We start from the raw sequence: 121,896 nt of genomic DNA, 5'->3' as shown, positions 1-121,896 counted from the left end.
CAGATACAATAAATTAATCCACATTTTGTGCTACAAGCATATAGATAAATACAAATAAATTAGTATATATTTTGAGCTACAAGCAAACAGAAAAAAATCATTAATAATTAATTAATAATAATTAATCATTCATTCATAAACGTTTGTGCTACACATACACGAATGATTAAAAAACAAATAAATATGCTGTGCTACAGGCAAACAGATAAATAAATAAACATATACTTTGCGCTACAAGTAGAGGGCGCTATAGAGCAGTCAGCAGGGCAAGTCAGAGCATTTGCTGAGCACACCGATCATTATCAAAAACTACTGCGGGAGTCTAACAAGAGTCACATCACACTCGCTTAACTCCGATCAAACACGTCCAGAAACGGAAACGCCAGAGTCTGCATATCCCTGGATATTTGCCCTGCACGAGCGCTCGGGTCCGGCGTGTCATCTATAGCAGGACTTTGGAAATTATTAAGGATCGTAAGAGCAGATTTGTTTTCTCCGCAGTGGGAAGGCTCGATCCACCCCCGAGTCTGATGATTTGAGAGGGAAGCAATGCAGCGCTGTGACTGTGACTGTACACCATATTCCCGCTTCAATCCACACTTCATCTGAATCTGCAGACGCACTCCACTGGTCGACCGCGAATGCAACACTCTTCATGTGTGTTTTTCTGATGTTAAAAAACAAATCTCACCCGAGATTGCGACTGACGCCATTTTAAAGCGATAAAAAGCCGTTTGCTTGAGTTTGAAGGATTGTAAAGTGCTTGTCATAATCTAGTGTATGGATTTACTCTCGTAGACTTCAGCAGCAGCAGCTTCAAAAATGGGTGAGTTTAAGTTACCTCTTGCTCCATAAACCACCACACTTCAACGTGCAGTTTTGATTATAATCCCATTTATTTACGTTTCTGTGGAATTACAGCTGTATTTGAACTGAAATGATTGAAACGATGGGGTTGTTTTGAATTGGGTAAAGCACTTAAAAACTGCAGAGCTCCATTTTAACCTGAAGAAAAAAGTGGACTATCGCTTGTCTCCCTTTAACGTTACATGGCATACTCTAGTATATTGGTTTAATTTGACCCCAGTAACCAACATATTCATCAGTAGGCTAAGTTACTTATGGAAATCATAGTTGGGTAACAGAGTAAGTTACAGAAGGTGAATGTTTATTTAACTCACCCTGAAGGACAGCAGCATTTGCGACAGTGGGAGAAATACCCATTGCTGTGTGATTTTTGATCTATACATATAGTGGTATATTCTAACGAAGAGACATTATTCAGCGTAATTTACTGTAATCGTGGCCATGCATCAGTTTCCCGCTGATAGAGAGTAGGCGTGTGTTTGCACTATCAAGCGCCTATAGTAATTTCCACTATACGCCACCGTGTAGGCTTGCTTTCCATGTCACTTGTGTTCTTACTCATTAAAGACTGCATGTGTCTCAAAACCTTGCGAGCTGCCTACCTAGACAGCGTTTGTGGGCATTTGAATTTCCTGTGCTGCCTCAAGATGCTGTCAAGTAGGAGTCTCACTACTAGGTTTTGAGACACATCAGCGTTTTGTGTGAAATGGGTAGCAATGATGAAACTGTTGATCTAAGTGTTTGGTTTCCTATCTGATCTGTCATGAAGTTGCATGGGTAAATTAACCTTTGCTGACATTTACCAAGATCAGATATTATTCAGAACCTGAGGGATTTTAGATTTAAGTATTTATTAATGTTCTTCATACTTAGCCTATCTGAGCTTTGATTAGTATACTGGCCCTCATTTGATTGTCTGAAATCCTTGCCTAATTGCAGAAAGGGGAGGAGCTATGACAAGGTGATCTGATGGGTTTTCTCAGCATCTTTGACTTGAAACATGGGCTGTGTCCAAAATCGCATACTCTCCTGAGTAGGTACTTATTCTGAATAAGTAACTTCACGACCACTAAAAAATGTATGTGTGTGTAGAACGTAATCCGGACTTACTACATTCACCATGTTGTCATCATCATGTGACCTTCCAGCATCAGTTGCATCGCTTCACCTCCATTCACAAATCCTTTCCCGTGGCCTCATGGAAACTGTACATCGTAAGAATAGGTCAGAATCTCGCCGGAAGAAGTAGGGCATCCGGGTACTTTTTGCCTACTCTTTTATTAGTACTGTGAATTCAGACATACTACTTTTGTCACATACTGTTTTTCGCCTACTATATAGTAGGGAAGTATGCGATTTTGGATAGAGCCAGAATGTTCTCTAGGGGAAATTCTTATTTTTATGTGGAATATTGTAGTGTTTATTATACATGATTTATCAGTGCACATCATTATTTTTATCTTTTTGCTCTTGTAATCTTTAATCAGAATAACTTCATCTTCCTCTCTCAACGACATCTATTCTTTCTCCGATGACACGTGCACCGGCATGACGCTGGAAAAATAATCCATCACCTCCATAAACCTGTCACTCATTTGAGATCGCAGCAATTAGCAACTGACAACGATCCAATCAATTCCCTTGTTATGAATAAAATCAAATCCCAGCAAAATCAAATCCCTATGTTTTTTATTGTTCGAACAGCGGGTTCCCTCTGATTTTTTTCACGATAGGGAAGAAGTTGTTTAATGCCGACTTCTATGAGACCAATGCCATTTGAGGATGCAAGAAAAAATATTATGTTTTGAATATCGCACCTTAAAGGGATAGATTGCCCTAAAATTTTAATTCTGCCTACATTTACAAAAGATGTCTCAATATTTTTCGTCTATACATTACAATGGAAATCATTGGTAAGCAAAACTGGTTAGTTACCAGCATTCTTCAAATTGTATCATTTTATTTACCAGAGCAGAAAGTCATACAAGTTTAATGTATGGAGTGCATAGAGACATGCTTTCAATATTTATGCTCGAATATTGAACTTCTGAAGAGGATTGTGGCATTTAGCCTAAATCAATGCTTTGGTTGCGTCAGAGTTTGGTCAGAAGCTTTGGTTAAATCTTTATCCTCCTCGCTGAGGCCTTATGAAATGGTTGAACTGAATTGTAGGTCTGTGGTCAGAATCAGAAATGGGGGTTGTACAGAGTTGTGGAGTTTTGGTACAAAATGTTGATTTGAGTGCAGTAGTTCTGGCTATGAGTATCACTGTATAGTTGTTTAAAAATGGAAGAGAAACTGTTCTAAGTCTTCATCGTTTTATAGAAAGCCAATGGAAAAACCCAGGTCAAATGAGGAGACCGATCCATTTATCAAAACACAAACACATCTACTTATGGAGCGCTTGCCCACAAAAAGATTCCAGAAAACCTATTGTATCTGTATACAGAGTATACGATTACACAAAAGAACCACAGTATTTGAGCAAAGGATAAATCCAAAGTGATGTTGATGTGTGTGAATGGAGCTCCCTCTGTTCCTGGCTATGGCTAGTTGCATTGGAGGACAGCCAAGTCCTGACAGGAGACAAAGGAAAGAGGGAGATATCCAAGGACATATCTAATTTTTGGCAGCCGTTCCAAACCAAATATCAGAACAAGAACACCTTTTGGCAGTGAGCTACAGGAGGAGGGCCGTTTCATTTTTTGCTTTTTTTTTTACTACAGCCACTTTGTTTTCACTGCGGTCGAAATTCTGATCTCTCCTCAGTTTAAAATTGACGTTTTGGCAGAAATCCATTTGCTTTTGTCATCGCAGAAAACAAGACCTGGGCGGCTGGTTTTCTGCGAATTCAAGTGGGATTGGCTGCACATTTGGAAAAACTGCCGAAGAAGGATGATGTTCAGATGTTTCAGTTACTCTGGATGGTTGGCACCAGGGATTGTGATGACAGTGAATTAGCCAATTGTCAGCAGTTTTATTCAGAATGTTAATTTGTCAGTTTTGAAATGTGCTTAATCCTTAAATTTGACAAAAAACAGTAAACCTTATCTATTAGTGTAGAAATGGAAATTATTATTTGAATATGTTTCATACATATGCCAGTTGTGATTCAAACCACATTGAGGTAAAACCTCAACTTTGCTGCTGCTGAAGGCTGGCCCTCACTAAAAGATCTTATCAGATTTTCAAAATGTGAGAGACCACAAACATGACGATTAAAAAATAATAGATTTAACAGTTTTGTTCCTCTAGTGTGTGGAGTGTGCTGCGATGTGAACAGGAACGCACACCACACACACACATAGTCCCATCTGTGAACATCTCGCAAAATCTCTCACGGTCAAACGTGGTGTAAACAAACATGGCGGACGACAGGCAAGAAGAAATGGTGATAGTGCTGCCTTGGACTGCTTTTTACAGAAAATTCACGAAAAAACAAATAAGGTTTGGATGAAGTCGTGTTTTGCTTCAATCTTCTTTCAGCTCGCTTACTGATTGGGTATTGTTTCGTTTCATGTGACAATCTACAGAGTGTGTGCGTGTTTGTCTTTGGGGTCCCCCCTCCACAACAGGATTTATGATCGGAAATATTCAACATGGTGGATATTTATGATTTGAGATCAGTGCGGCCCCGACATTCTTCCCGAGCAGATTCAATCACACCTAACACGCCTCACACCACAGGAATATTTGATAAGATAATCTGTAGAACCATCAAGATAATCGTGATTTTACTTAGGATTGTTGGAAGGGGAGAATTGGCCCAAAATCAGCCTTATCAGACTATCTTGTAGTGTGTGGTGCCTTTAACAGGTAAAATCACAAAAGGGCGTTAGATCACATTTTAACAGCAGCTCTTATCTGTTGTAGGGTATGAAAACACTGCAAACTAGCAGCAACTAATACAGTGCTGCAGGAATTACGTATTTTTGTAGGCTAAAACCCAGAAATTAGTTAGCATTTTAGCACCTGAAGTCAATGGTTAAATGCCTGAAATAAGGTCTGTGTTTAACACAAGCTCAAAATATTTTCACTTTTTAGTCTACGACATAAAATACATCAGTAATACCCCTTTGTGAATTTTTTTTTTTAAGCTTTTCCTTGTCTTGAAAAAGGCAAATAGTGGCTAAATGGGACAACAAAGGTTGTCAGGTACATTAAACATCATCACGCTGAACAGGTAAACTCATCTACTACTAATCTGCTTTTACAGCCTTAATATTGTGTTTAAAATCACGCTCTTGCAAACTCTTCTAACTCAAACTTTCAGGATTTAAAAAAAAATAAAGACAGAGTTGTCGGAAGCTTAATGGTGGTCTTGGGTGATGCTAACTTTTGGGTTGGACATGTACCTCATCACTGCAGCGCTTCATAACGATTACCTCCAAAGTGACCCTTCACTAAGGCCCCGTCCACACTACTGCGTTTTCGTTTAAAAACGGAGACCTTTTGCTACGTTTGCACCTCCCGTCCACACTAAAACGGCAAAAACGGAGACTCAAAACGGAGAAGTTTAGAAACGCTACCGATCCGTTTTTCGTTTTGAATCTCCGGAGGGCGTTTTAGTGTAGACGGGTCCAAACGGAGAACTTTAGAAACGATGACGTAGTAGAGGCTCACGCTCTGCTCTATGATTGGGTGTCATCAGTCATGGCGTAGCCTATATCTTTGCTAGCAGCTGTTGTACAAGTAAATTCTGCATTTTACAACGCTATAACTGCCTACATGCGCCGGAGTCAAGCTATTATTCGAGCGATCTGTGACAATTCCCGTGTGCAGCGGCGGCGTTGACCGTACATGGAGCGTCGGTTTGGGGTTAACCCAGAGCATGGTGGGATCATTTTATCAATGAAGTTGTGTTTACACCGGCACGCGCATGCCCAGTGTTGGTGAATGGTCACGTGATTCGGGTTTTCAGTCGTTTTAATGTGGACTAGATCAATCTAATACGCAGCTAAAACGCTGGTGTGGACGGAGATCGTATTCGTTTTAATTATCCGTTTCTAAACTGAAACGCAGTAGTGTGGATGGGGCCTAAGACCTTGCCCACCTTCATTACTGTTGACGCTCAGGCAAGCTAAGGCCCGTTCACACCAAGAACGATAACTAAAGATAACTTTATAGTTGCTCCACACCAGTTGCCGATATCATAAGCATGTGCTTTTCTGCCGCTTTAAATGCTCAAGCTCGTTACAGCAGGATGGATTCTGATTGGCTGTCAGTGTTTTTATCGTTCATCAGCTGGATAAAAATCGTTCTGAAAGCGATTCCAACGATATCGTTTCTCTGTGCTGTTATCATTATAGCCATTCTTTAATATTGAGAATGATTTTTAGACCTATATCTTTATAGTTCTCGTCCTTGGTGTGAACGGGCCCTTACACAGCATTCCATGGGAATAAACAGGACATTTACGTGTGATTTTTCAGTAAAATATGCTCATGAAGTAAATGGATATTATTCTAATGAGGGCTGTGAAGTGAAGGATTTTTATCTGCCGTTTTTTCACCCAAAAATGAGATTCATTGACTTGCCCTCATGTTGTTAGAAATGTATGACTTGTGTTCATTTTCGAACTGAAGAGGAAACATTTAATGAAATCTGAGAGGTTTCTGACCCTCCGAAACAAGAAAGTCCATTCCATCAAAACTTTGTCTCTTCAAAAAGGGATCATAAAGGTAATCCACTTGAATCAAGTGGTTTAATGATCAAGTGGCCTTCTGAATTGCTTTAAATGATGAGCATTTATTCAAATTTGTATTTTTCAATTCACATTTAACCACTGATCAATGCACATACATAAAGAATGTCAGATATAATGAACAGAAGCTGAAACATGCAAAATGAGATTTTTTTTTTCTTGTGCATCAATCAAGAATAGTCAAGCTTTTGTTTATCATATTGTATGTGCTCTATTTTATGTGCGTTGATCCGTGTTTACATATAAATAAAAGCCTAAATGAAATATGTTCATCATATAAAGAGGTTGTGTCTCTTCAGAAGACTTGGATTAAAACGGCTTTGTCTTTATTATAAACATTTTCATGTGTGGAACTTTTGTTTGTTTGAACTTTCAATGGATGGACAAAAAGGAGGAGAGAATATTAAAACTGTTTTAATTTGTGTTGAGAAAATGAAAGAAAGTTTTCAAAGTCTGAGTTACATTGACAAGAATTTCTATGCAAGTGAATGGAGGGAGATTGACTCCCTTCTGAAGAATGTTTTTACCACATTCATTCGTAGTCCGCAATTTTGGTTATGAGTAGGGCCGGAATGATTACGAAAATACATCAATTTCCCTGGAATGCATCGCACTGTTTACATTCATCCCTAATCACCAGTAATGTTTCACACATAACAAAAACCTCTAGAGCAGATGCTATTGGCTCAAACGTACTCTGTGCACTTGGTTACAAAACACAAGTCCTTGTTGGTTGTTTAAAGCAGAGATGTTCACACAAGTCTTTCATCTAAAGTCCGAGTCAAGTCTGAAGTATTTAAGCTGGGGTCCGAGTCAAGTCTGAAGTCTTTATCACTGGAGTCTGAGTCAAGTCTGGAGTCTTTTGTCACGAGGGCGGTCTTCAGGATTACTAGAAACTTTCAGGCAGGTGTTCAAGAAAGCAGCTGGTGGTCAGTACAAGGCATGTGTCAAACTCTGCTCCTGGAGAGCCACTGTCCTGCAGAGTTTAGCTCCAACCAGCTCCAAAGGTGCTTTCGATCCCTTGGGTTTATCTTGAAAAAGCAGATCTACTACTAGCTACTAGCAATAAAAGTAACAGAATAGTGGGATTTTGCACAGCGCATGTTTGTGGTGGGAGTTTGCAAGAGAGATAGTGTGTGTGAATGTGAGGGGATGTTGTGTGTGTGAGAGAGAGGCTACGTCTAAACTAATCTGGATACATTTGAAAACACATCTTTTTCTTTTTTTCTTTTGTCCTGAGAAAATGTAGCTTTTTGAAGATGCTCTCCCAAGTGAATACATTTGAAAACAGCACTTTCACGTTGTAGTGTGGACTGTAAAAATAGTCATTTGAGAACGATGACACGTTTAGTCATGTGATGCATATTGTACTGATTGATATCTATGTTTATACCGGTATGTGCTATTAACTCTCACAGTGTTGCTAAAGATACACGTTACTGATCTTCATTACATTCCTGTAAAGATGACAGAAAATGTGCTCATAATGGCTGTCCTGGAGCAAAATGAGGGCGATTGTGTTTTAGACCATAGAATGCATGGCGATTTGAGTTTCAACTGAACGCGTCAATAAGTGGTGAGATATGTTGCTAATAAAATGATCGTGCAAGAAGAATAACGAGACAAATTTATTACGTCTGGTTTCTCAGTATTATCTCTGTGCGCTTTTATTACATTTTATGGTTGCGCAGTAAGATGATTTGAGCGTCTTCCGACATTTCAGTGTGGATGAGAAACTTCTGGAAAACGTTTGAAACCGCAAGTGTTGACGGAGAGCATTTTGAAACAAAAACAGTGTTTTTTTCAAAGGTGTTTAGATTAGTGTAGATTTAGTAGGGGTGGAACGGTTCAAATTGCTCACGGTTCCGTTCGTATCACGGTTTTAGGTTCACGGTTTCGGTACGGTTCGGCATGTGCTGTGGACTACTGGACTAATCGATTACTGTCAAATAAAAATAAAGAAAATAAGAATAAAATAAACAGTGCTTTTCAGGTTTTTCGGTTAGGTCTAACATTAGTTTTCAGCAGTGTTAATTTTGTCAGCAAATTTTGATTTAGTTTTAGTCTTAGTCTTTTGACTAAAATGCCATTTAGTTTTAGTCATATTTTAGTCATCTGAATTGTTTTAGTTTTAGTCTAGTTTTAGTCGACGAAATACAATAACATTTTAGTCGACAAAATCTACAGTAGATTTAGTCGACTAAAATATAATGGGTTTAGTTCAATTGTAATGTGTTAATTTAGAATTTCTCTAAAATTTCCAAACCATATACTCCCGGAGAAAACATCTATTAACCTATTAATATGAATGATTTTTAAGTTTGAACATGCAATACAGATACAGATTTAACTGCTGTTACTTAAAAAATATCTTAAAATGAAATAAAACCACTTTTCCTAAAGTACAACACTCTTTACAATGAATTATATATTAATTCCTTATAACTACTTACACATCATTCTTTATTCTTTCAAGCAGACATATTTATTTGTATGAATTAAATATAATTAATCCTTATTAAAGCTATTAACAAACAGTGAATGCTTTTCTCTTTTTCTTTTGTTGCTTGATCAAAATTAAGGACACGGACCGCATTAGGTTTATTGCCACTGTCACTTTAAGACGTCGGATCATGTCCAATGACATGCGGATACAATTGCACTGATGCACATCCGACACACTCACAGTTTAAGACATAACCAGCATAGTTTACATGAATACTCTCCAAAAAGGACATTTAGACATACTGTTGTGTATTTCTCCATTCAGACACGAAAGAGAGCTCAATTCAGTAGCCTACTCGCGCGCTGTAGGTGTATTGTGCATGACTGCACGCTTCGGGTTAGGTGTGTGCGCACAGAAAACCGCACCGAATAGAGCTCTTTTTTGCATCGTCACTCTTATTCAGAGATCTATATGTCTGCTCTACTCATTCTCCCAGACGTTCACATTTTTTAACGTTTTATGACCGCGGGGTAGATCACGTTACAGTAGCCTACAAATGTGCGCATCTACCACACACGCAGGACATCAGTTCTGACGGATCGCTTCCCAAATCGTCACTATCTAACATTTTCGTCTAGTTTTTATTCGTTGACGAAAATGTCAATAGATTTTCGTCATAGTCTTTGTCATTCAAAACTAGGTTTTATTTAGTTATCGTCTCGTTTTCGTCTGTGAAAAAATGTCGTTGACGAATAATTTTCGTCGTTATTTTCGTCAACGAAATTAACACTGGTTTTCAGGTACAGAAATTGAATAAAGTAGTCAAATGTAAAATAACATTGCATATTTGACTGTATAAATGAAAGATTAATCCTTATTAAAGGGACACTATGCAGCCTTTTTAGCTTAACTGAACAGCTTCAGAGTTATTGAAATGGTTATATAACTTCTTTCGAGTTGAATGGTGGGCGTCTCGACCCCCCCTGGTGCCTGTGAGCGAAAAAATCTCACTTGCAACTTCGGTGCGGTGGGCCGCCGTGCTCAGTGTCAGGAAGTATCGCGTGATATCAGCTCTCGCGATGTAACATATTCCTTTACGGCAACTGCACACATACACACAGGAACAAGGTATAGAGGGATGGAGTTTGTCACACTATCGTCATGGCTGAGCCGGCATATAAGATGCAGAAAGCTAGGAAAGCATTGTCGGAGGAACAGAGAAAGAGGAAACGGCAGACTGACCGAGCGAGGAGTCGGACACGAGCATAGGCATAATTTGCGGGTGTGTTATGTCCCCATTGAAACCTCTCGCGGCACGGATGTACCATTACAAACAAATAAACCATCTCCAGGTAACTCTAGTAGAGCATTCATTTCGTTCGTTTGTTAAATAAGAGGCGATCTGAAATGTGTTATTTTTGAAATCAAGTGACCAAAGTGCTCGTTGCCTCTGCGATCAGTGGTGCAGATAAGTTACAGTGTTCTGTTGTGACGCGCGCACTGTCTTCACCATAGACTGCACACGGACGCGCGCCTGAATCCGTTGCGGGGACTGAGAGACTCTATATTTTGTTATGGTGAAATCACAAAACCTAATGCACAAAAAACATGTCCCTGCTTAAAATACAACCACTAATAAACAATCGGTTTTGATGAGGAAAATAAACTATACTACTAGTTCATGGGGATAATTGTCGGATCTATGTATTTAATCACGTGAAAATTCTCACCACTAACAACATATATTATATCTCATTAAACGACAAATTAAACACAATGTACTATTGTATACTATGTAATAGGCCATGTCACGCTCTGAGTGAGTGGTATTTATGACAGTAACGTTAAATTCAAGTACTCCATAGCAACTCTAGGGGTCGCTGTTTGACAAAAACGGGATTCCTGCATAATGCCCCTTTAAAGTTACAAAAGCTATTCAATCAAGAGCATTGAAGGATTTCCTTGTCTTTTGTTGTTTGATTAACATTAACAACACAGACAACATGCATAGGCTGCTGTCACTTTAAGAAATACAGTAGCTAATGCACGGATCCAACATACTGATACTATATGTGTCTTTCTCGACTGTTACTGTATAAGTTCACTCAAGGCATAACAGATGTCTGCTAGGATGCTAATCAAAGATGGGCATTTTTTTTATTTTTCCATTTAAGCGCAAGACTTTAAAAGAGAACTCAATATTTGCGCTCTGTCTGAGATGTGTGCGCACTTCGGATGAGTGTACACACACACACACAAATCTTCTCACAGCGCGTGAGTTCTCTTTCGCGTCTTGCTCTTGAATGTTTAATTTGGCATGGCTTAAATGAGTTTAGTTTAAATGTCTGAGTTTAGTTTAAATGTTCATGTTCAGGTTTCGCACGTGCGTCAACACCCGGGTGATGACGGCGTAATTCAATGGTCATGTCCGAGCATATAACACTCGCATTGAACAAAGTTTACAAAGAGTGACCGTTTTGTTCATGTTCTTTTGATCATCATTGCTGTTGTAATGTATTTTTGGGGAGCCTGCATGTGCATCCACCGACAGAAACATACATTAGCGGAACTGTCTGTTTTACGCGCTGTTATTTTTTTTATATATGCGTCATCAGATTTTGAGATGAACCGAAGTGCAGGTGCATGCCGAACCATGGGTGGAGAACGGTACATTTCGAATATTTTTTTTATTTAATTTTTTACCGAGAACCCCTAAGACGTAGCCAGAGAGAGTGGTCATAACTGATTTGATGTATGAAATTGATAACTGATTTCTTACCTCTGCAAAAACTCCAGCGTTGCTCCTTGGCCTGCTGGGTACGAGATGTTCAGGCAGTTGTAGGAGGCAAACATCAACCCAACAGCAACACTGTCTGAGGATGGTGAAGTGGCTATTAAAGGGATACTCCACCCAAAAATGAAAATTCTGTCATCATTTACTCACCCTCAAGTTGTTGCAAACCTGTATGAGTTTCTTTCTTCTGCTGAACACAAAGGAAGATATTTTGAAGAACGATTCAACAACTCACAACAACTTATCTAGAGAGAGAGAAAGAGAGAGAGAAAGAGAAAGAGAAAGAGAAAGAGAGAGAGAGAGAAAGAGAAACATGTGAATGGGACATGTTAATTCAGAAATCTGCAAAAATCCAAAGAAGTGTGTATTGAACCCTGTCAGTGTCTGTGCTCCTGTTTCTGTGTGTGTGTGTGCTTTAATGAAGGGAGTGCATTCATTTAGATTGGTGATTAAACTGACTAGAACTACCATTGAATTCAACTGTTTGAACGGACACCTTCCTACCAATACAGAACATGAATTATATGAATTAAATTTCAAAATCGCTGGTAGCCCTTCGGGCAGGCACCCTTTAGATTTTGGTTATCCAAAATGAATTTAAGTAGCCCGAATGAAAGTGTCAGTGACTTTCGCAGTTTTCTCCACTGTGCACCCGATCATCACATTACAATTATTCAAATTCTCAGTGTTAACTGTAACATTTATTTAAATGCAAAATTTCATTTCCTTAATAGCCTAAACAGACTTTACACTGTTTCCGCACTGTAACCCGAACCCAAACACAAGAAATTAAATACATTCAGTCCAAGCAGAGGCTGGATATAGGCTTTATTAATTTATTGTCATATACATAAAGCGCTTCACAGCCGTTACACATCACATAACCAACACTTGATTTGTGCCGTTAGACTACTTCAATAAAACGCTCCCACGCGGTACTTGACTTTCCTTCCTTTTGTTTAGTTTTTAATTCAGGAAATTCTGAAAATTAGTACCTGAAGGGAAAAAAAAACAACTTTACACACGTTTATATTACCAATCATTATGTTGGAAAATTCTTATCAGAATAATTTCTGTTAAGCTTGTGTATATTTTTAGGTAAAACTGTTAAAGCTGCCGCTGGCAACATTTTTTTGATCATATTCAGTGAAATCGACACTATAATCCGACAGAACAACATAAATAAAGTGGTTTTAGAAAAAAACCCGAGCTTCTAACGTGTTATTTGTTTTGCAAATATCCACAGCTCCCGGATCATCGGGTCCAATCAGCGCAGGGGGGTGTGAGATCTGACTGTCAATCACAGATCGGGCACACGCCGCCCCTCGTGTACGTTCGTTACAATCACATGCACACGCCGGAAGTTCGCGCAGTAACAAAGAGTGATGGCGGAAAATCAAGTAAGCTCATTTAGAGTATAAATGACGTTAGCAAATGCAATCTATCGGTAGATTAGCCAGGACAGCATACCTCCAAATACTCCATGGTGTTGATGGATGCTGATGAGACGGGCGCGTTCACTCATCTGGTGCACACGCACTGACGAGCATGAACTCGATGGGAGGGTATTCGTTGATAGTGGGGGAGGGCCATGAGAGTTGTAAACATTAAAATTTTTGCCTAAGTCCACTCAATCTGCCAGACTTTGCCGACTGCAGCTTTAAGTTATTGTAGGTTTTTTTCATTTGTTTTACATACTGTCCACTAGGGGGTGCTAGATGCATGTTATCCTTGATTTGTTTCACCTTCGTTGCGTTTTACAGTGAAATGAGAGTTCCGTGTCTTTAATAAAATCAAGACATTAATGATTTACCTCTCATCCACCCGCTACCCACCTGCAATTGTTTAGTATATATTATATTAATTATTTTTCTTTAGATAACAAGTCAAGAGAGTGAACAATGCAAATCAAGGAAGGAATTTTATTTCACTATTTAAGATACCCGTCGAGCAGGGACGTGAGATGCATTTTGGTAGCCCGACTGGAAGATACAATAGCCCCAGGACGTCGGGTTAGCGATTTTGTGAGCCCTGGTAAGGCATCCTAATGAATCTGGTCTCAGATGAGTTTGAAATTTTAATCCCAACCTCGCCTCCGAAAACACAATTTTTGAGCTTTTAGACAAAGTCTATGTCGAAAAAAAGGAATTAAAAATTCCAAATTCGTATATTATATTCATGTCATGTGTATACCAATGGTTTATTATTAATTATTATTAATTTGACACCTCAAATTATATTCAGGTAAGAAACTACAGAAATTAAATAAAGTAATTAAATGTAAAAAATAACACTGTAGACTATAGCCTAGACGTCATTGTAAAAATTAAATACATAATGATTGAGTGCTTACAATTAAAGTTACAAGAGCAGCGAGTGATTTTCTTTTTGTTTTTTGATTTATATTTTTATTTTTATCAGCTTATGTATGGATCCAATATACGGTTACACAACATGCGCTGTCTTTCTCAACTATTTACGTTCCCAAACTGACTGTGTTTACCTAAATACTTGCCAAGACGGGCATTTTTAGACATAATGTTGTGTGACCGCTTCAGCAATATGCAACGAAAAACTACCTTTATTATATACTTGCGAGCTGTTTGAGAGGCGGCTTTATGTGCGTACCACTTACATGGATCAGTGGTGCACGTGCTTTTGCGAAACCTGCAGGAATTAGTCAAATTATGCACAATACAAGCACTATTCAACCGGAGCGAATGAGACGGGTGTGTGTCAAACTGTAAATTCGCCAGGTTGTATCGATACTGCAGAAAAGGAATATTGGAACCATGTCAGATATTTTAGTATCAATACATATCGAAATATCGATATTTTTGACAACACTATATTACACTGGGCAGCATGCGCATTTACAGCATATTTCGGTAATTTTACAGATAATTTCAAAATACATAATCTTTTTTTAGTACAGTGTAGTGTACTATGACTTCAGTAAATATGTAAATTAAGTAACAAAAAGTTCTTTAAATTATATTCACACTGTTTATTTTTTGGATAATTTCCATATCTACAACTACAATCCACAGATCCTCATAAACTAACATTAGAAAAGTGCAAACTGGTGGAGTAGTTTAGTAGCGTGTTTAAGGCGACGACCAGTTGAGTCGTGGTTTGCGCACAGTCTGCCGCCAATAAAAACAGTGCCTTTTTTGTTGATTATACAAGAAGGCAATTGTGATTTAATTTTCAGGCCTAACTTGTATCGGTTCTTTTTGAGGTCATTGGATTGTAAAATCTTTTCAACCATGCCCCTCATGTCACTTTAGCACCTTGTCCCATTAGTGTTGGCTGTTGTGGCAGCCCAGCCATTCAAGAAACTAGATTTCTTAACTGGCCTTGAAATTAACATCACGGTCAGCCTTTCACTGTGTGACTGTGTCTGGTCAAGGCTCTGGAAAAGAAAGCATGCTTTTTAGACAGCAGACACATTTGGTTTAATTCTGTTTCAATCCTGGCATCCTCACCAGCTACCAGTGAGTGTTTATTTACGTCCCACCATTGATGTAGAATATATTTGTGTAGCCGCCCGAAGCTACGGCACATAGAGTGTGTAATTCAGCCGTGTCAAGACAATTGATGTCTGCCTTGAACAAATATGGCCGGGATTGTGAAGTTTCCCTTCGTTTGTAGAACTGTGCCACTTCTGAGGGGTCTATTGATGTTAGCCAGAGTAGACGCCTTATTTGATTTAACACAAACGAAAATCAGACTGTGAGGGAGAAGTACAGTCCGTTCAATATGGTGTGCTGCTGTGTGCATGGGTGTTCGCTCGTTCAAGCTGACAAAACACAAAAAATATGTCTTTCCAAAAAAAGAATCGTTAATAGAAACTCCATTGAACGGACTGTACTTCTGTCCTTCACCGTGTTTCTTGGCAATAACAATTAGGCTTGGATTATATCCAGTATTTACCATATTTATTTTCAATAATTTTTACTAATTTTAAGCAACATTGTAAATATTGCAGTGATAATGTGCTTTTTATTTGTTCCTTAAAGTTGCAATTAAACGTAAAGTAAACTGAGTAGTGCGTAAAATAGTGCTAGATCTTTTCTTCCTTATTGTGATACATCTGCGTAATGGATTGTAGACAAAAAGCAGGGTGGGGACATTATCTATTGGTTGTTGATTGGATTTTGAGGTGTGGGCATTATATTAAAAATGATTTCAATGGCATAATGTTTGGCAAAGTCCGGCATTTGTCACCAGTGAGAAGTCTATCGTTTTCTTCACAAGATCCAGTTATGAAATTTTGATTAAAATGTCTCCAAAAAAAAAAAGGAAGAAGAAATATATGCATGAACGAATTGTTCATTATTGATCATTATCCTTCTTTGCTTTGATTAGTAACAAAAACACAGTCAGTTTGAATCAGTTCCTTTGCAAACTGTTCATTTCAGTGAAAAGATTCAAAACTCTGATTCAACAAATAATTTAAGTCATCATCCGGAGAAGTCTCAGCATGGCATGTTTCATATGTTAAAATGTTTTAACGAAAAATATAGTTGCTTATTTAGCTTTATCGCACAGCCCTAATACTGACTCCCCAATGATTAGAGGATAAAAAGACACAAACTGAAGGCCTCTATTGGCTCGTTTCCACCGAGCGAGACAGGACAGTACAGTACAATTCAGGACGGTAGACCCTGATCCGTCTTGCATTCCCACCACCAACAGCACCCTTAATTGATAGGCGTGGTGTATGCCGGAAAGTAGCGATCGACGTCATTCTCGCACGAAAAAGAAAGCGACACAGTAAACAACAATGGAGGACATACAACAGATCTTGTTCTTGGTTCTCGGATGTGGCTGTTTGTCACAAGACAAAAAAACATTGTGTTGCAGTGGTATTTAGTTTGAACTGTCTATTAAAGAATGGTGTTGTCATTCCCCTTGTAGCACGTGCAAGTGACGATTCTCTGTTAACCAATCAACGTTCTGAGTAGCTCCGCCCTTTATAAGTTGGCACAACTTAAGTAAGCAGAACTGACATATTTTTATTTTGTATTTGTACATTTGAATTGTTCTTAACTTGAAATGTTTGAGTACACTAATTCATACATTTAACTTAAAATTTCATGTAATCTCAATGTGAACACTTTTATTAGTATAAACTTAGCTAGCTTTAACAAGCTAGTTTGCTAACATACTATTTTGTTAACATCTTAACAATAGTATGCTATACAGTAACACTTGCAGCAATATAAAGGTTTTATTTGCTCTCAAATCAAGCTCATGCACCACTTGTCACCATGATGGTAACTATACTAAAACCAACATTAACAGAAATTCTTCTAAATTAGCATAACGAAACATTAATCATTACTAAATCACCCGCTTAACATTAATTAGGGGTGGGAGAAAAAATCGATCCATCGATGCATCGCGATTCTCTCTCCAACGATTCTGGATCGATTCTGAGAATTCCAGAATCGATTCTGAGCTTAGTTTTTAACCAGATGTGCGATGACGTTGAGTTTGCTTTAGAAACCGTATTCTGCTTGCTTCCAATTCCTCACACACATACACCACTCGAACCTTCCGTAAAATAATCTTTCATAAAGTTCGGAAAGGTTGAAGCGAATTACAAGGACATTCACAGGCTTCATTGCACAGGATACGCTGTGAGAGACGCGCGCTTTCTTTGATGTTACACTTGAAGTGTGCTGTCTCGCCCGTCGTAGGGCTGGGCGATATATCGATATAAAAGATATATCGATATATTTTTAAATGCGATATGGAATTAGACCATATCGCATATATCGATATAGTTCAAATTTGCGCCGTGCTCCAGCTGCTGACTGCTTTTGAAGAAGTCGTATCGTGCATTCTATCAGTTCTGGCGCTTCCGTCTCAACAGCCTAGTGTACAATGCGACAAATACTCGCTGATATAAATACTTAATCAATTGTTAACGCTGAGGAATGGGAGACTGCAGGTCACAAAAGTGCATTGTTTGCATGTGCTTTAAAAGCCTTGCCGGTAAAACATGTCATTCGATGATACGCTGTTCTAACATCCGCTTTTCTGAGCGCTATACACCCGACGCGCACATGCACTAAACGCACATAAAAAACGCACATGCACATCTTTCAAGTCTTATTGCGCAAATACTGTCAAATACACACAATGTTTACATAAAGAAAGTTGGTTATGTCTAAACTGAAAGCAAACCGAGAAAATTGAGAGAAATCTGTGTGTGTATTAGACCTGGCGCGTGTCTTAAAGAGACATAGTCCTAATAGTAAACATGCAGCCGCTTGTCCTTAAAGGGATAGTTCACCCCAAAAAAATAATTCTGTCATTATTTACTCACTGTAATGTTGTTCCAAACATTCATTAATTTATTTATTGTGCTGAACAGAAAATAAGATATTTTGAAGAATGTGGGGAACCAGACAGTTGCTGATCCCCATTGACTTCCATAGGAAAAAAATATACTATAAGTCACTGGGGTACATCAACTGTTTGGTTACCCACATTCTTCCAAATAACTTCAACAGAGGAAAGAAACTTATTCAGGTTTAAAACAACTTGAGAGAGTAAATGATGACAATTAATATTTTTGGGAGAACTATCTATTTAATGTTAATAAAACAACAAAACAGAGGAAATCACTCACTGCTCTTGATGGAGAACTTTAACAGTAGTTTTAATAAGAATCAATGTATAACTTATACAGTGAAGTCCATATTTGGCTTTGAACATTTGCTCTCACTTTGCGGAAAAAATATCGGGATATATATTGTATATCGATATTCAGCCTAAATATATTGGGATATGACTTTTGGTCCATATCGCCCAGCCCTAGCCCGTCGGTATTTTCCTTACAAATACTCTACGAAGTCATCATTTATGTGGTTTGGAATGCAGTGGACTTATATATTTAAAATATGAATCTCAATAAGTAACAGAAGGCTGCTTTCAATTTCAAATGCTGACGCGCGCTTTGTTTGTGAGACTGCTCGCGCATGCGGCTGTGCGACTCCGTGTAGTGGTTTAATGTACTTGTGCAAAATTAACGTAAACACAGCCAGTTATGTCTTAAGGGATTAAACGGACAGGACACACCGCATTACTTCTTTTATTTCAAAAGAGATGCGTGCGTGAATGCAGCTTAATAGATCTCCCGCAGTCTATGATGTCATAGTAAAAAACAACAGTAAAGATGAAGAAAAATCACTCACAGTTCTTGAATGGAAAACGTTCAGATAATCTATAGGCTACTGAAAGCACTTTTTGTTTGTTGTTTGTTATATTTTTCTATGCTCCTCTTTATTATTTGTTATATTAGTTTAAAATTCTTAACATACAACTGTTTTAATAAAAACAAATTAATTTGTAATTATTTTTTAAAAAGTACTTAATTACTTATGTAAACTAATGAATTAATAAGGGGGGGAAAGATAGATAAAGAATCGTTCTGGAATCGGATCGTGACTCCCAGAATCGGAATCGGATCGGATCGTGAGGTGACCATAGATTCCCACCCCTAACATTAATTGTTAAATAATAATTGTATAATAAAAAATAATTGCACAAAAAAACATTGTATTACACTTAATTTTAGCATTTACTCTCCCTTTCGAGTGCCATCGGCAAAGCATGCTGGGAAATATACATCCCAGCCGTTTCAGTTAAACTTAAGTTCGTCTAAATTAAAAGAAATAATTTCATAAAACTCAAAACAATGAAACAGTTCAGTTTACTTAAAATATATCCATTCTGTGAACTTGAAAGAAAAAGAAAGTGCTAAATACTCATAAAAGTTAATTTGACTGAACTAATTAGTTTAATTTAAGTTTTTCCTACTCAAACCAATTAAGTATTTTGAGCGTTAGGGTTTACAGGACTACTGTGCTAGGTACCCCAACAGAAGGGTCCCAAAAAAGTGGTACGGTTCGGTATTTTGGTACCCATTCTTCACAACTTCTGACTATCGAGACGGAAATAATTGTGTACCGGCGTTTTGTACTTTCCTGTGCCATACCGCTCTGTGGAAACAAGCCATTAGTGACCATTTAATGGACACAAATACTCATTGGATATAGGATAAGAATGAAGACTAATGCAGGAAACTAATAGAACAATTATTGTAAACAATTGAGTATTAAAGTATGTTTATTATTTTAATTGTAACTGGATCCCTTTGGTATCTTATCAAAAAGATGATGATAAAGCTACTTAGTTTCCTCTGTTTACCACCAGACCTCAACAAAGTGTGAGCACACATGGTTGTTTGGCAAGGCTATTTGTGAGTCTACCTCAAGCCTGCTCTCTGTTCATGGCCTTAAAAGGGACGGGGACAGAAAGGAATCCTCTCACCACCGCACACAGTCTTGACACCCGACTACAGATTGTGTCCGTTCAAAAAAAGTCCTTAGAGCACAGGCTTTGAAAGAAGCCCTGAACATACTGTCATTTTAAAATCAGGGATCAATTGTAACGTTTTTTTAGGAGCTCAGTTTGTGCTTGCCCTACCAACATCTTCACTGGCACTTTTTTATTTAAAATAAAATATATATTCAAAATAAAAATGAGCAATTTATAATATATAATATACAGCTTTAATGAAGTTGCATACACCGCTCCATAAAGGTAGTTGTAAATGCCCTTTTTTTTGAAAAACAATAACATTTATTTGAATATTTTCAATCAAAATTACCAAGATTCCAGGGCTATTACAAGTCCAGCTACATAACTTTACCTTGAAGACTCAATTTAAATAGTTAAATTTGCTACAGAAATGTTCAGCACATCACACAAAACCAGTTTCTAAGGCATAAAAAAATGTATGTATACGATTTAGTGACACTGGTCTGGCCTGACAGGGCGAATGGCAGTTCTGGCAACCAGCCCCTAGGTTGTTAAGCTCTGATTACAGTTTATTTTTGTCATTTTCAGCAACTATTGAAACACATTTGATTGATTTATAGTCATAACCCAGTTGAGCTGATTTTGTTGAGCTGAGCTAGATGAATTGCCCCCTGATGCTCTGATCATCTTAATTGAGATGCATCAGAAAAGAGGGCAGATCAGTATGCAAAGCCCCTTGAGTATGAGCTTCTGAATATATGCCCCCCTTTGAGTCTGCCACAGGCAGTGCTGCTGACACAGAACTGCTTTATGTGTTGTAGTTACCCACGGTCTGCCCGGGGCGTATTTGTGATAATAATAAACCTGTTTATGAGCAGACTGTTTTCTTACACAATTAGTGTGCAGTTAGCGTGCCCACTATACCAGACAGGGCTCTCTGTTACATAAACTGGGTGTTGGGGATTAGTATTGTGTAAGAAGCAATATCTTTGTGAGTGTATGGATTAGACTTACACAACCAGGAATCACACTGAGTCAAGAAATCTCCAGCCTTGATTATTGACTGGCTATGTGAACAACCGTATTTACTTGTGGAAGTGAATGCCAACAGTTTAGTCCGTATTGTGTAGATCTTTTTGACAAAAGTAGTGCTAGTGACTTGAGACAAACGTGGTTGGTTGATGGAGATTTGTTCTGAATAGTTGCTAGGTGGTTGCTAGGTTGTTCTGAGTGGTTCCTAGGTGGTCGCTAGGGTGTTTTGATTGGACACTTATAGCAAAGAATAGGGATGTGACTAGTCATTAAACGATACTGCTACTGCAAGTGGACTTAAAAATACTAGTTTAATTTTTTTTGCACATTTAATGTTTTGCTTTATATTTATAAATTACCATAATGTTAGTTACATTTTAAAATGAATATATTATTTGGATCTGGAGTGGAAAACAAAATCATTTCATTTTAGATGAAGATTGCGTATTTTGCATGCGTTAGTTTTCTCTGTGACACACAGAAATGTCCACTCGGAAGACGAGCAAGGTGAGGGAGGATTTTGAAATTCAAAACGTTGCTTCATATTAAAAGTAACAGCTCAGAGCTTGCAATTATTGGATGGCAGGCGTGCTACAAATGTTTAGTGAAGTTTTGTTCACGCTGCGCATCAACAGAAAACAGCACAGACTGAAAGATTTTAGATTTAACAGACCATGTCATTACTGATTAAAATCATGAAATTAATATTGTCAATCCAGAGCTGGTGTCCACATGGCTGACATGTTTAGCTGTTGTAGCTTATCCACGTTGTGTGCATGAAAAAGACGCTGAACACAGTCAAAACGTGCCATCTGAGATTTACCATTCTGTTTCGGTCACTGATTTCGGCCGGGCCCTGACCCTCCAAAACTATTTCGGCCCAAAACTGAAAATAGCTATTTTGGCTGAATATTTTAGGTAGCTGAAAATTTGGTGCATCCCTAATCGTGAGATTTACAAAATTGTAAGAAATAAAGTTGCAATTATTTAAAATGTAGTCACAATTCCAAGAAATAAAGTCCCAACTGTATTAAAATAATAAAAGACTGTAAGTCACAATTGTAAGAAATCATAACGAGTAAAAATAATCGCAATTACCTTTTATATTTTTTTACTTTAAGTCAGCTTCCATACTGAACCATATTTGTACAGAACAGTATTAAGGCCTTAAAGAGGAGTGACAACCGTTAGCTGCAGTGTGTACGTGGCCATTGTGAATTGGCGTCACATTTTTTAGTTGGTTCACCAAATAGCTAGAACACCCAAGATGCATCGGGACACTACTCAGAGGTATAGACAACTAAGATAAACAACTGGGTTTCAATTGAGGATTTGTGAATGGCCGTGTTTGAGTCGGCACGGGCTGGAATGAGAAACATGCTATTTTGACTGTCATGATATGATGGATAGATTGAGCTGTTTAGTCTAGCGTGGATCCAGGCTGTCTTGCGATAGCTGGCGTTGTTTTCAGTAGCCTCTCATCTGTCACCTGTCTGGCAGTTGAAAGGGTAAATGACACTGAGCTCTGTCTGACAACAAGCCAAGAGCAGATGAGAGACTGAGCTCGATGCTCCGAACCCTCAGTCTATACATCAATACTGACATCATGCGGCTGATGCTTGGCGAATGGAGAGTTGTGTTGATCTCCTCTCCAAAATAGAAACTGCTTGTTTCAAGGATTAGTTTTAAATGTGCCATGGTCCTCCATTCCTGGCTATTGTTAACTTTGTTTTGTCAGGATTAACTGTGTGTGTCTCCGGTCCTTGACGTATGACATAACATCCGTATGGCATCAGTCTGAGCCAATCAGAATTATTTTTAGATCTAGTTGTGCAGTCAACAGATTGTGTAACATTAACATTAATTTGTTAATCGTGGTTTGTTTGGACTGAAATAATTGATATGTTGAAAGCCGGTATCCCCCAAAAAATGATGCTAAATTTATTCAATGCCCAATTTGATGTGTGCTGTGGAGGTGTTATATTCAACCCTAATTGGGCTTTTCCAGGTCTGTGGTCGCTCAGTTTGTGGTTTGTTTGATGTCTGGAAAGTGTTTATCACTGGGCCAGAGGCCTCATTTGTTGACTTTCACACCATGACTAGGCTTACTCAACTGACCACTAAAGCAAATGAGCTGGTCAGCAATGTAATTATGGTGTCAGGGAGTTTGCCTGGAGCCAGCAGTACAACCGTTTTGGGTTGAAGACTGTGTGCTTAAACCCCGATCCTGATTAATTGGTGGTTTAACAAAGACAGATTTGTCTTGTTCAGTAATTCACCTTGCCCACTTAAATAGGAATTACAGTACTGAGGAAGTATTTCATCACTACATACCAGCCTTTGACATACTTAAGTGTTTAAAATCTATATTTAAATTTGATCAATAAACTGTCAATTATTTTCATGTAATGGCAAATAACTGATAAATGGCTGATTTTAAAATGATATACTGTTGTGTCTAAATAAATGTCAAATAAAAATTAAACATTTTAGTTCAGACTAAAATCAGTGGTTTAAATCTAAATGTTGGCATCTTAGCATTATAATGTGCAGTATTAAAAATGGATATTAATTTTTAGTTTTGCTACAGATTAAGAAAAAGATTCTTGAATGAAATGAACCCCCGGTTTCACAGACGAGGCTTAAGACTAGTCTCAGACTAAAATGCATGTTTAAGCGGTTTTAACTAAGGGCAACTTGCTCTGACTGACGTATCTTAAAATATGCCACTGCCATTGTTTTGTCTCAAGATGCACACCAGTAATGTTTTTTCTAAGGCACGTTTATAAAAGCTAATTGAACTAAGCTTAATCTAAGCCCTGTCTGTGGAACCGGGCCCATGTGTTTTTCAAGATTAATTTGAGCGTTAGATGATGTCACCATTAGAAAAATTTGGTCGATACCGATAATTCTTCTTTAAAAAACGATATATTGGCCTATAAATCTAAATCCAGATTTTTATTGAATTTTTGAGAGTCTGGTTAAAAAAAAATCAATTCTCACCATTAAAAGCCATGTCCCAAGCACACAATTATAATGTTATCATAATTTTATGTAGCCTATATGACACTTGTGGTTCACATGTTGCACTTAACTGTATTTACCTTTTTAAAGTGATTTAAATTATATTTCAAGCAATTTAAAACCAGTCATGGCGACCAGTGCGTATCTGAAGAGTCTCAGCTGAAGGAAATAATCCATTATTTATCGCCTTTAATCAGATAAATCATGCATCTCTAATTAAAAATAATTAAAATGACTTTTGGTATTTATTAATACACATCTATGTTTACCTCATTGAACTTATGAGATTTGTCTGGAGCGGGCTACTCAGCACTAACAGAAATAGAAACCTAAAGTGCTAACAATACATCTTGTCACTTGTTGCTACTTGTTAGAACAACAGAAACTGATTAATGGGATTTACCCATGTTACGACATGTTAGTGAGAATGTGATTTGTACTAAATGATTTGATACAGACTGTTTACTTGTTTAATAGGATTTAGCATGTCTCATATATGAATGTTTATAGTTTTAATCAACTAATAATTTCCTCTTTTTTGACTCTACTTTCAGTTTCACCTGGGAAAAACTCCACCTTATCAAGATTTATAAGATTCCGGGAGCAGTAGAGCAAAAAGCCATCCCTCACTGATTAAACTCAATCACCCGGACCGGTGCCCAACTGTCCTTTTGGGTCCCTGTTTCCTGATTCTTGGACCAAGCTTTGAGATTGTCAATGGAGCAAAGAGACCTTAATCGGACGGCCCGGCCCAAAGGAAACGAGGAGTTCTTCTCCACTGTTACCACCATCAACAGAGCAGACCTCAGTGAGGTGGGTCTCCTCGCCAGTCCAATGAAGAGCCTCCCTTTACCTGGAGAGCAACAGGACCATGAAGAGGACGAAGACCTCGGTCTGGGGAAGGACATGGATGTCACTTCCAATGCGGACAGTGAGAGGTGGGGGCAGGGAGATGGGCTGGAGGAGCAGGAATTCTCCATCAAGGAGGCCAGTTTCTCCGAAGGCAGCTTGAAGTTGAAGATCCAAACAACCAAGCGGGCCAAGAAGCCTCCAAAGAACCTGGAGAACTACATCTGTCCTCCTGAGATCCGCATCACCATCAAGCAGCCAGGAGAGCAGAAGACCGCCAAGCAAGCCAAGAGTGGCAAGGGAGGGAAAGAGGAAGATAAAGGACCACCCAGAAAAAGGGTTAGTGTAACCGTCACTCTTTAGAAATGCTGTTGTTTTCTTGTGTCATGTGATCACTTTGTTGTGTTGATTTGATATGGTATTACAGCAATTGCCAGTATGGACCGTAGTCAGATTAGATGTGATATTGAATTTGACTGCAGTGTAATCGAGCCATGGTCAGCTGATAAAATATGAAAAAATGTCTTTCCTATAATGGAAGCCTGTTTAGATATTTTTTCTTTTGCGTTTTTTTTTTTCATTAACAAAATATTTATTTTGTGAATTTATAATGTGATTTTGGGTCATTATGATCATTATGAACAGGAAGTAAGTAATTAATATGAATACCTTTTGATTTCAACTCACAATTCTGAGAAAGAAAGTGTGAATTAGGGATCCACAATATAACGGCATTGGCCATTTTTAATATTATCATTATCGGCTCGATAAGAAAGTTGTCCGATATATTAAAGCCGATAAATAATGGATTATTTCCTTCAGCTAAGACACTTCAGATGCGCACTGTTCGCCATGATGGTTTTGATATGCTTGAAATATGATTGGAATCACTTAAAAAAAGGAACATATTGTTAAGTGCAACATGTGCTGCCATTTAGGCTGTCATGTAGGCTCCATAAAATTATGAGAACATGGGACATATAATTGTGTGCTTGGGACATGGTTTTTAAGGGTGAGACTTTTTTATTTGTAATCAAGCTCTCAATAAGTATATAAAAAAAAATTGGATTTCGATTTATCAAAATTTATCCATTTAAGAATTATCAGTATCGGCCAAAATGCTCATATCGGTGGATCCCAAGTGTGAATTGCAAAATATAAGCTTGCAATTTTGACAAAGAATACTCACAATTATTTTTTCTCAGAATTGTAAGATAAAAAGCAGCAATTACCTTTTAATTACGTGGCAGAAACAGGCTTCCGAGGTGAACCAAATAAAAATATTCGTAAAGAATGCATTATGAAAAATAGATGCAACCTACGACATATTGGGCCTCATTCATGAAGCATTAGAAAAACAAATTTCTGTATAAATCATTTGTTAGTTGAAATTCTTGTGTAAATTTGCAAACGTTTCAAGTTACATCCCTCTCCCATCCTTGTTTGTGTCAAATTAACTATGGCATCTGACTAAGGTTCTTAAGCTAGGTACTACAATAACTAACCACTTAGACATTTTATCATGCCAATTACATCTTTACAGCTCATATTCTCAATTTTGTGAACATTGCATTTGACATGTCCTTTTCATTGAACAATCCACATGGTATTTGAAGTCTGTACTCTTCTCTTTAAAAAAGAAAAATCACATTTGTGCTGGGCTTAGATAATACAATTGCATTTTCTGGGCTTTCGGCTTTTTGGCAACTTGTCAAATGAAGTGTGTCCAGCGTGTGCCATAGAGTAACGTAACAGCTAGTCATTAACCTTTTGTGGCATTTAGACTCAGCGAGTTCATTGACTTGTGTATAATCCAGATATCTTTAGTGTAAAGGGCCTTTTTTGAATATTTGAGACTCTTTTATATTTGGGATAAGAGAATTATATGAGTAGAATGATTTTTGGACATGGTACCATGGTAATTTCGTGTGTTTTTTCAGCATGCTTTATGGTACAGTTGTACACAGCTAATCTTTGAAGTCACTTAGAGTACCATGTAAATACTAGGAATGTACTATACTGTTTTCAAAATCAACTAGTTGTGACTCCCTAGGCTACAAGGTAGACCTGTATATTTAGGCTGGTCTTGAGTTTTTAATACAGAAGATGGTTTAGTTCACCCAAAAATATTGTATTTCTCTCATGTTGCTCCAAACCCATACGACTTTCATTCATCTTTCTTTGAACCACAAATGAAAATATTTGAACGAAACCTGAGAGATTTCTGTCTCTCCACTGAAAGTCCATGACTGACTGAATTTTCATTTTTGGATGATCTCATCATTTAATACAACAAGAACTCAATAATCATGGAGCAAGATGCTCTAAAAACAGCATTGCGTTGGCCAATATGTCTGTCTGTGGAGTACGAGTATAACTGTAGTGTGCATACATTCAGAAAATGGTGCAAAACATAGCATGTTGCCAGTGTGACATAGCCTAGAAATCTAGACGCACCCTAGCGGCAGCAAATTTTATTTTGCAGCCAGGGTGGTCTAGCAACTCTCCGTTGGCTTTCGAGCTGGAACAACCAAACTCTAGCCAGGCCAATCACATCGTCTATAGAGTCGGCGGGCGGGCTTAACATAATGACGACAGAGTTGCGACGGTTCCCTGCTACTTGAAAACAAAGAATGGCTGCTGCTGCTGGCGAACAGCGGTCTTTCGAATCGGCTTTGGCCGCGACTCTGGAGGACTTGGAGTTAACTTTTCTTTGAGAAAAGAACAAAGAAAAACACTTAAGTCCTTCTTAAAAAAGGAAGATGTGTTCTTGGTTTTGTCGACCAGATACGGCAAAAGTTTAATCTATCAACTAGCTCCACTGGTGGGAAAACGCTCTGGTTGGCTATTGCGTGCAGAGGGAATTTAAAAGACAACCGTTTATCCCGCCCCTCGGACTGAGCTCTGCCAATGGTGAGTTCCCAGACCCAACATCTTGATTAGGGATGGGACGGTATGAAAATTTCATATCACGATTATAGTGACCAAATTATCGTGATTATCAATATTACCACGGTTTTGTTAAAACGAGATGAAAGTGTTCAAAAAGAACTTATGCTCGCACTGAAAACATTTTAAAAAGTTTTATATTTAATAAATCTACAAACAACAAATAAAACAAGCGGCTCTATGCACTTTTTAAAGCAAGATTCTATTCTGTGGCATTTCCGTCCTTATAATGACCGTCGTCAATAGCAACGCATTATAACACAGCACATCCATGTATCATGCGCTCTCTCATTTCATTCAAATACAACTTGCCGTCTTGACTCTTGCATCTCCGTTTTTGATTGTATTGAAAATGAAATCAGAGATGATTTATTATTTACCGAGTTTGATAATATTGTTGTGATCATCTTGTCTGGACGAGTTTTGTACGCTTTACAAAATGGATTTAACAGGTAAGATTTAAAACATTAATCTCAATTCAATATCTCCCCGTAATTATGTGGTAAAAAAAAAATCTGTATAATAAGTGTACAATAAATATATACATTATTATCTCTTAAAGTCACTCTTAATTGAACGTGTTTGTTCGTCTTTGGCTCAAAGCCACTTGCTGAGAACTTTTCTTCGCGGAAGCTTCACGTTTATTTAAAGTGAGTGAGATAAAATATTTAAACTCAAAATAACATTTTGTGCCCAATTATTTCCCAGACGTAGTTTTGGTACTGGGGTCAAAGTTAACTTGCCTTGCGTTCGCTACAACAGTGGGTGATGGTCACACAAGACGATCGGCAGATTTGAAGTGTTTCCCCCTATTGCAGCGACTTTTTTGTGCATGTTCGGCAGACAGGGTGACCATCCTCGATTAAGTTTCCCTCAAAACTTTTGTAAAAACCAAAATATGACCACACCTCAGATTTGGACCTCTTAAAAGGCTGGAAAATCTCCTGAGTACTGCCTTCCGCCATTCCTTCTTGAATAAAAAAAAACAAACTTTGTGCGCTGCGTGCCTGCGTCGGACTGTGGACATGATTTATAGTATTAAAATCGCGATAATCAAACACGGTTTTAATGATAATTAAATTGTAAACGATAATACTAACCGTCAGTACTACATTTTATCGTGGTTTATAGTGAAACCGGTAATCGTCCCATCCCTAATCTTGATGTGGGTCTGGCTTGCCAGTAGGGGTGGTTAATCTGTCTGATTTCCCGATTCGATTCGATTACGATTATTGAAGTCCCGATTCGATTACAGTCGATTTTCGATTATTAACGATTCTCGATTAGCGATTATTGATTTTCCATTTCACAACAGTAAACGAAAATACACTACAAAGTGTTTGCAGTATTAAAAAAAGTCAGCTGCTGAATTACTTAACTCTTTTATTGAGTAACAACAACTCAAAGCACTTTCTGTGTCGTGTAGTTATAACTTCAGAATTATTTGTATGTAGCTTATGTTCTGTAGAACACAGAAATGAATACATCACATTGTGTTGTGACTCATCAAGTTGAACTAAACAATAACAAATAAATGAAAGGCTTATTTCCTTTAGGAAGTAGATCAGAACCAACATACTGTAGAAATTGGACAATTTTCTTCTTGAAAGACAAGGTGTTGTAGCAAGCAACGCTCGTTAGGCCGGAGACACACTGGCTGCGTGGCGTGAGCGTGGCGTTTCTGTTGCGTGTCAGCTGCGTCGCGTTTTCTGTGTCTTTGCACACCAGAAACGTGTCTGACGCGGCGCCGCTGCTGCTAGGTGACATAGAGGGACAGTCTACATTTGGGTTAGCGGTGTGTTAATCCTTACTACAACAATTTCAACTCTTGCCTCTTGCCTTTACAACAACAATTTCAACTGTTATCACACATCTTCCAAAATCCGAAAAATAGGGAAGTGGGCTGTCTGTTTATTTCAATAACATTTACAAATTTTGTGTAGCTTTAAAGAGCCTATATTTAGCCTGATGGTGGCCCGTCACTCAGAAGACACACTATGTTGTTATTGTAGCTTATTATCATTATATCCTCCTGAGGCCCAGAACGTTTTTTTCAAAAGTTTTTTTCTTCTTCATGTAATCACATTGTTAAGACCATAAGAAACAAATGAAAAAAAGAGATATTTTATTCATATGTTATGCTATGACCTCTGTAGTGAACACCAGGACTCGATTGTTTAAAAAATAAAAATGAAATAAATTTGTATATAGGCAAAAATAATGGCAATATTTGAAAATCGATAATTATTATTATTATTTGTTTAAATTACATTGATATCTGAATTTATATCAAAACCTAGACTTTCAAACATCAAAATGTAATTTATTAATATGTATTCGTGTACAAAATGACATATAAACATCGTTTCCTATTCTATTTTGCCTGGAAACGCTTCCAACACGCTTGCGTGTCGCGTGAAAAATAGGCGTCGGTTCTATTTCTAGCATGCACGCATGCCGCGCGGCTCATGCAGGCAGTGTGCAAGCTCTAACCTGTTAACATGGGAGCCGAAATAAAAACGGACACACCACGCAGCTGAGACGCTCACGCCACGCAGCCAGTGTGTCTCCGGCACACCTGTATGGCGAGTGGATCGCTCTGGCTGCCGTTACACGCGCTTGCTACTGGAACTGGGCGCGTTCGTGACGTTCAACTTCCGGTATAACATTTTTTACAAAATAAAATAATGCAAATTTTTTTTTTTATAATAAAAAATTGATTTTTGAAAATGTAATAATCGATTCATACTCGTCCATAACATAATCGCGATTAATCAATAATCGATTTTTTTCACCACCCCTACTTGCCAGGCTAAGTGTGACATATCCTAAGTAAAGACCATAGTATGTGAAAATGGTAATGATTCAGTACCATGGTGTTTATCAGATGTTTGATACCATCAGTGTACCATGATCCTGCTACTTCTTTTAAGGAGAGCTACAGAGGTTTCTGCCAAATTTTGTGAGTTCATGAAAATGAGAGACTCTAAAATGGCTCCTTTCAGTAAACACTTTCAGCTCACCACAGCGTGCTCTATCAAGTTTTGAAAACAGATATGTTGCATTTTCCCCGTCTTCGCAGAAGAATGAAGGATTGTGGGAGAGAATGGGAGGAGAGGCTTGTGATCCCACAGCCAGAGTCTGTAATTTGACCATAATTAGGGAGAAAAAATCTGTGCTTACTGAATCAGAGAAGGAACTGCCAGCATCAGCATCTTCCAGCAAACGCACCGCAGGCTCAAATTGATTGTTTCGTGTGGAATCTCTGGCGTTGAAACGCACTCATATCTTTTAATCTTTACAGTAATCTCTCAGGGTATGAATTATTTGTACTGTAATGGAAGAGCAGCTCCTGCTGTTTCGTGTGATGTGCATTTAAAAGCCCATCCACGTCTGCCAAACGCATTTGACTTGATCCCAACAATTGATGGTTTGATTATTGGCCTTGAATTTTGTATGTGGCTGCATGTTATCTGATTTCCCCAGGGATTTCTCTTCGCCTGGAGAGGAAGGACATTGTTGCCACAAAGCCAAAGCCAAGGGGTCTCGAATTTCTCTTATTTTCGAGCTGGGAAACTTAGCCCTCGTCCACCCAACAGAGATGAAATTTTCTAAAGCGGCAGATACACACAGCTGAGAGGGTGATGGAGAAATCAATGGAAAACCAAGGAAGGCTCAAAGAGCAACAGGGAACTGAGGCGGGAAGCCTGGAGTGCAGCTGTCTCTTTCTGGCAATCTCCACATTGACCAAAGACAGAGGGTCAAAAGGGGCAGAAGGAAGAACAGAAGAGGTGGCCTCACTCCACCGTCTAAAGTGTAGCCGTGTCTATAGAAAACCGCTCCAAAAAGGCAAAGAAAAGTGACCGCCCATCCCCCAAACACACACTACAGATGGAATCCCATTCAATTCGAGAAGGGACAGTGCCACAAACTCCTCATTTAGAGCCTCCAAATCCCATTCTGTCCTTGCCGTTTGGAGCTTATAGGCATCATGCCCAGCACCTCTTCTCATCTCTCGGTTACAAGCAGCGTGGGGTCAGGGGTTAGTGCGTAATTGAAACCGCCACGGACTCGCTGAGAATAGGGCTTACATCAGCCCACTCGGACCACGACAGCTGCTCGCTGCGTCTTCCATTCGTAGCAACAACCTTTCCCCCCCTGCTAGTGTAATCAGAACGCCAGGGCAATGGCAGTTTAGACAAACCGGCACTCTGATGAATTAACTCGAGCTCCTCACATGGATTAGACGTCCTCTTCCACTCACTCCACTTGATGACCTGTTTTGCACTTTAAGTGTTGTCGTGGGCTGCGGTGCTGGAAAATTAGTTTAATGCAGCAGAATTTTTCTGCACCCACACAATAGTGTGTGACCACACAGCCAGAAATACATCGCAGAGCCTTCTTGCTGGCATTGTAAAAGCACAGAGTCTGGATGTGCAATTAGGCGGTCTGAATATGCAGAGGTCAGGACACGTTGTGTTTGGCATCTCCATTAAGCCTTCGCAAATGGCACCTATTATTTATTTTTCCTTTTTACCAAACTGTGAAGAAAAACATTCAGTTTGAATTAACATTCTTTTGTTAAAATACTCTGAACAAATTTAAAAGGCTAGTACAAATGTTTCTGGGTGATTATAGTGATCGCCTACTTTTTTGTATTTTGCATTTTTCCTGTAAGTTTTCTTCACTGGGATTTCAAAAACGTCCTCAATAAAGAGTTCTAAACCATGAATTAATAATTATACTTCCATTAAAATGTGTAATGAAATATAATTTAAAATATTTTTGTTTGTCAAAAGTTTTTAAAAGTGGCAGTATACTATAACATATACCAAAATATTGAGCTATAGACATTTATTATTCAATGTAGTTTTTAAAATTGTGTGTGTGTGTATATATATATATATTTTTTTTTATTGAATAATAAATGTCTATATCTCAGTCTCAGTCTCAAAATCAGTCTCACTACAATCATAAACAATTATTAGAATATATATATATATATATTATATTATAATGTTTATGATTGTAGTGAGACTGATTTTATTACACAATTGCTAATGAATACATGCTTTATGGGACTGGCAAGTTTGGTGTGGTTCTCGTTTCTATGGTGACAGTGACTTCTCTGATTGGTGGATTCAAGGCGCTGTCCATTTTAGGATTAAGGATAATGTAGTTCTTCGCAGGGAATTTGGCAGTTACACAGAATATTTTAAAGATGAAGTTGATATCACACTGACCTTTGGCTTCTACAGGACCAAATATCATCACCTGCTAAGCTCTGAGCTCATGATAGGTCTGTCTTAAACAGTTTATACATTTTTGATTAAAAATCAAAAAATCAAAAAATTCTTAATGGAGATTATTACTTCTGGAACTTAAATACATTTTATATACATGCACATTCTGTGGTAGGAGATGTTAGGTTGTCCACTGAAGCGCAGTTGACTTTCAGTCTATAATGTATTTGTATCCAGTATCACCTCTGTGGTTTAACACAGTAGTGAGTTCATTGCGATGACAAGCCCGATAGAAGGTGGATCAATGCGTGAGCGTGCGCTCTCTGAGGGCCAGACGGCAGCGATCTTTGCCCCGTCACTGCTCCATGTTTGACGACAACACTTTGATTGTCAGCCATTTCCGCCGGAGCGGGCATGCTCATTGGTGCGTGTTCGTCAGGGGAGAGAGCGAGCGGCTCGAGCCCTGACTTGACAAGGAGGCCGAGAGGATCGTTTCCCCTGTCAAGACGAACTTGTGGGGCCGAACGCCTCCTTCGCGTCTCTACCTTGTATTGTCCCCCTGATTGTTCATATTTGGTTCGCATTTGCTTGAAAAAAAAAAAACGCATCCATAATCAGGTTGAGGGATGACTTCCTCTTGGAGCAACGATAGCGGAGGGGATAAGAGGTTTAAAAAACGGTGGATTGTGTAGCAGGGTAAATGCAGCTTTTGTGTAGTAATGATTGGGGAGTCTGGCAGGGAGCAGATGGGCTAGCTCTCTGTCTCATTGTGTCTGGCTCTTTCTTTTTTTCATTTTGGCTGAACTAATATGCCAGATGGTGGCAAAGAGGAAAGGCCAACAAGTGAGCCGGGGCATATGGGGAGCCTGGTTAAAATGGGACCCTACTGTGGCGGGGGATGGGCGGGAGACGTGTGATACAATAGCAGGTAATTAAGGGAAGGACTTGACTTCGCCACTAAGCCTTTGTGCGCAGCAAAATATTTTTCAGAGAACCTGCAGTCAGCCTCAGACAACACTGTTGTACACCAAATTATTCCACTGATTTCGCTCAATCAGCCATGATTATTTTTTCAGCGTTCACATCTGTGTTTGGGCCTTCATTAGGTCCTACAGTCTTTTGGATAATAGTCCAATGACACGGTCATAATATTCTCGTTATTTATACAGCATGGCCCATTCGCGATATATACACACTACTGGTCAGAAGGTTGGAATAAATATGATTTTTTTCAAATGTTTTTTAAAGTAGTTTTGTGTCCAAGGCAGTAACACAGTTATATTGTGAAATATTATTACAATTTTAAATTCTAGTTGAGTTCTATTTAAATATATATATTTTAAATGCTGAATTTTCAGCATCATTACTCCAGTCTTCATTGCACATGATTCTTCAGAAATTGCTGCTCAATTTTTTTTGTATCCATTATTATTGGGGCTCGAATTAAATTACTAATAATGTTTTTTCTATTATTATTAATGTTGAAAACATTTATGCTGCTTGGTAATTTTGTGGGGAAAATGTTGACCAAATCACTTGAGCACCAAATCAGCATAATTAGAAATATTTCTAAAGGATCATGTGACACTGAAAACTGGAGTCATGACGCTGAAAACCATTATTTTAAATAATTGTATTAATATTTCACAATATTATTGTTTTTACTGTATTTTTGCTTGAATAAATGCAGTCTTGATTAGAATAAGAGACTTATTTCAAAAACATAAAAAAATATCGTAATTATTCCAAACTTTTGACCTGTAGTGTGTGTACCTTCAATAATCAGTTTGTCTTTTGTGTGGACAAATATAATCTCTGGAGATCCCGTAATAGCCTTATCAGGCTCAAAGGTGTGTGTGTGTGTGTGTTGGGCCTATATTAAACTCTGGGTTAAAGGGTTAGTTCACCCCAAAATGAAAATTCTGTCAGTAATTACTCACCCTCATGTTGTTCCAACCCCGTAAGACTTTCGTTCATCTTTGGAACACAAATTAAGATATTTTTGATTAAATCTGAGAGCTGGATCACTCCTCCATAGGCTTCTTAAGGGATCGAAACTTGCCGGCCCAGAAAAGTTTAAGACATCGTTATACAAGTAGACTCACTATTGGCCGACGCTGGTCATGTGTGTGATGCGTGTGACGTACAACCTAGAAGCGTTGCGCAGTTACACTACGTGAAAACTCGCGGCCCACAGAGAAGGAAATTAATAGTTGAATAAAGTCGTTATTTTTGTTTGTTTTTTGCGCACAAAAAGTATTCTCGTCGCTTGATAAACTTAAGATTGAGCCACTGTAGTCACTCGGACTATTTTAACGATGTCTTAAACTTTTCTGGGCCGGCAAGTTTTGATCCCTTAAGAAGCCTATGGAGGAGTGATCCAGCTCTCAGATTTAATCAAAAATATCTTGTGTTATAATAATTGTTGTTCCGAGGATGAACGAAGGTCTTACTGGGTTGGAACAACATGAGGGTGAGTAATTACTGACAGAATTTTCATTTTGGGGTGAACTATCCCTTTAAACCCTCTGCTTGAGTTCTTCTCACTCTGTTCAATATGTATCACTTCAGCACCTCTATGTCCACACCATAGACTGTAAAAAAAGATGGATGACGCCTCTTCACTCTCTTCCATTGGTGAAAACTGAAGCCGCCAAAGTCCTAATATGGCGCTGACATCTTGCGCAGATTTGGGACCTGCTTCTGCGCAGTAGTGGACGCGGGACCCGAGTCTGCGCAGTAGTGAGCAGGAAGTAAAGCCGCGATATCAAGGTCCCGCCCTCACTCTCGCAGAAACCGTTAGTAGCCTACAGTTTACTGCAGAACAACTCATTATGTCAGTGTGAAATAAACAGTTATGGTCATGTAGAAATTAAAGCTGGAGCTCCAATCTCCTCCCGAAAATCCCCCAAAAAGTCTGTTGATGCCTCAGTGACTACTTCGTTTAGAGAAGCTGTCAATCATGACGTCACATTCCCGTTTTTAAAGTATCAAATAACTAAGACCAAACTTATTTTAAAAAAATTAACACTTAAATTTACATCAGCGTAAAAGAAAAACTACCTAAAATGACAGAAAACTTCTTTGGAAAAAAGACACTTTGGCTTCACTTTTCAGGACTTGTGCGGCACGCTTGGTCCACACACACACGCACACGGGCTCATCACTCAGGGTTACAGCCCATCAACTCTGTCTCTGTGTATACAAGCTAGCGCTCGTCCACCCGCCAAAAATCCGGCCTTTATTCCCAAATGCATAGCTCACCCAAGTGATCTACTGCCACGGACGGATCCAACTGACATATGTATCATATTTTCTTTTGGCCTGTGTGTCCCAACCATAGTTGCCAGTGAAGTGGAGTCAACAGTAATCACATCAAAAGAAATACAGACTCACATAAACTGGCGTGTTGTTTGGTTTTCCTTGGTTTACTGCCAGCGTCACCTTTCAGCTACGTTCGTCTATCTCGCCATCGGTGGGAGCTGAATTCAGGTTTAAATCCATTTAAGTATCTGTGAGGTGTGATAAGGAAGCCCCTTTTAAGAGTGTCCAAACCCTGGCCCTCCTGTTGGCTGCTGGTTTTTATGTACTAATGGCATTGGCCACTCTCTTATCTGTCTGTCACACAAGCCCTGCTCCGAAAGCTTCATTACCCAGCGCCCGTGGAGTCATCCTTTAATATGGCACTGTAATCATTAGGAGCCGGTCCAGTGTATTCACCGGAAAATTAATTCGGCATCTCTCACTGAAGTCAATAGGAGACTCCCTCAGCCTCTTGATGTGAGGTATTTATAACAAGCTGTTTGTCATTGAGGGAGTGTCGATGGTGACCAGGGAGGAAATTGTGGGCAGTTGAGCAGTCAAATAAAAGTGACCTTTGTGTGTAGGAGACTGTCAGAACAAGAAAAAGTCCTTGAATGTGGTTTTACTTGTGGTTTTATTTAGTACTCTAGCTACTGTTGTTCTTTTCAGGGACAGTCTAATCGGTGTGTGAATATGAGTGGGATGCAGTTGTTGATATTTTTATCATTTTGTATCATCAGTTTTTTACTGGTATTTGTTAAAGCAAAAATTACTACTGCTATTGCAAGTACTTTTCAAAAACCATAATCCTAAGTATAAGGGCTGTCAATTGATTAAAAATATATTGAAATTAATTATGTGATCTGTCGATTATTAAAGTTAATCACAATTAATTGCATATTTCAAGATCTGCTAAGAAAAGCCCCCTAATGAAAATAATTAAAAGACATTAATCTGCCTTTAGAAGTCAAAATATTGTTTGTTTTATTATATTATATGTCATTGAACATAAGCTGGTTGCTGCAGTTTACAGCAATCCATTTTGCAGTGGAGTTTGTCAATCTGTTTTCACACAGAATGTAGGCTATTATTGCACTATTTTTATTTTTCAGTATTTTTGTTGCTTTTGTACACGTTAGATGGACATCTTCAGCCATTGCATCATGCCTTGCCGTTTTCTTGGTGTTTCACACCTTGAACAACACATTTCTTCAATGCCGTTTTTGTTCTGTTGTGCTTCGTCCATCTGTTGAATGCAAGAACGAGTCCTGTGTGACCAGAATTTGCAAAAATATGGTCTGTATGTAGGTTATATGTTAAGCATAAATGACTTTGTTGATACGTAAAATCCTTATTTTCACCCTGCACAAAGTTTTAATTTGTGTTTTTTTTTTTTTTTTTTTTGAAAAAGCAATAATAAAAAAATCTTAACAAATGAACATGATCAATCTTAAACATACTTGTATGGAAACAATTTCACAGCCGTACAATAAAACGGACCAAAAAATCCTGTAGACTTATAATGAAGGCAGGACTTAAAGGGATAGTTCACCCCAAAATGAAATTTTTGCCATTACTTACTGACCCTCAAGTTGTTCCAAACTTCCATAGTAGGAAAAACCATACTATGAAGTCAATGGGGTCCATCAACTGTCTGGTTAACCACATTCCCTTTAAAATATTCTCTTTTGTGTTCAACATAAGAAAGAAACTCATACAGATTTGGAACAACTTGAGGCAAGGTAAGTAATGGCAACATTTAAATTTTTGGGTGAACTCTCCCTTTAAGTCATATCTAGAGACCAGAATATCATAGAGACTTAGAGGTCAGATAATTTTACTGACCCAAGTAAAAATATCTGAGTCTCTTGGGTCAGTAAGCAACCACCCACAACACCCCAGCAATCACCTAGCAATGCCCTAGCAACCACACAGATTGCCCTAGCAACCACTCAGAACACCCTAACCATTATGACAGCAAATTTTCACAATGGTTTAAGATCAGTTTTAACTACAGCTCTATTCATATTTTATGAGAAATGACCCAGTCATTTGATAACAAAATCTTTGATGCGAGTTAAGGATGTGGTCACATTTTCCTGTTGTTCGGTGAATTTTTGCGCGTAAAATCCAATCATTTCAATAGGAATCTACTTGTTCAGGAATTCTGCGTGAGGGCGGAAGAATTTCACACAAATTTTGCATCAGGTTCAGTTGGTTATGCAAACTTGGTTCATAATAGAAAGCTGCTTGGTTTGAAAGGGACTTCTGTCTGTGTTGTGCTTCATACATCGCTACACATATGGACAGTAATCACTACTCAGTTGACTCTTTTTTTTAGGGCTGGGTAAAAAATATCGATTTCTCGATATTAATTGATTCTCATTTTTACGAACCGATATCGATTCTTAAATCTCAAGAATCGATTAGTCATCCTGTTTTCATTTGATGAATGAATGGAACATTGTAGCGCACATCCCATCCAATAATCTTTGTGCTTTGTTACTATTGATACTAAATAAAGTCTCAAATTATGTCCATTTTCTTACTAAATTCAAAAACATAAATACCGTTTTGGCGCTGTGGCGTGAGATCGCTCTGGCTCAGCTCAAGAGAAGCAGCAGCGCGGAGCGCACATGATCTCCTCTTCTGCCTTAATAATACCAGTTACAACGCAAAATAAACATGAATGAACGTCTGAAAGTGTGTTAAAAGATAAAGTACAACTTATCGAAATCCGTATCATGTCACATGGATTCGCTCAATCAGTGTTTCAACCGTGGAAAGACGTTAGTAAAACAACTTGTAAGCAATGTCATGTAACGTCACATTTACCTCAGAAAAACCATATGTGACCATAAACTCTTTAGTCAGCTAGAAAAATTAACTCTAAAGAGGAGCATTTTGCTAAATATATGCACCATATTACATATTCATTATAATTTTTAATGTTCTTCGATATTTAATGCATGTTTGAAAAAATCTGGCAAGTTTTTATGACAGCCACCATTTAAATGTTTATATTTCATATAACTTTATTATTATAAAAATAAATAAAAGTGTAATTTAAGTGTTTGTATACAAATCGGTTAATTTTTACCTTCAATGTTATAGTAGGCTAATGAAGCCTAGTAGGCTACAACTGACTCCCATAGTTTACAGCATTAGTTAAGAGATTTGTTTTCCTTGAGAAAATTTGCCATGTATTGTACCTGATATCCAAAATAATCAATATTGAATCGAATCGAATCGGAATCGGAATCGAATCGAATTGCAAGCTTGTGAATCAAAATCGAATCGAATTGTGAAATTTGTGTCAATACCGAGCCTTACTCTTTTTCGTGACATTTTGCCGAAATTTTGCATGAAACAGCACCTTTACTATTTTTATTTTGCTTAGTTTGACATCTCACTGTGGCGGTTTGATCCCAAGTGAAACTATTTGAGATTACTCTTCTTACCAGCTGCTTGCTAGGTGTCCCTGTCTTTGTTTTTTGGCCCACTAGGCTGGAAGGGCTGGGGTATTTTTTTTTCTTTTCTTTGGAGAGGTGTGGGGGTTGGATTTGGGCTGAGTCTATATGATTTACTGCAGCTGAAAGACCAGCTGCCCCTCTGTGTCTGTTCAAGCTAACCCTCCTCCTCCTCAGCCAGCTCAGGCACTCTGCCATTTCATATGTTCATCCCAGACCCGAGGGCAATGGACATCGCTACCGGTCTTTAATAAAGCTATCAGCATCAGGACGCTGCTCAGACAAATGACATTCATGTATTAGGAGTGCAGTTTTGGTAATGAAATCGGTGTCTTTGACAAGACTTTGAGTAGATAGCTCTCTTTTAACCTGGGGTGAACTGTTGGGACGGTAGGCCACTCTGGGGGATGGGTTGAGTGTGTGTGAGGGGGAGAGAAAAAGACCAATTTCAGCCTGGTGCAAATGATTTGACTGCATGAATCAGTCAGCAGCCTTGTGCGGAAATGAAAATTGGGGCCCATTTAGCTAACTAAGCTACACCAATTTGGACAAGCACCAAACTGAACTCTTACTTGCTCAATATATTTCAGCTAAATTCTACAAAAGTCTGAATAGACTGAGTTGAGTCCACTTGGAGCCCAAAGTGATTGTGTTGTGTCTGATTTAGTACTTAACAATGGTTTCAGGTGTTAGGCTATTTAGATTAGCTTGAACAAGATGCAGCTTAGTTTGAATCAGGCATTACAAACAACTTTTAAAACAGCTGGTGAGAGAATGATCTTTTAATCGACACATCAAACCTGGGAATAATTGCATCAAGTGTACACTGTAATGCTGACACATCGTTTTGATGTAAACATCTCTGTAAAACATCATCATCTCTGCAAAACATCTTCATCTCTTCAAGCGCTGAGATTAACATGCAATTTGGGACTGCAATTTGCGCTAGGATCACTTTATTTAAATTCACATTCGGATAATTTCCAACAATAATGTGGACAGAATTTATAGCATTACTATTACTTCAAGTGAATGTTTTACGTCTAAGGGGTTCGGCTGATCAAAAAGTTTGGGAACCCCTGGTGTGAGTAGTTGAATGCTTTAGAAATACTGAAACCCTTTGCATTCATACTAGTAAAGCTGGGTTGACTCTGACTGACAGACACAGGTCAGGGTTTAGACAACTGGAATCTCCCCCCTGGTAAGACCTTTACATTTTGGTTGGTGGTTTCTATAAACAGACTGTTGCTAACCACATCTAATCCTCGAATATTTCTGTTATGAGCGCTATGCCTAGCTTACATACAAAGAATATCATTTACCCCCATGTCTGTATGTGGTACTCTGTTTCAAGGCATCTCATGGCACGCTCACAATCCCTCTGTTGCGCGAATGCCCGTGCTGTGGGTGGACTGTATACATATGTTCTCCTTAAAACGTAAGCAAGCGTCACCTTACACTGCAGTATCATCCGTATGCCTGTTTCTCAACTTTAATGTTACGAAGTTGGTAATGTAGTCATTTAGGTTGCTTCACATTCGGAAAGGTTTAAATTCTTTCTGCTAAATGCAAATTATAAAATCTTAACTAACTAGCATGGACAGGTTGTGTGTCATGAATGCACTTGAAAATTAATTATTATTAACAAAACTATGTGAGGTAAAAGAAAATATGACCTAGACTACCTTAAATACCGTTATTTTGTATTGAGGATAAATATGGTTTGTGCCGATCATTATTTTTTGTGTATTGAATGTCTTGCTGAGAGCATGGACCCATCAGCATTTTGTTTTCGTGATATAAATAGTGTTGATACGGTGTTAAATCACCAATTAACGTCAAATATAAAATTTGGATCATGAAGCAAAACCAGTTGAGGACCACTGCTGTTGATCATTCAGAGCTACAATCACACCCTGTGTCATTTGTTCATTCTCAAGTCTTGTAAATTAGGTGAAATCTTTTTTTCTTTCTTTTTTTGGCCTCTTGACTTGATTGCAAATTGAAGTCTGTTTATCATGATTGGAGGGGGAGAGACAGGACCTCTGAGCTGCATGTCAGCAGTTTATCTTAAATGAATGTTTTAGGATAAGCAGATCTGTAGTTTGTTAGTTCATTGATTTGCATAATTTGCAACTGATTGGTGGCCAGTAGCTGAGGGTAAGGTTTCTTGCTTGATGGTAGAGTTGGACCGTGATTTTTAGTTGCTTTCCAATTGCTGTTCTAGAGTGGCCACAAATAATTCTGTTTAATAGTTTGTTTTATTGGCAAGTTTTTAAATGACTAAAATGAACTAGTTATGATTATGAATGAATACTTTGCCCAAAAACTGTCATCATTTATTCACCCTCAGTTTGTTCCAAACCCGTATAGCCATTTCTTCTGTAGAACACAAAAGGAGATGTTAGAGACACTATTCTCGCTACTCTTTTTCATGCTGTGAAAACATATAGCGATAGCCTGGATGCCAGCCCGAACCCTGCCCACAACATTTTTTGATCGGGAAGTTCGGTCTGGACTTGCTCCATTGAGGAGTAATTATGATCGGTTCAGAAATCGTCGGGCCAATCAAAGTGCCAGGGCGGGCTTTATACGATGATGGACAGATGATCTGCAGTTACGTAATCCTCACGTTATCAAAGAGCGCTTGGGTTGAACTGGTTTCCCTCACAGATGACTGCAGTTGGAGAACTGAGATGTAGAGATTCCGCTATCGCGTCCGTTGTAAAAGAAATCGACAGCGCATTCATTTTAAAAGACGAACATAGAACTGCAATCAAGGCATTTGTCGATCGGAAAGATGTGTTTGCCGTCCTTCCTATGGGATTCGGCAAAAGTTTAATTTATCAGCTGGCTCAGATGGTAACTAAGAAGATGGGACGCAATGAAAACCCTGTGGTCGTTGTAGTTTCTCCTTTGGTCGCACTCATAGAGGGCCAAGTAAAAGAAGCAACACTCGTTATTTTACTTCTTCCAGCGTGCGTGCATTTGAGTTCTGTAGTTGACAACTGTGCTATGCAAAGTAGTTGACTTACTGCGTTGCTCTCATTGGTTGTAGGTCTATCCAATTGAGTGCAGAGGTTTTTTTTTTTCCTGGTTCGGTTAAGACACGCCTCATAATCAAAGCCCTATGAAGCAATATCAGACTCACATTCTGACTAGAATATGAGTATGACGAAGTCAGGCTAATATAGCGACATATAACTATCAAACTTCACCAAAAGGGGTTTTTGGAATCCATAGATGCCAACAAACTGTCAAATCAAGTTTGAATATGCGGTATTAATGAGATTTGAGAGCTAAAAATGTTGGAGTTTAAGAACAGTCTGTTTCCAACACAAAGCTATCATATGGCTTCAGAACACTAGAGTACTTTTTTTTTGTACTTTAGTACTATTTTTCTTTTTGGAGATTAGAACATTCATTCTATGGAAAAGAGCAGTGTCAAATTTGTCCTTTTGTTTTTCCACAGAAGAAAGCCAAATGAGTTTGGAATTTTTTTTGTGTGAAGAATTTTCATGTTTGACCAAACTATTCTGTTAAAGGAATAAAAAGTAAAGTGAAGAACATCAAAGTGCTCACACTGTTATATCCCGTACTGAACTGTTCCTTTATTCCTTTACTAATAGAGCATGAGGGTTAAAAGTAGCCTACTCTAGATCAGCACTGTTTATTATCACTACTCCGTGGAACAAAAAACCCTGTTTAGCCGCAGTTTCCGTTAATATTGCCCAGATGTCAAATTACAGTTTTGGGACCAGAGAAATGCCCAAGGAATGTGGGAGGGCACAGGGTTACGGACTGTAATGTTATTGGTGTTTTCAGGAGGAGTGGATTTATTTTACACAGATCACCGCTTTTCACGCTGTCTCAATGGGGATTGTGTTCAGTAGGTGAGGCAACAGTGGATATGGTCTCCAGGTTTTATATTAACAAATGAAACTAGCTGTATCCTGTCGTATAAAGGGAAATTAACTCACAAACCCTCCAATCGAACCCTCCTGAGAGCTGTGGCTTGCAGGTGCGATTGTGAATCTAGACTATACAAAGATCCACGTTGACCATATTGCCTGTTTACGTGGCGATTACTATTAGTAGTATGAGTACACCCTCCCTGCCCCTGAGTTTGAACCAGTGATAGAAAAGCACTGTGTAAAAGGGCACTCCATCCTCCTAAAGCCACCACACTTGAGTGCTCTGTGCACACTTTTGTGTTACTCGAGACTTAAGTCCCTCTTCATTGATCCTGATCCCGTCTTGAACCCTGTAATCTCCTGATGTCAGCCAGCTTATAAGGCTTCCCACATTGGACTTTGCTCTGAGGGAACTTTGCCTGAGTTTGTTATGAAGTAGCCCATTATCCCATATCAGCCCATAGGGCTCTCAAAATAACAGGAAGTGACCCACACCACCTGGATGAGGAAACATTAGCAGTCCAACCGGACTTCATCATCCTCTGCATTAAGGGGCATCCATCCAGACTGACAACAGTCCCGATTGCAGGAGTTCGCAAAGTTACTCTTGGTTGCTATAGTTGCCGTTTCAACTTGACTGGTATGTTAAGATGAATTTCAAAAGTATGCTACTATTTAATTTAATGTTAATAGTTTGATACCAGTTTTCCTACAGTATCAATATTACTGGTCGTACTGAATTTTTTTTAAAACTCAAAACAGACAGCTGCTTTTCAAAGCTCGCAGTTGCATGAGTATGTTGTAAACACGGTCAGAAATATCTTAAGTGGATGTTAACAGATAGAAAATAGATCTGTCCATTTAGACCTGCTGCTATCTGTTTTATTGCTATTATTAATCAGACATCGCCCTGCCACAAGTGCCGCAGTCATCTACATCACTCATAAATCACAATAACTGATCAAATAAGGCTTTGGCGCGACAAAAATTTGCTTTGAAGGCCGCCACAAAGTTTTCAATGCAGGAAAAACCCTGACATTAATAATAAAAGCAGGTAAATTTGGATGATGTCACTTTAAGACCACTTTAAGACCCGTTTTCTTTCTCAACTGTTTACGTTCACTTAAAGGTGATGATACACAGGGCAACTTTTTGAGCAATGTTGCTGGGCAATCTTGCCGAGCAATTGTTGCTTGGCCAATTTCCCATTGAAAATGGGCAATACATTTCTATCTGGATAATTTAGATCAGTCGTGGGCCCTGTGTCTAAACTGGTTGCCCGTTGACGGCAACATTGCCTAGCAACATTGCTCAAAAAGTTGCCCTGTGTATCATCACCTTAAGACATAAATTACTGTGTTTACTTGCAAATACATGGTTACTTTGACACATACGTAGGTATGTATATTGAACTATTCAAGCCCAATCTCTACTGGTTGACTAATGTCTATCTCTCGTGTATACCAGTATATCGCCCACCCCTACTTAAGATGTTAATTGACTTAATTGAGAAATACTCTAGGCTACATGCCATTGTTTTAATTGAACTTTTTAGAATGTGTTCAGTAGCACATTCGTTTTGCGGCATTTAAGTAATTGTACCGGAAATCATATTGAGAACTGTGAAATTTGACTGGAATTGGTGCTAAAATCGACTACTAATTAATAATGTGAGAACAGCTGCGCTGTCCAACTGTATTAGGTGGCAGATCACATGAGTTTCACTGACTTCATTGGTATTTGCCTCATTTAATGCTGCTCACGTGTTGCTCAGCATTATTGCACCACCAGTGGTCTCTGTTGCTCATGTCACCTCAAATCGCTCTCTCTCACTGAAAAATGAATGACTTACGATTACTGTTGTTGACTGTGTATCGATACAGATGTCTATAGTGTCCCCTGGTGTTTGGAAGGCCCTTTTAACTCACTGCAGTGGATTTGTTTGCTTCTCACTGCATCAGTTCTCTGTGAGTGGCAAGGACTGACCTCAAAGCTCAGCACACCGACTCTCAAGATAGATCTGAAAAAAAAAAACTGTGTCAGTATTCTGGGGCGTCTCATGAATGTGACCCTCAGTGCGCTAATAGCTGGCTGTCCTGCCAGTGCAGCAGTAATCATTCCCAGCTTTTGTTTATAAGCTTCAGTGTTAGTATAAAACCTATGTGCAGGTTTATTTATTTACATTTACACTTACATTTAAATTCATTCATTTGGGTGTCCCTAGCCAAGCAAGTGCTTTTCGGAGAAGGTATTATAGACTTTGTCGTTGCTGACGCCATGCTCCACAGTTGCATGATTACATGTGTTTACATTGTACTACATGTACATGTACTTTAGCTGCTTTGTTTGCCAAACACAACCAAATGACACAAATGACACCATATTTGCTGACATTATAAACCATTACTGCCCTGAAGAAATGAGCGAATATGATGGCAAACATTTGCAGAAGAGCATGTGTGGGTGTCTCTTCAGTGTAACAGCGGTTTGTTAATTGGGTCCCCTGTAAGAAGCTGAGGCCTGTATGCTGTGAAAGTGTGTTTCCTGCCTGTGCTGATGCCTGCAGGGCAGCTGCCTTTGGTAACCACAGGTTCTCCTGTGAGAGCCTTTGATTTGGTCAATAAAGTGAGCCTAGTGATTTCAGAGAGCCTCTCGTGTGTATGTTGGTTAGGATTATGAAGGTTTGGGAAACCTCACGTCTGGTGAGCAAGAATGTAGCAGTTAACTGTCTATGCTCTTTTTGTTCTGTGTTTGTACTTAATTAAACAACGCAAATGTTAACTTGCTACACAAGAAACAAAGATTATCTTCTGACAGTTGAGGTTACATTTTAATGGCTTACTTTTAGTACCTAGTTATTAATTTAATTTACCTGTGTTTTAATTTTTTTTGTAGACCTTTAAATGGTTAGAGCACCCCACAATTAACATTTTCCTCATTTGCTCACCCTCATGTCCTTCATCTTTAGAGCACAGATGAATAGTTTTTTTCTTTTATCCTTTTGTCTATTCATTAATGTTCAAGAACAAACCTCATTGGTTCTTTCGGAAGCTCAAATGTGCTTGTGCACGTACACAAGAACAACTCATTGGTTCTCGTTTGTCAAGCAAGCATGTTTGAGCTCTGTGTTGTTGATCAGTCTTTATATGTGAATATAAGCCTAAATTAAATATTTTTATTGTATAAAGCAGTCATGTCTCTTCAGAAGGTTTGAATTAAGCATAAGGGTTCAAATGGATTGCATTTACAATGTCTTTATGAAGGAACCTTTTGAATGATCAAAGTTTTGATGGAATAGACTTTCAATGGATGGAGAGAAACCTCTTAGGTTTCTTTAGAAATATATTCATTTGTGTTTTGAAGATGAACGAGTTTGGTACGACAAGAGGGTGAGCAAATTATGACAGAATTGTCATTTTAGAGGGAGAACATTCCCTTCAATTCTGCATTGTCAGTGATCAGGTTTTTGTGTTATGCTGTTGTCAACTGGAATGTTTTTCAGTCATGCTAGCATGTGATTATCGGATTCATTAAATGGTGTTCTGTTAATTGTCTCAATTAGTGCTTACTAAATGAATACTGTAAAGCGCTGTCACACATTTTATGGGAGTTAGTTTTCACCAGGGAACTTAAAACTGCATGGGGGTACGGTTGGAAATGTACTGAATAAATGAGTGATATTGGGTCTTGGCGAGTGGACAGTATAGCCACGGGGGCCATGTGGCATATTGACTTTCATTAGATCTCACTCGACGTGCAATTGAGTTTGTCAGTGAAATGCGATCAGACCCATCAGCTGTCTGCTGGAGATGCTCCCTGTCCCTGCCGCTGACATGTTAGCGGACCCAGATACCTTTTCACAAAGCAACTCTTCATTTCGCTTCCTCTCTTACCCTCTCCCAGCTTGACAGACCCATGAAATTCAGTAATTAATTGTACCAGACAGGGTCATCTCAGGCTGGGATATGTGGATTATATAAAGAACAAATTCTTTATTGCATTTTGTTGTTACCTGCATGAAAATGTACTGTAATTGTACTATTGTATAGCTATGGGTAGTGCTTTTAAACCATGGTACTGAATGACATGTACCATTATTACATGTTGCACGTTATTTACATGGTACTTCTTGTACCATAATAATAACCTATTTTTCACATGTTGGTTTACACATGGAGGAGGACGTCATTGTCTGTTGCCCCTTTCTTCCATAGGGTTTTTAAGATTGTATGAATCAGTTAGTCTATTTAGGAATGTGTTGCGAGACCGGTTCCATTTCGACAAAACGCGTCTTGTGTGAATGCGCAAAGTAACGTGTCTGATCTGACATGACCCTAATGACCTAGTCTTTAATCGTTCAGCCAACCCACTTTCTAGTTGATTAAGAGAAAATTTACTTTTGCACATCCCTAATTGTTACTGACATGCTGTCCCCTCAGTGCAATATCAACTGTTGTTGTTACTTATTATGCCAGACAAATATAATGTACAGTGACAGCAATATGTCACCAAAACATGAGACATTTTGAACTGGCCTACTAAAGCAGCTCTGTCTCTCAGATGGTGTCCCTTCCTTTAGTCGGGATTTGGGGGGGGGGGATGAATACTCTCATTGAAGTACTTGATATGCAGGATTTGTCCTCAGAGATGAACAATTACTGTGGAGGCCTGAGAAGGGCCAAAAGCATGGTGGACAAATGAAGAGAATGTTGTTTGTGTTGGGTATTTTGTTAGTGTGACACCAGGAGTGACCCTTCAGAGTATTCAGTGTCAGTCTAATTGTGAAGATAAAACAGGGAGAGCAAACCAATGCAGTGGCCCTCTCAAGCAGCCCAGAGCAATGAAAGAGCCTCTTTATTCCACAGGCCGCGCTCCGCTCATGAGAAACTACAGCCATGCCTGTGAACCTAGACTCAGGGGCGATCAAAGTATCTCATGCTGATGAGCCTTGCTGTGGTTTCCAAATCAAATCATGTCGTTTAACATGCCCATGGACTTATGACCAGTGTGAAGATGATATTATCCCAGTGGATGGTGATGTTTGACCACACACACCGTGGGAGCTGTGGGCGAGCTGCTAACCGTAGCTTTTCACCGGGAATGGTTTGGGTGTCCTTGCAAATCCTCCAGTCTCTTGTGGGATTAGGGACACTAAACCCCTTTCCCCCCTCTCCTCTTTTCACAGGGCTGTGTCTCACTCTCTGTGGAATGCTACTTTACCATGACCTTTCACCCACACGCTCAATGCATTGGGGTGGTGGGGGAGGCGTGTGTGTGGGTCCGTACTGGGAAGAAGGTGGTTCGTAATTGATGTGTGTTCAGGTGAAAGTACAGTAAACCGACGGCATGTTCTACTGATCTTTTGAGGATCTGGGAAGGGAATGGATGTCACCATAGTAACTGAAATTTTAGTGTATGGTGTGTGCATGCCAAAAATTGGTCATCTTTGTGCAAAGTAACAGTTTAATATATATATATATATATATATATATATATATATATATATATATATATATATATGACACTTTTAATTTCAGATTTCGAATAGGTTCTTTAAAATGTAAATGTACTTGCTTATATTTGATAGGGTTTTATCTAGTATGCTTTTTTATTTTAAATCATTGAGTTCACATGTTTCTAGGTTGAAAAGAGGATTGAGTTATTTGCTACATTCCTTTCTCGGATCCAAGTGACAGCAAACAAGTGAAGATCCTGCTCATTAAACAAATGTTCAGCCTAAAATAGTCTCTCAGCCTCAGACGACACACCCACAGACCGCCTACTGTCCGTTCACTGACTGTCTAATGCTTGTTGCATACAAAACTGGCAAGAGTTTTCTAAAAGTGCCAGTACCTATCTGATTGGTTGGTGTTGCAAAACTTCCTGTTTTTTTAATCAGTTGGCCTGGGAATGAAGTTATTTAAGGTAACTAAAATACCAGGATAACATTATGAATGCTGCTATTAAGAGCTGATGTCTGGATGTGCTTAGTTTACCAGGTTAGTGGCACCAAATCTTTGAAAGACATTCTTTTTGAATTTTGTTTCAGGCAATTAGTAGCAAGTAAATGAAGATGTCCTCGAGCAGTTCTGTGTTATGTTTTTGAAATAATTGGTACTTTTATGAAATTCTAATTATAATTCACTGCTTTCAAAATGGGCTTTATACTGCATAGACAACCAGGTTTTATTTAAAGGTGAAACAATTCTGAAAATGGTGCAAAATGGCCAGAGAAAACTAGCCTAATTCAGTTTTGATTTTGGTGCTGCCCCTGTTGATCCATCTGTCTGTGGGCCGATTTGTAGCTTTCACAAAAAGAGCTGTCAAACACATTTTGCATCATTTGGCAGACTTTAGCTGACAAATAAATGGGAATGTCTGGGTGCAGTTAACTCATTGTTCATTTACATATACTATCTCTATGTTGTAACAATACAAAGCTGGTTGAAAATAGGCAAAATTATCCTTCAAAGTCTACACTATTTTCACTAGTTTTTCTGTACAGCTAGTTGTGGACTAGCCTCAGACGTCACACCCACAGACCGTTGGCGGAGGTATATGGCACTAAAAATTGGAAACACTTCAAGAGTTTCGAAATCGTCACCTGATTGGTTGAATTCTAAAGGATTTCTGGGAGACGTGTGCGTCACGTTCTTTAACGGTCTGCCTGGAAACAAACCAGATGTGAGGCCAAACCCCCTAATGGAAGAAGAAAGCCACCGTGTTTTCAACTGTCACAATGAGCGCTTAACTTGCGGCATAGGTTCTTTAAAATACGTCCAAGAGTTTTACACACCGGTCTGTTATTGCAGGGTAGGGCTGGGCAAAAAAAAAAAATACGTAAGAAAATATTTTATCGATAATTGCCTTTAAAAATATCGCGATATCCGATTATATTGTCTACCCGAGCCCCGCCCCCGCCCGAGACAACACTGCTGACATACACCGTAAACACACATCATGTTGAGTTTGGCTGCACTTTATCCAATGAAAGCCTGCGATTCAGTCATTTTAATTTAATTATTTAAATGTTAAAGGTTTTACTTTGGTGAGTTTGAGCTTAAACTAACATTAGCTTTGCTGTTATGTTATTGTTGCTAATAATTTCCTCACTGTTCTTATCAAATTTGTGTTTAAAATGAATTTTGTTCCGTGAGGAGAACTGTTGAATACAATTGAACAGAAAGTTAAGGTGGACATTCTGGTGGTGATTGTAAGAATGATAAATGCATGTTGAAGTCATATAGCAATGTGTCTTGCCTATTATTATTTTTTTATTAGGTCCAGTGTTTCTCTTTCTTTTAGGTGTTATTGCCCCAGTAGACACATTTCATGATAAGAAGTTTAATTTCCTTAATTATAATGTGTAGCTCTGTTTTTAAACTTGTTTTATATTTGTTATTTGTCTAAAATCAGGGATTAAAAATGAATTGGTTCATTCTGCATGAGCAAAAGCGTTAAGGTTATTTTTTTTATTTCTCGTTAGAGTGCCAAGGTCTCCTTAGGCTGCTTATAACGAAATAAAAAAATGACTTCTTTATTTATTTAGAAACAGAAGTAATTAAAATTTATATTTGTGTATTTTATTTAATTATTTATTTTTCTACTGCAAAGCATAACTCTCCCAAAATGCTGTAACGGAGCTGCCAACATTGGAAACTCTGAACGCGTGCATGAGACATTGAAAGCCATTTGCTATATAACTAAATTGTAAAATTATTTTAATTAATATTCCGTAACGGGTGCAGTTACATAGGCTGCTAACATTTTATTTATTTATTTCTGTTTAACTTTTATTAGACTGCAGAGTGCAGACCAAAATAAATACTGGTATTTCACATCAATTCTGAATTTAAAGTCTTTATTTTTGTCTGGAGAACCAAATGAATTGCATACAAATGAATAGCAAAGTTAACTTAGTATATTCTACTAAGTTAACTACTTAGTAGAATAAAAAAAAAACATAAAATCAAGATGCGTAATTAAGAAAAAAATATTTGACAATATTACGAAAGTAAGGATAAATGATGTTTGACAGGGAACACATCTCCAAAGCATAGTCGCACAGACTCATGTTGCTGTTAGAGCAGTCAGCGCTGAACAACAGGCAACTAAAATAGGCTCTAGATTAGCCTAATTAAAGTTACAAAATGTTATTCTGTCAAGATCAGTAACTGATTTCCTTTTGTTATTTGATTAACATTAATGACAGGTGACAGTGGCTATTAGGCTGCTGTCAATGCATGGATCCAATATAGGCTACTGTTTTTGTTTCTCAACTGTTTACGGTTACTTAGGACAAAACCGACTTTTGTTTACGGGAATATTTTGACATAATTATGTGTGTATTTGTCCATGCACTATATGAGAGGCAGCTCTCTGTGTACGCTTTGGATGTGTGTGCAGCACCGAAAACAGCACGCAAGTACTGAAGCGTTCTCTTTCGCATCTTCTTGCGCTTAAAGAATGGTTTAAAAATCACATTAAAATTAGAATTTTTTATTTTATAAAAAGTATTCGATTCCTGACCTTAAGAATCCGATTTCAGAATTGGAAGCGATTTTTCTATTCCCAACCCTGCTAACAACGAATTAGAAAATATTTAATTCATGCTGTTGCATGTTAATAAATGTGTGTATGGTAACTATGGGGCTATGTGAAATATATTTGTAATTTTTGTCGATGATCGTCTGGTAACTGACTGTTATAATCGACATTGCGATACTTTGCGAGACATTGTCAATATACGATAATATCATCATGTCGGCCAGCTCTGTTATAGCGACATCGTTGTTACATTTTCACACCCCTAAACATTCCCCTGGACAAAACAAACTGTGATTGGTTGCTTTAGACGGCCTCTGGGTGGTCCTTGGCCAATGAAAGCAAAGCTGCTATGGAGTCCAGACCTACTGCCGTCAGTCTGAAGGTCTGGCTACGCGAGACTAGTTGTGGACTGACGTTGTGCAGACATTTGAGTGTTTTCTATTATTGTCTATTGTTATGGTATCGACTATTTCATATAACCCCACCCCACGTAAACAGCATGTAAAAACTAAACAAACTGTGATTGGTTGCTTTACATGTCGGACAAATAGATTGCAGTGTATTGTTATAAGTAAGCTGTGCACTCAATGAACTGAAGCACTTCTGAACAACTATTTTTATCGAGCAGTTTTGTAATTTGGCAACTAAAAAGTCTTTAGGCTTCTAAATATTTCATTTTAGGAGTCAATGGCTCCCTAGTAATTTTTTTAGTCTAGAGCTCTAATAGTGGATCAGACTTTGCTGTTCAGTTAAATGTTTAGCTACGTGAGTCTAAAAAGCATTATCTTGTCAAGTCTAGTGTAGTGTCATCTGTCATTACTGCTTTTTCAAGGTTATTTCCTCTGTTTGTCAGCTAACATTCATTCATTCTATGGAAACATGATTATGAAATGTGATGAGCAGTTGGCCTGTGGGTCATCATTTGAAGGCACTTAAACTATGACTGTGCAGCTTTAGCATCGATCTGCTCTTACATTAATGCGCTTTTGAGAAGTTGAGGACATTGATTTTATCACTATGTTATACTTTCCCTTCAGATCATTTGTACCTGCATAGATGTATTTTGTGGAGGCAGATTTAAGCTCCGATTTGCTTAGCATTTTCTCCGCTTGTCCTGTATTCCAGTGCACAGGTGCTTTTTTGGTTTTCTTTTTTTTGGGTTAGATCGATATCGAGTGGAAAAACAGCTGCCTGGGAGCCAAGTGCTCACTGTCACAAAGCAGCCATTGTTCAGTAACTTAAGGATTGAAACTAAGCAATCCTTTTTATTGGTTTAAACTATTGTGCCCCAGTTTTCTCCATTCTCCCTGTTTGGGCTGGAGTAGGACTGCCAAGTGTTATTATTTTTTTACTACAATTTTGAAAGCATTACTCACAGGAATGTGTCTGTCTGGATTTGTCATAGATGCCCAATGAAATGTGTGACATAGTCATTCTAGTCTTTATCAATTTTACATGCCAAATTTAAACCCAGTAAGGAGCAGGTGTGGATTACATAAACATTTATAGGACATTTTATTTTTAGAACAGGTGTAGAACATTTAATCAATCTAAGCAGAAGTCATTTGATCTCATAAAGTAAGACTGTTTATGAGAACGTGAGGTATTGCGAGTGTATTAATTTTGTAGCTCTTGAATACAATGCAAAAACTCAGGGGGGAAAAATCATTCAGGCTATTTTAAAACATTGGCACAGAAGTAACTATATACCTATGTGATCAGACGCAACCCTTTAGAACAGTGTTTCCCAACCTCTGTGCAATTATCAATTTACACCTGTATGTGGGTTTTACAAATAATTAACCAATGAAAAGTATCAAAAAGAGCTTGAGACTACACCGCGTAACTCCATTGGCTCATCAAACTGTCGGGCGAAACCTCAGTAACTCTTCTATGTAGAATGAAGTGCTGCACAGTGCATGCACTTTGGAGATAGATCGCTGATTGTTTGCAATGCAAAGATAAATAAAGAAGTTATGTTTGATTAAGTACAGGCAGTGTTTTCTTTACTCAAGAAACATTGTTTATAAAGGCTAATGTTTTTTGTATATGAAGAGCAAAGAGTCTGGTATTTGCCATCTAGTTGTAGCCAATATACTGTTTTAAGTATCCTGTGAACAGCGCTTTATCTTTTATATCATGAGATTTTGGCCAAATGTATTCAACAGCAAGAAAAACTGAGCGCCCATTTAGATACAATAAACTTTATAACTTGTAAGTTGATGAAAACGAAATGCGATGCACTTACTGCCTCAGATGCAGCTGTTCTAATGACGGACAAAACGCATATCTCTGTCATTCTCTGGTCAAAAACCTCGTAACTACATTTCATATTGATTTTCATAAAATGTTAATATAAAGACATGTGCAAGTGTCTGACCATATATAAAGCCACAATACAAACTTTGACACAGTGTTTATTTTAGAAAATACGAGGTTTCTGCCCGACTGCAACGATATGCAAATTTGTTGTTTTATCATCACCAATAACATCATATAGTGACCTATATGACCTTATTGTGTTCCTACCTGACTTGTTTCACCTTGAATTTGAGTATAATATCCGGGTTTAATATGCCAATTTGAAGCAATGCATATTTGTGCAATTTTGTTATTTGTAATTTTGTTTATTTTTTATTTAAATTTGAGCTTTTTTGCCAGAAAAAGATTTGGAAACACTGCTCTAAAACACGAGTCTATAACTGGATTTCTTCAAACTAGATTCTGTAAAGTACCATTTTTGATTGAAAAGAATCTCACCTCCAGAAACTGATGTTCTTATTATTCTCTCACTGGAGTGATCCCACAGGGGGCAGTACATTTAAAAAAAAAAAAAAAAAAGAAGGTAGCTTTAAATTGCTCTCTATGATACTTCTGCAATCACGTTGTGTTAATTACACAGTGCTTGGCTTGTGGTGAAGAACACATTCCATCAAGTCTGTGCGTTTTTTTTTTTTTCACCCTGACATTTTAGTGCCTGAAGCACTTCCACAAACTGAAATAACCCAGAATCTCACAGACCTTGGATCATTTCCTTTTCTTAAAATGGCTGCCTGGCCCTTTCTCCCTGTGGGGCTTTTTTGGGTTTTGGTTAAATGACTTTTAAGAAATGTATATCATTCAGTGCTTGTTTGTGTGAAACTTTTTAAGTTGACCTCCATTCTTCATATTTGAAGCATTTCGATTGCATTTCAGGATATTTCTTTACCAGATCATTCCTTGATCCAATTGATGAATGTACCCGGCTAAATCAATTAATTTGTTGGTACCATGGGAGTGTGTGTGTATATACATTTTCTTTTTGATTTATATTAATATAAATGTATGAATATAACCTTGCACTGAATATTTTTTGCTAGCATTATTAGCTTGCTTGAGCTCAAGGCACAGATCCACTATTAATACAAGCCCTCATCTTATTTTTCTACAAAAATCATTGATTTTATTGGGCCTATTTGTCTGTCATGGTCTTGGCAGTGAGTACTTGTCTCAGAACATCTGCTTGAGTCATTTAAATGCAAAACCATTGAAGACCCAGGTGAAATGAGCCAGCAGCAGCCGAACGTATTATTACCCGCATTATTGCCAGAAAATTGAGGTAATTTCACACACAAAAGAAATGTAACGTTTCATTATATGCATTTCTCCCACCAATCATGTGGGTGTTTTCGAAAGGGGTTTTGATGTGTAGTGCAAATGTGTCTTGTTCCATGAAGTGTTTGTATTTTAGGCAAATACAGTGGCTCACATGTTGTATACTGACAGACGACCAACCAGTCGCCTTTCTTACAATATTTAGAGATGAATGTGCTTGAGGAGCAACTGAAGTTGTCAAGATGAGTTTCAAAATAATCTTATCACACAGCTGAAGTTCTGAGCTGTGCAATGTCTTACTCTTGTTCCCAGCACTTGAATGAGAGCGCGCCACTCGAGAGGTCATGAATGGAGGGGCTGTGAATGTGCGGAGGGAACAGACTTTCAGGCTTATTGGCCCACCACTGTCCAGCCTGTGACATGTATCAGGCCAGACGCACCTTGAGACGCCGTGGCCCACGGGCCCGCTAAATGGAGCTCTTTATTCTAGCAGTAGCAGGGGGGTATTTTTGTCTATGTGGTATCAGGGTCCAGAGTTTCTTACCCACCCACCCCCCGCCGCCTTTGTCATCTCTCCTGAGGCTGCACTTACCACCACCACCCCCCATCCTTAAGTGCCGCTCGTTGGGAAGCGAACACAAAGGGGTGTTAGTATTCATTTTGTTTGTTTGCTCTGGACCTGTCAGCCTGTCACACAAAGCAGGCCAGATCAGAGAGGGCTGCTCCGCTCTCAATGGAACCCGAGGGGGTCCGCTCAGGAGAATGGGAGGGGGACATCTCTTCCCCAGCGTTGTTCCCACAGGGTAGGGTGGTCCACTGCCGAAATGGGGGGATATCGGAGGGGGTACGAGGGCAGGGCAGGGGTTTACTGGGGCAGAAAGGAGGGTGTAGTTGTTTCAAAGCCAAGGGAGGCATGTGAGGATCATATCAATCACTCGCAGTTTTTGGAGGGAATAGTTATGAAAGAAAAGGAGAGTTTTTGGGGGGGGCTTCATCTCCCTGTTCATGTCTCTGCTCTGTCCTTTCTCCTTAGTATATCTCCCTCTCCTCTCTCCCTCTCTCGGCCTCTTTGTGCCGAGGCCTTTCTGGACATCTGCCCAGACCTATACACAGGAAAAAATGAAACACTCAAGCCACCAGGCGTTTTGCCAAATAAAGGGCTGCAAAGAACTTGTGAGAGACGCAAGAGATGTCAAGGGTGCTTTTATTCTCGAGAGTTGGTAGTTTATTATTATTTTTTGGAGGCATCTTGTTCTTTATTGGAGCTTAGTCTGTAACCCAAAGTTCAGTTTCTAAAATCACAAAATATATCAGACATAAATGCAACTTGTGTAATGTTCTTTTATAAAGGTTTTATCTATTACGAAGATTTAATTCGAGGGGTGATATTAACAAACACGTAGGCCTATCGTAGACCTTCGTAGGTAAAGGATCTGTTACAAATGCATTGTATTTTTCAACTGTTAAGATTTACTTAAGACATAATCAACTATGGCCCGGTTTCTCAGACAGTGCTTAGATTAAGCCAGGATTATGCCTTTGTTCAATTAGAGCATTTAAAGAGCATATTGCAGGTAAAAAAAAAAATCTAAATTAATATATAACCTTGTATGAAAATACCATTTGAAAAGTTAATGCAGGATTTAAAATGTTTTAAAACGATATAAGGGCACTAATTTAGTAGATAAAGTGAGCGTTTCTTGGACTGCTTGTAAAAATTTTTTTTTTTTTTTTTTTAAATCGCGTCATTTTACGTCACGCCAGGGAGCCTCGGCTCAGTGCAGAGTAGGCTGGTATTCAGTGAGAGTGGCCGTGAGTCAGTGCGTTTTCGGTAGTTTTTGTATTTTAATTTGTCATCGTCATGGTAAATTATTGTTTGTGGAGGTTGCAAAAACTCCAGCCTGTCATGACATTGAGTCCACAGGTTTCCATAACAAGAAAAGGGACGGTGCTGTATATCTTTCGTGCCTGGGGCGGTTTGTGCAGGTGAAGAGACGGGATTTCTCTTCCGCATCGGCTTCGAGAAACCCGGTCGTGTGAGCGTTCACTTCAGATCGGAGGATTATCATCCTGGCGATATGATGGAGTTTAACATGGGATGCCGTAGCAAAAATATTGATCGTCTAATACTGTACCAATGGCATGAATTAGTGTGATATAGGTAGTCATGGCTAAATAGAGGCAACTTGTAATTGAAAAACAAAATTACTCAGAAAATTAAAGATTAGAATATTTAAACAACCTGTTTATGTTATAACCCAGGTGAAAAATATGTATTAAAAATGTACTTGGGTATGTTTTTAGTACAATAGAAATATACTCAAGTATAGTTTTTATACATTTAATAGTATAAATCTACCCTCGTGTCTGATGCCCTGATATACGATGGTAATGATCTGTACAATATTGTGAGCATGCACAGTGTATATCGTTAGCGAACGTGTATATCTATAAGCACGTCTCTCACCAAGACACCTGTCCTGTTCTCCACTGGTTCTCACACCACAACTCATGGTGTCTCTGACCGTTCTGTCTGACATTAGTCCTGGCCTGTCCTGCTCTCTTGGCAGCATAGCAGGCTCATAATTGTATTGCTGTGGTCCGTCATACCAGTAAGTATTTCCTCAGCGTCTGAAATGTCATTGCGATCCATTGTTTTCCTGTTGTTTGAATCGACCGCTCTCCCGCCCATTACGTCACACCCGCCACGCCCATTTTCAGACGCGGAATTAAAATTTTCTCACAAAAACGACTCCAGAAGCTTCTGTAGCGTATTTATAAGTATATTTTAAAGAAAATCTAGTTCCTACATTATTTTTCTATACATTGACTCGTTGGGTCCTCTAACCTGCAATATGCCCTTTAAGTAGCTTTTTAAAACGTGCTTTAGAAAAATACTTTACTGGTGTAAATCTTGAAACAAAACAATGGCACTGACATATTTTAAGATATGTCAATGTAAGTTACTTTCTGATAAAACCGCTCAAACGCATTTTAGTCTGGGACTAGGCTTATGCTTTGTCTGTGTAACTGAGGGAAAGTGTAGTAGTATACCCTCTAAGATGGGCATTTTGACATCATTTGAGCGCAAGATGATATGAAAGAGGACCCAATTCAGCATTCGTGTGCTGTCTGAGACGTGGCATAATGGTCGCACGTTCCTGATGTGCGCACAAAACTGTGACACAAATGTGCACACACCGCAAGAGTACCTAATTGAGTTCTTTCACGTCATCTTGCGTTTGCGCTTTAAGTTGGCAAGGCTTAAAAACACGTGCAAATGATAAACTTTTGTGACGTTGCAGTTATTTTTACTAGTTATTTACTCACTAATTATTTTGTACTAGTTTTGTACTAAGTACTAATGTACTAAGACAGTGATGTTAAAAGATCAAACTCAGTATATGCCTTATTGATGATGCATACTATTCAGGCAAGCAGCTGAGTTCAGAATATGAATGCAGTGTGCTGAATTATGTTAAGCATTTTCCCATAGAAAACCATTCCAAAGAAACTGCTTAATGTGGCTTAATGCCTTAAGACAGTGATATTGGAGGACAAAAATCTCTATAAACCTTATTAATAAAACATACTATTGTACACTTAAGCAAAATAACCCAGAATATGAATGCATAGTGCATGAGTTTCATGTTAAGCATTTCCCATGAGGGTTGAGACTCATCTTCTTGCCTGCATATAGTATGCATCATCAATAAGGTTTATACTGAATTTGATCTCTTAGTATAGTGATAGATCCCAGAACCTGCAGTTTTTCACATATATTTGTTTTTCTTCTTCTGAGAGATGATCGAAATATTTGTGGCTTGAAATGTGACTGAAAACTATGAATTGGTGAAGTCATCCCTGCAACTGCTGTTAGAAGCTTCGGTTGCCATAGAAACGGTGAGTGTCCTGAGATGTGCTCTTTTGGGACTGCACATGCCCATTGGCTTTACCAACTTTACAACACTTTTTTGCTATTTAAGGATGTGAAAACAACATTTATGGGGGTGTTCAAGTCAGGTTGTATTGCTGATTTGAAATATGTTATTTAAATGTGAGTTAGCCGTTTTTGACATTTCAATATTTCCCCATTCAAGTAGATAGGAGTTAGGTCTTGATGTCCAAAATAGCTGCCCGGAGGCATTGTAAATATGGCCACTGACGAGTGAACTGACTTTCCTTGAAAGGGACTTTGGTATTGACCAGGTATGCACAATATATCATTACCATATTGGTTATTAACTGATATTAGAGGGTTTTTTTGTTTTGTTTTTTTCATTTATCGGTATCTGTCGATATTGGATATTTAAATGTGCTGGTCATTTCCCGTATTTTTGCATTTAGATTACCCTTGCCATCATCTAGTACTAACTTAGTTACTCTTTTAAAAATACTACCAATTCCACATGTAATTTTAAGTGAATCTCAAAATGAATATCCAATTTCATGTATATTATAATGTTGAAATTCACTTGTAGCCTTTTAAAATTTGTAGTTTTACTTTTAATGTAGGCCTATTTAGATACAATTTTCATATTAAACTAAACATAACATGAAACTTGGCTTGTCAGCATTGGCCAGAATTTCGGTGCATCCCTATCGGCATATGCTTCCTGATACAGTACATGTTGTTGTAATACGTTTGGCAAAATGCAATGTATAGCATTGCATATCATTCATAATGATGCACACACAAACAGAAAAATATTGATTTAAAAAAATCTAAAGTTTTGATGCAAAATATTGTGAGAAAAAGATAATTCAGTGTGTAAAGTCCTAGAAGTTTTCTTGTGTTGTGATACATGACTTTCTGCATGGCTAAAGTTGGTGATTTACTGTCTATCTCATTAATGGTGTTTAGTCTGGCTGTATCTGCTATGGCAGGTAAGCAGAGGACGTCCTATATATATACTGATGAAGAACCTTTCACCTTCCCAGATTAAAAGCTAACCCCAACCAGCAGAAAACGTTCAGCTCAAATCAGCATAAAACGGCCACTTACAGTAGAGGTCTTGGCTTTTCATTGTTGATAATGGAAGTAAGCGAGGTATGGTTTTCATCAGGCCTTTGCCCCTCAGTCTCCCCCCAGACCTCTACCGCCGCACCACTCTCTCATTCCTGTGGTGCATTCCACAAACACTAGAAATGCCAAATGGAATTCTTCATCTGGATAAGGGGATTTAGTGAAGTGATCTATTGTAAACAGTCTGAGACTGATTGATTTTCTGAAAGCACTGGGTGACGACATAATGACCCCTGGCTATAAGCCACAAATTGTGTCAACTACATGATGCTGAAATACATCAAAATGTAAGGTCACAGTGCAGTTACTACAGCTCATACTTTGGTTTAGGAGGTTTTCAAAACCCTTCACTTCACCCGAAGTATTAAACTTCAGAGCGTAATTAGTCTTGCACTGTTTGTGCTACGAATGGAAATTATGCCTCAAATCGTGTACTTGGTTGAGATGTGTGCTATTTCAAAAAGATTAGGACCACTAAGATGTAAGATATTTTAAAAGGATTGGTATTAAAATAAATGAATACTTTTATTCGGCAAGGATGCATTAAATTGATCAAAAGTGACAGTAAAAACATTTATAATTTTACAGATTTATTTTTCAAATTCTTTTCTGTTTTTATCAAACAATGTATCACAGTTTCCACAAAAATGTTTAGCAGCACAACTGCTTTCAACATTGATAAGAAATGTTTCTTGAGCATCAAATCAGCATATGTGAACGATTTCTGTGGGATCTGAGTAATGTATAAAGACGAGTAATGACTGAAAATTCGAGATGGTCCTCACTGCAGAACACGAAATCCAGGGGGAGGAGTTGGATCCAGATCCAACTCCTCCCACCTTACATATACCTAAACCTACCCATCTCCGCCCCCTGATACCTAACCCCACCCCTAATCCTACCCATCTCCACCCCTTAGATCTGGATCCAACTCCGCCCCCTGGATCTCGTTTACTGCAATGAGGTGCTACTGGAAAATTCAGCTTTGATATTAAAATAGAAAACAGTTCTTTTAAATTGTAATTATATTTTATGATATTACTTATTTTTTATCAAATAAATGCTACATTGGTGATCATAAGAGACGTCTTTCATAAAAATTACAAAATCTTACCGATCCGAACCTTTGGAATGATAGTGTACTTTTGTAAGCGATAATGTGATTTTCACTTACAGTATCGGACAATAAAACAGGTGAAAAAAGTCTCATACATTATCAGCTACCCAAAACACCCTGGCAACTGCCTGGCATAATGCAAACAACCACTCAGTACCACTTAGCGACACCCTAGCTGTAACGTTTGGTTTGGTTTTCAGTTTCTGTTTCCAAGGACTTTTAGTTTTGTATTTACTTGTTTTAGTTTTTTTTTTCTTTGTTTTCTAATGCCAGTTTGTTTCCATAGTTACTGATTATGTTGTTCACCTGTGTCTTGTTGAGTTCCTCGTTATTCTGTGTATTTAGTGCCCTTGGTTTGCTCAGTTACTTGTCCTGTATTGTCTTGCCCATGTCTAAAGCTGTTATACGTTGATTTTTGCGGTTGTGTGTTACGGTTTATGTTTTTGTTTGCAATAAAAGTCTTTCCAAGGCAAGATCCACTTCTCCTTGTCTTTGCCTCACCTGCATCATGACACTAGCATCAGGATAGTGTTTTGTACAGACAAGCACCACTCACATTTCTACTGAAAAGGAAAAATGCATCACACAGTAAATGCATCACACTAAAGCAAGTCTAAAAAGTAAGAATACTTGTATATAAAATTTGTATTATATATATATATATATATATATATCCGTCAAGCATTAAAGCTTAGGTGTAATTCATTTGCCTTGGTATTGTAAAGCATATTTCTTTAACTTTAGCAATAAACAAACATAATTTATGCCACATATGGAGGTTAATCATAAACCTTAAAGAGTCGAGTTGCTGACTGAACGCAGCTGTGGAAAGACATTAGTCACGGAGCTATATGATTCCTGCTAATGACCCCTGCTGACTGTTCTCATTAGTGCAGGTGGAGGATACTTCATTTTACTGATGTCCTGCTCGCCATGTTGCCTAATTTTTTTTAAGAAGGGACTAAAACCCCCTTTCTCTCTGTAAATATTTAGATTTCAATTAGCAGTTTCTTTATAGCATTTATGCAGGACTAGTGAATCTGCACATTTCTTGCAGGTGATGGAAGGTGTCTAGCAATAAAGCAACTAGACCTTAAGAGCTGGCACACTCCGCTACTTAATACATCCATTGGTAAATGTCTGTTTATTGTCAATCTATCTGTCATTGTGACTGCTCCTCTCCACACAATGTCCATAAACCAGTAAAGCAGCACTCAATGGATTTCTTATTATCACTTGAGCTGAAGTTCATAGCGGATTGGCTTCGAAAGCAACCATTAAACGACACAGATGTTCCTTGAATCTGAGCTTCTTCAGTTGTTGGCGTCTGGCACATGGCAGGATGGCATCAAAATGCTGCTACGTCCTATTATCCTCTATTCAGCCTCTGAACCGCCACAAATGTTTCATTATCCATTCACGTATTCATGCAGCATCTCTGCTACAAACTGGGCACTCTATTTAGTTTGTGCCAGATGCATTGTTAAAGCCACGGCTTAACGTATCCGTTGACGTTTCAGAATGGGTTTCAGAATGAGCCCATCTTTTCCTCCTCATTCTTCATCATCCAGATGGGTCTTCTCTGAAGATAGAGGAACTTGCTCATATTGTGACGAGTCAAAAAAAATACCAATCGTTGATATTGTGGCAACCAATAGACACGCTCGGGGAGGAGGGTGGTCGGGATACCTTCTTTTATCATATCTCTGAAGATGCTGGCAGTTTTATCTCTAAGCCTATATGTTAGCGGCAGATTGAGCGCTCTGCCGTTGCTGCATACGGTCTGTTAATCAGTCAGGGCGGATGAGTTCAGAGGGCCTGGTGGGACTGCTCATAATTAATTATTCCCCACATCAACAAACACACAGCGTGACTGGAACTTTAAAGCCAATTGCCATGATTACGGAGGCTAATAGTATTAAAAGCCAAATTAAGAGATGAGAGAGTACAGCAGTGTAGCCAATGAGAGAGAGAAGGGGTCGTTTGTGTTTGACCCTCTCCACCAATCAATCTAATTCATCATTAAAAGTATTAGACTGAGAGAGTGCGAAATTGAAATGGCTGCTAATTGTTTCTTTTGTCAAACAGCTCATTTTCATGCTAATTCTGATGTATTAGCAAAGAGTGATGGTGGCGTAAACCAAAAGTTAAAAGTAAACCATTCCCTAACTAGACATTCATCGCAATATTACGATTTTTTTTTTAGGTAGATGATCCTTAAGTTTTTTTAATGTTATGTACAGTGAAATGCCTGTATTATAGATTTGACAGTACTAAACCGTATGACCTTAAAGTCAACATGAAATCATAATTTACCCTATTTATTTTCTTAATGCATGTTCCTGGTCGTTTTGTCTTCGCAATTTGTTTTCAAAATTTAATCACTTATCAAAATTATTTTTTTCTCATGATGTCACAGATAGTGTGGTCTCATGGATTATGCCAATAGCCAAATAGCTGTTTGGGCTTTTTTTTCTTTCTTTTTTTTGCCAACTCTAGTATGTAACGATGGAAATCACCTTTTTTTCCTCTCTCATTTAAAACCCATGGGTCCAACACACTTGCTTGGAAGTTTCTAGCAGAGATGGTCTTATTATTGGGAGATACGAGGATCCCTGGCTCTTACCATTGAAAAAAGCCTCACCGCTAACTTGGATCACGTGTTGAATTTTGTTCAGAGTTGTGGGACAGTCAATCACTGTTTGCGGATACTATAGAAACAAATGAGAAGTGCCATAAACTGAATCATACCTGTTGCACAATTTTCCGTGATTTCTCTTACAAAACTGCATTTTTTCGGTTTTAAACTCTAAAAATAGATAAATTCAAAATGAATTTTGAAGAGCAAATATGTTGAAGATTAGCTGACAGGCTGACGATTAATTAAATAAGCGATTTTTTTCACAAAAGCGGTTTATTCAGTGTAGTGAAGCCTCTCCTCCATTGACATCCATTCATTGAAAAAAAAAAGGCCTCTTGTCTCCTTCCCTGCTTACCGCAGCGTTAGCTAGCATTACACTTTTTCCAGCTAAGGTTGCAGGCTTGCCTTCAAGTGGCTTTGTTTCTAGTAAGTCTGAAGACCTTGATTAGCTGATTTCATGCGTGTTTAATGAGGGTTGGAGCTAAACTCTGCAGGACAGTGGCCTTAATTCAGAAATGTATCATTATGAAAGTAGAATGGGTTGCATATTAAAGTTAATTTTGCATTGATATTTATTTTACGCTTAGCCTAAGCGCTAAAATTTCACATGTTGCTTATTGATCTTTAACATATTCAAGCCTAAAAAAACAGCAAATTATACTTCAATACTACATTATGTGCCCATATGGAGACAATGAGGGGATAACCACTGTAAACCTATACAGGCTGCTTGTATAAAGTGCATTATGACAAAATGATATTTGATATATTGATATATCATGAGACTTAAAGGGATAGTTCGGCCAAAAATGATATTTAACACATGCATTACTCACCCTCAAGCCGTTCGAGATGCATATGTCAATCTTGTTTCAGACGAACACATTTTCAGTTATTTTCGAAAATGTCTTAGACCCTTCAGTGGATATAATGTGAAGCAATGGGGTCCACCTCCTTCAAGTCCCAAAATGTGCATACATCCTTCACAAAAGTAATCCATCCGGCTCCAGGGGGATAAACGAAGGCCTTCTGAGGGTAATCCGTGCGGTTTTGTCGTAAAAATATACATATTTAAAACTTTATAAATGAAAATATCTGACTTCCGGCAACGATCGACGCGCGTTCACGGGTGATGGAAGTCGGCGTACGAGGTAGGACGTAGCGTAGGAACCGTCGTGACATAGACGTTGTTTTGCTCTGCTCTCTGGCTGCGCAGGCGCGTTCGTTCTACGTCACGACGGTTCCTACGCGACGTCCTACCTCGTACGCCGACTTCCATCACCCGTGAACGCGCGTCGATCGTTGCCGGAAGTCAGATATTTTCATTTATAAAGTTTTAAATATGTATATTTTTACGACAAAACCGCACGGATTACCCTCAGAAGGCCTTCGTTTATCCCCCTGGAGCCGGATGGATTACTTTTGTGAAGGATGTATGCTCATTTTGGGACTTGAAGGAGGTGGACCCCATTGCTTCACATTATATCCACTGAAGGGTCTAAGACATTTTCGAAAATAACTGAAAATGTGTTCGTCTGAAACAAGATTGAGATATGCATCTCGAAGGGCTTGAGGGTGAGTAATGCATGTGTTAAATATCATTTTTGGCCGAACTATCCCTTTAATTAAAATTGCTATTACAATTACAAAGCTTTTATGAGGCACTTAAAACACTCTTGATCTAATAATTAAAGCTTTTAGATTTGTGACACGCATGTACTTCAGTCAAATACATGGCATACTTTCAAAATGTAATATCATCAGACGTTTCCACACAGCATTTACTCTATATTAGACCTTTCTACTTTGTAATCCACTGGGTCAAACTAGTGGGCATTTTGACTGTCCGAGGATGGATTTAAAGATGCCTCAAGTCCTGTAACTAGAGCTAGATTTTCCAGATCAGGTGATTGACACTCTATCCAGGTTTGTGTTGTCATCAATCGGGTATCACATTACCCATGGCCACCATGGCATGAGGGATGTCTAACAACTCAGCGCTGGCTTTCACTAACCAATTCAGAAAGTGTTACTGAGACCGTGTTACAAAGGCTGTAATTTGACCAATTAGCCCCGTGGCTAGCACACTGCCGTTTGGTCAGAAAACAAAGCTGACCTGCTGTCATGTTAATCGAACTATAAAAGCTTGTGGGATTGCAGGGATGACATGAACGAAAGAAATGACCCCTTCACAATATTGCATTTGTGGTGTGTCGGTTGCAATTTGTGTAGCAGCTCTGCTTCTACAAGCTGTTTTAGTGTTATTGCATCGTTTGTCAAAGTTTGGATGTGTCCAAACTTCTAGAGTCACGCCAAGCTGTGTTGATCCAGCATCAGACTTGTGGACTGCTCATCTGTCAGTCTGAAAGGCAAACAGTGAGCTCTTGCATCAGGACAGGCAGGATTTAGTGGAGGGTAGAGCAAGTTTGGCCGGGTATCAGTCGGGCAAAGTTGCATGTTTGGCTCGCTGCATTTCTGTCTATTTTCAGTGGCTCTGACTCACAGTATCCCATGGTTACCAAACACATAAGAGGCCAATGAGGTTTTGGCTGGCCAATTACCATGGCGGTGATGGAGGGGGAAAAAATGAAGAGAACAACAAGAGCAAGCAAGAAATGGAAGAGGGAAAAGGGGGGTATCGAGGGCTCCACAAGGATGCCAAACCTAGCTTATTATTATGCAAGAGACTCTGTAATCTCGGCTGCCTTCTCCCTGTCTGTTTATCTGGTCTGAGACTGACTCGTCTCCTGCAGTTCTGGGCTTTGAGTGCAATGGTGTCCGCCAGGATTTGGTGCCTACTGCGCCAGACTGCCCAGTGGCCCTGCCAGAACTGCTGCTCTGTTTACAACAGATAGGAAGTGCTCATTAGAGGGCTCATAAGTCATTTATGACTGCAGAGATTTTTATTATCTGGTGAGGGACTCACTTGTCAACACATTGACACAATATGGTGTGGTGTATTTACACTGAGCAATGGCATATTTGTAACGTACGACTGCTGAATACCATCGCCAGTTTCATTATTTTCTTTTTCTGATTGTAATTCACTTGAATTGTAGGTTTGACACTTGTTATTTGAAAGGGAACTATGTTCGTGTCATATTCATGTCAGATTACAAAGTGTTTTATTCTGGTGAAAGAAATGGAATATGACAGGCAAACGATAAAGATGACGGATATTGAGGTTCCCAGTGAGTATTTAGAATAGCATTGGCATCCTCAATGGTGAGGTTACACCATATCCCTCAGATTTTGTTTTTTTGTTATAATGCCATTTAGGCAAATTAAAGGGCGGCCAGGAGACTTGGCATTCAGCAGCGGAGACTGTATCCTGTGGGCCGGGGGAGACCGCAAATTCCTCATAGGATTACAGGATTAGGAATCTGAAAGGTGATGCAGTTTCTCACAGATGGGGGAAATAAAAAGGACAAGGCTGGCAGAGGAGTGATCCCTCATTAATGTCTGCTTCCCTTTAATTAAAAACTACTGATTGAATGATATTGGAGAGGATTAGGCTGAGGGATGACTCCTGAAACACACACGCACACATGCAAGTCAAAAGCATGCTAGGATATTTTAGGTGAGGGCTGTGCACGGCAGATAAAAGTCTTGCCTGCCTGGGCTCTTTCAGGAGCTGGTTAGGAGTTAAGTGATGCATTACTCTTGGCTGATTAGAGGAGGAACAAAAAGCTCTTCCAAATAGTGTGAAAGGTTGGCAGGTCACCATTATAAAGTTGGCCAGTGGACTCCATAATTGTCTGTGGTCATTTAACCTGTCAAAGGTTGCTCCTGTGGTTCTCAGATTGGTTTTAAGGGAAATAAATTTAAAAGACAACCAAACTGCTGTTCTCCTTCCTCCTTATCTATCTGTACTTTAAAGATTTGGGTTTTATTTTTGTCATTTTTGAAACAACTATTCATAAAAGAGTGGAGAATGGGAAAATGAGGGGGTAAAGAGAGAGTAACTGGATTGGGAAATGGTGCAAGCCAGGTTGTAGCTCCCATCGCCAGACTCAATGGGTTGGCACTAGGGCTGGGCGATAAAACGATTAACGATAATTATCGCGATATCATTTTTCTCGATAAAACGATATCAAGAGTTCGATAAATGTTCGATAATGTTTATGCGCCAAAAGCGGAACGAAACTCATTTGAACCGCGCGCCTCACGGACTGTTTATCCGCTCGGCTCAAAGTCCAAACGGCAGCGCGAGCTCACAAGAGCAGACGCGTTTACTCTGATCGGCCTCGCTCACGAGATCCAGTGAGAAGCGATTGAGTTCAGCGAATAACACAAATGTCCAGTTTAAACCAGTTTAAAGGCAGATGAAACAGAGCTGACAAACAGGAGAAACACTGTGCGCAACGATACAGTCAGAATCTGAATTGATACTGAATCCATTTACCATGGATTTACTGTAACATTAGCCTAGTAATTTTAACTGCACCATAAAATGTGGGATATACATATTGATTTGTATTATATTATTAATGTAGACAATGTATTAAAGGACTAATGGAATATAATTACAGTATTTAATAATGTATTTAGGCTACAGTTTTTCATACAAATACCATAGAAACCATAAAGTTACATATTGCCATGCTAGTGAGCTGCTATAGGCTATGCCTGGTTTTATCTGTGGTTATGATCTAACTGCATGATACTGGATAACCAATGGTTAATTTGAATAAAACTCAAACAGTCAGAATATTACGTTTTACCAAATAAAAATGTGGTTGTTAATTTTTTTTAATAGATGTTACTGTTTTTGTTAATGAACATAAATTTAACATATTAGTATTAGCTTGAGTTAGGATGCAGATTTACGGTCTACTCACTGTCAAATATGCGTTTCGAGATAAAACATGTAATATTAATATTGCAGCCTGCACTGCAAACTGTGCTGAAGATACGTGCCATCAAAGTCAGGCAACACAAACCTGTTTCAAGACTTGAAACAATATCCCCCATTAGCACATGCAGAAACTAAGAAATATATGTTTGGCAAGTGTTTGTCATGATACGTTCTGACAATAAAGAGTAGTTTAAAACCACAATTAATGCTCTGGTTTCTACAACTTTCACTTAGGAGCAAAAATCTGCCTTTAAACTTGAAAGAAATAAAGATTTGCATTTATCGTGATAATTATCGATATCGACTGATATAAAAAAAATTATCGTGATAAATTTTTTTGGCCATATCGCCCAGCCCTAGTTGGCACTAACTAACCTAACCAATTAGTAGTACATCAGAACACCTTTAGAAACGGTTTAGAAAACAACCCACAAAACCTTGCACCATGGTAGCGAGTTTTTCAGAGGCAAGTACCCTTACATTTTCTTCAGAAAAGAAAAAAATCTAGCTAGTTAGTCACTTTAAGTTAGTTTAACCCTAACTGACTAATGGCCTTTTTACTATTTTTTACTAAGATTTTGCGTCAAATAAGAGATGCAGTTGTGAGCTTTTACAATGTGCTTTTTCTTTGGTTTCTTCATAGCTCACTTTCACTGTTGTTTTAAGACAGGCCTTTCATAACTCCAGGATGTCATCTTTCAAGGGCACTTACTTATACTCTTCTAAACTCTTTTACCACATTTGTCTTTCCATGCATTTCTTTGGTTTATGTCAGAAATTCTGTGACCCAAACAAACCAGAATCCAGGAGACTAAATCATCTTTTACTGATGCAATCAGACCTGTCAGTGCCAAAGTAACATAACTTATTCCTACCACTTTCTTTAAAGCTCTTTAAGCTTTAAACAATTAGACTTGTACAATGATTCTCAATTGGTTCTTTTGTTGTTATTTTTTTTTCTTAATTTTTTTTTATGCAGTAACTTAAGTATGTACAATTTCTATTTTCTAAAGTTACATTTTGCATTTAGTCTTTTTGGTGTCTTTCCTGTTGTGAGCCTGTTGAAAACACTGGGACCCCAGATGTAAACTAATCTGAAACCGCAGCATAGACTGTCTTAGCCTCAGCTGCAGAGCTCTGAAATGGAAGTTGACCTGCTGAAAAACAAAACTGTGGTTAAACTTCATTACCGCCTGTAGCTGTTGGCTTTGAAAACAGGATGGCTTTACAGAACATATCCTAGTATCAAGTGCTGATCTTGCAATACGTTATTTCTAACAGACCAAACCACAAGTCTCAAAGGCTTGCACAATTGTACACAGTATTATATGCTTTCAGTAGGTGTGGCCCACAAGCTGAGAACTTGGCAGCAAAACAGTAGTTGTTATCAGTAACAACATGTAGGTTCCTAGTTAGTTTAATTTTTTTTATATGAGGTGTGAATGTTTCTCTGTCAATCTACCTTGTGTAAGAGAATGAAAAGCATGTGTAGGTTTACTCTTCAAATATTTAATAATATTATCTTGACATAACGTTGGTCTATTTTCTAAATTCTCCCTTTTGTTTTTAAATTTCAGACCTATGAGAGGCCTTATAAACTTGTGAATAAAACTGACAACGTGATGATGGAGAGCACAAAACCAAAGCATGAGTCTAAAAGCAACGACATTCACCACCTTGACTGGACAAAGCCGTTGGATACTGTTGGAAATGTAGTGTACCAAGAGCAACACAGGACAGAACCAGAATCAAAAAGAGAACCAGTATGCACCAACAAGAACCCTTTGTCAGAACCCAACACATCATTCTCGAAAACGCAAGTTAAAAAGGGCACAGGCAGTTCATCTGGAGGTCTCTTTGCATCTGCCATGTCTTCCCCAAGCACTGACACACTAGCATCATCTCCAGTTGATACATTAATGAATACCCCAGCTGACTCAAGTCTGTTCTCTTTTAGCAAAGACAGAGGCTTGCAGGTAGTCACTGAGCAGGTTTTTGGGAACATCAAACGTAAATATGGTAGGAAAGACCCAATGAAGGCCACAACCACGCATAATTTAGGCCTTCAGTGGGTCAAAAAGATGGACAGAGATACTGAAAACCAAGGAAGTACTAAGGAAAGACAACCATACAAAACTGATAAAAATGAATTTGAGACTGAGGAGCCTGAGAAGTCAAGCAGTAGGACAGATGAGAGTAAGACAACATCAAGCTGTGGCACCCTTCACTCAGATGAATCTATGAGTAAAAAGCGAAGAAATAGAAAAGTAGTTGAAGATAACTTATCTGATTCACAAACCACACAGCAAGTTGAGAAGACTGATAAAACAGACCAAGGGAGCACAAAACCTAAAATGACAAAGAAAATAGATTTCATTGCACCAAAACAATTCGGTGTGAATTTACGAGAGAGCGAGGAAGACAGTGCTGGGACAATGACTGATGATGTTGAGATGTTTCAGAATAGACAGAGGAAAACACCAGCTGGGAGACCAAGATCAATGATTGATGCCGACAAGCAAACAGAGGGTAGGCTATCAAAGGTCAAGGACAGGTGGTCTTATTTAAAGTCCCAGAACTCCTCTCCTCATAAAGACGTGAATCAATCTCTGTCCATTGAAGATCCACCCTCTGCCTTCCCTATTACCCCATCGAGCCCACTCTACACAAACACAAACAGTTTGACAGTCATTACTCCAGTGAAAAAGAAACGTGGACGCCCCAAGAAACAGCCGTTGCTTACTGTGGAGACAATTCACGAAGGAACCGCAACAAGCCCAGTTAGCCCTATCACTCAAAATTCATCCAGCACTTCAAAAAGGAGGAGGAAGCATAATATGTCAAAATTAGTGCAGTTGGCCTTCAACAAATCCCCTCCTGCACAACAGTTAAAACTCAAGAAATCAGGTCAAGAAGGTGTCCTTAAAAAGAGGGCAACTAAGAAAATGAAACTGGTCAAGATGCAGAGCATTTTGAATGAACTTTTGTCCACTTCTAATCCTGGCAATCTTGCCTTGAAGTCCAATGTTCCAGTTTCAAATGCCATGACGACCGTGGCATCGACAATCGAGGCCCGTTTTGGCAAGCAAATCAATGTCAGCAAGCGTGGGACTATTTACATAGGCAAAAAACGGGGAAGGAAGCCCAGAATTGATCTTCAAGCCCAGCAAAATGAGCACAAAGCCAGTGATAAGCACTCGTTGCCTATTTCAAGTCCCTTCGAGAACCCTCTAGTGCCTTCTAATACATCATCCACAACCGGAATGCCTTCTCCCAGGGTCATGCAGTCCCTCTCTTGTCACTCTGCAGCAGGTGGGACAGCTCACCCTGCCACCACAGATACCAGCCAGCATGACCTGAAGACAATGCCAAATCTACAGCCTATCAGTGCATTGCCCACGAAAACGCATAAGGGCTTGCTCAGTAGTAACTGGAAGCTGTCACCCCCAAGACTAATGGCCAACTCACCATCCCACCTGTCTGAAGTGGCTTCCATCAAAGAAGTCACCCTTTCTCCAGTTAGTGAGTCCCACAGTGAAGAGACAATCCCTAGTGATAGTGGAATTGGCACTGACAACAACAGTACATCTGACCAGACCGAGAAAGGCCCGGCATCCCGTCGGAGATACTCGTTTGATCTTTGCAGTTTTGATGCCACTGAGGCAGCTGTTATAGAGGCAAAGAGCAAAGCAGTGAGGGGGCATTACCAAAAGCGTGTCACTGCGGTCGCTGTGGAAAATTTCTTTGCTCAAGAGAGCCTGAAGAAGCAGAAGCATAGGAGGAAACGCAAGGCCCTCCAGAGCCAGGACGACCTGCAGTTTATGGCTGACCTCGAGGAGCTGGTTAGCAAATTCCAGGTCTTCCGAATCTCTCACCGCAGCTACAAATTCTACCATGAGAATTCCTATCCCAGCATCTTCCGTCTCAACTTTGACCACTATTATCCTATGCCATACTATCCCTACGACCCTGTGCACTATCTTCGCAGGAGCTCTGATAAGTCAAAGAGGAGGCGTGGTCGGCCAGCCAAGTCAAACGAGCCAATATCAAAGATGCCTTTTATTCAAGGGTTTGGCTGCCCAGTGCCTGGTGGCAATTACTATGCACCCTACGCGATGCCTTACACATCCATGCCTCTTGCCACAAGTATGATAAACATGGGCTATTATGGTCAGTACCCTTCTCCCTTTTACTTATCTCATGCACTTGGACCTTCAGCCTCTCCTATCATGAGGCCACCAGTCCCTCCACCAAAGTTTCACCCTGGTGCGTCCTCCAGTCTCACTGCTCCTAGCAGACATCGAGCAAAGAATATGCCACATGAGATGCCTTCATCTAGAATGAGCGACTCCCATCACCCTTCGAGCAGCTGTTTGGGAAGTGTCTGTCTCCACAAACGCAAGCACAAGCACAAGTACAAACATAAAGAGGATCAGTACATCCCACAGAGGGAGGATCTCGGCGGGCTCTTCAGTGGAACCCAGAGTCCTGCCTTTCTCAGCCTCTTGAATGAGAGACTCGAGAATAACTCTCTGTCCAAACTGAAGGACAAGCAAAGAGGCAAGCAAAGCACAGATGCTTCGCCAAAAGCTTCCAGGAACTACTTTGAAGTAGACACTCTCTCATCATTATCCTTATCTGACTCTCAGCATTGTAAACGCACTCGAGGAGAGACACTAAACAACTTCCTTAACATCTGCACTAGACAACCACATGAGCGCCTGCGAGCCAGCCAGGACCAGACGCTGGACTCCTTCAAGGGACAGCACTTAGAGGATGATGATTCTAGCGTTCACATCAGGAGGCATAGCTTGGAGAACTTTGCTGCATACAGAGGAGGAAACATGGCGTCTTTCCAAGGTGGTAGAGAAGAGAGGGCCGAGCAGATGTACCAGTCCAACACAGCTGTAGCAGGTAAAAATATATCTGTCTCTATGAAATGCATTCAGACAAATGTAAGATCCATACAAAATATTGATTCACTTGTTTATTTTTATAAATGAACATTATTTTGCTTTACCAAGCAGTGATTAGTTGGATAGAAGTGAAATCATGTTCTAATAAGTACAAAATCTAGAGAAACAAATGTGCTTTCTGAACACTTTGTATTCTGTTCTCAGTACATCTGGCAAGCAAAGTGTAATGCATGGATGGAGACAACTATAATTCACAAATTTCTCTTTCCTCCCTTTTCGCCCCTGCCTGCCAATGTTTTTTTCTTAGAGATATATTATTCACACGTTTTGATTTATATTCTACAGACATGCAATAAAAAACCTTGCCTCTTGTTAAAAGAGCTGGAGAGAAGCCAGAGGTTTAATGAATCCAGTCTACTCCACTGAAGGGGAATTGCAAGCCCAAGGCACAGTTAGATTACATTTTCACTCCCCTAGGGGAACTATGAGGATGACTCACATTCTGCCTGCTACCACCCACCTCCATGAATTTACTCGATGCTTCAAAGAGCTAGTTTGTTGTACTTAAACAGAGAAATATGACATACATCCCACCTAAGTGTACATCTGTGTTGATTTCAAAGCGCAGATTTAGATAAGCATGTTTTGACAGAATTGCCTTTTTATGGCAGTCACATTTTTTGCCAGTGGCATTATGGCTATCATGCAATAAAAGCAGCAAAATGAGGCTTTAATATGCTCAAATTTGCATTTAAGGTCACATCTCATTTACGATTAATTAGTTATATTTGCTATGGAATCATGGCATGACGACAGCACCTTTTTGATAATAAGGCTATTAATCATTGTGATGGGAGTGTCTCGTTTGGAGAAGAGGTTTTTCCATATTTTAAACGTAAAAGGATTATATCATGTTGCCTGACTTTACTATGTCCCAATTAAAGTGTATCTATCTGTCTGTCTGTCTGTCTATCATCTGTCTATCATCTGTCTATCTAAACTATCTCACAAAGAATAAGATTATATAAAGGGCTAAATAAATGTATCCATTAGAAATATCACCCTTTCACAGGCTCTTGAAAGTAATTCATCATACATCAGTGAGCCCATATGGTATGGATTGAAATTCTGATGGAGCTTTCAATGTACAGATCTTTCAGCTCTCTAAACCCTCTTTAACGTAAAACCTAATGCCACTAATTTACTAGCACAGGAATTACACCAAGGATTTCCATTTGATCGTACTGGTATAGTTTCATCTTTCTTTACACTGCAAGCAAGAAAACCCCTATTAAAATCCTTACTAATGCCAGTGCATGATCAGTTTTCAAGCAGGTCTACACCCACATTTGCTTAACAAGGGTTTTGTGTATTAAATGAGTAGCTTGCCTTGACAATCGACTAGAGAATTTGCAGGGGCAAAAATGTGATCTTACACCACTGTATTTTTTAAAAATCATTTACCTTTGAACTGTGGAATTCGGTTACCATGGCAACAGGAAGTAGGCCTCCACTACCGTGTAGAGCGGAGCTGTGGGGACAGCGGCGAGGCAAGTCCATAAATTGCTGCCACTAATGAAAACATTGTGCACAGGATGCAGGTAGAGATTTCAGGGAATAAATGAGTTGTGACACTCCCTTTGAAAATGAATGTCTCTGTCCAATGATTTGTTGGCACTTGGGAAGACTCTGCAAGTTTCCCAGTGATAAACTGAGGCCAGAGAAGGAAGGGCTCATGTTTAGTCAGGCACACATTTTACTTTATTGAAACCAAATGGGCTGAAGGAGCCCATGCACAGCTGGTTAGTGACCCATGCTTATTTTATTTTTTTTGCAGTTTTGTTTTGTTCTAACTCGCATCCAAAATAGCCCTGTTGATTGTTTAGAAAGTGTGGTTGCCATTTGATTTAACATTGCATTTTAATGCTATAATGAGAAGATTCCAAGCTGGATTAAGAATTAAGCAGGAGTGTATCCTGTTTTTGGGTTTGCACAGGTGCACTCTTAAGTGAGTCTTAAGAGAAACCTGGAAATGCATAGGCATAGAGTGCCCTGATCTCAAACATCTTCCACAATTATAGCTCTTGTTTGTTTTCATGGAAACCTACCAGATGGAGTGGCAATCAACAAGAAAAGAGAAAAAGAGACCTCTCCAGAGATATGAAAAGAGTGCAGGAGAGATCTTAGATGTGGAACACACATTTTAGGCAGCTTTAGGCTGTCTGAACTCATTTCAAACAAGGCTGCCAGAAACCCAGCATTTCCTCTGGTCTGGGCTTCCTTCCAAAGCTCCAACGTGAAGTGTAGATGCAGTAAATTAATCACAAATGTATCTGAAGCCTCGTAGTTTATTACTCACGTTTACAGACGCTTCTATTCATTGTGAATGTGAACACGCTATATTCACTGATTGACTGATAAGTGGGAGGTTCCTGATGTTTCCTTATTATGTGCATGGATGCAGTTATCCACATGTCAAGTGTTAAGTGAGCTGTTGCTTCACAGTCCTCTCCTCTCATGGGGCATTTTTCCCATGTTCGCTTATTAACGCTTCACTCTGTCAGACTGACAGCTGATAATGATAAACTGCATGACTCAACAAGCTTGGCTGTATCAATTGCTATCAGATCTGTATATGCAGGAATATTTATACACCAGCTAATACAAATTAGAATGTTGACACATTGGATTGTCACATCATTAAGCACAGAAGAAAGTTTATCTCTCTCAGTCTGGCTGCATACGTCATGACTCACTCAGGGGTCTTAAGTTTACTTTATAAATATCACTGCTTCAGCTAGCGAGATGATGTGCAATTCAATTATATTATAACAAACGACTGGCCAAATGTTTACCAGACTGGCCTAGCACATTTTTCACAATCAGTGTCTCATAGCTAGGGATGGGAACCGTAAAGAATGTAATGATCCCAGTTCTGATTCCTCTTATTGATTCCAGTTGCTTGATAGTTCCATTAATGATTATTTTAGTACTTTTAGGGACTAAATATTTCGATTAAATAAATGCAATTCTTTTGCCAAATGATGAGAATTTCAATAATAAATTATTTTAAAACCATTCTTGCAAAAGGTCTTTCAATGATCTTTTTAATGTCTTTTTTAAAAGACAGGTGGTGTAAATGCAACCCCATAATTGGCCTCAACTATATATTAAATCAAATACTACACAAACAAAATGTGGTATCATATTAAGAAATACTGGCAAAACATGGTGCATCTTTAACTACACATTGCCAAATGAAAAAACAATCGGTACTACTCTAATTAAAATCAAACTGGTTGTGCTGTATATTTTTTAGTTGATTCAGTAGCGGTGTTGCTGTGCAATGGAGTAAGGTAGTGCAGGAAGCGAGAACCATTAACAAATGTCATTTAATTCTGATATTTTTGGAACTGTTTGTGAATAAGCTGTTGCTTGTCATTTTCATTGATTTGTTTTGTTTCTTGTCCTTTCACCTCCAGACCACAGTTCATACAAGAGGAGGTACAAGGGCAACGAAGTGGAAGATATCCAGTGCGACATGCGAAAAATGTGTGCCTTCTCCAAGATCCTCACCACCAAGAAAAACCTGGATCACGTCAACAAGATTCTAAAAGTCAAGAGACTTCAGAGGCAGGCCAAGACAGGGAACAACATGGTGAAGAGACGCCGAGGGAGGCCAAGGAAGCAGCCGCTTTCTCTCGAGGAGGGATTGCTGGGTCAGATGCCAGTTCTTGAAAAGTGTGTGGACCTTCCTGGGAAGAGGAACCTTCACACCGGTCTGGTGCCTGCTCAGCTTGAGTTCTCCAATCATGACTCCATCACAGACGCCATTGAGTCAGTGGTACACATGGCCAGATCCCAAACCAACCCGCAATCCATGCAGGGAGGCAAGCACTGGCACAAAGTTCAGCCAGAGCTCCAAATGGAGCGTCCAAACCGCAGAGGAAGAGGGTACAGGAAAGAAGCAGCTATTCTCACCTCTCATTAGCGAGGTTATGACAGTGCACTGTGAGTTAGCCTTGTGCTTGGGTCTTTGTATCGTTTCTTCGGTTTGTTTTGATCTGAATTCTACTGACACATTTTAATGGGCATTCGCTGAGAATTTGGATCATGGTTGTGGTCTAAAGAGCTCTGCTTTCAGTATGTACAATTCTATCACATACTTTATTATTGGTCTCAAGGAGACAAACTGAACTTTTACTTTCCCAAAGCCCATAACCATGAGGACGTTGAAAATATGGCTTTAGCCATAATCCACCAGCACATGTAAATGAACTTAAATGACAGTACTGTGCACTTTTTCCTTTCTTGTTTTTTATTTCGCTCAAGCACAAAGCACAGATCTTCTGGCAGAGGTTGATTTCACTGGTAACTCACCGCTAACACACGCTTACATACGCTTGCCTGCGCTCAGGTGTGTTTCAGGCATGAACTAATGGCAATACTTTCGGATGAAACCCTTTTCAGAGATGTTTTGATGGCTATCGTTTCACTGTACATAGCATCATATTCTACTAACATTTCAAATTCAAAGTATTTTAGATCTACCTATACTGTCAGCATATCAAATCAAAAACCATATAAAGTTTGAAATGTTTTTGTTCCGTTTTTAACCAAATAGAAGTAGAAAGCTTGTTCAAATGGAGAAACATATTTAGTCGTGTAATCTTAACGAAGTGGAATCACTGCAGATCGAAGGCTTGTTGAAGACACAGGACATCAAAACGCATCCCAGTAGTTCACAACAGGCTTGATGGAAAAATGCAACGGTTGCATTTAAAACCAACAAAGCACTTATTTCTTTTCTTTCTGTTTTGTAGGACAAGTTTGAGTGGGCTGAAGTTTTAGTGTCAGTGTTGGTTTTTTGCTTTAAATAATAGTGAGCACCTGGGTGATATTTCCATGATCTGACTGGAAAACAAGTTCTTATTCGAATGGCCTTCTCCAGAGACTCCTTGAGAATGTGCCTGCTCTTGTTAACTAAAAAATAGTATGTCTATATACCTGTCAGTATTAGATATCTCCATGACCAAAGTTTCAGTGTAGTTGTGCATCATAGGATAGATTGGTTTCAGTTTAGCTGCTTGTGTATATTCCTCTGAATGGTGTGGTGGTGTGCTTATTTTTCGATTAGTCTGTCATTTGGATTGGAAAAATACAAAACAGAATGTACACTGAAGACTATATAGGCGATCGTCTTGAACATAAGACATCACAAATGAATCAAATATATGTCCTACGCGGTTTTAGAATCAAGTTACACTGATATACGTAAGCGACAGAATAGATTTGAATGTGGTCCTAATTTGAATAGCTTTCCATTTGTTATTGATTTCTTAGTTTTAACATATATGTGCCTTATGTTTGTCTATAAATCCATAACATGTTCAGGTACTGAGAACAATTAATGGCAAGATATCAGTCTAGAATGTACATAATAGAGTTTGCTGCCCTGGTTGTAATGCGTTCATTTCGATGTGATCATTTTCACAGGTCTTGCTACAGTGTAATAGGCTTCATTCTGTCTATATACATATATACAGTTCAGTGACCAGGTAGCACATCTAGTACACCTAAAGACACTCAAAATATCTCTATAACCAAACCCACGCAGGGTTTTTTAAATGAATACATGCTTATTTACTATGCATCAGGTTATTGCTGTGAATCCACTGACATAACTTTTAGCATTTAGTCTTTTGTAAGCTTTCTGTTTAATGAAGTGGTCTTACTGAAAAATTTGAAATCTGAACCGTTCAAAAGAATAGTGCTAAAACTGACTATCATTTCTTTTGCAATTCTAGTCATTGTCTAGAGGAGAAAAATCAGCCTCTAAGCAGTGCAGCCTTAATCAAAAATTTAATTCCACAAATTGTCCCCTGTAAATAGTCGACCTTCTGTAGGTTGCTGTATAGCTGCGTGAATCATGCCTAAGAATCATGTCGATATGTTGCACTCACAGTTGTCCAAAGCAGGACACATGTAGTGGCTTAACATGCCATGTGGTGTTATGAACCATTCTGTCCTCGTGATAACTTGCAGTGCATTAAAGCTCAAAGAAATAATATATGCCGGCAGCTATTTGCCTCAGCCAGTTGTACTGGACCTTTTGTCCATTTGCGCTGGTTCCGCTAAACACCTGCGAACATTGCCAAAAATGTTGACCATTTATTAGTGCTTTAGGCACCGAAAGCTGTTTTAAAACAAAACGTACACCGTAGCAGTTTTCTGAAACATTATAGAGGATTATAATAGGTTAATCAAACGTGGCTTTGGTAACAAGGCCTGGCAGCTCAAATATGCTCGGCTTCGGTTTTTAAAATGCCAGATATATTTTCTCCACCAGCTGATAATTGGTGCCTTGTGAAGTTAAGTGTATTTTTTTTATGTTCCTGCTCCTAAACGTCAATAGCGACTTTGTGTCGAGTAAATGTTTCCGAGGTCACAGAGAGAATGTCATCCACTCAAATGTACTATTGTATTTTTAGTTTGTATTGCTATTAATGAAGTTATAATACAAATGAAGTGTTAATCGAAAGTAATATTCCTAACGAGGACACAACAGAAGCTCTTATCGCTCTCTAAATTTGAATTCATGCATATGGTGTTATGACCATTTTGATCATTTGATTTCTCTCTCTGCATGCTCTATTTCATTGTATGCATATCAATTTGAAAAAAGTCAAGAAGATGATCTTATACATTGTTTGATATGTTTTTTTTGTAATGGATTTTAAATTCATAAAGCATTTTGTACATTGTATGGATATTAAAAACAGCAAATAATGGACGTATATAGAGAAGAATAAATACTGATATACACAAACATATGCATTGTACATAGAATGTATGTATACACATTAATGTTTTGTGTAACTGTGTATACAGACATGTTTATAAATACAAGTACTACCCTGTACATATGTACATACATATACGCTTGCATGTATTTGGTCATGTTTGCCGTTCATGATCTTGTAGTTTTATTTTTTTATTTCTTTTTCTTACTGTAAAGCTCATTTTGTGCAGCCATCTCCGGTGAGCAGTATTGAGCACTTAAAATACAGTTGATCTTGTTCATGTCATTCATTGTGCAAAAAAAATTAAATAAATGAATTTATCGAGAGCTCACTTCCGTTTCTTTGCCTTTTTTTGCATAGTTCTTGAATGTACACTAATGTAAAAAGTTCAAAACCATTCAAAAGTTTGGTGCAGTTATTTAAAAAAAAAAGAAATAATACTTATATTCAACAAGGATGCAATACATTGAACAAAAGGGACAGGAAAGACTTTTACATTGTTACAAAAAAATATATATATACCGGTAGTTAAATGCTGTTCTTTTTAACTTTCTAGCCATCAGAGAATCCTGAAAAAGAGTGTTTTCAACATTGATGATAATAATAAGAAATTTTACTTGAGCAGCAAATCATCATATAAGAATGATTTCTTTCCTGTAGCTCAAACAGTAGATTGTTGCCGCTTGCAACGGCAAGTTCATGGGTTCGATTCCCAGGGAAAGCAAGAACTGATAAGAATGTAAATGTGTAACTTGAAAATTCAATGTTAGTCGCTTTGGATAAAAGCGTCTGCCAAATGCATAAATGTAAATGAAGGATCCTGTGACACTGAAAACTGGAGTGATGATGCTGAAAATTCAGCTTTACCAACACATGAATAAATTACATTTTAATATTTTACTGTATATTTTTGAGTGAAATTTGTGTGATTTATACATTCAGTCCTGCTAACATTTTTCCTAATACGAGGCACTCTCAATCCTTGATTCAAACCACATTCTAATTGTAGGATATTGTCTATCTTTCCAGAACAGTAACCTACAGTAAACCAGGAAGAAGTCCTGTTATTAACCTGAAGAATCTTTTATTTCCTAGAAGACACACACCCTTGGTGAATATAGGAGGTCTCTCACAAAGATATTTCAACACCATTTCCCAAAAGGAACAAACCTTTGTTAATTCCCAGAGCATGGATATATGTGTCAGATTCTTGTTTACACTTCCAGCATTTCTTATTGTAAAAAAAAGAAAAAAAAAGAAAATCGTTTTATGAAGCTTTACTGGTGTATAGTAATACTGATGTAAAACCTTCTAATGGATCAGTTTACCTCTTGCTTCCTTCAAATACCTCAAATTGTGTGATGTGTCACTATTAAGATATCTTTGCCAAATCTTATACACCTTTGATAAAAAATGTGATTCCTTCTGAGGAGGCCTTGGTAATTTGTAAAACTACACAAACATTGTTTCTTTTTCCAATGTGAACTGATACCTCCAAAAAAGCCAAAAGAGCCAGGTGATTTTCCAGATTTTCAAATACACAATATCAGCTCTGACTTCTTGAGTTATTGGTGCATCCAATAAATTTCTTTCACTAGAGGATAAAATGGGTAATATAATACTAAACAACAAGCATTTCAACTCATTCTAACTATATCTAGATTCTGATGTAGCCTATATAATTCGGAATAAAACTGATTAAATACCCTTTAAATTTCTTTATCAGGGGTAAGCTCCTTATTTCCCTCCCTAATTGCAGGTAAGACATCAAATGTATTATGTTGCTTTGTCTGTATTCTTATGCCTTTTCCAAGTAACCAGTTTGCTTTTCTAGATGTCTGACTCGAGTTGCAAATTAAAGGACTGAGTCAGATTCAGGGCGATTGCATGATGCTGCGCAAGCACAGAAAAAATATAACGTGGTGATCGTGCATACATTTATGCAGTCTATTGCACTGTACGTTGTACGTTGCGCTCAACTTTATTTTTTTAAAAAGTGATTCCAATAATATTTCAAGCAATTCAAAACCATCATGGTGATCTGAAGTGTCTCAGATTAAATAATCCATTATTTAATATATCCGCCAAATTTTCTTATCAGGCCGATAACAATAACGTTATAAACGTATATCGGCTGATACCGAGATTGTGGCCGATATATCGTGCATCCCTAAAAATAAATCTCCCAAGATTGTTCCTTTTGGAAATGACCATATTTATAAAAGGAGATTTGCTATATGCATAATAATTGACCATCGCAACCTTGAACTTCATTCACCACTTCAAAAAAGGAAAGCCATGTAAGCTAACCTGTTCAATATAGTTAAATTGACAATCTAGAGAGAATAAATGGTCATAACAGCATGCCTATTTATACAAAATTATGTTTTCAATTGCAGCTTAATGCCGTCAATAGAATAAAATGATTATTAATGATTAATGGCATGTTTTGTAATTAACGTGATGTAAAACTTTAAATTCGCATATAAATGCAGTCGTATGCGTCATTCCCCTAGTTCTTCAGCTCTTCGCTGTGCTGCTAGAACACCATCATGGTAGGCAGCCATATCACCCTGTAGCCCAAGACTGGTTGCCCACTGAAGCTAAGCAGGGCTGAGCCTGGTTAGTACCTGGATGGGAGACCTCCTGAGAAAACCAGCTTGCTGCTGGAAGAGGTGTTAGTGAGGCCAGTAGGCGGCGCTCACCCTGTGGTCTGTGTGGGTCCTAACGCCCCAGTATAGTGACGGGGACACTATACTGTCAAAGAGCACCGTCCTTCGGATGAGACGTTAAACCGAGGTCCTGACTCTCTGTGGTCATTAAATAAATCCCAGGATGTTCTTCGAAAAAGATCCTGGCCAAATTTGCCCCTTGGCCTCTAGTCGATAGTCGATAAGGGCCTCTGTCCATCTTGGCCTCCTAATCATCCCTACTGATTGGCTTCATCACTGTCTCCTCTCCACCAGTAAGCTGGTGTGTGGTGGGCGTTCTGGCGCACTATGGCTGCCGTCGCATCATCCAGGTGGATGCTGCACATTGGTGGTGGTTGAGGAGATTCCCCCTTCAATGTAAAGCGCTTTGAGTACCCAGAAAAGCGCTATATAAATGTAACATATTAATTATTATTATGTCACATTTTCGCAAGAAGAATCTAAGCAACTCACATTAGCGCACTTTGGTGATTCTTGTCGAAAACTAAGGGAAAGTTTTTAGCACATATTTAGCTTTGATACCTGGATAGTGCTCACAAGCACTATCCAGTGTGTTTGGATTTGTCCACCTTAGGCTGGATCTCTTCAACCCCGATGCATGTGTGCACTGCCGGCAGCTCTATCGTTACGCACTCGAGCGTCGTGGAGTGTTTGTTCGGCGGGGCAGTGGTCCGCTCCTGTCTTTGGGTGCTAATCCAGAAGCGGCGATCGCCATGTTTGGAGGCTACATAGAGTTGGAGGAGGCCGAGGAGTGTTGGTGTAGTGTTCACAACAAGGTTCCTCTGGCGGCTCTGAGTCTGAGCCAAACTTTGACTGTCAGGGGTGATGATTCTGTCTCGCTTTATTCGGGCGAGGAATACTCGCGGGTTCTATTTGACTCCTGTAAAAACAGTGGTGAGAACTCGCCTGCCGATCTATCCAGATTTGGTAGAAGTGACCCTGCAAGATAGCGGGTGCAAGTAAGTTTAAGTATGTTGTCAATAAAAGAAATGTGTGTTCAGCATATAAGGCCTTAAGTTGTTGATTTGTCAAAACAATCAAAATGCATTAAAACCGCTAACCTCACAGTCAGGCTGTGTGCCGACAGTGGAGGAAAATGCAGTGATATGCAATATAAAGCAATGTTTGCAAAAGGATTCGGGGGTCGATGTCTGCCTTGAGCGGTGGCGCACACGTGCACTAACACCGTGGCTTCTTCGCACGATTCCAGTGGGGCTATCGGCTGCGGTTTCTTTCACGCGGTTTCTTTTTTTACATTTTATTTTAGGTCCCTAGCGCCGCTCATATCTGCAAGATGGTGTGTAGAAGCGATGTTGGCTCTGCTGTGCCATTAGAGCATAAGATTGTTCGCCTATTTGGCCCGAACTGCTCCTGGGTGCAGACAGCAGGGAACAAGCAGTTACAAACACATGTACTTGTTTTACATTTACGAGCTCTGGGATTCCTGATAAATCTCAAAAGGGGCTCGCTGGCCCAGAGTCAGCGGATGTTATATCTCGGTCTGGAGATGGATTCAGAGCTGAACAGAGGGCAGAGGATTTTCACAGCTGTCTGGCTCAGTTTCGACTGGGGAGGCTCACACGTTTTATTCTTACAGTATTGAGACTGATGGGGCTCAATAGCGGTAGTATGGCTGGGTCACCTTTGTGCATGGGTTCCGGCGCTCGGCGTTCGGTAGCAAGCCATACGACATTTAAGCATGCGTCGATAGCGCCATTGTGCTTTAAGGCCCTGATCTCCTGTGAAACCTGAATCTGTTGACCGAAGGAATCCCCCTGGGCAGGGTGACGACGTGTAGTTAGTGACGACAAATGCATCACAACACGGACGAGGAACTCTGTAAGCGTGTGCCTTGAATAGTGTTGCAGATCTGGGATCGGTTTCGGCAGGGCTGATGTGGATCTTTTTCCGTCTGCAGAAAACAGACGGCGCCCGCTCTTTTCTTGATTATGGACAGGAGCTGGGGGTGGATGCCCTGTCGCATGTATCGCTCAGGACTCTGTACTCGCTGTACGCAGAAGGCTCTGTCTTTGATTTTGGTGGCTTCTTGCTGGCCAGTGAAGACATGGTACGCAAGCATCATGATGTTGTTGTTAAGGACTCCATGGTGTCTTTCCCTATGCAGGGACCTGATGTCCCAAGCAGGAGGCAGATTCTGCACCTCTGCAACTTTGGTCTCTAGGGGCCTACCCGTATAGAGGGAAAATCTGATTGTAGCTGCAATACATAGCGCTTGGTGCAGACAAAGGTTGTTATCGCTGTATCAGTGCCTGATTGAGGGGATACTGATTTATTTTCTTTTTTTTTAAGGAAAGTCACTCCCATTCCACTCTGGAATTTTATTGGATGGCCTTTTTCGGCTTGTCGTTAGGGCATTAATGGTGCTGCGCCAAAGCTAGCACATGCTTGCCTTTCGGTTCCTTAAAGGCCCGGGTATACTTCATTTTCCACGTTCCGCTCCGTCTCGGACAGTCGAGAGTGCGAGCCTTTCAAAGTATACTCCTTTGACCACGTTTGTGGAAAGATGCATTTGGCGCGTGTGCTTTATCTAGTGGGTTTTGTTTTCAAGTGCTCTCTCTCCTCTCCACCTATAGCTGGTGAGTGTACTGGCACCGTTGTAATGTGGCTACCGTCCCATCGTATACACGTCATGTCTATACGTCATGTCGGGAGTGCGCCCTGTAAAATCTTTGAAAAGACAGAAGACTTGCTTTGTGCCCTGTGTGAGTTGTACGCAGGCACTTTGAGCAGATGCAGGCTATGCACTCGTCTGACCAGCTTTTGATCATGTTTTCCTACTCCAGAAGTGGGAACTCCAATGGAAGCTGCTGTCTAAGCAACGTCTTTCGCATTGGATTGTCGAAATCTATGTCTATAGTATATACGGAGTTGGTTCTGCCTGCACAGGTGTGGGCACTCTACGAGGGGCAAGGAAACGGCATGGTTAAAGACTTTCGTAAGGCTGCCAGTTGGGCTTATGAGTTTTGCATATAACTACTGTTCCCGGAAGGAGGGAAACGAGGTACAACACCTCTGAGCCCTGTGCAGTCGGAGACTTGGTTAAGAGCTGGACTGAACAAAGGGGATGATGCATGTGACTGCATTTAAATGCTGTGGGCAAGTAATGCCACCAACGTCATCATGCGTCATTGGCCTTTCAGGCATGAATAAACGTGTCTTCAGCAAATGGCGCAAGAGCGCGATATGCCATATTCATGTGTTTTACCTCTTTTCCCTCCTTCTTGGAACAGTAGTTATATGCATAACTCAACATTTTGTATGAATCAGTTGAATGAATGCTTCTATGACTCATTCATCAAGACAGCGATTTGCCGCCACCTAGTGGCTGTTTTAATTTGATAGGCCTAATTAAAACTTTAATCTCATAAAAATTATTAATTAAGTTATAATTGCAGTTTAAATGCATTCACCCCTAAGATTACATATACATTAACCACGGTTAGATATTAGGTATACATTTAAGGGGTCAGATTTAAGTTTAAATTTAAGGGGCCCGTAATTGGAAAGTTAATTTCTACCACTTCCCTGTAGGTGATATTTCATTAAAAAAGAATACATAAGCAAAGTTTACTATAAAACCAGTATAATTAATGCATCACACTTGTGAATTTATCTTCAACTGTTTTATCGTCAACATTTTTCTTAGAATTATTATAACAATAATTCTGAATTTTAATCATTATAAATACGAACTATAATAAATGATTTTATTATTACTATTAACATTATGGTATAAATGTATAATTATGAAAGTTCATAATTTCTGAGGGAAAAATAAATAAAGTTGAGGCCAAACTCTACTTGTTACTGACTTGACTTGATCCTTTGCAGGACTCGACTTAACTTGCTTAAATGTCAGTTTATAATTACCCAGGATTAATTGTTAACCCCGGGTAAATGTGAGCAATTTGAAACGTGAAGTAAGATAACCAAGTAAGTTTCCATTTACCCTGTGTCAAGAATGACCCAGGGTTAACTATTTCAAGTGTGAAAAGCCCTTGTTTTAAAACCATAAAAAATCTTAATAACCCCAAACTTTTGAACTGTAGTGTAACTGCATTGATTTCTAAATGGTTGTTGTTGTCGTTTTCACTTCACAAAATCTCTTTTTCCCTTAATGTTTGTTCTTTTTCCCTTTCAAATCTAGCAAGGTTGTCTTCTATACATGTAATTGGTGTCAGTGTGCATAGGAGAGGGAATCCCTGCTCATCAAGCTCTACACCTCATTCCCTCTCACTGCATTATTACAACTCTGCATAGTACAGATAAACGGATTGGCCCAAATCCCAGCCGTTGGTTGGTGAAGGCAAAGTGAAAAGCATCTAACCATAGGCCTGTGCCTCTGTAAAAAATTCCTGTTGCCATGGCAGCTGGGTGAACTGCCCAAATATTCCAGGGCTCCACTTGGCTAGAATAAAATGTCTCAAGTCAGGCTAGTGAATGTGTACATCTACAACGCCGCAACATTTCGTCAATATTATGTGCAGTGCGGAAATTTTGAGACTGTAAATTCTGTTGAAAAGTCATAATTGTTCTTTGTAATCGAAAACAGATGACAGGGGTCTGGCTATTAGAGGTAATGGGGTGCAGATGATAACGAGAGTTGTTTGTGTGAATCATGTTGGCGTGACTCATCTGTGGCACTACTGCTATGCGTCGCTCACAGCGCAGCCATGTTACCCCTAATTATGTGAGTTAGGGCTTGACATACCTATAAAAAGAGAAAATAAACAAGCCAATGTCATCGTCTGTCCCCTAACTGTACTTCACTGGATGTGCTTGCTGTCAACATCTTGACATTGACGTGTCATTCCTAGCTATTAGGAATTAGACTTCAGGATTTGTTACAACTGATCTTCTTGCATAATAAAACATAGCAAGCAATTTTCACCTTCATTTCTAAAATGATGAATCCCATATTGGAATATTTTCACATTGTCCAAAAATATATTGCTATTATATATATACATTTTTGTTATTTGGATTCCCTAATTATTAATTTAATTATATTGGACGATATATATTTACATTTTGTATTTACATTAAATTAATTTTAGGTTTGAAAATGTACAGTATTTTGAAGTGCATTTTGTAATATTATAATATTTTGGCATTTCAAAGTTTAAACCATTTCAATTTGCAAAATACACCGCATTTCCTTAAGATGCGCATGTTTACAACATATAATATATATAAAATATAACATACATAATAGCATATTTTACAGTATGCAATAAACAGTCAGTAAGTATCTGTAAATAATGGTATAATTCAAGTAAATTGTGGCTTTGTATAGGCTATATAATCCTTCTTCACTGCAGATGGTCAAAACTGTGAAATGTGACCCATTGCCTCTCATCATTATAATTTTTTTCTATGCGTGCATTTCTTTAGATTCGAGACAGAAACGGTCTTCCTGCATTCACATATTGCATCAAACCGATTGAAAATCCCTGAAGAACGAAGAAATATTCTATAGCAAATCACTTCCTCTCCATCTGCCTGTAATTACCTCAGCTTGAATGTAGCCACCCCTCCCTCTTGACTCCCTCCCATCTACTATTATTCCTCAAAGCACCACTTACTATTTGGGTTACGCTTCACAATGTGCATATATGTCGCAGGACGCAAAGGATGCTATTTTTTATGATTGGCAACTGGCAGGGTAGCAGCTGCGGTTGCTACGGTGACAGCCTGACTTGCAGCAATTTGGATAGCGAATGAAGCTGTTAGTGTTTTGAGGACTACGTGACGAGGGTTTTAAAACACATTCGCCCCAGAACCCGTCAGCAGCCCCCTCACTCAGGATTTTTGATTTACATGTCAGAGCAGAGTCAGACTATGATACTGTCTTTCTATCCCCTGAATGGGAAATCTTGATTTATAGGGATGAATGCTTACAATTTCGTTTCATACCACAGGTAGTGTGCGAAGATGGATGAAATCGAAAGGCTCGTGTTCATGAAAGACATGAGATTAGGTGTGTTTGATAGTGTAAAGCTTGAGTCTCAAACTACTAAATTAGACCCAAAACATAGTTTCATAAGGCCCGCCAAGCATTAATATTTTATACTTAAATCTAGTCATTGTTTTAATAAAAAAATAAGGTTACACTTTATTTTGAGGTGTCATTGTTACAGTGTAATTATACATTGAAGTACTGAGTAATAATTAACAACATGTAGCCTACTTATTATATGGTTAGGTTTAGGATTTGGTTGAGGGTTAGTTGCATGTAATTATGCATAATTTACTGTTATTACTATGGTGAGTACATTATGTAACAATGACACTGTAAAATAAAGTTTTACCATAATGTAATGATAAAAAAAAGTTTACACTGTCTGACCCACATTTAATGTTAGTCCTTTAGTTTGGTAACTGTATATTATTAGTTTATTAGTATTTTTAGTTTGTTAATTAATAACATAAAAGTATAAAATATTAGTTTGTAAAAAATATACCATTTGGGATATTAAATCATTTATTATTAGGGTTTGAGGTTACATTTTTTGTTTGTTTGTTTATTATTTTCTTTATGCAAATTTAATGTCCAGCTACTTTTAAAGTACTATAATTTTGGTACCCCATCATTTGCTATCTTTAATAATGATAATAATAATAAAAACAATCGAGGTGAATGGGGCCAATTTTTGAGTATATACTGTATATAAAATTATACATTTCAAGCTTATTATTTTATAAGTATTCATTTTTGTGAATTAAAATAAATAAATTCCCCAAATGATGGAATATTTATTAAATGAATTATTCTAATTATTATTATTCCATTAATATATATATATATATATATATATATATATATATATATATATATATATATATAATATATATTTATTTATTTATTTATTAGCTTACAAATCAGTATAGGACCATTTTATATTCTTATTTGGTAACACTTTACTTGAAGGGGTGTGCATAAGACTGACATGACACCTTCATAACCATATGTCATGAATATGAAGTAGGGTTTATGCATGTTTATGACAACTGTCATTAAGTGTCTTTCGCTCAATAATGACATTTTGAATGCAAATATGACATTGTTTAAGATGTCTTTGTTATGACATCTTGACATAAACCATAACATCATAACCTGTCAGTGTCTTTGTCATGACAACTTGACATTAAAATCAAATAAACTGTCATGTGGTTGGTTTTGACATTGGCTGTCATGAGGCCATTATAACTGTGTCATGAATATTTTTCGTGACCTCAACTACAGTGGTACAAATTTAATTTGTCATTAAAAAGTTATAATGGCTTCATGACAGCCAATGTCAAAACCAACTACCTGACAGTTTAATGTAATGTTAACCAATAAAGCTAAGTGGTTTCTTAAGTTTGATAATTATTCTGCTATGTCATGTTTATGACAGGTTGTGTTGTCTTAGTAATGTCAAGTTGTCATGACAACGACACTGACAGGTTATGATGTATTTGTTTATGTCAAGGTGTCATAACAAAGACATCTCAAACAATGTCATATTTGCATTAAAAATGTCATAACTGAGCGAATGACACTTAATGACAGTTGTCATAATGCATACAACTTCCTTCATATTCATAACATGTGTCATGTCATGATTATGAAGGTGCCATGTTAGTCTTATGCACACCCCTTCAAGTAAAGTGTTACCTATTATTTAAAAAAATATTTTGAGTGCACTACTCATATATATAACTGCGCTGATAACTGAATATTGTTAAATATAATTTTTAAAACCATTTGTATGTGTAACAAGTGTTCCTCTGGTTCCCTAACGGAAAACCTAAGTGGCCCCCGGGTGATTTGAGTTATAAATATAAAAACGTGAGGATTTTCAAATATTCCTCCTTTAAAACTGTTCAGAAGTCCCTCATCCCTTTTGCACTCTGCTTATGTAAGGAACCATCAATCATACTTTCACTCTTTTCCTTGTGCTATTTTTCCTGCAAGACGCAGTGACTTGAACTTGAGATTTACTTTCTTGTTCTCCAAGTCTTTGATTGCTCTTCCTGAGAGCTACTTACAGGAAAACTCTCCCAGCAGAGCACTCAGGTTACTGTTTAGTAAAAAGGCGCTTTTATTCGCAGTAATTAGTGAGGCTAACTCAAGGCTTGGAGCAAAGCACGCAAGTCTCCTTCTCCGGCGCTCTCTTTCCAAACATACAGAGAGGATCTGAAAGGTTAGGTCCTCAGACGCCGAGGTGAGACATTTTTCCTACGGCACAGCTCTTAAAACATTAGAACTACACTGTTATGTTAGTGTCCATGTCTGTTTTGTTTTGGAAATACTTCACTCTCCAAGCTTTTGATGGGACTCACTTGTTTTTAGGATGACTATGCAGAGGCCTCTCCATTATGATCTCACATATCAAATGATAATAACCATGTGTCAATATACAGGATTCGAGCACTAAAGATGTGGGATCGATGCTAGGAAGAAGTGGATGATGCCACGGGCAGAGCTGGTGAGAGTTCACTAGCACTGAGCAAGGCACTTAACACCTGATTGCTAGAGGCAAACTGACCCTTAGTCGCTCTGGAGAATTAATTGAATCTGAAACGCTGGATGACTGTGACATTATGTAATGCCACTGAAGACAGAAATGGAAGAAGGTAATATGTTACCGTTTATGTTGCTTAGGTTCCATCACAGTGATGAGTGCTGATTTTATTTTGTTCTCTTTATTTCAGGGCAGTGTTTTCTTCTTCTCTTTATTGTTTTGGATTCAAGAGCTCTTTGAGCAAATACATTATATAACCCTCTAGGTTTTTTCCATGTACTTTTTTTTTCCTTTTCTTTTTTCCTTGGTACCAGAAGCACTATTAAAGGAATATCCTGGGATATAATGGAAATGAATGAGTCCAATACCTGTGTACAATAAGTGATAGCCACAAACAATACACGTTAACATGATTAGGTATCGCTTTTTTTCTCGATAGTCCACTTTAGACGTTCTACTAAGTAACTGTGCTACTACATGTCAACTACCAGTCATTAGAGTAGACTGTCTGCTTAATATCTGCTAACACTTTATTTTGATGGTCCAGACATTCTACATAAGCAACTACAAGTACATGTCAACTTATTCTGCTAACAGTCTACTAATACTCTAGTGAGAGTTAGTTGACATGTAGTTGCAAATTAATGAGAGTTAATTGACATAGTTGCAAAGTTACTTATTAGAATGTCTAAATTGGACTTTCGAAATAAAGTATAACTAATCATTTTAGTGTGAAAAAATCCTTACTAACCTTTAATGTGTAAAGTTATTTTCAATTTGACAACTTTACATCCAAATTGTACAACCGTTTTTTTTTATACTCCAATAACTGCAGTTATTCACCGCAGTTTTTGCATTTTTGTTTATTAAGTAATGCTGGGCATGAAAGTGCATAAGGGAAATGAAAAGGGCTGAATCAAACAAACGAATAAAAAATGTAACCTGAAAACCCCAAAGATCTAAAACTTGACACATTAATGAAAAGAGTCTTCTGTCTACCCGTCAGAATTTTTTTTTATCCATGCCCAAACTGTTCCTGACTATTCACAGCTGGTTTCATTTTCCCGCTCCTTGAGAAACTACACTCCTGTGCCCCAGCAATAGCACATTATTGTAAACATATAATTTCATAGTGAAAGCAGCTCAGGTTGTTGGCTTTTTGCCGCCATTTCATTTAGAGTAAAACTGGGGATGTTGCCAACATCTGGTCTGTGTCAATGTTAAGGGTTTTCAACCATTTGCCCCTCAAACTGCCATGTGTGAGGATACAACGCAGGGTTTTGTGATTAATCAGAGGCACCGCGGTAATCGTGAAGGCAAAGTAAAGTAGGCCAGATTAGAAGGTGTAGAGGTACTGTAAGTGTTTATTCATTTCAGGTTTACATGTTACATTGAGTCAAATGACTAAATATGACAAAATATAACACATCTGGTTAGCTTTTATGCTGTGAGCCATTTTATGTGGCATTAGACGTTCAAATTTAGTTAGGCCACTTTTGTTACATTTTAAAAATATAATTTTTTGTTCTTCACAAATAAATGTTTGCAATGACATGAGGACGATTAAATGTTGCGTTTTTATTTGTGTGTGAACCTGATTTCAGTCATTGTTGATCCTGAAACAACATTCCAACCAACCAATCACATTTGAGGGACAAGTTTACAGTTTTGGTCAAGTTTAGGCTTACAGCCAGGGTAAGCTGCTTCTACATCAGTGTTATTCATCTTCCTCTGAATTTAGAGATAATGTTATGAGTAGGGTTAGGTTTAGGGGCTGACATATTATATATAGGGGCTGACATATATTTCAGATATAGCCTATGTTGTTCCAGGATAAACAAAATATGTTGACCCAGGAACATGTCTAACTCTTGCAAAATCAAGACCTGATGACAGCATCATACATTTCAGCAGGTCAGGTGATGTTTGAAACCCGTCAGATCTTACAGACAGGTCAGTGACTTGGATGTTAAAGTCTTAAAGAAAAAGTATTGTGTAGTCTTAGAGTCATGGCAAAATATTGCAGATGAACAGCATTAAACATGCCCATTGCCATAAACTATACAACTGTCATGCCTAGTTGTCGTCTTTTGTTTATCAGTAGATGTTGAGAAGAGAATTTTCGGCACTGCAACCATTGGGGGATCTTAAGCAAATAGTCACTGTCTCTTATAGTGACTTGGACAAGTAAACAGCAGATGTGTTTTTAGAGGCGTCATGCTAGATGCTTTTTTAGAAACCACTGGAGAGAAAATCCTTCAAATATTGGACTAATAGGCAAAATATATGACATTAAATATTTGAATATAGCCTAGCATCTGGAGAAGCATTTCAGCATTTACTTGTATAAATGTATGATTGCATGTTATGTATTATGTTAAATGTGAAATATTGTAAAAGATCAACCGGTAATGAACAGAGGAGTGACGTGAGCAGCGAGTGGTAGCCAGTTCAGAGAGATGAACAGAGGAGTGACGTGAGCAGCGAGTGGTTTGCATTCCTGTATAAGCATTTCTGTAGCTTAAAGAGTAAAGTATGACACTAGAAGCACCAAGGTCATGGCTTCGACTCCAATGGAACTGAAAAAAATGCAACGTAATTTGCTTTGAATAAAAGCGCATGCCAAATTCACAAGTGTAAAATAAAATGTAATTTGCAAGATCACATGCCGAAGGAGCAAAACTTGTAGTGCTGTTCTAAATTTGAATGGAAAAGTATTATTGACATAGGTGTTGTTCTGGTCAGTACTATCAGCTCTTGGTCTAAGCATCTCACCTGAGCTTTTGTTTAAAAAAAAAAAAAGAGAAAGAAAATATTGCAATCACTATGTAATTTTTTCCCCACAAGATGGCAAAGTATATTATTATTATTATTATTGTAAACCTTGCTGTGTGAGTTATGGCACAGAACATTCACTCCCTTTGGAGAATTCACTGGCTGTGTTCCATGGCAGCTGGAAGCCATCACAAACTCCAATTACTGTCTGTCTGTGTCAACATCTGGAAACCACTTCTGCTCCTTTGGCTGTCTGTATCCTAGTGTGAGTAAGGTAGTTGGCCATATATAGCCAACCTATTGTATATGGAATGTAGGGACAGTGCTGTAGGAGAGAGTAGATGTGACATTGACTAATGACTTGACAGATCCTTCAATGATAGTATGAAGGACCATAGCATGAATTACAGGGATTTGAGAACTGTCACCTGTGGTTTATTCAGGACTTGACCTGAAAGAACTTTAGTCTCACTATTAGGTATTTCCTATCACTAAATCTAGATGATTTAGCTCCCATCGTAGACTTTTGATAAAGGCGTTTTATAGTTCAGGAATCACTTTACATGACTCTCACACTTGTTTTTACAAGGAATATTCGACCAGGTTCTTTTATAATAAAACAAAACGAGAACATCATGCTCCGTCCGAATTTCTCCCTCAGGTCTGTTTAATTTTTATCTTCTCGTGAGTTCATACTCGCAGTCGCCTGTACTGCACCGGTTGTGTTTTGTACTAGTACCTTCAAGAAACTATAAAGATGGAACTGTTGTCACTTGTAATTTCAGTGTGATGCACGTGCAAATAAAGCCAGTCAGGATTATTCATTCTCTGGTAGGCCAGCTCAACTAGGCTACTACTTTGGGGCAATGCGTAATTGTTTGGGCAGGTGGTCTGACTGTCTGCAATGTTGCGCGCTGGCACTCACACTGGAGGAATTCACATTTTGATGTGCAGCTCCATTTTGCAGACATGACAAAAAAGATGCAGAATTTATTATCCTACTGAAAAATAATTATTGGTTATTTTAAGACAGTTGGCAAAATTCTCTTTAGTATTATAGACTATATTACTAGGAAGAAGCGCATGTTTTCCTCATTTCGTGATACTTAAATTGCCTGTTAGAAATTAGACAGAGCAGTTTACCCCACATGTGTTTTCAATTCAGTTAACTGTAATGGTTTTGAGCACACACACACACACACACACACACACACACACACACACACACACACACACACACACACACACACACACACACACACACACACACACACACACACAAACTGGATTCAGGCATTTTCTTCAATTAATTGATTTTCAGCATAAGTCAGACATGAGAACGATTTAATTGGTTGAAGTCCAGCGCATGATAAATGTAAATGACGAGTAAGTTAAGTTAATTATGAATTAACCACAATCTTCCATTGCTTGCATAATTGTTTGGACAATATTGAATTTGCTCTTAAAGCTGGTCTTCCATATGGAAATCTCATTACATTGACTGCCAAACCTTCTCTTACAAAAAGAAAACTTGCATTCCTGTTATTGAGTGTCATGATGTTTCAAGTTCAATTGACGTTATTTGGCTTAAAATAATACACAGATGGAGAGATGAATGGTCTTATAGTGCTTTTCTCCTGAAGCATCACTGATTTGGCACTACAAGGTCAGTTAATTTGTAACTCACTGAATAGATGAGTAGGACAATCTATAATTAATTTTAATACTCTTTGGTTTAAGTTTAAGAAATGCATTAACCGTCAGTAAAGAAAGTTAAAGCAAAGTGCAATCTTTTTCAATTTCCTTCCAAAATGGTATTGTAATAAAATTAGTGTTCTTTTCTTAAACAACATTTTGTGTTCTTCAGCTTTAGACATGAAAACACAACTTACTTCACAGGCATGATCACAGCATTTAAAAAAATGGAACTCTTTTGCCCTCTTGTGTTCAATGGGAGCATTGGTCATCATCTGTCCTGCCTGGAGGTGGAGCTGTGCATCTTGTTTTAAAGAGGAAATGAACGCAACTTTACCTTTAATTCAACCAAATATTTGGCACTTAAAACTGAGCAAACCTATTCAATGGACCGACTACTTTTTAAATAGGATACTGGCAGTCCTAATTCCCACAGGTACAAGAATCAATAGTAATTGCAGTGAATAATTTTTTATTACAGTTGTGATTCATACCAGAGCGCAAAGAACATTGCCAAGGGCACTTGAGGATGTCTCATTATGTGAGTAATTTGTTTGTGGCCATTTATTTGTATACCATCACCACTGTTCAGTCCTAATAACAGGAAACAATTTTTTTTTCAATGCTGTTATTTAACATGGTGACTAAACTGACTAAATTTAGCTTGACTGAACTGACATGTTTGATATATATATATATACGTATATATAAAACATGTCAGTTCAGTCAAGCTAATTTAGTCAGTTAAGTCACCATGTTAAATAACAGCATTGATCAGACACCTGAGTCCATGATTAGAATTGTTTAGCGTGTGATATAGTTGTGTGTGATATAGTTGTTCATCAAAGGCATTTATGATTGACATTTTCAGTTCTTACATAAACACCATTCACAGACAATGACATAACAGTATCAAATCTTTACTGCATTGGTATAGTACTTATGAAGCCATCCAAATGAAAGTGGCCTGTGTACGATTCTTTATTTTGTTTTAAATAATTAATTAAAAGTCAGAAATGTCTTTTAATGTAAATGGTTATCAGAGAGCACAGAATGAATAGGTACATTTTTCAAAAGCTAAAGATCTACTACACTAAATTTAAATTTGAATACCTCCCCAAATCACAATTTTGCTGGTGCTTCTGTCAATCAACTTTACGGTGACAGTGGGGACACCTCTTGAATAAAATATCATTTTAACCTTTACTCTGTAGTGATTTTTATTCATGATAAAGATGATTCCGCTACCAGTTTACCTGTATTCACCATATCATGGTTTTAAATGGTATGACTCTGCTGAAAACCACAATAAACCAGCATGAATTCCAGTTGTGCTGATCTAGCTGGTGGAGCATGACTGCCATTCCCAAGCAAAGATGAGCTGGTCAACCACCAGCAGCACTCCTGCTTCTCATGCGGGACCAGCAACCAGCATCCCATGCAACATACAAGCATGCATGATACAACATACCGCCTCGGTTACGTATGTAACCCTCGTTCCCTGAGTAGGGAACGGAGACGTTACGGCGGATGACGACGAATGGGGTTTCGCTTAGAAAGCCTATCAACTTCGAGTATTACAAAACGAGCCAATGGCAAAGAAATACTATGGGTCTGCGGAATTTGCATGGCGCAACTCCGCCCCACCTCGTGGGTATAAAGGAGGACGCCGGCAACATGCAGATATGTTTCTTCGCTGAGGAGCCAAGACTGAGAAAATACACATATGACCCAGAGGGAAGCATATGGAGAACACTGGGGTGTCCAGCCGCAGGTGGAATATTTCAAGCCCGGGGTGGCAAGGTGGCATGCCAAGGGAAAGACACATGCTCAGAGAGGCTTACAGTGGAAATACACATGTGGGGGTCACCTAGAGGGGGGACCATGCACACGGATGCACCTAGCCAATGCGCAGGCAATAGACACTGGCGTCGACGTCAGCAGTGCTGGAGGAACTCAGGGCTTGCGGGAAGCTCACCTGAGGAAATATTGCACGTATCCAGTCCGTGGAGTGGAATGGCGAGCAAGTGAAGACACCTGACCGGGTCCGGTACTAGCTGGTTGAAGCGAGTACATGAGAGTAGGGGTGTAAATCGGACAGTTAATCACGATACGATACGATATCGATTCTCTCAGCCAGCGATACAATATTTGCCGATACCTCAAAAAATTCTACGATTCGATTACGATTCGATTCGATTCAGGGCTATATCGATCGATTAATCGATATTTAGATATTATGTGCTAAGTGTACACAACCGGTTACGTTTATTAACTCACAATACATCCAAATATATATAACATGAATGTTTAATTAAACTCTTTGAAAATTGCACACCCTCTCCCAATTGGGACATTTACAAGTTAAAAAAAAACATGATAGCCTATATGAAAATGAACAAGAACGCAGTTATCTGTTTTTGCAAATGAACTCTTCTGTTATATTAAAGTTCATTGAAAGGATATATACACTCACCGGCCACTTTATTAGGTACACCTGTCCAACTGCTCGTTAACACTTAATTTCTAAGCAGCCAATCACATGGCGGCAACTCAGTGCATTTAGGCATGTAGACATGGTCAAGACAATCTCCTGCAGTTCAAACCGAGCATCAGTATGGGGAAGAAAGTTGATTTGAGTGACTTTGAACGTGGCATGATTGTTGGTGCCAGAAGGGCTGGTCTGAGTATTTCAGAAACTGCTAATCTACTGGGATTTTCACGCACAACCATCTCTAGGGTTTACAGAGAATGGTCCGAAAAAGAAAAAACATCCAGTGAGCGGCAGTTCTGTGGGCGGAAATGCCTTGTTGATGCCAGAGGTCAGAGGAGAATGGCCAGACTGGTTCGAGCTGATAGAAGGGCAACAATGACTGAAATAACCACTCGTTACAACCGAGGTATGCAGCAAAGCATTTGTGAAGCCACAACACGCACAACCTTGAGGCGGATGGGCTAAAACAGCAGAAGACTCCACCGGGTACCACTCATCTCCACTACAAATAGGAAAAAGAGGCTACAATTTGCAAGAGCTCACCAAAATTGAACAGTTGAAGACTGGAAAAATGTTGCCTGGTCTGATGAGTCTCGATTTCTGTTGAGACATTCAGATGTTAGAGTCAGAATTTGGCGTAAACAGAATGAGAACATGGAACCATCATGCCTTGTTACCACTGTGCAGGCTGGTGGTGGTGGTGTAATGGTGTGGGGGATGTTTTCCTGGCACACTTTAGGCCCCTTAGTGCCAATTGGGCATCGTTTAAATGCCACGGCCTACCTGAGCATTGTTTCTGACCATGTCCATCCCTTTATGGCCACCATGTACCCATCCTCTGATGGCTACTTCCACCATGTCACAAAGCTCTAATCATTTCAAATTGGTTTCTTGAACATGACAATGAGTTCACTGTACTAAAATGGCCTCCACAGTCACCAGATCTCAACCCAATAGAGCATCTTTGGGATGTGGTGGAACGGGAGATTCGCATCATGGATGTGCAGCCGACAAATCTGCGGCAACTGTGTGATGCCATCATGTCAATATGGACCAAACTCCCTGAGGAATGCTTCCAGCACCTTGTTGAATCTATGCCACGAAGAATTGAGGCAGTTCTGAAGGCAAAAGGGGGTCCAACCCGTTACTAGCATGGGGTACCTAATAAAGTGGCCGGTGAGTGTATATATATATATATATATATATATATATATATATATATATTGTGTGGCAAAAGCAGATAACTCCACATTTCATGTTTCAGAGTTAAACAAAGCCAAGTATTTGCTATGATACATAATAAAACACTTGGTTAATCTTTGTAACGCTAATCTCCTCAGCTGATATAGACGCCTGTCAAACTTTGTTGTTGTGATTAACGTACACAAAATACTGAGAGCTGTTCACTCACCACTAAACGTGCTGTTTTAGCAAAATTCCGTGACAAAGTTTCAGCTTTTATTTTACTTTTACGCCCCGAATATCACGGGTTCATCAAGTTCGCTGAAATCCATCCTCGATCACTTTTAGTCAGCTTGACGAAACTCCTCTCAGCTAGCGCGTATTTTCAAAGTGACAAGCAGCCTTGTCACCTGACCTGAATACTGCGCACTGATTTGCTAAAACAGACTTTTCGGGGCTTGTTGTTTCTGCTGTAAAACATGAACTCGCGATGATAGTGGAAAATACCGGCTTCTGTGACAAAGGGTTCAGTCAATCTTGTCAGGCGTCTATTTCAGCAGAGAAAAGTTACGTGAGGATGTGGAGTGTGTCAAAATAAAGGTACCGTACATCGATATTTTATGTGTGGTATCGATGCATCGTATCGTTAGACGTTTGATCGATACATCGATCCATATCGATGTATTGTTACACCCCTACATGAGAGGACACTGGCTCCACTCAGAGATTGTAGAATCTGGCGAATGTGTTGGGTGTCGCCCAGCCTGCAGCTCTGCAGATGTCTGTTAGCGAGGCGCCATGCGCTAGAGCCCAAGAGGAAGTCACACTCCGAGTGGAGTGGGCAGTCACACCGAGGGGGCACGGTCGACCTTGCTGCTGTTATGCCAAACCAATGGCGTCCACTATCAAGTGAGACAGCCTTTGCTTGGAGAAAGCCTTTCCCTTCAGCTTCCCACCATAACAGACAAAGAGCTGGTCTGAGGTCCTGAAACACTGCGTTCTGTCTACATAGAGCACGTACTGGACAGAGCAGTGCCAAGGCTGGGTCTGCCTCCTCCAGGGGCAGCGCTTGCAGGTTCACCACCTGGTCCCGGAAGGGAGTGGTGGGAAGCTTGGGCACATATCCAAGCCGGGGTCTCAGGATCACGTGAGAGTTAGCCGGCCCGAACTCCTGGCACGCTTCGTCAACAGAGAATGGGTGCAGGTCCCCTACCCTCTTGATGGAGGCCAGTGCAACCAGCAGAGCTGTCTTCATAGACAGGAAATTAATCTCCACTGATTGCAGAGGCTCAAAGGGAGCACTCTGCAGGGCAGTTAGAACCACTGAGATGTCCCAAGAGGGAACGAGAGGAGGGCGAGGAGGATTCAGTCTCCTCCGGCGAGAAGAGCACCAGTTGACGAAGAGGTTCCACTTCAACGCGTAGGCGTGTCCCGTGGACGACGCTCTAGCAGAAGTGATGGTAGCCACCACCGCTGGTGGTAGGGTACTCAAACCTGCCTCGTCCCGTCCAGGAGCCACACGTGGAGGTTCCAAAGATCGGGACGAGGGTGCCATAGAGTGCCATAGGGTGCCCCATCCCTGAGAAAGGAAGTCCTTCCTCAGAGGAATTGGCCAGGGAGGTGCTGTCGTGACGAGTACGAGTTCGGAGAACCAGGTCCCGGTGGGCCAGTGCGGTGCGACCAGAATGACCTGCTCCTCGTCCTCCCTGACCTTGCGCAGGGTCTGCGCAAGAAGCCCCACTGGGGGAAACGCATAGCTGTGCGCCAGTGCATCCGTGCAGAGCGTGCCCTCGGTCAGGGAATAATACAGGGCGCAATGGGTCGAGTCGTGAGAGGCAAACAGATCTATCTGTGTGTCCCCGAACTGGTCCCAAATCAGCTGAACTGACTGGGGATGGAGTCGCCATTTTCCAGGGAGGGGCTGAAGCCGTGAGAGCTCGTCGGCTGCACAGTTCAGGGCTCCGGGAATATAAATGGCTCGAAGCGACCTCAAATGCTTCTGACTCCATATGAGGAGGTGGCGGGCGAGTTGCGACATACGGCAGGAGCGTAGACCACCTTGATGGTTGATGTACGCTACAGTGGCGGTATTGTCTGATCGGACTAGTGCGTGTTGACCATTGAGCAATGCCCGGAAGCGGTGCAGAGCAAGACGTCCTGCCAGCAACTCGAGGCAATTGACGTGCCATAGGCACTGGGATCCTGTCCAGGACCATTGCACATGGCGCCCCAACCCGTGGTGGAGGCATCTGTTGAGACAACAACATGCTGGGAAGCTCGTTCCAGGGGCACTCCAGCCCGTAGAAAACTGAGGTTCGACCACGGGGATAAGGTCTGACGGCAGGTCGGAGTAACTGGTACTCAGAGGGTGCCGTGTTGCCATGCCCACCTCGGGACTCGGTCGCAAAGCCAGAGCTGAAGCGGTCTCATATGAAGCAATCCGAGTGGCGTTGCCGCGGCTGCAGATGCCATTTGCCCCAGGAGCCTCTGAAATAGTTTCAGTGGAACCGCACTCTTGCCCTCTATTGTCTCAGGATGCAAACCCCGTGTTCCCGAAGGGGGACAAGGGCTGCCTCGACGACCTTCGTAAAGACACGAGGAGACAGGACTAGCCCGAAAGGGAGAACCGCGTACTGGTATGCCTGCCCCTCGAAAGCAAACCGTAGGAACAGACTGTGTCGAGGGAGAAATGGAAGTAGGCGTCCTTTAGGTCGATCGCTGCAAACCAATCCTGGGCCCGCACACATTCGAAAATGCGTTTGGCTGTGAGCATCTTGAACAGCAGCCTGTGAAGGGAGCGGTTCAGAACGCGCAGGTCCAGGATTGACCGTAACCCACCGGATTTCTTCAGGACAATGAAGTAGGGGCTGTAGAAGCCGGACCTCATTTCGGCTGGAGGGACAGTCTCGATCGCACCCTTCGCCAGTAGGCCAGCCCGGAGAGCGAGGTCGGTGGCGGCGCGCAGCTCATCAAAGAGCCCTGGGTCTGTCCTACCCTCGTGCATGTCTCTACGCATCTGGGCCTGGTAGACCTGCAGAGTGGCCATGGCATGCAGAGAAGCAGCTGCTTGTCCTGCCGCTCTGTAAGACTTCGCCACTAACGTAGACGAAAATCTACAGGCTTTGGATGGGTGCTTAGGCTCGCCACGAGAGGAAGCACTCTGAGGACACAGTTGCATCGCAACAGAGCGTTCAACCGGGGGGGGAGCCCAGTGTACCCACGGGCAGCTGCCCCATCGAGGGGAGGAAAGGCGGATGAGATCTGCGAGCGGCCCCGGGAAGGCATGGGGGTCTTCCAGGACTTCGAGATCTCATCATGCACGTCCGGGAAGAAAGGTATTGGGGCACCCAAAAACCAATCATCCAGCCGCGAGTGCTCGGGACAGGGTGGAGGGTTCCACTCTAACCCGATGCTCGCGGCCGCCCGGGAAAGCATGGCCGTCATCTCTGGATCAGACTCAGGCACAGCCGCATGCACACCGGAAGGTGGCAGCTGTGACGAGTCCTCACTTCCAGAAGAATCCTGCCCACCTTGTGATGCAGCAATAGACATCGCGTCTTCCTCTGGAGCGCAAAAGGAAACCCGCGGCCCGCGGGGCATCCGAAGATGGTCCCGCGGAAATCCCCTGAACACTCGCGGGTTGCAACACTTGAGAGGGGGCGTGGGGTACGGACAAATAGTCGGCGCCTTGTTCCACACCGTCACCCTCAGGTCACCCTGGCCACCAGCCGAAGTAGTGCCTCTCGAGGAGACATTAGATCGGGGTGTGGATGAGGGGACTCTCACTCTTGCGAGATCACCGAGTCTCAACCGTAGTGTCGCAATGGTCATGTTCCCACAGAGAGAACATGCTTTAGTGTGTAGAGCGCTGCTTTAGTGTGATCAATGCCCATACACACTAGACAGCGCTCGTGCCCATCAGAGTCAGACACGAGTCTACCGCAACCAGAAGTGCACAGGCGAGGCATCTTTAAAAAGACGTTCTGCGTTCAAGGTCTTTTGTGAGAGGAAACTCAAGCGTTGAAGCGTCCAGGGAGAAACACACTCACTGGCAAACCACTGCAAAGATAAGCAGGAAGTGTGCACTCGCTAGGAATCGCCGTCACACCAACACCGGAGAATCTCGCTCATCTTGTAAAGCTGACAGTTCAGAGATGGCTGTGGAGCGAAGGATTAACTTGGCTCCGAAGCGAAAAACATCTGCATGTTGCCGGCGTCCTCTTTTATACCCACGAGGTGGGTCGGAGTTGCGCCATGCAAATTCCGGAGACCCATGGCATTTCTTTGCCATTGGCTCGTTTTGTAATACTCGAAGTTGATAGGCTTTCTAAGCGAAACCCCATTCGTCGTCATCCGACGTAACTCGGAGTGATAACGAAAGGGAACTAATTTTCATGCAGCCAAAGAAAAATTTAAATTAAATTATTCAGAAAACAAAATCTACAGTATGTTTAGCTCAAGTATATCCAAGATCATGGAACACATGAAGAGTGAATGAGACAAAAATATTTTGTACATTTTCAGTAAATGAGAGAAATGTTGCACAACAGACTCAGACTCAAATCTTTGATCAATAAAATTTTTCAAAGTTTGAGGTTAAATTTAACTCTGTTAGGAATAGGAGTTAGACCCACTAGATTCTTGTCTGATATCATTGAAAAAATAGAAAGTTTTATCACATGCTGTCTAATAGTTGCTATGCTAACAGATGGATCTGTGATAAGGCTACTATAAGGAAATCAGGTAGATCTCTTTTTTGTTCTGTTTACTATTACTGTTTTGTCACATATAGTATTTCCTGCTGTGACTATTTAGATCTATCAGAAATTGACAGGGAGTGGTATTAAACCTATCAGGCCATTAAAAAAAACTGTCTATTGTTTGACTTAATATTTTCACATTCCACAGATATCAGAGAATAGAGAACAGTCCACTATTGATTGCAAGTTCTCAAGACACTTGTAGTATTTAAAGGAATAGGGTAGGCAATTTCAGAGAGGCTAGCAATAGCAAGCTAGCTTTGAAAGCATAAGATCCCACCCTCCCTTCAGAGCATCTCCAAAGCCATGCCTCTTGCAAAACACATGAACTCACACAGTCAAAGCTGAGTCTGCAACCCAGCTAGAATTTTTTTGTTCTAAAAATATCTAAGAACATTTCCCTGCAGTATTCTATTAATGTTTTCATCGGGAAAATTTACTGTTGTTCCCAGAATGTTCTCCTAAAAGGAAGGATAACATTCTCTAAAACTTTCTATATGTTTAGTGATAACGTTGTTAGAACATTATTCACTAACATTCCCATAAACGTTTTAGCGTGAAGTTTTACTTTTGTTCCTAGAATGTTCTTCTAAAAGGTAGAATCTAAATCGACAACATGTATTTTAGACCCTATACCAACTAAGCTATTGAAAGAGATGCTTCCAGAGGACATAGGTCCTCTTCTTAATATCATTAATTCATCTTTGTCAAGGTTTAGTACTAGGATGATACTCAGCTCTATATTTCTTCACGCCCTGACATTTTTTCATCTTAAAAATATATCTAAATTACGTCATATGCTCTCAATGAAAAATGCGGAACAATTAGTTTGTGCGTTCATGATGACATCAAGGCTAGATTATTGTAATGCAATTATGGGTGGTTGCTCTGCATGCTTAATAAACAAACTATAGCTAGTCCAAAATGCAGCAGCTAGAGTTCTTACCAGAAGCAGGAAGTACTGTATGACCATATTAGCCCGGTTCTGTCAACACTGCATTGGCTCACTATTGAACATCGTATACATTTTAAAATATTGCTGATTACTTACAAAGCACTAAATGGTTTAGCACCCCAGTATTTGAGTGAGCTCTTATCGCATTATAGTCCGTCACGTCTATTGCGATCTCAAAATTACAGCCAGTTGATAATACCTAGAATATCAAAATCGACTGCAGGTGGTAGATCCTTTTCCTATTTAGCACCAAAACTTTGGAACAGTCATCCTAACATTGTCCGGGAAGCAGACACACTCTGTCAGTTCAAAATCTAGACTAAAAACACATCTCTTTGATCTAGCATACACACAACACATTATAGACTTCTATAAACACTTCCCATAAATCCTGATGTACATGTTACATCATAAGAATGTGACGGTATTAGTCCTTACAAGATCAAGTTCGGGCGCCAGGGGTAAAAACCACCACAATTATTTAATTAATCACTCATAAATACTACACATAGAGATGATATTATCAATTAAGAAACAAAAGAACAAGGAACCAGAAGTAAAGTCAATTCAATATTTACTAGTCAAGTTCAATTCCAATCATATTGTATTTTCATTCAGCACATCAATACATTCCATTCCAAAAGTAATAACTAGAATGGAAATAAGATTTAATGAACATGTTCTATTAATTTCAGTCCCAGGAACATTTACCTTTTAATTACCTTACAGTAATAAATGAATGACAGATAAATCAAAATAAACAATTCAGCTAATTAAATGCAATGCAATAAATCTTATGCAGAAAGAAATCAAAATACAATAAAGCAACCACATAAGTGAAAAAACAAGCAAAAAACAAAAAAAACGTTTGCTTACCATATCACTCATTGACTACTGGGGCTGAAATACAATTCATTACATCACACACAATATTTACAAAGTAATTCGGCAACTCGAGCGCCAAAAATAAACCCCAAAAGAAAAATTCTTCCTACCACCAAAACCTCCTCAAAACATACTACCTATAATGCCCTGAATCCACATCTAAACAGAATATAACCGGATTGGAAACCGCTCTCTCTCAACCATTCCAATCACACGCAAAACACACGCTCCATTTACACGCAAAACTCGCTCTCGAACCAACTTTCCAATGCTTTACGAAATTCAATGAGGGAAACATATTCCTCAAAATATGAATCGCAAAACAAAAAAAGTCCGCAGCATTAATACATCAATGCAGCACGGCCTACAACAACCATACTCACAAGCCGTCTGCTAACGTGACCATGACCGCGAATAACCCACGCCTGACAACAAAGGCGGAAGAGCGAGAGAGAGAGAGAGCGAAGCGCAATCACACTTCCTTAAAATAACTTCCCACCTGGTTCCCCGGATATACGCATAACAGCGCCATCTCCAGTACGTAATAAGAAAAACATTGACGACTGTCACAAGAAGGATGGCGTCTACGCTAATATTAGTCTCTCTGTTTATCCCGAGGTTTACCGCAGTCTGCCGGATCCAGGCCTTATCAAGATCTGATGAAGGACCTGGGCCTGGACACGACGACAACGCAGTCCTGAAGTGTCAACTCTCCCGTGTGAAGGCCTCCTTAAAAACGTTTTGGGGATAATTCCGGTTCACGTGGCTAGGCGGAAGCGATAAAAAATTCTGTATTATAAATTTTTCAAGGTTTGTACCTTGGAACCTATTTCATGGTTTGCGTTCTCGGGCCACCAGGCACTGTTTTGTGTGGATGAGCGGCCGGATCGCATTGAGGGTTTTCTGTTAGAACGGTGTCATGTTAGCGGCCCCTAAGTTAATAACTAATGATAGTTGCGACGGAAGTGAATCAATCAAAACTAACTTTAGCTGGACAATAACTTTATTCTAGAGCTGCTGTAAAGCCAAAACAACCTCTGTTACTTTAATTTCCTATTATCACTGTAAAGCTACTTTGAAACAATCTATATTGTTAAAACTTAAAAGCACTATATAAATGAAGGTGACTATTCCCAAAGGCACTCCTGGGCTGAACATATCCGGGTTGCGCCACGGTCTCAGAGCGCTGATGCAGTGAGTGACCAGAATGCGCGTGTGACCTGAAGACCATCTGAGTCGAAACACATGCCCAGATATGTTATAGTCTGACTCGGGATAAACACACTCTTCTGCACATTCACACGCAGTCCCAGCGTATACAGATGGACAAGCAGTGTTTCCACGTGACTGATTAGCACATCCCTTAAATGAGCTAAAATCAGCCAATAAGATTAGAAAAAATCTAATTAGTCCAGATAATTCAAATTTAATTTAATCGTTAATTTAATTTAATCGTCCAGATAATTAAAAATGCGCATTGAGAATGCGCTGCGTCGACACACTTGGAAAAAGTGCGGGGGGCTAGGGCCAGCCCGAAACGGAAGCTCTGAATACTTGTATGCCGTGCCTTCGAAAGCAAATCTCAGGAAGCGCCTGTGGCGCATCGCTATTTGAATATGGAACTACGCGTCCTTTAAATCCACTGAAGCGAACCAGTCCCCGGGACGGATCTGTGCCACGATCTACTTTGGTGTTGTCATCCTAAATGCGCGATTGTGAAGTGCTCAGTTGATGGGTCTCAGGTCCAGAATCGGACGGAGTCCCCATCCTTCTTTGGCACTACGAAATAGCAGCTGTAAAATCCGCTCTCCTGCTCACTCAGAGGGACACGCTCTATCGCTCCTTTCTCGAGCAGACTGAGAACTTCCTGTCTCAGAACAGGGCCGTTTTGGGGCAATGTCAGTGACGGGACCACGCCATTGAAGCGGGGTGGTCTGCGTCTGAACTGAAGAGAATATCCGTGTTGAATTATTCAGGAGGAGAGGGTCCCAGTCTCCCAGATAGCAAAAAATATCTGCACGGCTTCTTTTTGCCGCCGGCTCCAAACTGTCGGCTATAGGTGCGCCCCGCTGGCGGAGATGAAACGTTTGCCGCCGAATACGTCACTCCCATTTCTTGCGAGATGCCGCCGGCGAACAGCCGCCGGGCCGCCGACTTCATTCTCTCTGGCGGTTGCCGCCGTCTAAATGAACCGCGGCCGGCTGGGGGCAAGCCGCTTTGAAATCGACCAGCCATGTCATTGGCATGAGTGGAACTGACAGCATTTTAACTTTCACATTTAAAGCGATTATAATTAGTATGTGAATTATATCAAATTTTGTTGTTGTTGTTGCTCCAAAGTCATTAGGGTTTTTGGGTCATTCTTAGCATTCGGTGCCATTAGAGTCCTCATGACATAATGTGGTATTATTTGAGTAAAAATGGGCTAATACTTGTTTCTAAATGATCATCTTAAATTGTTAATCCCCCTTTACCATAGAACACAATAAATGTACCCAGGATTAATTAATAATAAAAAAAAATTACTCTGATGTTAGTGCAAGTAGGCTAAACTGCCATGTCCCCAAGTAAGCTTGCACAACTTCAGCCACAAATATAAGTAATAAAAATCAAATAAATTCCAAATTTTTCAATATTGTTGTATATTCTTATTTATAATATTCCTCACAAAAATATATTTTTTGTTAGTTATACATTTTTAATACTTAAAGTCTTTAAAAAATGTTGTGTCCCTGAATTGAATGTCCCCCCTGTTACTCTGATGGAAAATCCCTCTGAACACGCCCATTGACTGTTCCTCTAATCACATGTCTCTCAAGAATTTTAATACTTTTTGGTGGCAAATTATCTTCAAGAAGCAGAGTAAGTATCATTCCTTAATTCACTCTTTTTTCAATGTTTTAGAATGATTCACTGAAGTGGTAAAGCATAACATGTCCACCCTGTTATGCCTATTTATAGTGGAAACTGATAATTGTTTGTAATTTTGAAAATATGGTTAATAAACAGGTTAAAAATCTTCCTCAATAATCACTGCGCACTAGCTTGTTTTTCATCACATTTGTAGCAATGGCTAACTTTAGCATAAAATGTCCCTCCTGTTACTGTCCACCCTGTTACTCTTTTGCACACTAACAGGGTGGACATATTGTAACAGAGTGGGCGTAAATGCTAAATAAATGAGTGTTTACAGCTTGAATTGGTACTTATAATTAATTTATTATACATTTATTTGTTATATACCTTCAGGGGGTGCCAGGGTAAATGAGTTGATAACATTTATTGTTGTTTAGTGGTGTGATGTCCACCCTGTTACCCCTCTGTCCACCCTGTTACCTCTGTTTTTTTTATTATTATTTTAAGTTAATAAAATAAGTTCAACAAATGTTATGCATATCTTTGTGGTTAATTTTAGGGAATGAAATGGCAAAATGAAATAATTAAAAAATGCGGCAAAATTCCATTGAAATGTCTTTTTATTCTAAAAGAAATGTGTTGAAATTACCACTGTGGCTTAAAATACAACTTTTTTAAAGATAATGCTCGTTAATGAACACTTTGTTAAAATACATTTGCGGGGTAAAGTGAGGGACATTTGAGCTCTTAGAAAATGTAAATATTACAATAACTGTGAATTCAAAACATTTATTAATTTAGATGAGAATGTCCTGTAACAGGGTGGACATTTGGCCTTTGCATGTGTGAAGAATTTGGTCAAAATTATTAAAGAGTGATATCCTGAGCTGGACCAATATATTTTTCTTGTAGTGTAACAAACCATTCTTCAGATAAAATGAATAAATCATGGAAATTTTTACTTTTTTTTTGGAAATTTACCAAGCTGAAATGGCACCGAATAGTAGGAATGACCCTTATAACAGATTTGACTCAGTCTGATTCCATGATAAGGTTTAGGAAAATACATTTAAATTACGTTGAAACTCTGAAGCGATTCAGTGATAGGCCTATGTAAAATATATAGAATTATTTTATTCACTTAAGGTGACAATTCTTTACATTTCTTTGATATATGCACAATTGAGATGCATAAATAGTCCAAAAGAATTCCTTTTGTAAAACTTACTTGGCAATAAATATCTTTCTGATTCTGATTAGGTTTTAAAATAAATATTTCATTCATGGTATGAACAATTTAGCAGAATAAATGGATGAAGTTAGAAATCAGTGAACAGTGAAAGACATCTGCAACTTGGCCAAAAGCTTGGGTATGCTTTAGATTTTTTTTATTCATTTGCAACCATGGTAATATTTATAATAAACATGAAAATCCCTGTTTTGACCTGAAAGATAAAGTGAAATATTTAGAAATATGTTGTCTCTCTGTCACCCCAGGCAATTTCGTTTATGTCTTTCATTTTTTGACAAGCTCGATTTTTTTTTTTTTTTACCTTTTACAGGTATAAGGGATTAATTTGCAATTGGGAGTTTTGCAATCTGTACAAATGTTTAAGAAAATGTTCTGGGGGCGGGGGTTAGTTGCGTTACGTTACGTTCTATGGTTACGGGCAAGTGCTCGGCTGCTGCGCGCGCTGATCGAAAATGAAGCGGTCGTCTAAACCCTCTGGTGCACAGGGACGAAAACGGAGAAAGCAACAATATAAAAAGAAAGCCCAGTATAGAGGTAAGTCTTCTCATCTCATCCATTAAGGTGTCAAATGTTCTGGCCATCGGGACAACCGGGAGATTCCCGCGGGGCCGACGTGCTTTTTGGGCCGATACATACATCTCATACTTTTATTTTTCTATTTTTGTCTTAACGGCTCATAAAACTGGTACATCGATGGCCCATTCATTTTGTTTTGTTTTGCTTAATTGGCGGCGCTGGGTTACTTCCAAATATATAACTTACTTTCAAGTATAGAAATTTGTACAATACTCATGAAAGTTTCCTTTATTTTTCAGTGCATTTGTTTTACAATATAGCCTATGGCAATTACTGTCATGGGATTAATATCATCTATTATTATGTAGTAGTGTAATGTAGACAGACACTGTAATAAAAAGAGGTTTGAATTTTTCTTTGTTCAATTTGCACACTGAATATGGGTTGGAGCTTTTAGTTTTGAACTCTCAAAGTGCACCAGATTGATGAATTTAACATTAAAATGCACAAAATGTTCTTACGGGGAAATACCCCCTTAAACCCCCTTAACCTTGTAGCAGCCCAATGGATTGTAATAATAGTAGGCCTAGTGCTGGTAGTAGTTGTAATTTATCTACTAAAAGTTATTTATGGTCAGATAAAATATAGTTGTACAATGCAACTATGATATAAATATCCTTGAACGTTCTTTGTAGCATTTGTATGAACAATTTATTGTTTAAGTTTTTGAGTAACTATAAGAGCATGTTTAGTTTAATAAATACTTATAATTTTTTTAAGGGGGGGGGGGGGGGGGGGGGGTTGGGGATGGGGGGGATGGGGGATGGGGGATGGGGGGGGGGGGGGGGGGGGCGCGCAAAACTCAATATCGCCTAGGGCAACCAAAGGGTTAGAGCCGGCCCTGCTACACTCACTCACTGTGGAAATTACTTTCTTTTTTTCTTTTTCAAATAAAGCTTGTAAATCCTTGTGCCACAGGTCAGCATTGCCGTTATAATGGCCTATTCTACTCCAGAGCTTTACTATAAATTACTACCACTTATCATATTGTTAGAAATGGCTTGTAAATGTAGTTATACTTTTATTTATTTGGTGTCTTGCACATTATTTGGTATCAAATATCATCTTTACTTGTCATAATGTTTACTGGTAATTTTTTTTTTACCCTAGAGCTGTCCTTTTTATATGAACACTTATTGTAAGTGTTGTAATTTGCTTGTAAGGCTGTTTAACCAAAATTGAATTGGAAACCTGCATGTTAGTATATTTATTTATTTATTTTTCTGTTATGTTTCAGATCTGAAACATCTTGTTTAAATGACAGTTACTGTACTTTGAAATGTGGAATAAAAATGCCAATTGTAAATTTGTCTGGTTTGAGCAATCATTATTCTTGATAAACTGCATGCTATAAATAAAAAAATAAAATATATATATAGCCAGAATAAGCGGCGGCAGAGCGCTCGAAAATAGCGTTTGCCTCCGGCGGGCCGCGGAAGGACGGCCTTCAATATAAAGGCGGCGGCCGCTTAACGAAGGCGGCTGCCGCCGGCGGTGCGCCGTCCAACGTGTTTGCGATGTCGCCATTCTGACGCTTCTACTGCCGCCGGAGAACCGACGGTGGTCCGCCGACTCATTGCTATCTCAGGTACCTGCGTGAAGTTGCCCCCCCCCCCACCCACCCAACGCAAAACGTCGTCAAACTATGCTCAATCGTTTGTGCTGGTTTGTGCTGTAAAAAGTTTCGTTTGTGCTGTTTCGGTTTTTTAGATATTAAAATAATATTTTTAGGTCATTCTGAGGTCACTCAGCCCCACATGCTCCAAATTCACCCAAAATAGTCTCGATCGTTTGTGCTGGTTTGTGCCGGTACAATTTTCGTTTGTGCTGCGTTGGGTTTTAAAATATCGGAAATTGAATTATAGACGATGACGTCACCAGCCCCCCCAGATGCTCCAAATTCACCCAAAATAGTCTCGTTCGTTTGTGCTGTAAAAAGTTTCGTTTGAGCTGCTTCGGTTTTTTAGATATTAAAAGAATATTACGTGGTCATTCTGAGGTCACTCAGCCCCCCACATGCTCCAAATTCACCCAAAATAGTCTCGTTCGTTTGTGCTGGTTTGTGCCGGTAAAATTTTCGTTTGTGCTGCGTCGGGTCTTAAAATATTAGACATTCAATTCTTGTTGATGACGTCACCAGCCCCCCACATGCTCCAGATTCACCCAAAATAGTCTCGTTCGTTTGTGCTGGTTTGTGCTGTAAAATGTTTCTTTTGAGCTGCTTCAGTTTTTTAGATATTAAAATAATATTAGGTGGTCATTCTGAAGTCACTCAGCCCCCAAGAGGCCAAGAGAACACTTTTGTTAAATTAAACAGACACAATATCTGGACTGCTTTAGGGTTTACTCATGAAAGTGATCATGAAACAAGTGGCAGTAGTGATGACACTGATTTTGAGCCAGGGTCCCTTTCCTCCAGTCCAAAAGATTGCTGCACTTTTGATTTGAGTTCCATTTCAGAAATGGATAGAATTTATGCCTGAAACAGTAACATACAAAAACAAGTTCTCTAAAACAAAAACAATCTGCCTAATTTGGCCACCCTGCGCAAAGCAAGAGAGAAATGATTTAGAATTAGGCGACAAGGATCCTATTCTGTCATTGCAGATGCTAAAATACAGTGCACCTCACAGTGGTAGCATTAAAGACATTGGACTAGACAAGTTTTTCTGTCACTATTGGAGTCAAACACAAATGTATATGTACAAGACGTTATCAAAGACATCTACTAACCCCACTGTGAGCAACTGGCTCAGTGGTGAGGAAACTACAGAGACCAAATGGCAAGTCTGGCCATATATTCCTATATCAGGGTGTTGTGGCAGGGGGTGAGAGCTCAAGTGTCCCAGTGGTGCAAATGCTGTCAGAGAGACATGATGTTAATGCCATAACACATTGGCTGACAGAATGGATACGCGCAGGTGCACCTAAAGAGGTTGTGAGTGACTTCTCTCTGGCTTTGCTCGGAGCTTTGGTCAAGGCTTTTACTTCTCATCCTGATCTTAAGACCTACATCAATGAGTGTTGTGGTGTCTTACTCGGTAGACAGTCAGCAAAAGTCCCACCTTTTTTCGTGCGGGTTGATGTTGCACACTGCATCAAGATGATCTGCCGGTGGGACTGCTTGAAAAAAAAAAACACATCGCATTAAAGATTTCTTTGTTAGGTCAATAGCTCAGCTTCTCATGTCACAATCCATGGACGATGCAAGAGAGCTAAGATGCATTACTATTGTGGCTCTCAGCGAAACAGAGGGTAGTGACAGCTCTGGAGCCCCCCTCATTTCAGAAAGGTGCAAGAAATACCTAAAAGCCCGAATTGCAGAAGAGCGTGTCATCATTCCAGATGTAGAGGGTGCGGACCTGGAAGAAGTGGATCCATGTGACCAAACACAGACAGACCTGCGGCAGTGGGTAACAGACATATGTGAGGAGAGCAGGTCACTTGCCACATCTAATGGTGATCATGACAATATGCACTTCCTCCCTGAGATTATTCCAAATATAATCTGGCTTGCAAATTACTTACCTCTCTGGACAGGGGTAATGATCCCTCACTTCCGGAGCTCCAACATCACCGCAAGTTCAGCCAATGTCGAAGCCGAGTTTAAAAACATCAAACGCGGCCTTTTCAAGCATGAACACTTGCCTATTCGAGTGGATCGATTCATTGCTCGACATCTGTCCTTCATTGAAGGCAACATGCGTATTTTTTCTGCAAAACAAAAGAGTGTGGAAAAAGGTGAAGGCTGTTGCGAAAGTGATCGACACAGGAGTCAATCCACTACCCACCGCAACCTGCAGGATAGATGGAAGGCCAGAGATGGATGCTTCCTGCTCTGGGAAGTCTGACACCGTCACAAACATCCATCCGACAGATGAAGAAGCTGTTGAAAACTGGAGAGGCTGAGCGGTTCCACCCAAAAAGAGGAAGAGGAGTTCATACCTCTCTCCTTGTCCTGAATGGCTCCATGCAGATCCATCTGTGAGAGGGAAAAGACTCAAAGTGGACCTGTTGAAAAATGGAAACAATCAACAGCCTGTTAAATTCAGGAAATCAAGAATATCTGTGCTTAACACATGTGCATTTGATGCTTTTTGTCAATGCTTATGTTGTGCTTACTGTGATAGTGTCACTTTTGAAAATATTGTTTGCAATGAGGATTCCAACAACCTCCTCCAGCTAGTGAAATCCATCACCACAAAGGGTCTAAATGCACAGGCCTACATACAGAGGGCAGAACTGCTGAGCGAAATATTCAAAACTGTCCGACTGAAGTCTGGTGCTCTCCAAATCGATGCACAATGCCACATCTCCACTATCATTGAAAAGTCAATGACAAAACGCACTTGTGTTTCATTAACAAAACAGTGCTCTTCGCAGTATTGTGGTCTCAGCAAACAAGTCACAAGGGAAATTGCATTTGTTTGTACTTCTGTTGCTGTACTGCAGGGTTCTGGCATGGCTCATCTTCAGACCGCAGTGGAAGAAGGCCTTGACCTCCCGGAGTCCCCCTGCCTCAGGCCGATCCAAAGTCTGTCACAGTGTCCCTCTGCAATCAAGCCAGATACCTCAAAAAAAGTGCTCTGTGCAGGGAAAGTTTCTCACAGTTACAGTTTGGGAGAACTTATGTGGATTGACACTGACCTGGGAAGCAACTCCACAGAATTTCCTTTGAGTGAATTTCCCTCCAATCTGATGCTCCAGGGAAAGAGATTTACTTGCGGGCAGTCATTGCTTTTAGAGGAGGCTTAACCCAGGATGCTCTTGGACCTTATGTGGCCTTCTGCAGGAGGTCTCCATGTGTCTGGGAGATGTATGATGACCTGAGAAGTGGAGTGACAGCAGCGTCAGATAAAAACAAAATATGCCCACATGCTGTATTATACACAAAAGACTGATGGTCATTGCACTATTTATATTTAATTTCACAAGTTAAATTATTTTGGTTGAACTTTTTGTATGCCACATACCCTTGTTTTCCTACTCCTGTTAGGAGAAGGAAGTAGTGTGCTATTTTATGGAAGTTTGCACTCAAGTCTATTATTTTGTGTGGTATCTTTTGGTTTGAAGACAGATTTAAACTTGTCAGTATTAATTGTTTTTAAGTTTAAGTTAACGTTTTTTTTTTTTTTTTTGTTAATGGATGTTCGTTAGTACATAATTAAATTTCAAAAGTTAAATCATTTTGACTTAATTGAGTCATGAGTTTCCTCATACATAATAATAATAATAATAATAGTAGTAATTAAATGATATACACACAGACACATAAATACACACACAGTAGCCTACCAGTCAAAAGATTTAAAAGGTTTATTTTTTAATGTTTCTCAAAGTTTAATGTTCCCTTATGCTCACTAAGGCTATATTTATTTTATCAAAAATACAGTAATATTGTGAAATATTATTCCAATGTAATACTGCAGTTTTATATGTGAATATATAGTAAAGTGTAATTTATTCCTGTAATCAAAGCTGAATTTTAGCATCATTAGTTCACATGATGTCACATGATCCTTCAGAAAACATTCTGATATAGCTACGGATGTTATGAATTTGATGCTCAAGAAACATTATCACTGTTGAAAACAGTTGTGCTGCTTATTGTTGTTCTTTTCTTCTTCTGAAAACCAATATATACAACAATTCAAAGATTTTGGTTAAGTGATATAAAATATAATACTTTTATATAGCAAGGAAGTAATAAATTAATAAAAAAAGTTGATCAACATTGATCAAAATTAAGAACCTTTCTTAACTGAGCACCAATAATAAAGGAGCATACAATCAACATTTTAACGTTACTATGATTTCTGAAGAATCATGTGATATCGAAAACTGGAGTAGGTCTAATGATACATAAAATTCAGCTTTTACATCAGCCTAAATGACATTGTAATTATATTAAAACCGAAAATAGCTACTTTAAATTGTAATAATATATATGTTTCATCAAAAAAGTGAGCTTAAAGAGACGAATCCAAACTTTTGACCCCTAGCCATAGCCAATAGGCCTTTACACACATAAACACAGCAAACAGATTATGGTGCGTGTATTTGTGACAATTTTCATATATGTTATAAACAAAACACAACATACAGTAAGTAAAAACACTAACCTTGAAGTTTGTGTTGCATCCACATCCTGTATCCGCAGTGTTCGTTAAAAGTTGAAAACGCACAGGATAACATAAGTGAATATTGTGATTTGGTTTGCCGATTCTTTCCCAGACAGCAAGCCAACATTGAATAAACATTGTTTTTCCATCTGAATCATCATTATGGTTGATATCGAAATTTCAATGCAAAATGAATGTTGAATCACCATTACCCTGTCGATGAAAACCTGATGTTATTAATGTTGATGGCAACGATATTGGAACAACATTGATCTATAGTTATCTTTAGCTAACATGAGTCCAGCGGTCCAGTGGTGGACCACCGGTGGCAAAGTCGGCGGCCCACTGGCGGACGCCGCCGGCGGATCACTGGCGTTTTGCTCATCGTTATTCTAGCGGACCTCCAGCGGCAGACGCCGCTTTCCCGACGGTGGTCCGCTATCGTGCCGCTGGTTTATAATAAGTGTTTTCTGGCGGCCCACGGTTTATAATCAGTTACTCATGCTAACAAAAATGCCCTTACACTATAATGGATAAAAAAAACAAGCAATGTACACCAGTCTCAATAGCAGTTGCAAATATATTTTTATTAGATAAATTTTCAGTGGACAGATTAAATTAATACATTTATATTTATCAGATTATTTTACTCAATGTGACTAGTAAAGTACATTATAGGATAATTTAAGTATATTTGTAGTACCCTTATGAAAATTAATGGTTTTACCACAGCATTTGCAGTAAAATCATAGTAGCTAACAAAATTAACCATGGTTTAAAAACAACCAAGGTTTAAAAACAATAGGTTACTGTCGTAACCCCGGTTCTCTGAAACATCGAGTGGAGAGATCCACCTATGGGAAGGGCATCCGTACCTGACCTCTGCAGAAGCATCCAATTGCACCAAGTCTGGCTAACAGACAGAAGCGCGCAGCCAATGCCAGGTGAGGCCACACCCCCTTACCTACGGGCATATCACAGCTGGGCGCGCTGCTATTCCTCAGTCAGTATATTCGCTTCTCGTGCGGCAAGCGGGGCAAGGCTGGTGGATCTCTCCACTCGATGTTTCAGAGAACCGGGGTTACGACAGTAACCTATTGTTCTCTTTCATCATCTCGTTTCGAGATCCAACTATGGGAGAGACATGGACAGCTCCCCGATTGCCCAATACACTCACAGTGAGGTTCTGAAGGCCAGAGAAGGACGGTCACCTCAGAGAGGCGGTGCCTGACACGTCCCACAAACATGACCCTGCAAGTTTTCCGCCACGCTAACTGCTGTGGACAAGCAGGGCATGAAACATGCATGAGACACATACATGATAATGGCCCCCGCACCACCAATGCACATAGCTAAACCCAAGAAGGAATGCGAATGCTTGGTGACAGGAATGAACATGGCCAGCCGGCCCATTCACTCCTCGTTGGTTAACCAAACGGGGCTGTGGGAAAGGGCTAAGAGGACCCTACCCCTAGGACCGAGTGTGCCACCGAAGTTCTGGTGACATCCAACCGGTAGTAACGCTCAAAGGTATGAGGAGAGGCCCAGCTGGCCGCGGAGCAGATGTCCTGCAGTGGCACTCCCCTGAACAAAGCCCAAGAGGCGGCTAAGCCCCTTGTGGAATGAGCTCTGATGCCCCTTAGGGCTGCACTCCCTTTGCTTCATAAGCCATAGTATAGCGTCCACAAGCCAATGTGAGAGGCATTGCTTTGAAATGGGACTCCCCTTGTGCAGGGGAGCCCTAGAAACAAAGAGCTGGTCGCTCTTGCGGAAAGCACTGGTCCTGGTCATTATGCTTGCAGAGCACGGACGGGACACAGAGCATTCAGCCCCTGATCCTCTGGGGAGGCAAAGGGTGGAGGGTGAAAAGCGGATAGCTCCAAAACCTCCGACGTGAACGCAGGGAAGCATTTCGGCATGAAGGCCGGGTTAGGCTTAAGGAAAACCTTATCTCCACTTAGGGAGAATTTGGCGCACGAGGGGTGAACCGAGAGTGCATGTAGCTCACTGACCCGTTTAGCAGATGCCAAGGCCGAGAGCAAAGCTGTCTTGAGGGACAGCAGCTTAAGGGAAATACTCCCCAGAGGCTCAAAAGGATACAGAGACCGCGCTTCCAGCACCATGGAGAGGTCCCACTCTGGGACAGACTCAACAGATCTCCTGATGACCAGCAAAGAGCGGCGTGCACCCTCCATAAATCTGCGGGTTAGAGGGTGCTGCCTGACGGTGGAGCCCCAAAACCCACATGACAGGCTGAAATCGCAGCCAGGTAGACCTTAATAGTGGAAAAGGACCTGCCTCTTTCCATGAGGTCTTGCAGGAAACACAAAATATCAGGCACCGAGCACTGATAAGATGTGAAACCACGCCCATCATACCACCCTTCGAACACTTGCCACTTACAGCCATATAGGGATCGCACGGAAACGGCCCTGGCCTTCTGAGTAGTGGCGATTACACGCGGCGGGAGCCCCAGTGCATTTTGGTTCGTCCTCTTACGGGCCAGGCCCAGAGAGCCACCCTGTCCGGGTGGGGGTGGTAAATCTCCCCGTTGGCTTGGGACAGTATGTCCGTGCGAGGGGGGAGGCGCCATGGCTCGGCGTATAACAGAGGGATTATCTCTGCCAGCCATGGGGCTTTGGGCCACCTGGGTGCTATTAGAGTGAGAGACAGGCCGTGCTCTCTCACCCTGGCCAGAGTGAAAATTATCAGGCACAGGGGAGGAAAAGCATACAACAGCACTTTGGGCCATGGGTGGGCCAGTGCGTCTGCCCCGAGGGGCGCGTCCATGTCCTTCAGCGAGAAGAACATAGGACAATGGTGATTTTCGCGCGAGGCGAAAAGATCTACGGCTGCCTGTCCCATCTCATCCATAACCTCTCCACTATCTGCGGGTGAAGACGCCAATCCCCGTGGATTGGGTTTCCCCTCGATAGCAGATCCGCGCCTCTGTTCCGAATGCCCGGGACATGAGTCACGCATAATGACAGAAAAACCTGTCTGCTCCACACCAAAAGCCTGTAAGCTAGAGCGTGGAGTTTTGACGAGCGCATGCCACCCTGACGGTTGATATAAGCCACTACCGTGGTATTATCGCACCGTACTAGAACAGGATGTCCCTGCAGGCAAGGCAGAAAATGATTCAGAGCTTTCCAAATAGTAAAAGCTCTAAATAGTTTATGTGCGCTGAACGTAGTCTGCTCAGCCACAGACCGTTCACCGTTCTGCCTTCCTGGGTGGTTCCCCAGCCTGTTAAGGACGCATCTGTCGTCAAAACTTTTCGCATCGTACCGTCCCGAGGGGGGGTTCCCCGTGCGTAAAAGTTCTCGCTCCCCCAATGGCGCAAGGCCACCGAGCAGGCGCGCGTCATCGTTACCGAGCGCCAGAGATCGCAAATCGGGCTGAAATGTAGTGTACAAAACCCATTTCGTGAACGTTCTCATTCTCAGGAGACCAATGGCACAACTTGGATAGATGAAGCCATGAGATCCTGCAGCCTGAGGCATGTGCGATATTGTACTCTCGCGCCTTCACTGAACTGAGACAGACAGTCCATCAGCGAGCGAACGCGCTCTTGAGAGAGACGCGCTCGCATGGAGACTGAGTTCAATTCCAAGCCCAGGAAAATGACATTCTGACTGGGAGTCAGATTGTTTTCGCTCGCA

The 121,896-nt window shown here is 39.6% G+C and overlaps 1 protein-coding gene and 1 long non-coding RNA gene across 2 annotated transcripts; one reads left to right on the top strand and one right to left on the bottom strand.

Annotated features, from left to right (window-relative positions):
- The first annotated feature begins 289 nt into the window (after positions 1 to 289).
- Positions 290 to 81,768, top strand: setbp1 (SET binding protein 1). The gene is made up of 4 exons (XM_056237574.1): positions 290 to 826; positions 24,762 to 25,395; positions 71,296 to 74,632; positions 78,117 to 81,768. Exons 2-4 carry the CDS (start codon positions 24,925 to 24,927, stop codon positions 78,623 to 78,625), a joined length of 4,317 nt encoding a protein of 1,438 aa, XP_056093549.1. The 5' UTR covers positions 290 to 826; positions 24,762 to 24,924; the 3' UTR covers positions 78,626 to 81,768.
- A 33,304-nt stretch (positions 81,769 to 115,072) lies between these two features.
- Positions 115,073 to 115,830, bottom strand: LOC130073028 (uncharacterized). Its single transcript, XR_008804202.1, has 3 exons — positions 115,638 to 115,830; positions 115,415 to 115,510; positions 115,073 to 115,229 (listed from the first exon to the last, which is right to left on the bottom strand). It is a non-coding gene; the product is annotated as an uncharacterized LOC130073028 (long non-coding RNA).
- Positions 115,831 to 121,896: the final 6,066 nt, after the last annotated feature.

This window comes from Rhinichthys klamathensis, unplaced genomic scaffold (genome assembly GCF_029890125.1).
Source record: "Rhinichthys klamathensis goyatoka isolate OS25496 unplaced genomic scaffold, OSU_Roscu_1.1 h1tg000019l_1, whole genome shotgun sequence".
NCBI lineage: Eukaryota > Metazoa > Chordata > Actinopteri > Cypriniformes > Leuciscidae > Rhinichthys > Rhinichthys klamathensis.
Note: the sequence above shows the minus strand (reverse complement) of the source record. Positions and strands in the feature narration are given on the sequence as shown.

Coding starts and splice junctions, on each gene's coding strand:
- setbp1 (XM_056237574.1), top strand. CDS start 24,925: ATGGAGCAAAGAGACCTTAATCGGACGGCCCGGCCCAAAGGAAACGAG. Junction 25,396..71,295: donor AAGGACCACCCAGAAAAAGG/GTTAGTGTAACC, acceptor TTTAAATTTCAG/ACCTATGAGAGGCCTTATAA. Junction 74,633..78,116: donor GTCCAACACAGCTGTAGCAG/GTAAAAATATAT, acceptor TTTCACCTCCAG/ACCACAGTTCATACAAGAGG.